This window comes from Callospermophilus lateralis, chromosome 16 (genome assembly GCF_048772815.1).
Source record: "Callospermophilus lateralis isolate mCalLat2 chromosome 16, mCalLat2.hap1, whole genome shotgun sequence".
Taxonomy (NCBI): Eukaryota; Metazoa; Chordata; class Mammalia; order Rodentia; family Sciuridae; genus Callospermophilus; species Callospermophilus lateralis.
This window is the reverse complement of record NC_135320.1, coordinates 58822539-58935719: the sequence shown is the minus strand read 5'-3', so window position 1 is coordinate 58935719 and position 113181 is coordinate 58822539. Positions and strand designations below refer to the sequence as shown.

The following is a 113181-nucleotide window of genomic DNA, read 5'->3' as shown; positions in this document are numbered from 1 at the left end:
ATGTTTATAGCACCTGAATTCACAATAGCTAAACTGTGAAAGCACCCTAGATGTCCATCAATAGATGAATGGATAAAGAATCTGTAATAAATATATATTATATGTATATAATATATAATATATATATATATATATACACACACACACACACACAATGGAATATTACTCAGCATTAAAAGAGAATAAAATTATGACATTTGCAGGTAAATGGATGGAGTTGGAGAATATTACGCTAAATGAAGTAAGCCAATCCCAAAAAACTAAAGACCAAATATTTTCTCTGATTAGTGGATGCTGATCTGTGATGGGGGCCGGGGTGAGACATGGGAAGAATGGAGAAACTTTGGATTGGGCGAAGGGGTCGGGGTGGGGAGGAGTTATGGGAGTAGAAAAGATGGTGGAATGAGATGGACATTATTACCCTAGGTATGTGTATGATTGCATAAATGGTGTGTCTCTACACTGTGTACAACCAGAGAATTGAAATGTTGCTCTCCATTTGTGTATGATGGATTGAAATGCATTCTTCTGTCATGTACAACTAAGTAGAACAAATTTAAAAAGAAAAAAAAGTCAGTGGTAGCTTAGACATGGTCGATCAAGTCAGAGGTGGTGATTTACAGCTTGAGGGGAACTAGAACAGGGTTCATGAAAGGGAAAATATTTTAAGCTGGGCCTTGATGGAAGATTATAAAGAGAATCTCAAGAAAATTGTAGCAAGCAGGAAGTGGAGGTGGCCTGTCTTGAGCAATGAGTTGTCAGTATAATAAATGAAAAAGTGAGCTGCAAGACTTGGGCCAGTGGGCTTGGGATATAGCTCAGTTAGTAGAGTGCTTGCCTTGCATGCATAAGGCCCTGGGATTCAATCTCCAGCAACACACACACATAAAGATGCAGCCAGTGGCTAACTCTGAACCTTACTAAACCTGTTGGGGTTTTATTCCATAAAAGAGAAGTGCAAGTAATTAGAGACATGGCTAGGGGTGATAGGAAGACCAATCAGATAGGAGAAGCAAACTAAAAAAGTATGTTATCAACCATGTAAATATTTTGGTAGTTTGAATATTGATGCTATTGGTAACTTTAAGCAGATTCGATTTATAGAAGTTGAGGACAGGTTGCAAATAGCTGAGGTAGTAAGTGAACTGTGAGGATGTATTTCACCATAGATTTCAACTGATAAAGGAAAAGTAAACTTTATTTTTTTTTTTAATTTGGGGGGGGGTTGTAGATGGATACAATACCTTTATCTTATTTATTTATTTTTAAATAGTTCCTCCCACCTGCCAGGCAAGTGTGCTACCACTGAGCCACGACCCCAGCCCCGGAAAAGTAAACTTTATCATGAAAAAGTATTATAAGTCTAGGAAGGGATGGAGATGGGAGAGGTTGGCAAAGGAAAAACCAGAACATGACCTTAGAGTACTAAAAGACAAGCCAAAAAATGAACAACTTGAAGCTGTGCATCAGAAACCATGATCAGATACCCAAAGCAATAGGTATCATACTTTGTAAAGATGGCCATTCCATTTCAATACACGTTTTTGTGGTCTGACAACAATTATAGTGTCATGTTTTTTAGACAGCACACTAAAATAGGGATATCAGCTAAAGTGTGTTTGATTTCAGAAGTCATTAGGATTTCTTTTGAATAATACAATAATAATTGTATTATTACCAATTTTGTAGCAAATTCTCTGTAGTGATTATTAAAATAAATATAGGGACCGGGGTTGTGGTTCAGTGGCAGAGCGCTTGCCTAGCATATGTGAATCACTGGTTTGATTCTCAGCACCATATATAAATAAAAGGTCCAGTGACAACTAAAAAATATTTTTTAAAGTAAATAAATAAATATAATACTGTGAAATGATTTTTCTTAATCATATGTGATAGGTAACATACAGAAAATATGTGGCTTGGGGTTAAAGTTTTGAACTTCTTTCTAAAAGAGTAAATAGAAAATATCTGTAACGAATTCCTGCTATTGACTGCCCTGTGTCCATTTCTCTTTCTTGGAGAAGTAGCCTGAATTTCTTTCAAAACCTACCTCTTCCCTCCATTCTCAGCTTTATGATTTGGAAGGAACCGGCCTCACCTCCCCAAAAATGAGCCCTGATTGGCAAGGCCAATCTGAAGGTACTATCTCTGCTAATGATAATGGCCAGTTTGGAAATAACAGTTATTTAATTCAATCAAAGTAACACTTAAAGATCTTTTTCCTGAGTATGTTGACAGATGTTTCTTTTTGCTGTTTCTTGAATGAGGATGCATATAACTCTTCGACCTCCTGGAAACCAATTTATGATCATGAATTTGGTCAAATTTGTCCAAAATAGAGTCAACATCAATGAAGCAACTATAAGAGATTGACAGAAACCATGTTCTAAGTCACATTTATGGGATTCTGAATCAACTCGCCATCTATCCATCAACATATATCCCTGAAGTTTTCAGGGTGAACAATAAATTTTCTTCATTTAAAAGTTGGTCTCAGTTGGATTTTTCTATTACTGGTTGTAGTTGAATGCTTCATAAGTGACACAGCATTTGATATAGATCCTAAACTCTTTACTTTCCAATCAGCTGCCATGTAATGAACTCTTGTTTCTATAGAAATTGATGCCACTTTATGAATAGTAAGTACTTTGGGACTTTTATATGATTACCTAGTATCTTTGAAAGCACTGAAGTGGCTGGAGAAAAAACTGACATACCCAATGTATTATTTTATCCCTTATTCTTTTTTGTGGCGGGGGGGTGGGGGTGGGAGCTACTGGGGATTGAACTCAGGGGTACTCGACCACTGAGCCACATCCCCAGCCCTATTTTGTATTTTATTTAGAGACAGGGTCTCACTGAGTTGCTTAGCGCCTCACCATTGCTGAGGCTGGCTCTGAATTCTCAGTCCTCCTGCCTCAGCCTCCCAAGCCGCTGGGATTACAGACATGTGCCACCCTGTCTGGCAATCCCTCATTCTTAAGAGTGTGCTCTGCATTGGTTGCACTTTCAGTCATTGACAAGGGACACAAATATCCTCACAGAGATCCATCCACTACATCTTGTCAGAAATTTCCTGTTACCATTTTCTGTGGCTCTTCTAGTTCCCTAATTATCCAGCTAAAGCAACAATAACTGTCAATGAATTAGTATAGATCTATACTTCAATCATTTTTTACTCCAGTGCATGAAGTACCCACTCAATTTTCCTTCACTCTCCTTCAGGGTCACCTGTTACTGGGACTATAGTGCTACAGCTTTGGGCTTGTGTCATAGTAACATGCAGACCTTTCTGTAAACCAGGCTCACTTTTTTTTTTTTTTTTTTAAATCAGTCAACTGTTTGAACACACCAGGAGGCCATAGGCATGAAGTATGGGAGAGTTGGTATTAAAGGTACCTTCTGGACTTTCCCAAGCTGTCTCATATGCCATTTCCTTACTATGATTGCTACTACACATCTGCATTCTCAAACTTTCAAATGGGTCAGAAAATATCCAGGTAATATGGGAAACTCAGGCCATATGGTCACCTGATGTCTACCAATGCTCAGTAGCATGCCAGATGCTTGGTTGCTTGGGGTTTTGTTTTTTGGGGGTAAAATAGTTATCTTTAGAGAAAAGGCCATAATTTTCTTACAAAATCCTAGAGGTTCTGTCTTTGATTTTCCCTGAAGATATCATGTACCACCCCTATTAACTATAAAAACTCCTAGGTCATTGACTCCATTGGATCATAGGTACCAAGTGGTAGTCCCATTTCTATAACAGACTGGATTTGTTTCAGAACCTTCTCTTGCTGTGATTCTCATTCAAAACTGGCAGCCATGGGGATGATTCTAGTTGGGTTGAAGTAGCACACTCGGGTGTTATATGTTGCCTCTAAAATCCAATAAAGTCTGCATGTGTAGCTTTTTTTTTTTTTTTTGTGGTAGGTGACAAAAGGTTCAGCAACCTGTATCACCATGAAGAATATGTATCAACATACTTCAGATTAATAATCCCCCAGAAATGACAAAGAGGTGACAATCTCCTGAATTTTTATGGGATTTATTTCCCACCTGTTCATTCTCATATGTCTGTGAACTATGTTCTTTGCCTACTTTCTTTTGGGATTTAGTCTTTAGTTAATGATTTTGAGGAGCTACTTACAAATGAGGACTGTGATACAAGGTTCAAACATTGTGAACAGTTACCTGTATTTACCTTTGCTTATGATCTACTTTTCAATTTCTAGGGACTCTTTACTAGTGGGGGTTGTGATTCGAGTTATAAATACTGTAACCAGCTATTTTATTTGTATTTCAACTTTGTTTATGATGTTTTTCACTTTACAAAATTTATTTTTATGTAATTGATGTAATTGGTTGACCACACTTCTCTCTAGTAACCTCTAAATTTGAGTTAAAAAGTCCTCTACTTCTCCCAAGTGAGGGTAATATACAGCTAAAGTTGAGAAGCACTTGATTAGGAGAAGCAACAATAAATTTAAGGAAAGGACTAGAATTGCCATTAACCACTAAACTTCCTTATTCTGAAGTTTTCTTTGTCCTGCACTTGCCTCTATCTTCACTTTCTTTCTTTGCAATTTGATCTCATGGCTTTAATTATCACTTCTATGCTAAAAACTTCCACATATCCATCTCCATTCCTAAACTTTCCTCTGAGCACCGGATTCATTTCCAACTGCCCATTGGGCATCTGTGATGCATTTTCATGTTAGTAATGCAAACTCAGCAACTTCAAAGCCATTTAGCCACTAAATCGGACCTATTTCTTTTTCTTCCAGTGTCCAAGATTGAAATCTCAAAAGTGATACTTGGTTCTCCTGTGATCCATTTTCCTATATCGTTTCCTTTTGAGTCTCTTTTGGACATCTCTCAAATAGGTTCACTCTTTTATTCCTAGGGTCATCAATTTCTATAAAGCCATCCATTCCAGTAGCTTCTCCCACCCCACCCCCACCCCATGTATAATGTATGTGCCCAAAGCTTGCCATTTTCTTCAATTTATACAATTCAGTTGCATTTAGTGCTTCATAATGTTATGCAACCATCACCACTATATAGTTCCAGAACATTTTCAATATCTCTAAAGGAAACTCTGTATTTAGTGAACAGTTGTTCCCCATTCTTCCTTCCACAGCCCCCAGCAAACACCAGTCTGCTATAACATGGAGTTTTGTGTCTGGCTTCCTCTGTTTAGTATGTTTTTAGATTCATTCACATATCAGTACTTCATTCCTTTTTATAGCTAAATAATATCTATTGTATTCATACCCTATATTTTTATTCATTTTTTTCAGTTAATGGGCATTTTGATTGTTTGTACCTTTTGATTATTGTGAATAATACGGCTATGAATATTCATGGTCAAGTTTTTGTTTATAAACCTGTTTTCAGTTCTTTTGGATATATATCTAGGGATAGAAATGCTGGGTCATATGGTAATTCTACATTTAACATTGAAGAACCACCAAACTGTTTCTCCATAGTCTGTACCATTTTATATTCCCACCAGCAATGTTATTAAGAGTTCTAGTTTCTCACACTCTTACCAACATTTTCCATTTTTTTAAATTATAGCCATCCTAGTGGGTATAAAGTGGTTAAATCATTATGATTTTAACTTACATTTCTATAATGGCTAATGATGTTGAGTGTTTTTTCATGTGTTTGTATCTTCTTTGGAGTAATGCCTACTCATTTCTTTCTTTTGTCCACTTTTTGATTGTGGGTTTGACTTTTTGTTGTCTCAACAGCCTCATCATCTAGCCTTCCTTCAATCTTTGGACCTCTAATTTTCTTTTTTTTCACCGAGCTATCAAAATTTGTTTTGATTTTTGTTTATTTGGTACTGAGGATTGAACTCAAGGGTGTTTTACAGCTGAGCTATATCCCTGTGCTTTTTTATTTTTATTTTTTTATTTTGTGACAGGGGCTTGCTAAAATGCTGAAGCTGGTCTCAAATTGCGATCCTCCTGCCTTACCCTGCCAAGTCGCTGGAATTAGATGTGTGTACCGCTGTGCTTGGCTATGTTCTTCTGTCCAACTGTCAATAGCACTCTGCTGCTCTACAGACAAATCAGGTATTGACTTCCACAGCATTTTCTCAACCTCCTTTCCCGAATTTCTCTCTCTCTTTTCCTACACACATGCTTTGAGCTCAACCTGTTGTTCTCTAAACATGACTTCCTACCCTAGAATCTTAACTAATATTCTTTCTCTTACCCAAAATGTTTTTAATCCCTGTTCTTTGTCACATTTTCGGGGGGTTAATATCTACTATCTTCAGTATTATTTTATCTAGACCCTCCTACTTCCCCTTTTCAGATTATCTTGAAGTTGATTTCAGGCATCATATCAATTTTTCTTCAGCAAACTTTTTTTACTAGATGGACACAATGCATTTATTTTGTTTTAGTTTTCCATGTTGTTGGGGATTGAACCCAAGGCCTCACACATGCTAGGCAAGTGCTCTACCACTGAGCTATAACCCCAGCCCCAGCAAACATTATTTTAAAATAACTGTAATACCATTTTTGGACCTCAGTAACAATTATTCAGTACCATTAAATATCAAGACAGTGTTCAAATGTCAGTTATCTCAAGGAAATTTTGTTCTTGTTTTGTGTTTATGGTTTGCTTGAATCCGTCCAAATAATGCAAATGTTTTAATTGGTTGTTATAATCTTAAGTCTCTTTTAATACATGGGTTTTTTTTTTCTTTTCTTACAATTTAGTTGTTGAAAAAGCCAACTTGTCTTTCAAGTCTGAATTTTTCTGATTGTATCTTTGGTGTCAATGAACGTGTTCTTTTATCTCCGGTATTTCCTACAAACTAATGATTAGATCTGGAGGCAAAAGCAGATCCAGGTTTGATTTCTTGGGAAAACTACTTCCTGGAGGTGCCATGTAATTTTATTAGAATGCACTAAATTGTTTTGGGAATGTTATCAGTCATTGATGAATGTTGTTAGATTCCTTCATTCATAGGGTTTAAAAAAAAGTAATGTTATTACTTTTATTAGTTATATCAATGTAGGATATTGCTATAAGATACATAACAGTGTGTGTATGTGTATATGTATTTCTATAAAGAGAAATTCCCCTTCATCAACTATTTGGTTACAGAGTTATATTTCATAAAAACTTGGCAGAACAAATGTTTGGTTCTATTTACCAATTTTCAAAGTAACAAGCTGGTTTGCTGGTATCCTGTAAATTGACCAATAAAATTTATTTTAATATATTGTGAATGCATGCACTGAAACATGCTTGAAATGTTTCAAACCATGGTTGTTATTATTTTTATTTATGCTCAAATCATGGCATCCTTGCCAATGGGAAACAGTTCCAACTGGCTCTTTAAGAGCCTTTTAACTTGTCTTTTATAGTTGCCTTATTTTCAAGTATGGAAAGTGTTCCAGGTTCAGATACATTTCCTGTCCCCAAATCACCCATTTTTTAAAGATCCTTTTAGTAGCAAATGGTATATTGGGATCACAATCTGAGTGTCACTGGACTGATCATTGTTAGAAGGCCCTTTCAGTACAAGGCTAAAAGATTATGTCTTTACTGTTTTCTGGCTTTACTTAAGATAAAGTATTTTATTAGTTCATACTAATAATTCCAATTCAAGCCTATAATTTGCTTAAGTTCATCAGTCTTACACCTACCCAGCCTTCGTGAATTCTTTCTGATCTTTCTTCCTTTGACCTACACTGTCCCTTTCAACACTTTTATTTTTGTGTATGTCTGATCCTTTCTACCAAAGGGTAAGCAACTGGAAGCCAGAGTCCATGTTTTTTTACTCTGTTAAATAAAGATAAAATTCCTACAGTTCTCTTACAATTTCCTAACACTTAGACATCCTTTTCTCTTTGTATTCTTCAAGATATGGCACCATACTGAAATTCATAAGTTGTTAAATGAATAAATACAAAATTAGATTTGTACTCTTCAGATATAAAATACTGGAAACTTCAATTTTAGTGGAAATTAGTTTAAGGAAATTTGTTTCAAATAAGTTTTATTTAACAGATATAAAACAATTTTAAACATTTACAACTTGTACAAAAACTGGTAATTTGGATATTTTTTTAAAAGGTTGTGCTAACAGAATAGGAAAAACTAAAGACCACAATGACATTCCAACTATAGGTTCAGAGAATGTGAATAGGAGGAAAGGATTCTAATCAACTAAAAAAATCCTGAAACCATTTTGATTGAAATAAAATGGATAGTACTAGGTTTAAAAAAAGTGTGAAATCACACTTTGGTCTGTAAACATTTTTAGCTTTGTTTTTCACTCAAATATATGTATAAAATGATTTTTTAAATGTCATTTAAATGAACCAAAGGAATGATTCAAAAAAAAAAGAGGTAGGGAATGAAAAATTTATTTGGGTAGTTCTTCAATAATGATGCGAGACACTGAATTCCATCCAGTAGAAGCATCTCCTTTCGGGTAATCTGAACAAGTACCAACCCAGATAGCAACATCCACTAATCCAGCACCGATCCCTTCACAGAGTCCTTCCACTGCAAAACAAATGACAGTTAAAGTCTTCAAAAACGAGAGCAAAACCATTCACTTTGTATTTACTTTAGAAAACTAGGTTATAATTCTGTTTAATATAAAGCTAACTAAAATTCTAATACCTGATAAAGGTTTCATAATAAAGTTATGTACTTTTATTTGTTTTTCTTGGTACATAAATACTTTTAAAAGATGTATGCATAGCTCTTTTGTGATACAAGCTTGACTTTTCTTACAGGTTTCAATCATAAAACCAGAGTCTGTTTACTTACAGAGATAGCCTGAAATCAAAAAGCAATTTATTTACTAAATAAAGGAACCCTATACTTTTAAAATCCAAGGCTTCCCAAGTTTGGAAGAGGCCTGAACCAAGATATGCAAGTCTTTTTAAAAATTGTTTTAAGAAACTCCTTCCAAACACTTATCTGTACAGTTGATGCTACTCAAATAGAAGAAAGGACTTTTATAATAGTAAAAGAAATTCTAACATAATCATTATACCAGCCCTTCAATCTGGAAATTCCATTTTATACAGACTTTTCTTATAATAAATAATTTATTTTAAGCATTAACACCAATACTCCTCAAATTATTCCATGAAATAGAAAAAGAGGGAATCCTTCCAAACTCATTCTGTGAAGCTAGTATCACTCTGATACCAAAATCAGGCAAAGACACATCAAGGAAAGAAAACTTCAGATCAATATTTCTGATGAACATAGATGCAAAAAATTCTCAATAAAATTCTGTCAAATCACAATCAACATATTAAAAAGATTATGCACCATTCTATATTTAGAAGATCCAAAAAATTCCACCAGAAAACTTTTAGAACTAATAAATGAATTCAGCAAAGAAGCAGGATATAAAATTAACAACCATAAATCAAATATGTTCCTATACATCAGTGATGAATCCACTGAAAGAGAAAACCGAAAAACTACCCCATTCACAATAGCCTCAAATAAATAAAATATTTGGGAATCAAACAAACAAAAGAGGTGAAAGATCTTTACAGTGAAAACTATAGAATACCAAAGAAAGAAATAGAAGAAGGCCTTAAAAGATGGAAAGATCGTCCATGTTCTTGGATAGGCAGAATTAACATTGTCAAAATGGCCATACTATCAAAGCACTATCCAGATTTAATGGAATTCCTATTAAAATCCCAATGACATTCTTCATAGAAATTGAAAACGTAGTCATGAAATTCATTTGAAAAAATGAGAGGCTCAGAATAGCCAAAGCAATCCTTACCAAGAATACTGAAGCAGGAGGCATCACAATACCAGCCCTTAAATTACACTACAGAGCCATAGTAACAAACGGCATGGTATTGGCACCAAAATAACTTGTAGACCAGTGGTACAGAATAGAAGACACAGAGACAAACCCACATAAATACAGTTATCTCATACTAGACAAAGGCACCAAAAACATACAATGGAGAAAAGATAGCCTCTTCAACAGATGGTGCTGAGAAAACTGTAAATCCATATGTAGCAAAATGAAACTTAACCCCTCTCTCTCACCCTGCACAAAAATCAACTCAAAGTGAATCAAGGACTTAGGCACCCAGAGACCCTGTGCCTAATAGAAGAAAAAGTAGGCCTAAATCTCTACCATGTCAGCTTAGGAACTGACTTCCTTAACCAGACCCCTAAAGCACATGAAGTAAAATCAAGAATCAATAAATGGGATGTAATCAAACTAAAAAGCTTCTTCTCAGCAAAGGAAACAACATGAAGAGAGAGCCTACAGAATGGGAAAATTTTAACCATATGTACCTCAGATACAGCATTAATCTCCATTATATATAAAGAACTCAAAAAACATAACATCAAAAAGCAAATAACCCAATCAATAAATGGGCTAAGGATTTGAACAGACACTTTACAGAATAAATACAATCCATCAACAAATATATGAAAAAATGTTCATGTATTTTTCATATAGAGAAATGTTCATATAGAGAAATGCAAATAAAAACTACACTGAGATTTCATCTCATTCCAGTCAGAATGGCAATGATACCACAAACAACAATAAATGTTGGTGAGGATGTGGGGAAAAAGGTACACTCATACATTGTTGGTGGGGCTGCAAATTGATGCAACCACTATGGAAAGCAGTAATGTAGAGTCCTCTGAAAACTTGGAATGGAACCACCATTTGACCCAATTATCCCACTCCTTAGTTTATACCCAAAGGACTTAAAAGCAGCATTCTATGATGATGCAGCCACATCAATGTTTACAGCAGCTCAATTCACAACAGCTAAACTGTGGAACCAACCTAGGTGCCCTTCAACAGATGACTAGATAAAGAGAATGTGGTATATATACACAATGGAATATTACTCAGTCTTAAAGAAAAATGAAATTATAGCATTTGGTGATGAATAGTGGAGCTGGAGAATATCATGCTAAGCAAAATAAGTCAGAACCAAAGGCCAAATATTTTGTCTGATATGTGGATGCTAATTCACATAAGGGTACGAGGACTAGGGAAAAATAGAGGTACTTTACATTAAAGGGGAATGAAGGGAGGGGAGGAAGGTAGAATGAATTGGACATTAATACCCTATGTGCATATATGATTACTTGACTGGTGTAATTCTACATCATGTACAACCAGAAGAATAAGAAATTATCCTCTGTTTACATATGATGTGTCAAAATACATTCTATTGTCATGTGTAACTAATTAGAACAATTTTTTTTTAAAAAGTAAAAAAATAAATTTATTAAAAAAATAAATCCCTGTTCCCTCTTCTCTGTTCTCATGCCTTATAATTATGCACCCTTTTGCATGTCCTCTTGACTCTTTCACATACAAATACACAACTTGCATTTTATCTTACTAAGGATTTTCACCTACACCTAAAAGGAAAACAAAATTCCAGCAGGGTCATCATAACAGGCAAAAATATGTGTGTGAAGGGGGAAGAGGAATTATAGGTTGGCAGATTCCTTAAGACAATGAGTCCTGGTATAAAAGTAATATAGTGACTGGTTAGGTTTTCTATTCAAGGTTAGTGCTTTCATATGACTGGTTAGGATTCCCATTTGGTTGAGATTTGTCATTCCAGCAGCCTATGGGATGTAGGTCTGAAGCAATCCGCTTCCATTAGCTAATGGAATCCAGGGCAGTCCATCAGAATGCAGGCACCTGGCACTGATTCAGGTCTCTTCTAAAGTTGGGGGGACAGTCTCACTGGGCCCACAGTCTCACTCATTCTGGTGTTCTCATTACTGTGCCCTAGAGATTCTGAGTCAATTGGTCAGAGATGGGACCCATGTATCCATACATTTTTTAAAAAAGATCCTGTGTAATTTTGAAGTGCACCCCAGGGTGGAGGACCATAAACTGCAAATTTACTAGAGATCCCTTCATAGTGAGCTAGTGACTCAGCAGGATAGTGGAACTCGGTTAAAACCATGACTGATCTGAGGTAATGTCACTATTTTACATACCAGAAGAAGTCCGATGAATGTTAATTGTTGAATTCAGTTCAGGGCTTCCTTGGTCCAAATAAATGATGGCTTCGATGGGAAGAGGTCCTGAACATTCAGCTCCATTGAATGTGAAGTACCAACGCTGACAGCAGGCGTTCCTGCACTTCAGTCGAAGCGAGCCACTGAACAAAACGCGCAGAGCACTGTTAGAGCGCATCTTTGTAAATGTACACTCCTGCCACAAAGGGAAAAATGCAATTTGATTAACACTTTCCCTGTTTGTTAAAAAGAGACTTTGAAATTATATTGTGAATTTTACTTAATTATTATTCTCTCCAATGTATTTAAAAAGCTTAACTTTTACAAAGGGAAATTCCTTATGAGATAGACTTTAATGTATCAGATTTACCAAAAACAGCTAGCCTTCAGTATTTTCAACCAACCATTCTATATACTTTTTATTTTTTTTTTGTGTGTGGTATTGGGGTTTGAACCCATGGCTGTGTGCATGTTAGGCAAGCAAGCACTCTACCAACTGAACTACACCCCAGCCCTACTTTTCTTTTTCTATTCAAAAAATACTAACACCGGGGTTGATGGGGGGGGTTGTGGCTCAGCAGTAGAGCGATCGCCTAACACGTGCGCGGCCCTGGGTTCGATCCTCAGCACCACATAAAAATAAATAAATAAAGGTATTGTGTCCAACTACAACTAAAAAATAAATATTAAAAAAAATACTAAGCACCAACTATGTGCTAGCTGGTATGGATGCGGCAGTTAACAAAATATAATCCCTGCCTTCGGGGAACTTGCATTCTAGGCTAGCGCTGTCCATTCATCTCTCTGACTAGACCTCTTTGAGCAAACAGTATAAGAGGGTAAAGCATTAGACTTTACCTCTATGACACAATCATAAGTCCAAGATTCTTTTTTTTTCCCTCTAATTAGTCTTTGAAAAATTTATCTTTTCACTTATGGCCCTATCATCTTTTACTTGAAGAAATCAAGTATTTTTTAAAAGATCCTGTACTCATTCTGATTACCTTTAAAAGAACTCAAAAACATATTAATAAGGTAACATCCATTAGGATAGCTTTTAGAAAGAACAACTTGTGATGAACAACTCTAAATAAGTGAGCATTTTATCAATGTCAGGTATTTAAATAACCAGGCAACATTTTTTAAAAAATGCTTTCTAAGAAATTACATATGAACAGAGAAAAGCTCACAGTCACCAATACTATGGCAGCTAAATGGAACTTCTATCAGAAAAATGAAGTCAGTCTCAAACTCTTTATAGATAATAGTCTGAGATGAGGAACAGGGATAATGTGTAGATTGCAAGACTCGAATACTTTATAAAAATAAAATCTCTTCTATTTGCCTAGGAGTGGTAGTAGTAGTTAAAATCATGAGATATTGTGGTGTACATGTGGAATCACATCAGAGTTGATCAACAAATGATGATGATTTATAAAATAGTACAACTTCAACTCTGTTCAGCCCCAATTACTTTAGAAGAACACTAATCAAAGTGACTGAATCATGCCGGGTGTGATAGTGTATGCCTATATAATCCCAGTGACTTGGGAGGCTGAAGTAGGAGGTTTGCAAGTTCAAGGCCAGCCTCAGCAATTTATGGGGATCCTGTCTCAAAACAAACAAACAAACAAAATTATAAAGGGATGAGGATGTAGCTCAGTAGTAATGCACTCTGAGTTCAAGCTCTAGTTAAAGAGAGAGAGAGAGAGAGAGAGAGAGAGAGAGAGAGGGAGAAAGCAACTGAATGCAATCAAAATGAGAGAGAGAGAGAGAGAGAGAGAGAGAGAGAGAGAGAGAGAGAAACTAAATGCAATCAAAATGCATTGCCAGACATCAGACATGCTATTTTGAGTAATCCCCCTACACACATACAAAATGTTGCAGGATAATTTTAAATGGTTATAGTAAACCCCATCTGGTACATTTCACTTCTCTTTAGCAATTTTAAGCTGAGCATACTACCTGGAATAAGGACAAATACCAACGGACTTCCCATTTGCAGATCCTATAATGTGGTAATTCTTGGAAACTTTCTCCGTTTTTAGGTCTGAAGCCACAGAAGAATTTCTTAGATTGATTTGAATTTAAATTCACTTTATGAAAAGATTAGAAAACCCATGTTCTCTTTTTTTGCTTGCATTTATTTTTTTTTTTAGTTTTTTTTTTAAATTAATTTTTATTGTAGGTTGTTCAAAACATTACATAGTTCTTGATATATCATATTTCACACTTTGATTCAAGTGGGATATGAGCTCCCATTTTTACCCCATATACAGATTGCAGAATCACATCAGTTGCACAACCATTGATTTACATATTGCCATTCTGGTGACTGTTGTATTCTGCTGCCTTTCCTATCCTCTACTATCCCCCCTCCCCCATCCCCTCCCCTCTTCTCTCTCTACCCCCTCTACTGTAATTCATTTCTCCCCCTTATATTTTTCCTCCTTTCCCCTCACTTCCTCTTGTATGTAATTTTGTATACCCCTGAGGGTCTCCTTCCATTTACATTTTTTGCTTGCATTTAAAAAACAAGAGTAACTTATTTTAAATATTATGGTTAAAAAACATAAAAGTAATTTGTCTTAAAATACTTTTATGAAATTAACTAAAATGTTATCACTTTTTCATTAATTTTAAGTTAAAAGTTATATGTTACCTGCTCCTTATTTTATTTTTTAGTCTTTTGGTTAAAAAAAAAAAAAAAGAAACCACAATAAAATCCTCCCTAGAAAATTAACAGTCGAATATAAAATCCTAAAGTTTTGCTTCAGGGGCTGGGGATGTGGCTCAAGCGGTAGCGCGCTCGCCTGGCATGTGTGCGGCCCGGGTTCGATTCTCAGCACCACATACAAACAAAGATGTTGTGTCCGCAAATAATACTAAATACTAAATAAATACTAAAAAATAAATATTAAAAATAAAAAAATAAAGTTTTGCTTCAACTTGAAAGTAATTCAGACTTTACTTACAGCAATTTTTCCAAGATCTATGCCATAATTCAATGAATTCCATGAACACTGCTTGTAGTTAGGGGTCCAGGACTCCTCAAAGGTTTCCCTCAGGCACTCCCCCTTTTCTCCTTTGAATCCATCCCGACCTGGGATCCCAGGGGTACCTGGAATGCCATTGGCCCCAGGATTCCCATCACGACCAGGCACCCCTGCTGGTCCTTGTAAACACATTCCATTGTACTACAGCAAGAAAGGAAAGGAGAAAATAAGTCTCATCACCATAAGCTTCAAAGACTTAATATGATTAAAATTGCATTTATTTGAATTCCTTCAAACCACTTGTCCGTATTCTAGGTGAGATCTTATAGATAATTCTTTTTAAAATTATTTCTAAAATATTGCAATTTCCATTATTTTTTATTGCACAAACTTCACACACACATATGCACGCACACACACAAATCAAAAAAGGACAAAATGTTTTCATTTGCCTGTTTCTTTCCACTGCTCATTAAAGCACATATAATTTTAAATAGCTGTATTCCTAGATAGATATAATTTCATATTCTGCCTTTTTTCTCCTAACCTTATAGAGGTTATAAAGGGACTTGAACTCCATAATTATACTCTTCTTACAGTTTCATGCAAACAGTGCACCATTTTTGTATATTAAATTTACTTCTGTTTTTTTCCTATCATTAATATTATAATGAAAATCTTCATCTATATAGCTTTTTTCACTTCCCTACAGTGAATTGCTAGGGACAGATTTGTAAAATAAAATCTTAGCAGTCAATAATTACCTTGTACTGGTAACAGCTCTATGTTGGATATACATATCCTCCACTTGTTGAAGGGTCTGCACTGGGACCCTTCATTTGCCATGCTGGCCTAAACCCTCTGAATCATTTTTATATGGAGGAAGTAGTACAAGGGTAACACTTCTGGTCTTTAATCCACCCTGGCTTCCCAAAAAGAAGTAAGTGGCTTAGTTCCATATGACCATCGGTCCTCAGTAGGGGTGCAATCACATATCAAACCATGTGTAAGTGCTAGGATTCTCTGTTTTGCGGTGGTTGTTTATATGTATGTAGTGGGGAGTATTTTGTAGAGTTTGAATACATGGATTTTAAAGCCAGTTTCTTTGGATTTTAATCCTGGCTCCACCCCTTATTAGCTATGTAAGATAGGGCCAATTACTCAACATTTCGATGCCCATTTCCTTATCTGTGAAATAGGGATAATAACAAAGATTCCCATTTTGTAGGGTGTATATAAGATTTAAGTGCATCATATATAAAAAAATGTGCTTAGAACAATGCTTGGAATACAGTAAACACTGTACATGCCAGCTATTATCATTCTAATCCCCCAAAGACTAGTATGAGGCTGTGACTCAGGATAGATGTCTCATTGACTAGACTCCACAAGGGTCTAGATTTGAGGAAGAGCATATTAGCAAACCCAATTGCTTGCACATCTGAGCCATGCAGCAAAGGTGATATTTTGAGCTCCATCTGTCCAATTCCTGTGCCTACCCTTGAATTAGTTCACATGGGAACAGGGGTGCCATTCATTAGACTTTCCAAAACTCATTGCATACATTTAAATTCTTCAATATTTTGATATTTGTATAAATTATCTAATATTATCATTCTGTATAAATATACTATTCATTGAGAACACATCCAAGGCTCTTTATATAGTAAAAGAATGTCAAAGCTTATCTTTTAACCTTATAATCTGAGATTGGGCATGATCAGATTACAAAATCCAATAATAACACTATCTATGAAGGATCCTACTAGACTGTTTGCCAACAAATTTGCTTCTCACATCAGCAGCTTGATCTTTGTTTTGGTCCATGATATTTTGTAATTTAGATATTGCCATTTTCCCTACTTTAAGATAAAAAGGCACTATTATTTATTTACTCAGAGAAATAGTAACAAAAGTATTTTAAAATTGCAAAAGTATTTGAAGACATGCCAAAATTAAAACTTTTTTTTAAGATTTGGCATACATTAGAATTAATTTTCATTTTAGTAATTTCATTCACTTCACTTGCAGATATAGAGATAGATAGATAGATATAGATGTGTGTGTGTGTGTGTGTGTGTGTGTATATATATATATATACATATACACATACATACATACATGTTTGGACATATATTTAACGTGTGAAAGAATAAACAATAAAATTTCTTTTGGTACTCTTTATTTTTTTCACTATTATTTTACTCAGGGCAAGATGCTACATGGATTAAGGATTATTTTTCCATTCTATTAATGATTCTCAACTGGGGACAGTTTTGTCTCCCAAGAGACACTTGGCAATGTCCACAGACACTGGGTTGCTGCAATTTTTGTGGGGAGATTACCAATGGAATCTAGTTGGTAGAGGTCAGAAATGATGTTAACCATGCTACCAATGTACAGGACATCCCCACAATGAGGAATTACCTGGCCCAAAATGTCAATAATGCCATGTTTCCATGTAAAAACTGCATTTCAGAGATCACATGACTTTATTGGACTTGGTTTGACTGGTATTAAATTTGTCTTCATCCATCTTAAAATGCTAGCCCAGCACATTTAGAGTCTCAAAAAAATTTCTATAAAATAAAAAATGTATCCGGTAAGCTCAAATTTGCCCCACCCCATTTTCTTTCACTAGCCACCAGGGGGCAGAACTTAGTGGGAACTTGAAAGGAATGCTTTGAAAGATCCTATACAAAGAAGTTGCTTTATAGAATCTTTTGAAACCTTCTTAATGACTGCGTGGACTTTTTCTATCACCCAAACCAAACCCAAGCCACAGGATGCACCTGAGCCTGGCTGCATAATAAGCTTTTCCAAGTTGGGCTAGAGTTGTGGCCAAACCACAGGGGCTGTAAATCCTTAGAGGGGGAAAATTGCTAGCTTTATGGGGAGAAGGGGTATTTTGTGATCATAATTACACATTCATAAAATGCAAACTACAGGAAACCACAGCCATTTGGTACAGTTTTAACAATTTAGAGATTTAAAATAGAACTGTAGTCCTGAACACATAGTCTGCTTTTGTGGAACAAAATTACACAGCCTATCACCAAAAAGTACTCTGTGAAACGGTAGGAATTTTTTTCCAGCGCTGTTGAATCCAGCATAGAACTGGCTGCCAGTTTAGAATGGCAGTTTAACAAATTTGAAACTAAAAAAAAAAAAAAAAAAAAAATCAATAAATGTCTCCTGTCTTATGTCCTGCAATGCCTATCAACCATATTCGTCTGCAAGAGGCTGGTCTAAGAATTGAAGTTTGTGATTGCCAAGGACTACAGTTATCTGTGAAAGACTTCCTCTTGCCACACGACACTGCCTCCCCACCCCCACAGGGCTTATTGGCTTTTAGAGGGAAAGAGCTTTAAGTAAACAGACCTTCTCTCAGATTGGCCGCTCAGAAAGCACTTGGGCTACTTATTTGCTCTCCTCCCATAGCACCACTCTGATGCTCCTACCTGGTGGCCACAGGCTGAAGACGTGACTGCTCATCTAAACAGAGCAAATGCAATGGGTCTTTGAAGGGTCAGTGCTGGTACCTTTCATTTGCCCTTCCTGCCTAAACCCTCTGAACCTTTCCTGGCCCCAGCTGTGGTTGTCCAACAAAGTAAATTGCAGTCCATACTCCCCAGGAAGATGACCCAATGTGACTCATAGTCTTCAAGTTACAAAGAGTTGGACGAATGCTTTGTGGGGGTTGTTATTCTTTCCTTCAGGAAGACGTGGCCACCAGCCCCAACAAAGGACACGTTGCAAGGCCCTGGCCCAAGCCCAGGGGATAAGCCCTCCAGGGTCTTTTCTAGCCCATTCTACCTACCCAAGATCCTTATTCTACCCTCATTGCCGCCCTAACCCTCTCTCACCCCTCCCAAGGGTAGCCTCCCTTGAGGCCAGAAATTACTGGGCGAGTTCCACCGACCCACGTCGCATCTCCGCCCCACGATGGCCTCTGATTTTGGTCTCCCCTCCAGTTCCAAGACTCCACTGCACGCATAACCCGGGTCCTTCCTTATACATAGACAAAGCAGGACAACCACGGGATCGCAGGATACATTATACACAGCTGTTCGGTCACTCTCCCCCTAAGAGCTGGAGAGACGACCTCGCCCGTGCCCTCTGTACCCTCTTCTGGTGCTGCAGCCCCGACCCGGCTTCCCCAACTCACCAGATCCACCACCTCCCTCTGCCGGATCAGCGCCTTTTGCTTCCCCTTGGGGGTCTCAGAGGCGCTCGACGGTGCGGGAAGCTGCAATAGCAGCAGCAACAGCAGGAGGCCGAGCCCCCGCTGCGGGGAGGTGGCACGGCCTGGGGGGTGCATGGCGCTGGCGGCTAGACCCCGCGGAGCAGGAGGCGTAGGCGGAGGAGGAGACCGCGGATGCCAGACCTGGTCAGCGTCTAGCCCTGCTGTGCTCCGAGGCCGCCACAGACTTCATCAATGAGCCTTTCACCGCGCGCAGACCTCCCTTCTTTCTCCTCCCGCCCCCTGGACACCCGGAGTTTCCATCCCGTAATAGGCCAGTGCCCCCACCCCTGGCCGCCGCGGGGCGGGCCAGACCCGGGCCCGCCCCTCCTGCCGCAGCGGCTGTGCGGCCGGGACCCTCCGCCGACTGCGCGGACACCGTGCAGCGCACGCCTGAGGAGTCGGGGAGGCGTGGCTGTGGTCAGGAACCACAGGTGAAGCCTTGGAGGAGGCTCAGTCAGGGAAGTTAACCAACATTCAACGATAGACGTTCACTTTGAGCATTCACTCTTGATCTCTGGTTGACATTATCCTTTTCGAAACCCTTGTGTCCGTTTATCTGTCCTCCCTCCATTCTGGAAGAAAGGCTTCTCAGGGTCCAGGCTACCCACCAGGGAGGATCAAGTTGGAGCGGGTACACCTTTGTACACTACAGGCAAAACTAATCCTGCTACATCTATAGCAACATGGAGGGTGCTGTTGAATGGTAATGCTGCTGATGTCAAATTCAACTCAACAAGATTCCCTATAGAGATCAGCCGGTACCCCAAAGTTAGTGGGAGCTCGAATGATGATTATTAATGAGAAGGAGCAGATGTGCAGGGAAGCAGATCGAGGCAGTTCTAGGATGCTCATTCCTGGCCTAGGATGCTCATTCCTGGCCTAACACTTAGCCACAGGTAAACGTCATTCCTGTTTGTCAGAAGTAAAAATCTAAATGAGTTCTAAAGCTGTGACTGGCTACATAATTTGCCCTGCCCAGTGAAAAATGAGAATGCAGGGGCCTCTGTTTAAAGAGAGAGAGAGAGACAGGGAATTTCAAAGCACGCCAACAGAGCAATAAGCCAAGTGTGGGGTCCTTCTAAGTGCCATGCTCCATATGACCAACAGATCACATGTCCAGGAATCTGACCCTGTAGAAAGCTGAAGGAGGTCCTGGCTGATGCCCTTTTGCAGCCAAACCACTGTGGTCACAGAAGCCTTGAGGCTGGAAGGGAGAGCAGGGAACCACTGGAAACTCTTTCTTCCAGCCAGTTCTAGTTCCTCCTTCTCCTCCTCCTGCTGCTGCTGCGATCTCCTGTAATTTCAAATGGTCCCTCTCTGTAAATCTGGGGTCCAGATAAGGGGAACCAACAAATAACTAACCCTGCACTAACATCCAGGCAATTTTAAATTACATGCTCACAGAATTAATCCAATCACATTGTAAGATAAGTAAGCTGGGTATCATTAATTAAAGATGATATTATAATCAAGCAAAAGTGCATTAGGGCATACAGAGGAGAGGTCTTTCACATATCTTGTCTCCCAGGTTCCAAAATTAGCCCCAAAGTTTAGCTTAATTTTATTGTCTCTGTGCTTACTTCTATTCCTTTGTGGGTTTGCAAAGGCATTTTATCCTATCACCTCTGAAAGTTACTATCTTATTCAGATGAGCTTGTTTTTGTTTTAATCTTTAGGCCTGTTCTACCATTAAAAATTTTAGTTCCCATTAAAGATTAGGAATTAGTTTTGAGTGCCTAGTGCTGTTTCCCCAGATTTCCCCAGCCAAGGATGAACAAATGAGTCTTTTGCAGATTCTAATTTTCAAGGTTAATTTTAGGACTAAGTCTTGTAACAACTGCAGTGACATTTTTGTATACAACACACTTAAAAAAATTTAACACATTAAATTTGTGATATTAATTTGAAATGAATAATTACATTTTCATCAAAAAGAGAGAGAGAGAGAGAGGTGCTGAGTATTTTAAAAGGTTCTTCTTATTAGACCTTTAAGTTGTTCCCAATAGACATTTGGCATTTGAGAAAAATCAGATATATTAGATTTGTTAATATATTTTAAAATTATGTAAAATTATTTATTTGGCTGAGTTATAAGTAGAGCTAAATTTTAGTGAAATTAAACCATTTAAATTTATGTGTCAGTTGAGCCTATGTCTTCTATGTTGAGCCAAAAAAGTTCAAGAAAAACTTGATTTTAAAATTTAAATATATATTTTTTAATTTTTATTTTTTAGTTGTGGTTGAACACAATACCTTTATTTTATTTATTTATTTTTATGTGGTGCTGAGGATCGAACCCAGGTCTTACACATGCTAGGCGAGTGCTCTACCTCTGAGCCACAACTCCAGCCCCTGAATTTAAATATTTAAGTTGTTAATAATTAAAATAGAAGTAGCTGCAGATGGCATTTTCTGTGCATATTCAGCACCTGTTCCCAAAACAAAACAAAACTCTTGGAAAAAAATTAGGAAGGCGAGTGAATGAGTTAATATCGTTGGGTATAGTTTATCCCCCTTCATTCGTGTGATACAAGTTCTAACATAACATCACTAACCTCTTCAGAAGAGTAGAAACAAAGACTTGCAGAGTCAGCCTCAATTTAGCAATCAGTCAATGCCATCCACCTAATTTACTTTTGAGGCACACAACTAAAGGCAACTTAGAACTCAATAAACTTTCCAAGATCATACAGCAAGCCCCAAAGAAGGATTGTACTGAGGTCAGATAATTCTTAGTTCAGGTTCAGCATTTGGTAGTATTTCTTTTGAGTATTCCACCTTTATACATCCTTGCTGGTGGAAACTGAGGAAAGAATTGAGCCAGAGGCTTAAGCCAAGTAGGTGCCTTTGGGGTCAGGTGTCATAGGGGCAGAAAAGGATCAAAGTAAAGGGACTGCAATGGAAAGGTAAAACCAGAGTCAGGGGCTTGGCCAGGGAGATACCCTTTGGAGGATTCTGGGCTCTTCTGAACCAAAGAAGCTGTTCCCTTAAGTGCCTCCAAATAGTTTTGATCCATATGCCTTGGTTTTACCCTCTAGACCACCCATAACAAATCCATTTTCTTATCCCCTGGGAAATCTTTCTTCTGTTTGAAAAAAGAAGCACACCAAAGAGTGACGCTGTGAGACATTTTGATTCTTAAGTCTGCTGTTACTGCGGGATTCATTCATTCACTCATTGAATGAATGTTTACTGAGGTCTACTGTATGTTCAGTTCTGTTCAAAGCTATAGAAGTTTATCAATGAATACTAAAGATAAGCATCTTGGCCCTCATAAAGCTTATAATTTAGTTCATCATAAAAGATAGTAAACAATCTACATAAAAATGAATTATAAGGTAATCATAAGGTATATTAGGCAATAAATTCTAGGGAAAACAATAGAAAATGATAAGAGGGATGAAGAGTAGCAGTGACAGTATAGGAGAAGTCAGGCATGATTATGCCTAGGGTAGACTAGTCTCATGCAAGGTGACATTTTGGCAAAGGCTTGAAGAAGATAAAGGAGTTAACTATGCCACTATTTATGAGAAAATTACTCCAGGTAGAGGGCATCTTCGACCTTAAGGCCCTGAAGTGAGAATGTGCCTAGATCTTTCCATTGCTCCACCCTGCCATCTTCAGTAGGTCAGTTTTACCATCTGACTTCCTTTTCTTATGACAGTCAGAAGGCCCCAGATACCACATTCAGGCATAGAAATGTGCAGAAAAATCTCCTATGGTCTCCTGTCTGTCATTTTTAGGGCAAAAAACCTCTGACGTCACCTTATAGACCTTGGATTATACCTTCTGCTAGGATCAGATCACATGTCAATTTCCAAACCCATCATTACCTAGGGAAATGATTATATTTTGGCTTAAAACAATTGTCTTGATGGTCTGTTTTCTGTTGTTATGGCAAAATACTGGAGACAGGATGATTTACAAAGTTTTTACAAATAAACAGAAGTTTATTTGCCTCACAGTTCTGGTGTTGGGAAGTCCAAGAACATGGTGTTGGAGTCTGTTCAACATGTGGTAAGGGCCTTCTTAATACATCAAAACATAGAAGAGGGTATCGCATGGCAAGACTGAGCAAGAGCTACAGTTAAGATCTTTCTCTTCCTATGAAGTAAGAGGGATGAAAAGTGGCAGTGGCATATAAAAGAAGCCAGGCATAATTTTGCATAGAGTAAACTAGTTTCATGACAAGGTGACACTTTGGCAAAGGCTTGAAGAAGACAAGGGTGTTAGCTGTGCCACTATTTATGAGAAGACTACTCCAGGTAGAGGGCATCTTCAACCCTAAGGCCTATGAAGTCACTAATGTCACCAGGGGAGACCCACTCTCCTGTTCTCATGATCTCTTCCAATCCTAACTGCCTCCCAAAGGGCCCACCTCTAAATACCATTAACATGAATTTGGGAATTAAGCTTCCAACATGAACTTTTGGGGAAAACATTCAAACCATAGCATCAATCATTTGAATTAGAATTGATGTGGGAAATTTTATCATCATAGATTTTTTCTTTCTTTCTTTCTTTCTCTCTCTCTCTCTCTTTCTTTCTTTCTTTTTTTCTGGTACTAGGGATTGAACCCAGGGCCTCATGTATGCTAGGTAAGTGCTGTATCCCTGAGCCACATCCCCAAGCCACATCCCCAACCCCATTGGTTATTTTCAATTTATAAATAATACTGCATTTATCATTCTACAACCTTCTTTTGCACACATCTCATTATTTTCTAGGGATAGAAAATAGAAGTAGAATTATTATCGGAAGATGATTTTTTTTTTTTTTGTACCAGGGATTGAACTCAGAGGCACTCAACCACTGAGCCACATTCCCAGCCCTATTTTGTATTTTATTTAGAGACAGGATTTCACTGAGTTGCTTAGCACCTCACCATTGCTGAGGCTGGCTTTGAACTTGCAATCTTCCTGCCTCAGCCTCTGGAGCTGCTGGGATTATAGGCATGTGACACTGTGCTGGCTAGAGGAAGGAATTTTTAAGGTTCTTGATATATCAGATTATATTTCATAAAAATCATACCATTATATACTCACAGCAGTGAATGAGGCCTCACATCTCTATACACTCATTAGTCTGAAATATTTCTGTATAGAATTTTTGCCACTTTAAAAGTTGATCATATTTTTTGACCATTTTTAAGTATATGGGCTATTTATAAGTCTTTCAACATTTCTTCCACAGTCAAGCGGTATCTGAGGCCATCAGACTGTTACATGAAAAGAAAGACAAGCCTTTTTGTTTATCTGTTAGGTTATGAATGAATTTCTTTTTAAAAAATTTTTATTGTTGGTTGTTCAAAACATTACATAGTTCTTGACATATCATATTTCACACTTTGATTCAAGTGGGTTATGAACTCCCATTTTTACCCCGTATACAGATTGCAGAATCACATCAGTTACACAACCACTGATTTACATATTGCCACACTAGTGTCTGTTGTATTCTGCTGCCTTTCCTATCCTCTACTATCCCCCCTCCCCTCCCCTCCCCTCCCCTCCCATCTTCTCTCTCTACCCCATCTACTGTAATTCATTTCTCCCCCTTGTTTTTTTTTCCCTTTCCCCTCACTTTCTCTTGTATGTAATTTTGTATAACCCTGAGGGTCTCCTTCCATTTCCATGCAATTTCCCTTCTCTCTCCTTTTCCCTCCCACCTCTCATCCCTGTTTAATGTTAATCTTCTTTTCATGCTCTTCCTCCCTATTCTGTTCTTAGTTACTCTCCTTATATCAAAGAAGACATTTGGCATTTGTTTTTTAGGGATTGGCTAGCTTCACTTAGCATAATTTGCTCTAATGCCATCCATTTCCCTGCAAATTCTATGATTTTGTCATTTTTTAATGCAGAGTAATACTCCATTGTGTATAAATACCACATTTTTTTTATCCATTCGTCTATTGAAGGGCATCTAGGTTGGTTCCACAGTCTTGCTATTGTGAATTGTGCTTCTATGAACATCGATGTAGCAGTGTCCCTGTAGCATGCTCTTTTTAGGTCTTTAGGGAATAGACCGAGAAGGGGAATACCTGGGTCAATGGTGGTTCCATTCCCAACTTTCCAAGAAATCTCCATACTGCTTTCCAAATTGGCCACACCAGTTTGCAGTCCCACCAACAACGTACAAGTGTACCCTTATCCCCACATCCTCGCCAGCACTTATTGTTGTTTGACTTCCTAATGGCTGCCAATCTTACTGGAGTGAGATGGTATCTTAGGGTGGTTTTGATTTGCATTTCTCTGACTGCTAGAGATGGTGAGCATTTTTTCATGTACTTGTTGATTGATTGTATGTCCTCCTCTGAGAAGTGGCTGTTCAGGTCCTTGGCCCATTTGTTGATTGGGTTATTTGTTTTCTTATTGTTTAATTTTTTGAGTTCTTTGTATACTCTGGATATTAGGGCTCTATCTGAAGTGTGAGGAGTAAAGATTTGTTCCCAGGATGTAGGCTCCCTATTTACCTCTCTTATTGTTTGCTGAGAAAAAACTTTTTAGTTTGAGTAAGTCCCATTTGTTGATTCTAGTTATTAACTCTTGTGCTATGGGTGTCCTATTGAGGAATTTGGAGCCCGACCCCACAGTATGTAGCCAACTTTTTCTTCTATCAGATGCCGTGTCTCTGATTTGATATCAAGCTCCTTGATCCATTTTGAGTTAACTTTTGTGCATGGCGAGAGAAAGGGATTCAGTTTCATTTTGTTGCATATGGATTTCCAGTTTTCCCAGCACCATTTGTTGAAGATGCTATCCTTCCTCCATTGCATGCTTTTAGCCCCTTTATCAAATATAAGATAGTTGTAATTTTGTGGATTGGTTTCTGTGTCCTTTATTCTGTACCATTGGTCCAGCCGCCTGTTTTGGTACCAGTACCATGCTGTTTTTGTTACTATTGCTCTGTAGTATAGTTTGAAGTCTGGTATCGCTATACCGCCTGATTCACACTTCCTGCTTAGAGTTGTTTTTGCTATTCTGGGTCTTTTATTTTTCCATATGAATTTCATGATTGCTTTCTCTATTTCTACAAGAAATGCCATTGGGATTTTGATTGGCATCGCATTAAACCTATAGAGAACTTTCGGTAATATCGCCATTTTGATGATGTTAGTTCTGCCTATCCATGAACAGGGTATATTTTTCCATCTTCTAAGATCTTCTTCTATTTCTCTCTTTAGGGTTCTGTAGTTTTCATTATATAAGCCTTTCACCTCTTTTGTTAGGTTGATTCCCAAGTATTTTATTTTATTTTTTGAGGATATTGTGAATGGAGTGGTTGTTCTCATTTCCATTTCAGAGGATTTGTCGCTGATATACAGGAATGCCTTTGATTTATGCATGTTGATTTTATATCCTACCACTTTGCTGAATTCATTTATTAGCTCTAATAGTTTCTTTGTAGACCCTTTGGGTCTGCTAGGTATAGAATCATGTCATCTGCAAATAGTGATAATTTAAGATCTTCTTTTCCTATTTTTATGCCTTTAATTTCTTTCATCTAATTGCTCTGGCCAGTGTTTCGAGAACTATGTTGAACAGAAGTGGTGAGAGAGGGCATCCCTGTCTTGTTCCAGAATTTAGAGGGAATGCCTTCAATTTTTCTCCATTCAGAATGATGCTAGCCTGAGGCTTAGCATAGATAGCTTTTACAATATTGAGGTATGTTCCTGTTATCCCTAGTTTTTCTAATGTTTTGAACATAAAGGGATGCTGTACTTTGTCGAATGCTTTTTCCGCATCTATCAAGATGATCATATGGTTCTTATCTTTAAGTCTATTGATGTGGTGAATAACATTTATTGATTTCTGTATATTGAACCAGCCTTGCATCCCAGGGATGAATCCTACTTAATCATGGTGCACAATTTTTTTTGATATGTTTTTGTATCCGATTCGCCAGAATTTTATTGAGGATTTTTGCATCTAGGTTCATTAGAGATATTGGTCTGTAGTTTTCTTTCTTTGAAGTGTCTTTGTCTGGTTTAGGAATCAGGGTGATGTTGGCCTCATAGAATGAATTTGGAAGTTCTCCCTCTTTTTCTATTTCCTGGAATAGCTTGAAAAGTATTGGTATTCGTTCTTCTTTAAAGGTTTTGTAAAACTCTGCTGTATACCCATCCGGTCCTGGGCTTTTCTTAGTTGGTAGTCTTTTGATGGTTTCTTCTATTTCCTCAAATGATATTGGTCTGTTTAGGTTGTCTATATCTTCCTGACTCAATCTGGGCAGATCATATGACTTAATAAATTTATTGATGCCTTCACTATCTTCTATTTTATTGGAGTATAAGGATTCAAAATAATTTCTAATTATCTTCTGTATTTCTGAAGTGTCTGTTGTGATATTGCCTTTTTCATCCTGTATGCTAGTAATTTGAGTTCTCTCTCCTCTTCTTCTCTTCGTTAGCATGGCTAAGGGTCTGTCGATCTTATTTATTTTTTCAAAGAACCAACTTTTAGTTTTGTCAATTTTTTCAATTGTTTCTTTTGTTTCGATTTCATTAATTTCAGCTCTGATTTTAATTATTTCTTGCCTTCTACTTCTTTTGCTGTTGTTTTGCTCTTCTTTTTCTAGGATTTTGAGATGAAGTGTGAGATCATTTATTTGTTGTTTTTTCTTTTTTTAAGGAATGAACTCCAAGCAATGAATTTTCCTCTTAGAACTGCTTTCATTGTGTCCCATAGATTCCGATATGTTGTGTCTGTGTTTTCATTTATCTCTAAGAATTTTTTAATTTCCTCCTTGATGTCTTCTATAATCCATTGATCATTCAGTAACCTGTTGTTCATTCTTCAAGTGATGCATGATTTTTCCTTCCTTCTTTTATCGTTGATTTCCAGTTTCATTCCATTATGATCAGATAAGATGCATGGTATTATCTCTACTCCTTTATAATGTCTGAGAGTTGCCCTGTGACATAATATATGATCTATTTTTGAGAAGGATCCATATGCTGCTGAGAAAAAAGTGTAACTGCTTGATGTTGGGTGGTATATTCTACATATGTAGAATAAGTCTAGGTTATTAATTGTATTATTGAGTTCTATAGTTTCTTTATTCAACTTTTGTTTGGAAGATCTGTCCAGTGGTGAGAGAGGTGTGTTGAAGTCTCCCATAATTATTGTATGGTGGTCTATTAGACTCTTGAACTTGAGAAGAGTTTGTTTGATGAACATAGCTGCACCATTGTTTGGGGCATATATATTTATGATTGTTATGTTTTGTTGGTGTATGGTTCCTTTGAGCAGTATGTAGTGTCCCTCTTTATCCCTTTTGATTAACTTTGGCTTGAAATCTATTTTATTTGATATGAGTATGGACACTCCTGCTTGTTTCCGAAGTCCATATGAGTGATATGATTTTTCCCAACTTTTCACCTTCAGTCTATGTATGTCTTTTCCTATCAAATGCGTCTCCTGTAGGCAGCATATTGTTGGATCATTTTTTTTTTTGATCCATTCTACTAGCCTGTGTCTCTTAATTGGTGAGTTTAAGCCATTAACATTTAGGATTATTATTGAGATATGGATTGTTCTTCCAGCCATATTTGTTTATTTATGTTACTTAACATGGTTTTTTTTTCCTCTTTGATTATTTTTTTCCCTTTACTGTACTACCTCCCACTGTTGGTTTGCATTGTTATTTTCCATTTCCTCTTCCTGCAGTGTTTTGCCGAGGATGTTTTGAAGAGATGGTTTTCTAGCTGCAAATTCTTTTAACTTTTGTTTATCATGGAAGGTTTTAATTTCATCTTCCATCCTAAAGCTTAATTTCACTGGATACACAATTCTTGGTTGGAACCCATTTTCTTTCAGCGTTTGAAATATGTTATTCCAGGATCTTCTAGCTTTCAGAGTCTATGTTGTAAGATCAGCTATTATCCTGATTGATTTACCCCTAAATGTAATCTGCTTCCTTTCTCTTGTAGCTTTTAAAATTCTCTCCTTATTCTGTATGTTGGGCATCTTCATTATAATGTGTCTAGGTGTGGATCTTATGATTTTGCACATTCAGTGTCCGGTAGGCTTCTAGGATTTGGGATTCTGTCTCATTCTTCTAGTCTGGGAAGTTTTCTCGTATTATTTCATTGAACAGATTGCTCATTCCTTTGGTTTGGACCTCTATACCTTCCTGTATCCCAATGACTCCTAAATTTGGTCTCTTTATGTTATCCCATGTTTCTTGGATGTTCTGCTCATGGTTTCTTAACAGTCTCGCTGAGCTGTCTATGTTCTTTTCAAGTTGAAATACTTTGTCTTCATTGTCTGACGTTCTATCTTCTAAATGTTCTACTCTGCTGGTATTATTCTCATTTGAGTTTTTAAGTTGGTTTATTGCTTCCTGCATTTCTAGGATTTCTGTTTGTTTTTTATAACCTCTATCTCCCTGTATAGTTGATCTTTTGCTTCTTGGATTTGTTTGTGTAATTCATTGTCAAAGTGATCTTTCATTGTCTGATTTTGCTGTCTAATGTCTTCCTTGAGACTCCAGATCATCTGAAGCATGTATATCCTGAATTCTTTATCTGACATTCCATCTGCTACAGATATTACCTCTTCTAAAGTTGAGTTGACCTGCATTGCTTGTGGTCCTTTCTTTCCTTGTCTTTTCATACTGCTCACGTTTCTTTCTGCTTGGTGAAACTTTTGTGTTATTGAATTTTCCCCCTATATATTTATATTGCTCTTGTATAGTTGCAAAGTCTCCCTTGCGGGCGTGGGTGGCGGCTGTGCTCCTCCTCCAATTGGGGTGATCTATCACGCTGCTGGGCCCCTGGGCCCCTTCTCCAGGTTGCGTGGTCTGCCTACCTTGCGGGCAACGGCTGGACCCCTCCTCTAATAGGGGTGATCTGTCTACCACGCTGGTGGGCCTCTGGGCCTGTTCTGCCGGTCGGTTGCAGGTCTGCCTACCTTGCAGGCGCGGGCGGCGGCTCTGCCCCTCCTCCAATTGGGGTGATGTGTCTACCACGTCAGCGGGCCCCTGGGCTTGTTCTGCTGGTTGGTCACAGGTCTCTGAATTTCTTATTATCATAAAAATTATTAACATCTTTAAAACACTTAATCTTAGGGACTTAACGTATCTCCTCATTTTTCCAAATCTTCTTTTGTGAATCATTAAAGCTTTGTAATTTTTAAATTTAGGTCTTATCTATTTCATATTGTGACTATTATGCATTTTGCTGCTACTGCAAATGAACCCCCTACATTTCTATTACTTTGTTACAAATTACTACAAACTTAGTGGTTTAATACATCACAGATTTATTACCTCCCAGTTTTCGTGGGCCAGAAGTCCAGCACACCTGATTATATCCTCTATTCAGCATTATACAAGGCAAAAATCAAGTTGTGCTCAGGTGCATCATCCTTTGGAAGCTTAGCTAGGGGAAAATTCCCCTCCCAATCTTCCTTAAGTTGTTGGAAGAATTTATTTCCTCTAGTCATGTGATCAAGAGCCCAATTTTCTTGTTGTCTATGGGTTAATGAACATTCTCAGCTACCAGTAGTTGGTGTGAAGTCCTTGCCAGGTGGCCCCTCCAAAGGAACTCTATCTATCTCACATATTGAATCTCTGACTTCAGGAAGGGTGTAGTCCCTTATGGCTCACACAGTTAAGTCAGGGCCACCAGGATAATTTCCTTTTAATTAAGTCAACTGATTAGAGACCTTAATTACATCTGCAAAAACCCTTCTGCCATACAATGTAAAATAATCATGAGAATGACATAGATCATATTCACAGATTCACTGACACTCAAGGGAGGGGACTATATTAGGTTTATACTTAAGGAGGTGAGAACTTTGGGAGCCTCCTATGTATATCAATTAGCTATGGCTCAAAGCTTTTGATTTTCATGTCTTGACTCCTTATAACACAAAATGATATCAGCCTTGGTCATTAAATACTCTAATTGAATTACTGGTAGGGATCAGCCTCCAAAGATAGATAGATAGATAAATAGATAGATAGATAGATAGATAGATAGAAAACTTTTACTTTGTAGGAAAGCAGAAAAAATAGTTCTCAACTTTTAAAATATTATACATTCACTTAATTCTCAGTCCTTATGTGCTAAGTGTATCCTTTATGTATTAGTTAACAATGAACATTTCACATTTCAAAGTAACATATGATTACTACCTGCCAGTCAAAAGTTCAGTTTCAGCAGCATTTCTGTCTTTGTATAGCAGTATTTGCATAATTGCTTGACTATTTTATATAAATAGTCAAATAATTATTTTCCATTTGATGAGAAGAATAAAGAAGAGTGGTGAGACTAGCTAGAGGCACTTGTAAACTTAGTGTAGTTGAAATAGAGATGGAAATAAATGGGCTTAAATTGCCACTTTTTTAAAGGACCAATGAGACAGTCACTAGAATTAAGACAGAAGAACTTGAGTAGTGACATAAGCCTTGCTGTATATTTCAATTAGAGAGGATTTAACATACAAAATTGTTTTCCCAGATGCAAGAAAGTTAGAATGCAGAGAAAATCAGACAGATACTGAAGGAAGCAGCTTACCCCCAAACAAAAGAGAACAGGTGTCTGTGGGGAAGTTCTGGAAAACTGGGCCTTGAGAAAGGTTCATGCCTGCCCAGTTGGTGCACATTTAGTTCTTAGACTTCTTGTTGGACGCTGACTGCACAGAGTTTGAACTACCAACGGAGCAAGGCCAGCTGGTGTTGATACTTCTGCAGGGCTGTAGCTCTGCTGGTGCTAGAAGTGGCAAGAGAAGCTGGCAGCTATGGCAGGCTCTGTCCCCTGAAGTCAGCATAAGGCTGGCAAGACTCAATAGCAAGAAGTTCCCTTTATGTTCCTTATGTCTTCCTATCTCCTTATAATGCCTCCACTTATCCCATCACTAGACCCTAACAGGAAGTCAGCTGGAAGGACTTCTGGGAAATGTAGTCTTTAGCCTACAGGCCCAGCAAGGCAGAGAAAAGTACAAAGGAGGGTTTCCTGTTGAAAATAGAAATAATTGTGAGTGCCAATATAAAAACTAGAAATGTGCAAAATGAAGAAAATATATTTCAAACATAATTTGTAAGAGGTGAGAAATAACTAGAAATTTCATTATATTTCTGGAGTCAAGGAGGAAAACTCTTCAGTTGAACATTCCTTACCTTTGTCCTTTCAGAGACACTTAGATTTCTTTTGGTGACAGAATCCTTCTTTAGAGGAGGGAGCCCATTCCATATAGGTCCAGTAGGGGTTTGACCCAGAAGTGGGGTATGTTATCCAGGCCCCCAGCTATTAAGGATCATATTTATTTGGTCATAGTAAATGGTTCAGAGATGAGTAGGAAATCCCCCAAAACAAGCTAAAAAGAGCTCTTACTGGGACTTCTTTCAAAACAATGACAACAATAACAAATACTGTTTTCAAGCCAGACATGGTGACATACTCCTGTAATGCCAGCAACTTGGGAAGGGGAGGCAGGAGGAAGTTTGAGGCCAGCCTCAGCAACCTAGTGAGACTCTCAGCAGCTTAGTGATATCCTGTCTCAAAATAAAAAATAAAAATAGGTAGGGCTGGGTGCAGTGGTACACTCCTGTCATCCCAGCAGCTTGGGAAGCTGAGGCAGGAGGATTGCAAGTTCAAAGATAGCCTTAGCAACTTAGCAAGACCCTAAGAAACTTAGTGAGACCCCGTCCCAAAATAAAAATAAAAATAAAATGGGCTGGGGATGTGGCTCAGTGGTTAAGTACTCTTGGAATCAATCCCCAGTGCCCAAAACAAAACAACAACAGAAAACCATTCTCTGCAAATACTGGCCTATCTGCTAAACTGGCAGAGACTGAGTCTGAGTTTGGGGCTACCAATGATCAGTGGCTGTTTTGTCTGTTATTGGAAAGAGCTCTTGAGAACTGGAGAGAAAGAAGACCCTATCCCAAAGTGAGCTTGTACTTCTCAGTTACATGGTTAATGAATTCTTTTTTTTTTTTTTCTTATACCACATGAGTTAGTTTTAATTTTAAGATATCTGACTTATATATATATATATATATATTTTCATAAATACAACATGTTAAAGACAATGGAATAGAATGATTAAAAGTGATAGACTGAAATTATATACACCTCAGTTGAATTCTGATTGTACTTTTTAAGGAGCATGACCTTGGACCAATTACTTAAAATCTATTTGTACCGCAAGTTTCTCAGATGAGGTTAGTGATGGTACCTTCTTCAAAAGATTGCATGAAGATCAGTTGGGAGAATGCTGTCTTAGCACAACAATTCTTGTGCTCATGACAAATTAGTTATTATTATTTTTATTAGTGTTATAGTTTGAATGTGAAGTGTCCCCCAAAAAACTCATGTGTGAGACAATGCAAGAAGATTTACAAGTGAAATGATTAGGTTATGAGACCCTTAACCCAATCAATGAATTAATCACCTGACAGGATTAACTGAGTGGTAACTGAAGGTGGGTAGGGTGTGGGAGGAGGTGGGGTATTGTGGGTCCATGACTTTAGGGTATATACTCTGTATCTGGAGAATGGAGTCTCTCTTTCTGCTTTCTGATCATCATGTGACCTGCTTCCCTCTGATCTACTCTTCTGCCATGATGTTCTGCCTTACTTTGAGCCCCAAGGAATGGAGCCATCTGTTTATAGACTGAGTCCTCTGAAACTGTGAGTCCCCCAAATAAACATTTCCTCCTCTAATTCTTCTTGTCAGATCTTTTAGTCACAGAAGTGAAAAAGCTGACTAAAACAATTAGATAGGTCAAGCATTCCATACAGAATGAAAAGAAGGCATGATTCACGGGATGGTACCTAATTTATACATCAGTTGTATCTTTCAGGGTCCAACTGGGAGTATTTATACAAAAAGCTGGCCACCCACACAGACTACCTGCTAAACAGAAGACAGTTAGGCAACCCTAGAATTGGCAATAACTATAAGCTGCTACCATCTCCTAAGCTGGGGATTCTTAAGGTGTCCAGTCAAAGCTGGAACCATGCTGGACTGTCCAACAGAAACTGAAATCACAAAAAAGATGAAGCCACTGCCAGAAGAACCACCTGCATAGAGAAAGTTGAGCAGTACCCTGGCTGCTCGCCTATAACCACTGTCCAGTCTCTGATTCTTCAAGCCCAACTGCAGGCCTCCAAAACAAATTCTGGCAAGTAGACTGCCACAGTCAGAGCAGGCAGGAAAATATGAAGAATGGATCCATGGGCAAACGGTGCTGATCAGTCCTGAAAGGGGGCATTAAATTCTGCCCTCCATTGACTCATGTTCACTTGCACGCCCACAGTCAGCCTTAATATCCAACAAAGTGGTGACTTCTGAATATTCCTAAATATTTAAGTTACCAGACTATTTGGTTTGCTATTCAATGATTAGCTACTCTTTTTACTGAGCCTTATCGGGTAACAAATGGTAGGAAATTTTATAGTCTTAAGAGAATACAAGTTGATGGAAAAACACAGAGCCTAAATTACTGGTGAAAGATGACCAAAAGTCGCTGGCCTTTAATTAAGTAAGAATACTGCACAGCTATCATCCTTCATTTCTGCATATTTATATAACTGGAAGCTGACATCCTTTGCAGTGCTTGAGGGCAAACTCTGGTCTATTAGATCTGGAAGAACTGCTTTTATTTATTTTGAATCAGCATGGTACATGCTTTCAACTTGGGTAGTCTTTCATTTCCTGTCAAATTGTCTTCCTTTTTATTAAGCTACCCGAAGCTGGGCACGTTCTTCTCCTCTTCATTATGCCCTGTATATAGAGGTTTTTTTTTTTTTTTTACAAAAACAGTATTCTCTGAACAGACTCTCTATTGTAAGTTCTCAGAAAATTGTTCACCGTGGAGATCTGGGTTTGAAAATGGTCAAGATTAAAGGCATTTCTGGGTAGTTCAGATGACTCTTTGCAGCCTGTGTGTCTCTTTCAAGGTACAAAGAACTGCCTGTTTTATGATAAAAGGAAGCCAAAGTAAGCAGGATTTTTGGAATTGCATCCCCAAACATTTAGGTTTAAAAAATACATCCAGTTCTTCAGCCTCTCTCCACAAATCTCCAACTGTATCGGCTGAACCATGGATTCTTGTTTTTCCTCCTCCAACTCCCCTGAGTGTTATCAATGTGACTGTTTTGTTGCTATAGAGTCAGATCATTATAATAGAAATTACAATTCGATAAAATTTGCAAAGTTTTTAGCAAATAACGGAGCAAACCGAATACAGTTTCACTTCTCCCAAAAGTGTCTATAAAGAATGCTAAGAAGTGACAAAATGGGAATTGACTAGTAACACGAGAAAGAAAGATCAATAGATTTGGATTATGTTCGCAGCTGTGGCAGTACCACTGCCACCATAGCTGGCCAGGTCTACCTTTAGCTCACAAGCTCCTGTTGAAGAAGGAAGTTAAGTAAGGTGGTCTTTCTAGGCTCATACCAAGCAGACTGCCTGAAATCTACCTGTGATAGAACACCCAGGAAACAACTGGCTACAAAAGCGGCTTGAAAGAGTGCGCCTTCTACTGGAGGTGTGAACAAACTCATCAGGCCTGATATTGTGGCACTCCATGAAGTCCACTGAACTCCAGATTCACAAACTTCCAGGGTCTGGTGGGAGATATTGTTCAGGACTTCAAAACTGATCTACACTTTCTGATCACAGCTATTGGTGCTTTGCAGGAGGCAAGTGAGGCCTATCTGGTTGGCCTTTTCACCTTGAAGACACCAACCTGTGTGCTATTCTTGCCATATGTGTAATGATTATGCTAACAGACGTCCAACTAGCATGCTGCATACTTGGAGAATGTGCTTAAGAATTCACTATGATGAGGAACATTTCATTCTCAAAAATGTTTTTCTCTTCTTCCTGTTATTGGTAGTTCTGAATATTAGATTTTTCCCCCCCAAGATCAAAGGTACCTGAGTATATGATTGCAAGTGGAAAAATAAGGGATATAAATCCATTTTCATTTGTGTGTGAATTCTTAATATGAATATGGGGATGTCAAGTATTGATGCAAGACAAATTGTTTCAGTGAACAAGTTTCAACTATTCAACTTTATAATATTTATAAATAGCAGGGCAGGGTAGCGCAGGCCTGTAATCCTAGAAATTCAGGAGGCCAAGACAGAAGGATTGCAAATTTGAGGCCAGCTTCAGCAACTTAGTGAGACCCCATCTCAAAATAAAAATAATAAGGCTGGGATGTGACTCAGTGGTAAAGCAGCAACCCTGGATTCAATACTCAGTACCAAAAATAAATAAATAAAATAAAACTTATTTTTTTTCTGGACAATGACAGAATTTGGAATTTTTTAAATAAAGAAATTTCTTAGTGAGTGCAAAAAGGTTTATAAATAAAGGAATTTTAAAAGATAGGCCTGGGGTTGAGGCTCAGTGGTAGAGCACTCTCCTGACATGTATGAGGCACTGGGTTCAGTCCTCAGCACCACATAAAACTAAACAAATAAAATAAAGGCATTCTGTCCATCTACCACTATAAAAGTTTTTGTTTTTTTTTTTTAAATCAAGATGTTTGGATACCAAGTAAGAAATAGGTGAAATAGGTAACTGTCCAAAGAAAAAACATGAATTAATAGCACAATTCATTGTCAATTATGGCACAGAAGGTACTGGTGGTTAAACTTGCTAACAGCTGTGTAGAAAATTAAAATTAAGTCTAGGCAAGTCCCCTTCCCATGTTCTTACCACGATTTCAAAAGAACCCATTGGTGGGCTGTGGCTGAGGCTCAGTGGCAGAGTGCTCACCTGGCATATGTGGGGGCCCTGGGTTCAATCCTCAGCACCACATATAAACAAATAAAATAAAGGTATTGTGTCCACCTACAACTAAAAAAATATTTAAAAAAGAACCTATTGGCAATATTATTAGATACTTTGGCACAGTTGTCAGAATTATCAGAGATATCCTCTTACTGTCTTTTCTAACTCTTAACTAGATTGATAATTCCTATTTTTATTAACACTCTTGACCCCGTTATTTATGGGTTCTGTAAAAAGCAGTCTTCAAAATTTAAAAGATGATCCTGAGCTGGAAGATACAGCAGAGTGTTGAACCAGAGCCAGAAAAAGATGAGGTGGGAAAGTGGGGGGTGGGAAGGGAAAGGGGGAACCAAGGTAGATATCAAGTTAAGGATGAAAACCACTAAATTGTTATCTGAAGAAAATCCCCAGAGATTGAATAAGGAGAGATAATAAAAATTCTCTCATAGCCATTAAACAGGTACAAGTGTTGATATACATTTTTTTTTTTTCTGGTTTTAAATGCCCCAGGTGAGATGCTGCCATGAGTTGTATGTGACTCTCATACCAGAAGTTGTAAGAGATGACCTGGAGTTTGACCCCTTCCGTGTTTCACTGGGTAACTGGAATCCCTGGCATGTGCCTTGATTTTTAAGGTGGTTACTTCCTTGGACATCACAGGAAACTGTTCTGTTCCTTCCTACCCTTCTTTACACAGGTTTCTTCCAAAGGTCAGTTTACATCCTCAGCATCTGCTTAGTGTGTCTCCAGGAACTGTTGCTTCTTGGTAACCCTCTGTTAAGTGTCTGATGACATTTCAAGGTGATGGCTGGAATAGTACATTCCCAGGCTATCTTCCCATCCCCCCACCCTGTCATTATTCAGACAACGGCAGGCTCCTGTATTTCTACACTGATTATAACTACATTGCTCCATATTTCACAGTAATTAAGGCTGGTATAGGCTAATAAAAATCAAGGTGTAAATGTTAATGGTGTTAAAACCTCTTTAATAAACAAATGCACTGAAAAACTGTTCTACGGGCTGAAGAATGTGACTGGAGCCCTTGATTCTATTGCAGGCAATGCTGAGAAACAGCACAGGAATATTTCTAAGTAAAGCGAGCATGATTGTGAAGAGGTTTAAAAAGCACCTTAAAAAAAAAAAAAGAGGAAAAACTGAAAAATTGTAGGGGGTAGCTAAAGAGAGCCAAGATGCAAAAATCTGAAGGGCTATCATAAAAGGGATAGACCCTGTTGTATTTTATAAGGGTGGTTTAAACTTCCCCAAGATACACTACAGCAATCCAGGAAGTGATGAAAGCAGACACAATCATTTGGGCTAATGATTGCCTTGCAGTAAGAGCCAGCTGCCAAGGCAGTGAGTGGGAGGGAGCACAGGCACCCTCTGACTGTTCAGTGGACGGAGTGTGAGGTCTCCTCTCTGGGGACAGTTTCCACAGGGCAACTGCCATTGATCTTGGAAGACTGATGGCATTTGAGAAGGAGGGTATGGCTTGCCAAAGCCTAACCCCTGAAACTGAGTTTGGTAGGTAGTGCCTATCTCAGGGACTGAAATTTCAAGTCTACCTCTAAGCAGGCTGGAAGCACAGTGGTTTAGGAGTGGCAGCCCAATGGAGTCAGAGCCCAAAGCTTTAAAAAGCAGGGTTTGAGGCCACCATTTTTCTCTTGAATTTATCTCAGGACTTTTCATTGTGAGGATGTCCACCCACTTAACAACTATGCTACCCACTTCCTGTACTTTGGCTTCTCTCCTAATATACATCATTGTGTATCACGTGGATTCTCTCCTCTCTTTCTGAACACTGTTGTGTAATGACTCTTCATGTACCTGCTCCCACTCTCCCTCTCCATTGGTAGAACCAACTGGAAAATTTAAATCAATGGCTCTTTATTGCTCCCTTTCTCCTGCCCCACGGTCATCTAAACCAGTAAGCCTCAACAGTCCCTCTGAGGTATTTTCCCCAGGGGTCCCCTCCAATTAATCCTTCCTAGGAACATTTGCATTTTATCAGCAAACTGTGAATCTAAGGATAGAGATTTCTGAGTAGGGTATTTCTAGAACCTCAGTTTCTCAAGCCAACAGTTTCCCCAGATACTCTTCCATGAATAGCCAAAGGAAAGATCTTCACAGTGAGATGCTGCTAAGGGTGGGCATATGTTTCCCCACTCTGCCCTTCATTGTTGAAGCCCTAAACCCTAATCCTCAGAATGTGATTGATTGGAGATGGCCTCTAAAAAGATGTTGATGTTATAATGAGACCATTAGAGAGGGTTCTAAGTCAGTTTGACTGGTGTCCTTACCAGAAGAGGAAATTTAGACACACAAACACCAGGGATGCCTGTGAAGAGGAAAGACCATGTAAAGACACAGCAAGAAGGCGCATCTGCAAGCCAAGAACAGTTTTCAGAAGAAATCAAATTCACCAATACCTCAGACTTCTAACCTCCAGAACTAAAGAAAATAAATTTCTGTTGTTTAAGCCACCCAGTCTGTGGTGTTTTGTTATAGCATTCCTAATATTCTAACACAGAGGCATAACTAGAATTGAGCTATGATCTCTAGGGGTCTTGTGTTGGATGACTCAGGAATGCATTTCTGCTCACCTAGAATAAGTGATGGGGATTTGATGTATTAAAGCAATGTATCTCAAACTCCATGTATAAGAGTGTCATCTGGCAGGCTTGTCAAACTTATTGCTGTGCCCCACCTCCAGAGCTTCCATGTCATTAATCTTTGCACAAATTTCTTTGCTTGCTAAGTGTCTTGTTGGTAATGTTTGCTTTCTGCCTCTCCAGGGATTCTAGTCTTAATGGAATGTGATCTTTTTTCCCTCCTGGAATGATCATTTGTGAGGCTCCACTTACTGGGAAGTCTTGTATAAATAGGAAAATGTCATTGACACACTGGATTTTCTGGTCAGTCACTTTTCCACAAGCATTTTGTTATCTCTTGATAATTCTTCAAACAAAACTTGGTCTCTGTCCCAAGCACATATTCTTTCCTATATTTGTTACAGTCTTCAGGTTCCTGAACTATTGGTCCATTGGCAGAATTATTAGGCATTTGTTTCCAAAATGTTATTGATAAATACTATTACAATAAACATTATAGCACTCTAGCTTAGTGGGAGAATGAAACTGAAGTTTCTCCACTTCTGCTGGAGGGAAGGGAAGGGTCTGCATTAGCTGTAGGCCTCTGCAGCTGTGAGAATTTAATGACAGGGTCTACGCTCCAGACCACAGCAGCTCACTGTCAACTTCTTTCTGAGTTATTATCTTACAAATCTGAAGAAATTCGCTGACAAGGGAAGGCAAGAGTGAAATGAGTAGGATTTAGTCAAGAATAGAAACGGAACTCTCACAGGGCTAGGGGGGACCAACAGCAGGTTGCTGCTTGAGTATGCTGGTCTAGGGGTTTATGTAACACTTGGGTCCATGCTGTTGTTCCATATTTATGGTAATTAGGCTTCGGAAAAGTACCAATGCCATTGGTTAACCCTTGAGTCTGAACTTCCATTTAGGTCTGCCTGCTTTCATTTTCTCACAGCTGGTTGCAATCTCAACTTCCCAGGAGGTTGAGGTCAGTGGATATTGGATGCTGGAGATTCCAGGCATCCCATTGGCCCTGCCTGGCGACCACGGGTGACTATGATGTGTCATGATAGATTCAGCAATGGTACCAAATGGACTACTCTGCTGGGGAATTTGGATAATGGGAGAAGCTGCATCTGAGAAAGCTCTGTATCTTTCACTCTTTTTTTTGTGTGTGTGAATCTAAAACCACTCTAAAAAATAAACTTTATTTTTAAAATGTTGATAGGATTGGGTGGAACAGCAGAGTGTTGATTAAGGTCCCATGAAGCTGTGGCTCTGGGCGATCTTTTGAGCAAAGACTTCCTAGACTAATCATTGCCCTCATTGCAAAAACTATTTTAGCCATGGCAATATGCAAAGGGTATCCATGTGGAGTGGCATTTCTCTAAGCATCAAAGAGCACAGTAATGCAGAGCATAACCAAAACATGTTAACACTTTGTTTTGGAGGCTCAGTGACTGATTAGTCTTTACCAGATCTCAGACTGGGAAAAGCTTTCAGCTTATCAGTTATCCTGTTCTGCCATTGTTCCTTCATGTTTATAGCAGAATTTCCAAGGATTTCTCACGGAAGGTTGAAGTTTCCGTAGGCACAAATCACATTTTCCAAGTCAGATGACTAGTATTGCTTTCCCTGCTACTCTCAACCATCACTGAGTCCCAGATGTCCTAATTCCACATGAATGTGACCATGCCCACTTACTTAGCTACTCATTATTTCAGCATAACAAAGTTCAGATTCAGGTGTACCTGGATGGCATGATTCACTTCTACTAGAGGTTATCACAATGTCTGATGTATACATTCTTATAATGTTTCATTAAACCTGTCTTTTATGTGACAGAAACTCACATTGCAGGGTACATATCAATTATCTTAAGGAGTTGTTAAGTCAGTTAAGATGATTTCAGCAGCAAAAAATAAAAATCAACTCATCATGACTTAATAAGAAAATTTATCTTCTCTCTTATCAGAAGGACAGCAGATCCAGGATTAGTTAATTCAGTGACTCAACCACATTGCTACCAAGGACTCACATTTGTTCCCATCTTTATATTCTGTCATTCTTAGGATCTCACCTTTGTCCTAACATGTTATCTCCCTAAGGAGAGAGCTGTTTTTGCTGGATGAAACCTTGTCTAGAGGAAGAAGAGGACCAGATCTTGTTCTAACTCCTTCAGAAGAGGAAAAGCATCTTTCTTAGAAGCCCCCATTTTCCTCACATCTCATAGGCCAGAAGCCAGTCATATACACACCCCTGAAATAGTCTTGAACAAGGGAACAAGATAACCACAGTAGACTTTGGCAAATCAAGAAGAAAGTCTTAGGACCAGTTTCCCCATGCAGAATAGAATTGTTACTTGAGTAAATTGAGGTTCTGCAATGAATAAGGGTGGGGGAATAGATGTTGTCTTCGGACCAACAGCTTCTGGTTGAGGACACCAGAAAGATGTGTTAAAGATGGCTGTTTCAGCTGGGTGCAGTGGTGCACCTTGTAATCCCAGTGACTCTGGAGGCTGAGGCAGGAAGATCACAGGTTCTAACCCAGCCTCAGCAATTTAGCAAAGCTGTAAGCAACTTAACAAGACCCTGTCTCTGCCGCAGTCCGGCTGCAGCAAAATAACCGGGGGGGTGACGAATAACTTGTGTACGTTGATGCAGCAGGAATGAGAGCCGTTTATTGTAGGATAGGAGTGGTATTTAAACACTTTACACAGCTTATCTAATTAGCATAAAATAGATACAGCAGTCAACCAATAAGGAATCTCCACACTTAATGGCTCGCTTTTGTTACTTCACAAACCACTCCCTCTGGCATTTTGCCAGGCGCCATCCAGACTTGTTTACAGACTTTTAACATTTCTCTGGCAAAATAACAGGTACCAATCTGACTTGTTTACAGACCTTAACATGTCTCAAAATAAAATATTAAAAAAAGGATTTGGGGATGTAGCTCAGTGGTTAAGTACCCCTGGATTTGATCCCTAATACCAAAAAAAAAAAAAAAAAAAAAAAGAAAAGAAAAAATGGCTGTTCCTTTTTCTAAGAACTTTGAATGAAGCTCAAATAGGTAACTTGCACCTGCACATTCTATGAAGAGGTACCACACATGACAATATAACATTTTGACCCCTTTGTAGGCCTACCTATTACTCACCCACTTGAGGGACTCTTTGGGTACTTGTTTATGCTTGGTTTCCTTGACTCATCATGTTTTTGAAATTCATCCATTATCTCATGGATCAGTAGTTTGTTTTTATCAGAGTTGGTTGTTCATTTATCCGAGATCATAGCCTACAAAGCCAGCATTTATCGTTTAAGGTCAATATGTATATCATTTCCTTTCTAGAATGTAGAGTTTGACCCTGGGGCTGAGAGCTCTGGAGTATACCACCGTAAACGTGTGATTCCCACGGTCAGGAATATGCTGAGATGTAAGATGACAGTGTGCCAAGCAGAAAGTCTCTCCTGTTCTGGTTTATGGAGGAGGTCCAGATACAAGTTGGATTATCTGGGGGGCTGCTGGGTATTCCCTAAGAAAATTTTCTTTCCCTTACAACTTGTCACAAGGACTGCTTTTGCTCCAAAATTCTTGGACTTTACACAGAAGTAAGAATCCAAATTGTACCATGAGCTGCTGCAGAGATATTTTTCCCCTCCTGCCTGACAGACTTTTGGAAAACTGAAAGATGGAGACAGGGAGGTTCCCCTTATGTCTCAGCTCAACAGGGTGCACTATTAGCAAACTCTTGGCCTTGAAGTTGGGAGTCAGGTCCAGTATATCTAATCCAATCCCAATTTTCTGTTGGAATTATAGTAATCCCAGAACTCTGCACATCCAGAACTATGAGCTAAACACTTAATTCTTCAGTATATTTAACTCATGTGGTTATGAGTCATTGTTAATATGTTCAACAGATATGCTGGTTTCCAAGCTGCATGTCCAAAGTAAGGGTTTTAATTATTTTTCTTAGTGATTTGCTCATGTCTGCATTCCAGCAGTCAGGCTTGGCTGACCAAAGCCATCTTGAAATATTTAACTAGAATTCAGTATAGGACTAAGACATGTCAAATATTTCTAAGATCTCTATCCAGAGACACAGGTCACTTGTCAAAGTTAAGTTCTAAACCAAATTAGAGTAGAAGGCAAAACCAACTATATATTTTATATGTGAATATATATGGAAGAATGAAATTTTATAATTTCATTCTTCAAGCATATTGCATTTTTTACAATATTGAATAAAAGGAAATGTTCATTTATTGTGCAATAATGTTGAAAAATTTAGACTGATATTAAAAATAATGAAATTCATTATGATATATCTATATCTATATCTATATCTATATGTCTTGGTTGACCTGAATTGTCATATTAGTTAAAAAGTAACAGAAGTTTGCAAAATCTACATATGTGTAACCATAGTAAAAACAAAGTCTTGTTTACATATGTAAATATACAAAGTGTTATTTACATATTCTACAAGTGTAATTTTGCAACTTGGCTGTTTTTTTCTTTTCTTTTCTTTCTTTCTTTTCTTTTTTTTTTTTTTTAACACTTAACAATGCCTTTGGAGCTTCCATGACAGTGAACTTAATTTTATATACATGAATTCAATCTCTACCACTCGGTATACTTGTGGAGTGGAGGTCACTTGTTTGGTGTCTTCACAGTGTCCAGGGGAGCTAGCCCCGGACCAAAGTCTCCAAAGCCCTGGGGCCACCCTCTTCCCAGTTTGGGATGTGTTGTGCTCCTCTTCTGTGGTCTTTGTTTTCACAAAAAACACTTTTGCAGGCTGAGGGTGTAACTCAGTGGTGGAGCACCTGTCTAGCACACAAGAGGCCTGGGTTCTATAGCACTACCAACAGCATAAAAAGGTGCTTGGGGCACTTGGTATTCAGGGTAAGCCTGGAAAGCCTGCCTGGAGTCTGAGGACCAGTGACAAAGAGGCAGTGATGACTGTCAGTCGAGGAAACAGCCCTGCTGGTTTGTTTTACTGTGCTTTCTGTTTGCCTCGAGCCTGCCAACAGGGAAGTTCCAGAAACACAGTGGCCTTCTTTTGCACAGGAGCCTGTGCTGAGTGAGGTGGCTGTTAAGAGGCACAAAATGCCAGCAAGGGCTTTTTTTTTTTAGTTGTAGATGGACACATACCTTTATTTATTTATTTTTATGTGGTGCTAAGGAACCAACCCAGTGCCTCACACATGCTAGGCAAGCACTCTGCCAACTGAGCCCACAGCCCAGCCCCAGCAACGGTTTTGCCTGTGTCAACTTTGTTTACAGACCTGCGATTTTCTTTTTTATGAATGTTTTCATGGAAGCCACTGGTGTGGCCATGAGAAGGACTAAAACCACTAAGGGAGCTTCGAGTTTGCTGGCAAGTTTTCCAGATCAAGTGTGGCATCTAACTCTTAAGATTCGGTTATTTCCTGACAGTTAAATCGACGAGATCTTGGTATAGGCCCTTGAGAAAATAAACCCATAAACTAGAAAGCTTTACTCTTGTTAGTACTTTGGAAAATGAGAGAAGGTATTAGATATTTTACTTTCTTCTGAGTTTAGGAAAAACTTTCTAAATCTTTGTTGATTCTATGCCTTTCTTCTCAACATATTCAAAATGTAATAGTACATAATAGTATATTTATAAACAGGCATTAAATGTCAGGTTTAATAGACTCTATTCACTAGGTATATTAAAACCATGCGAGTCCCCTTAGCAATCATTATCTATTTATTTTCATTTCTGTTTAGGATTTACCACTACAAGTCTTTCCTGCTTTTTATTTCATTGCATTTCTTTTCCAACTGCTCCCTTTGGGTTCCCTCCAATAGTCATGTTCACTGTGACCTTTATTGTGCCTCTTTCCACTGTCATCTAGTTCTGGGTCTCAAAGTCTTTGGTCATTTTGGATTAGCCTTTTAATTTTTCTTTACTCTCCTTATGGACACACTGCCATTGCGAGTTAATAAAAGTTTGATTTCTCTGCACATGACAGATCACAGTGACTGCTGTTAAGGTTTTTACCATCTGGAATCAAAGTCTTCTACTTTAGGCAGTGGCCAACAGGGTATTAAAGATTATGCTTTCCAAGCAGAAAAATAAGGGCAGGGTTTCTTGTGGTTATTACAAATTGTATCTTTCATTTCCTGAGAGGTGCCTGCCTTGGCAATGTTAAAACTTTCCAGCAGCAATAACTAGACACAACAGTGGTACATTTCTGAGCAAATGAGGGAAAGGAAGGAGGAAAACTCTGATTTTGATGATGGGTGACAATTACAAGCTGTTTTTGGTCTAGTTTCACCAGGAAAGTTTAGCTAAGATTCCTTTGAAACCATTAACAGCATAATGGCTATTGATGCCAAATGGGTGTACTGGGTCCTTTTGAAAGGTGGCTGTCTGTGAAATTCTTTTGAGGGTTTGTAGCAGACTGTCAAGGTGAAATACCATTTTATCACATCTCTGCTGTCACTGGGTATACCTGCACACTGCTCATGTTACTGTAAATGTAAATCCCATAGGATTGTGAAATTTAGCTCAACTTTCTTGATTGAAAAATTATACAAAATTCTTTATAAAATTAATTTCACCTCTGATACTGTGAAGTGCCCCCACACTCCTGGTCTCATGAGAAAGAAAAACTACTTTTAAAAAAATTAGATAATACTTTTGAAGTTTGCTCTTAAAAGTTATTACTTTTAAAGTTCAAGCTTACTATGAGTATTAAGCCCAAGGTTGATAGAACATTTAGAATATAGGCAGATATAGATGAAAATTTTTATTCTAAGTAAATCACTTATAATTCAAATCTAGCAGTATATTAAAGGATAGATACAAGGAAAGTTATTCAAATAATTGAGGATGCCATTATATTAGTAGATTTACTCAACACCTCATACTTGCAGATTGCAATGCTGACGGATGGTTCACCAAATCCATTTTTTCTCCCTACCAAATGCACATCTAGACTGCATTTATTAGCCCCTCTTGTTCTTAAGTATAAATTTGTACCTGAATTCCAATAAATGAAATGCAGCTGGGAATGTCATGTGCCACTTCCAGTTCTGGCTCATGACACTTTTTCCTGGGTAATCTTTCTCTATGAAAAAGATGGCAGAGACACAGATAAAAGTCGTGGGAAGAAAGGTTGAATAATCTTTTGGAAATCTGCCTCAAAAACATTTGCCCTGTCACATGAATGATAATAGCTTCTTATACTAACATTCTAAGGATGGTTGATATTAACAGGCAGCCTACTCTGACTTAATTAAAAAAAAATTTTTTTTGGCCATACTGGGAATTGAACCCACTGTTCTACCATTGATCTACACCCCAAACCCTTATCTAATTTTTTATCTAATTAATTTTCCCCCCATGATACCATGCTACATTTAGGTACATGTCTTCCTCAGCTCCTCTTGGCTCTGGCTATTTCTCAGACTTTTCTTGTTTATAATAATAATGCCAATGACTGCTTTTGAGGAGTACTAGACAGGTGTTTTGTAAAATGTCCATCTTCTGGAATTTATCTGACTCTTTCTCATGACTACTGAGATTATGGGTTTTGGGGAGGAAGATCACAGAGGTAAGGTGCCATTTCATCCACATCATATGAAGCTAAATACTTTCAACATGACTTATCACTGTTGATGTTGACCTTGACCACCTTCTGAGTAGTGAGGTACTTGTGGTGGAGATAGTATTTGTTGGGTTTCTTCATTGTAGAAGCTGCTCTTCACACCTCCTCTATTACTAAAATACAATTTTATTTATTTTTATTTTTTGGTATGGGGTATTGAACTCAGGGGCACTTAACCACTGAGCCACATCCTCAGTCCTTTTGATTTTGAGACAGGGTCTCATTAAATTTGTTAAGGCCTTTCTAATTCGCTAAGGCTGGCTTTGAACTCATTATCCTCCTGCCTCAGCCTCCTGAGCCACTGGGGTTACAGATATGTACCTTGGCATCTGGCTAATTTCTTTGCAGTATTGGACCTTGCACATGCTAGGTAAGTGCTGTACCACTGAGCTATACATGCCCCTTCCTTCTTTCAAATACAGAAAGAAGTCACTCTCTGCTGCTCAGATGTAGAGAGGGGAGAGTTATGCTCCATATTTAGGGTGGATTTTCTACATAGATTAACTGGATAAATACTTAAGAACATGATTGCTGGGTCATATAATAAGGCCATGTTTATGTGGGAAGAAACTGCCAACCTATACTATTTTTGCATCCCCATAAGCAATGAATGGGTTCCTATTTCTTGGCATCTCATTGAAAATTGGTATTTTCAGTTTTTTGGATTTACCCATTTTCATAGGTATGTAGTACTTCATTATTTCCTGTGTTGATATTTTAAACTTACATATGTCTGGTAATTCAGGATTATCTCTGGATCTTTCCCTCTTTCCTGATGTTTGTGACAATTCTGGTTAATTTTTTGATGATCCAAAATTTTTCTCATGTTTGATTGTCTGATTATAGGATGGATACTGATAAGTACTTTTAGGGTATAAAGAATAACATTTCCCTCCTCCTAAAATGATTTTCATCTGCTTCTGTTTGGTGCCTCAGGGCTACTAACCCAGATACCTTTATCTAATATTAGTGTTTGGGCTTTTCCTAGTCTCCCAGATGACCTGAAACAGAGTTGCTTTGTTTACAGTTCACACTTACTTCTAGGAGCCAACCCTTTGCGGTTACAATTCTTAAGTGCAGGAGGTCTGCACTCCCCTCCTCTTGTCCTACAGTTCTTGAGGCTATTGGGAACACTATTGAATTCCTCAGCTTCCTTTTCCACATCAGCCAATGCTCCTTGGACAAAAGAAGTTCCAAATGTTGGGGTTGGCAGTGTGAATTTCTCTTTTCCCAAGATCTTAACTGGCAATTCCTATCTGACTTTTGAATGTGGGGGTGATATTTCATGTGTATATTTTATGTGATATTTCATGTGTATATTTTAACTTTCTTTTTTCAATTCTGTCCAAATTACCTAATCTACTGCAAATCCAGGGTTGTGGGCGGGGCGGGGGGCGTGAACTGGAACTGAGCACGCCTCCTTAGCCTTGAGTACTGGGGGTGTGGAACTGGCATCACACGCAGGGGAAAGCAAATAAGCCTTAACTTCGCTGGGCAAGGAAGTGCAGCTCTGGGATTGGGCGTCACCCAATAGGACTGGGCTACACCCCGAAGTTTGTTGTAACACAAGCCCTTGCCTTATTTGGGTGGCATATTCTATTAAATGTCTTCCCCTAATAAATACCGGGTTCAAGGTGCATTCCTCTCTTGCCTCTTGCCTTCTGCCTCCCTAGCTCCTCCTGTCCTTCAGCAAGAGAGCTGACCCCTGAGGCGGCAGAGCGGCCCCTGACCCCCCACCAAAAAAAAAGTATTTCTGTGTTTGTATGGTCTTTTAGTTGCCAGCCCAATTCACAGGGAGTGACCCTGAATCCGTTGCCCATGAGGACGTGGGTAACATAGGGTCCTGAGTTTCCGTTGCTTCACTGCCCATCACCCCAGCTCTCCCTATAATTAACTCTTAGGGGAAGAAATTGTGATGAAAAATAAGAGTCCTGTTGTCTTTCTTCAGTTAAAAAGAAGCTTTTGGCTTGTTAGTCTTGGTGTCACTAATGTGATAAATATACTACTTCCTGGGCCAAGATTATAACACCTAATCACAGAATTCTCAATAATCTCTTATACAAAGAAGATTTTATTAATGAAAAGATCACATAAAACAAAGTTCTTGTATACAATGTTATCTGTTTACAAATGTGGAAAAGTTAATATTTACAACTTGTTCCATACAGTACATGATATTTGTTTTATACGCTTTAATAGTATGCTAAATAGATCAAAAGCATCAAAAAACTTTAAGAAATAATACTTAATGAGAAACAAAAATTTTAAAATTCTTTAATATTTTAAATTAGGTTGTACAAAATCATATTTTATCAGGACTTTTTTTTTCCCATTTGATTGGCACCAAAAATATTAACACATTTTGAATATTTAGTTACTTAGCTGCAGAAATGAATTCTACATAACATCTGAGAAAGACACTACAGTACACAGTTTTTGTAGGAAAAAAAAAAGAAGTTAAAGGAAAAGTATAAGCAAACCTAAATGGTCATAATGCAATGTTGGGTGGTCATAAACATTTAAAAAATGAAATAATTGCACTTGGCTTAATTTATAAAAGACTAAAATTTCATTTACTAATCCTTTAGGACATTTTATTTAAAAAATGCAAAGGATCAGGGAGCAGCATAACACAATCAACATCAGACACTCTTGAAGTAAGCACCTTATTTCAGTTGCATGATAGATATGTGAAATTTCTAAAATAATGAGACTTAATAAAATTCACACATGTAAGATGACAATGTAGAATAAGTGGATTTTAAAAGTTGAATGCCTATTATAAAATGTTTTGGTATGTCAACTTTTTTTTAACTATTTTTATCTTATAATACCATTTTTCAATTTTCTTAGAAATTCAGTGTAAAGCTACCAAAGTAGTTCAAAAATATCAGAATAATGTAATAAAATATTTAAATTGATTTTCCAGGATTTCCAAAAAGTTCAAATATATGTAACCCTATTTTCAACTTACCCTTATGTACAAGGGTAAGTTTTAAATATTTAAGCAAAGAAAAATCTTGATTTTCCATTAAAAAAAAGTGAAATAGCATAAAAAATCTTAAAAATACTTTCTAAAAGTAGAATCTTCATAAATAGAAAAGGAAGATTCCTCTAATTGCTCCTCCCACACAATTTAAAAAATATTACTAACCTGCACAATTCGGTTTTCAGGCATATTGCTGTCACTAATCTTTGTGGAAATGAATTGTATTATTCTTGAAATCAGTTTTTTCCCCCCCTTCCCAGTAGAACAGTAGACAATGAAGCTTTAAGTGCAAAAGAAGAATGTAACAGTGATTCCTTCCCCCCACCCCCAAGGCTGGAGATTGAACCCAGGGCCTCATAAATGCCAGTCAAGTCCTCTACCACTAAGCTACGCTCCCAGCCCAGCAGTGATTCTCCTAAGACAGTGCATTGGTCACCTCCAGTGTAACAGGTATTTGCTTCAAAGTAATAAGATAAATGTTTTCAAGTATCTGAATGACCGCCAGCACACTGCTCTTTTCTATCTTCAGAAGCTGAGTGAACAAGCAGAGATGTGGAAGCTTTAAGGCTGCTCGGCTCTGAAGAACTAGGCGCCTGTGAATTGTTGCTCTGCACTGGGGCAGTTTCAGTAATATCACTCCTTGGGCTTACCCTATTTAGAAGAAAAGGAGTGGACATACATACATATATCAGCACAAATATGATGTCAGGTGTCCTTATTACTAGTATTCATTTTTCATGAGTTTTAAACCCAACTAATGTAGATCTTAATCAGAGAATAAGCCATTAAAACTCTTAGTATACTCTAACACTTCAAAATACAAATAATTAAAAAAAATAGTTTCTGATAATCTTAGAAACTTCATATCAAGTGCTACCCATGCATAGATTGAGCATTTGTGTTTCATAGGAAGATAATGAGGCCAGATTACTGCCCATGGTTTGGTGTGGTGGATTTCCTACCAAGGACAAGACACCATGAAAGAGGCTGGGAACAAAAAGATGAGTAAGATTTTAGTTCTGCCTTTGAGGATTTTCAAATATAGTGGAGGATAAAAGTATATATCCAACTATAGTTCAGGTATACAAAAGCTATCATGAAAACACAGAGAAGGTGCATTTGGCCCAGTTTGAGGGGGCGGGGCAAGATAATCTTGAGACCTTAAAATTAGTTAGCTGTCAGCATTCTGGCTAACTTAGTGTTGACCTGTGTTTGGGTCTCTTATAATCATTTGGGAAATTTCATTAAATGTCGATACCATTCTCCCGACCAGAAAACAAAGATTTTAAAATCATCTTTAATCATGACACCTTTCAGACATAATTATAATGTAGTATTAATGAAAATTTAGTCTATGTTTCAGAGGAATGGTAAATGTTTACCTAAATATATAGCAATGCTTAACAACTGCCACAGGAAATGAACTTTATTTTCCTTCTTGAAAATATATATATGAAAACTCTTCTTCAAGTGAAGAATCAAACTAATAAATAGCACATTTATAGCCCGAACCCGAAATCCCTGTATTAAAGAGGAGACATGTCATATCATAAAATGCTAACTTGCCAGATAGGTTATGCTTTAATAAAAAAATGGATAATGAAGGTAATTAAAACTGTGATGACTATAGATAATAAAATTAAGTCTTACCTTCCTGCACTCCGAGAACCCTCAGACACACTGCTCTTATCCTTCACGCTGCCTGCCCGGCCTTTCCTGTTGGCTTGCTCCCCGGAGAGTTTGCAGGTAGAGGCTGCTGGGGAGGCAGGCTCACCACCGTCCTGCTCTCTTAATTTGGGGGTGCTTGCTCTGTCTGCTCTCCCCTCTCTCACTGATGTTTCTGGAGAGGTTTGGACTTCTGTCAAAGTTTCTTGTCCTAAGTAATCATGGTCAGTGATTGCTACTGCAGAAGTGCCATGATTTGTTGTAGCTCCTGTGCTGGTCCCCATGGATTTGGAAATGACTTTCAGCTTGTGTGAACTTGGTTTGTAATGCTTCTTTTTGTGTTTCACTTTAGAATTATGCTTTAAAAAAAATTCACATGACTCCTGTAGCACTCTTCGACTTTCACTGATCGGACTGTAGGAAAATTCAAGGAGAGAATTTACTCAGTAGATTTCAAGTGTTATAGTAGAAGTCATAAAGGAAATCATAAATCTTTTGCCAAAAATTCTCACTGTTTAAATTAGAAATTCTATATGATTTATGTTATTTATAAAATCTTGCAGTATAAATACCATGAAATAGTAGATTTTTATGGAGTGAAATCTCTTGTACACACTTACATGCTTTTATCAGCAGAAACAGAAAACTGGCAAGAAATCAAACAGACAAAAATCAAAGAATGAGCGCAAGGAAATTCAAACCAACATAAAATAAGGAACTCACTGAATTTGTATTTTTAAATACATCAAATATGAAAGTAAACCATAAGAAAAAAGACATGAATATAATTAATGGTCTTTGTTTAAATTTGTTTTCTTTCTAACATTAAAGTCGACAAGTTAACAGTGAAGTTATAGTGTGGGTGTATAAATATGGGATAGTCATATAATAATAGCACACACAAAAAATAAAGTCCAATTAGGCTGGGCATGGTGGTACATGCCTGTAATCCTGGTGACTCAGGAGGCTGAGGCAGGAGGATCATAAGTCTGAGGCTAGCCTCACCAACTTTGTGAGACCCTGTCTCAAAAGAAAAAATAAAAAGGGCTGTGGATGTAGTTCAGTGGTAAAGCACTTCTGGGTGCGCGTGCGCGCGCGCGCGCGCACACACACACACACACACACACAGCCCAGTTTAATGCAATTTTTCAGATTTTGAAAACTTGTTCATGCAAAGATTTATGGTTCTGAGATTTGTATCACAAAGAGTTCATTAATCAAATAAATGGGGAACAATTAAAATAACCCTACAGTATATTATATATAATGTTCATAAGGAACTAAAAGGAATTATAGATAAACATATATCATAGGATGTTCTGGAAGTTGAACTTTTACCATTTTAGGTAAAAGATCTTGATATTTTGATATATTTATTCTAAAACAATGGTAGTTAATTCAATAGGTTCTTACTCTCTCTTGCGATTTCGTTTAAAAAACCCAGCCCACTCTGTGCATGTTTTTTTGCTTCCAACCCAGAAGACAGCAGAGATACCAACAATTAATGTCATCAGATATTTTATCATGAATAAGGCCAATTCTGGTCGAGCTTCTGCTTTTGCCTACAAAAAAAAAAATGATATGTTTAAAATGCAGAAAAAATTCTATATTGTCAATGTAAAACTTAAATATAAATCTTTAGTGTGTTTTATTATAGAAGGTTTGAAATAACATACTATAATGAACAAAGTGCAGCACATTTCTACCTAAGTTCTGAATGAAGACTCTTTATATATCTGTACCTATATCTATATATCTCTATATCTTGGAAGGAAAAAATACTGAAATGTATTTAGGAATGATCTTCTAAATCCTGTCCCAATTTTTTGGCCCTACAGATACAGCAGTTCTCTTACAATTACCTCTAAATATTTATTCACCTTCCTTCACCATAATTTACCATGATTATAAAATATAAGTTATTATAACAATTTATATTTAGTCTTTTACACATTTATGTTTATGTTATAAAAACTTGGTTGGCTACAGTAAAGTAAATATTAGTGAAATGTGAAAATGAAGACATTTCACAAAAATTAAAATTATACTTTTGTTTCAAGCATAAACCTTCAAATTCTATTTTAAAATGTTGTACAAGAATAAAAATATTATACATTCTTCTGTATATCTTGCTTTTTTTGCAATTGCTAATATTTCTCAGAGACCATTCTACAAGTAACAGAGTTTTTTGTTTTTTTTTCCTTTTAAAGATGTTATATTATGTGGATGAACCATAAATTATTCAAAGATATTTAGGTTACTTAGAACCTACTGGCATTTGCAAATAATATTAAAGTGATTATCTTTATATGTGTAAGATAATTTTTAATTTGATATAATAGTTATTGCCATACATCAATATTCAAGAATAATGTATAAAATCTATTTTAAAATAAAATTAATATTAAAAATACTCAAAATGCTTTAAGAAATTTTATATATTCAGAAATTTGTTTCAATCTCAAAAACACCACCCTTAAACTAATCATAAGCATTAGAAACATGTGAAACAGATTTTTTTTTTAATTGTATTTTTTTTCAGTTAAGAAATGACAGAATGGACTAAGCAAAAATCAAATTGTTTAATAAGCATGTGCTATGCAAAAGTTATAAGATAAAATGATCAAATTAAATACCCTCAAATAGGAGTTCCCCTACTACTGAAGAAGTAAATAATTCAACAGAAGTTACTTCTCCTTTTCTCCCTCTGATGAGGCCTATAGGCCTGCACTTCTGATTCTGTTCTTCACTACTGTTAATCTGCCTTTGCAACCCAATTTAATTTTTAAAAGAATAATTAAAGGAAGTATTTTTACTGTCACAAATGAAGCTACAACTCAAGAAAGAACTCTTGGGACACTTACCCTAGTTTTAGCTGGGTGTCGTTCCTTATGTCTGTTGGATTTTGTCATCTGAAATCTAATTTTCAGTCCATGACTAAAGCAAGAACATTTCCAGGAACATTTTGTACATTAAAAATAAATATAACACAATCCAAGTGATAGCTCTTACCTGATAAGGACATGGGATGTGGTACTGACGACAGTGGTCAGAGACCCAAGTTATCTCCCAGGTAACCCTGTTCACTTGCTCATAGACATAACATCCCAGAAGTGTCACTAAGGGCACAAGATACAGGCCACTGAAGACTCCAATTCGAATCATAAATTTCTTTAGTTTCTCTTGGTTCCGCCCATCATGCTGTATAACTTGTCTCACATGGTTTAAGGAAATAATGCCAGCTAAAAGAAGAGACAGACCAACAAACACACAAAGGCACAACGGTGAAAGTACAAAGTAGCGAGAGGCATCCAGGTCATAAAGGCCAACAAAGCAAACTCCACTAATGTTATCTCCTTCAACTTTGTTCATGGCAAGAAGCATAACAGTCAGAAAACCTGGGATGCCCCATGCAACAGCATGAAACCACACTGCTTTCTGTTCAATGGCTTCACAACTCCATTTTCTTCCTGCAGCTAAGAACCAAGTAATGGTCAGAATCACCCACCACACAGTGCCAGCCATTGTGAAAAAATACAAAAACATAAATAAAATGGTACAAGCCTTATTTTGAGAGCCTAGAACAACAGTGTCACCGACTTCTAGCTTCTCGTCTGCCTTATTGCATGCTGTGCTATTGCCTAGCAAAAATCCAACAAAGTACATAAGAGATACAATGCTGTAACACACAGAGTAATATATAATTGGTCTCTCTGGGTATCTGAATCTTTTAACATCAATTAAAAAAGTAAGAAATGTAAACAGAGTTGCACAAAGACAAAATATTGAAACTATCCCAATAAAACTTTTTGCAAACTCTAGTTCATCATTTTTAAAATACATGTTGGGACATGGAGGTGCACACTGATCAATTCCCAGAAACTTATAGCCTTGCCCCACAGAAGTCTTAAGATGTCTTGGACACCAAATTCCAATGTCTCTTGGGATGTCTTCTGTTTTCTGAGGACCAAGAAACTCTGTGTGTGGATCAAGGGTTATAGGAACAGTCTCATCACAGTACTTCAATCTGTAAAGATAATAAAAAATTAAATATATGAAGTCAATATTTGTACTGATTTGCTATTGAATCTGTGTTTCCCAATTATAAATTATTACCTTATGCATTCATAATTGATGAGAAACCTAAATAGATTACAGGTTAGTGATGAGTAGAAAGTTTTGAAATTGATTAAGAATTTGTGGTTGTTCATGAGGCCTCAACATATGAATATATATTAAATACAAGGCAGGTTAAACATAAAAGTCTGGAAAACTGGAAAAACAATTAGTCAAATAATTTTAAAATAAATTCTGCTTTTCAATCCTTAGCAAAAAGAGTAAAATAGGTGGCATCACTATACCAGACCTTAAACTATACTACAGAGCAATAATAACAAAAACAGCATGGTATTGGCACCAAAATAGACTAGTAGACCAATGGTACAGAATAGAGGACACAGAGACTAACCCACATAATTACAGTTATCTTATATTATCAAAGGCGCTGAAAACATACATTGGAGAAAAGATAGCCTATTCAACAAATGGTGCTGGGAAAACTGGAAATCCATATGCAACAAGATGAAATTAAACCCCTATCTCTCACCATGCACAAAACTCAACTCAAAGTGGATCAAGGACCTAAGAATTAAACCAGAGACTCTCCATCTAATAGAAGAAAAAGTAGGCCCCAGTCTTCATCATGTGGAATTAGGCCCCAACTTCCTTAATAAATAAGACTCCCATAGTGCAAGAATTCAAACCAAGAATCAATAAATGGGATGGAATCACACTCAAAAGCTTCTCATCAAAAGAAACAATCAGTGAGGTGAACAGAGAGCCTACAGCTTGGGAGCAAATTTTTACCACTTGCACATCCAGATAGAGTACTAATCTCTAGGGCATATAAAGAACTCAAAAAGCTAATCTCTAAAAAAAACAAATAACCCAATCAATAAATGGGCCATGGAACTGAACAGACACTTCTCAGATGATGATATACAATCAATCAGCAACTATATGAAAAAATGTTCAACATCTCTAGAGATTAGAGAAATGCAAATCAAAACTACTCTGAGATTTCATCTCATTCCAGTCAGAATGGCAGCTATTATGAAGACAAACAATAGTAAGTGTTGGTGAGGATGTGGGGAAAAAGGTATACTCTTTTGCTGCTGGTGGGACTGCAAAGTGGTGCAGCCAGTATGGAAAGCAGTAAGGAGATTTCTTGGAAAACTGGGAATATAACCACCCTTTGACCTAGCTATCCCATTCCTTGGTTTATACCCAAAAGACTTAAAAACAACATACTACAAGGACACAGCCACATCGATGTTTATAGCAGCACAAATCATAATAGCTAAACTGTGGAACCAACCTAGATGTCCTTCAGTAGATAAATGGATAAAGAAAATGTAGTATATATACACAATGGAATATCACTCAGCAATGAAAAGAGAATAAAATCATGGCATTTGCAGGTAAATGGATGGCGTTGGAGAAGATAATGCTAAGTGAAGTTAGCCAATCCCCAAAAACCAAATGCTGAATGTTTTCTCTGATATAAGGAGGCTGACTCATAGTGGGGTGGGAGGGGGAGCATAGGAAAACTAGACAAACTGCAGAGAGGGCAAAGGGGAAGGAGGAGGAGGGAGAGGGCAAGGGATAAAAAAAGATAGAGTGAGATGGACATCACTACCCAAAGACATGTATGAAAAATATATGAATAATGTGAATATACTTTGTATACAAGTAGAGAGGTGAAAAAATGTGCTCTATATATGTAATATGAATTGTAATGCATTCTGCTGTCATATATTTTAGAATAAAAAATTAAAAAAAAATAAAAAAATAAATTCTGCTTTTAAGATTAAATATTTAAAAAAGAACTGATCTCAACTAGTAGTTTTCAGACAAAAAAGTTATGACTTGCCTACTTATAAAATATGAATGTCCTGGGGAAACTCGTGTGAGTGTGTGTGTGTGTGTGTGTGTGTGTGTGTGTGTGTTTTGATGGGGTGGAATCCAGGGCTAGGCAAGATCTCTACCACTGAGCTATATCTCCAGCCCCACTTCTGTTTCCTAATGCTAGCAAGCAAAGCAGATCAATCATGTGACTAAGGTGAGGATAACTAAAATGAATGAAATGAAATTCTTCCTTGGATTGACAGGGCAGAGTTCAACTTCTTAAACAAGGGCAAGAACACCAATAAGAATTAAGTTGAGAACCAGCTTACCTCATATCACTGTTTTATTTAGGTTTGGCTGTTTGCCTCCCTTGTTTATGGACAGACCTGAGTGATACACAGGGATATTTCTGTCTTGTATAGAACTTTATCACTGGGTCAAGTTTGTACACACCAGTATTATTTTGTATGTAGTTAAAAGTAGTGGAAGTTTTCAATGAGAAAGCATTTAAATACACCTTAGATAAAAATGGAGAATAAAAAATATATGCTCATAAGCCAAGCATGGTGGTGTACACTTATAATCCCAGTGACTCACTCAGGAGGCTGAGGCAGGAGGATCTCAAGTTTGAGGCAAGTCTCAGAAGCCTAGTGAGACCCTGTCTCAAAAGAAAAAATAAAAAGGGCTGGCATTGTAGCTCTGTAGTAGAGCACCCCAGGATATAATGTCAAATATGTGTGTGTGTGTGCATGTGTATGTTTATGTGTCTGTATGGGTGTAATGTCCATAAAATGAACATTCATGTATCTACCAGCTTTATTAAACTGTAGAATAATGTAAGTTTTGCTATCCTTTAAAATAAAGCACTACATAGGTCTTATTTCCTTCTCCTCCTTCTCAGAAATATTCATTACTAAAAATTTGATTTGTATTTTCCTCAAGCTTTTAAAAATACTATACTTTTTGCTAATAACTTCATACAGTATTGTTTCATAGGTTTTGAACTTCACATAAATGAGATGCTGAATATCACACTGCAATTCCCCTTTTAAAACTCAACACTACATTTTTTAGACTTATGCATGTTGACAGATTTAGGTCAGCTACATTCATTTTATCAACTGTATGGTAGTATTCTAGTGTGTAAGTATACCACAAACTTCTAATCATTCTTCTGTAATGCATTTTTAGACTTTTTTTATTTTACAAAGAGAAATGATTATATAATTGATATTTTGGCTGATGACTCCATGTTTGTACAAGAGTTTCCATAGAAGATTTCCTTGGGTGTAAAAATTGCACCTGCAACTTTACCATACATTATTCAATTGTTTTGGAAAATGATCATGCATCTACCAAAGTGTGTGAGTTCCACAAAAGTTCTGTAATTACTTCAGTCTAGAAATAAACTACCAAAAAGCTAGTCAGCTTCCTTCCCCCATTTATACATGAGATCTCACTATATCAACAGAATATTTAAAATTCCAAATCCCTAATATCTGGAGAATAGGAAACAAAAGCAATAAATAAAGACTAATGTGCAAAGGTCAGTGAATTGATAAGATTCATTCATGAGTTAATTGTGCTAAAAATCCTGTTTTTGTAATATGGACTCTTATTGCAAATGAGCAAGCCAAACAGTGTTTATTATGTTTATTCACTATCACAGAAATGCCCAGACTGAATATTTCTTTTAAGAAAAAAACATATATTCCTGAGATTTACTTCTTTTTATTTTTTGGTACTAGGGATTGAACTTGGGGGTACTTGACCAATGAGCCATATCCCCAGCCCTATTTTGTATTTTTACTTAGAGACAGGGTCTCAGTTGCTTAGCACCTCACTTTTGCTGAGGCTGGCTTTGAACTCACAATCCTCCTGCCTCAGCCTCCTGAGCAGCTGGGATTACAGGCATGTACCACTGCACCCAGCCTATTCCTCAGATTTTTACATCCAATAAAGACAATTCACTTTGCCAAAATATTATACTAACACCAATCTGAAGGCATAAGTAATGAAAAGTACTTTGACCTTAACACAATAGACTATTTCACATTATAAGACTGCCTGTTAACAAGTGCTTTAGCATCATTTTCAATTGAAATGCACTTATTAATTTAAGAATCTGGCATAGTACAGTGGGTGAGGAGTGATAAATCATACCAGTAAAGTGTTTTCATGAAGGCAAGGCAGGTATACATTCTGGGGGGAAAAGTTGGGCTATTATAATAAGAACAGGAAAAAGAGGGAAAGAAAAACAGTGTAATAGACAACAGTAAGACCCCAAGACTCTCAGGTGGTATGGTGAATATGCACTGCTGTGAGAAGAGAGAGAAGAGGAAAAGGAAGACACACAACAGGTCACAATGAGAGAGGTATCAATCTACTGGCAAGCTATCTAAGGATGGCGGAGCCAGAGGTGAAAAAGCCTCATTAGCCAAGAGACTCCTCACATACAAATGTGTGCCTGTGTCTGATAAGCTGAGGAACCTGCAAGTCTCAGACAAGTAATGTACCTTTTTATCTTTTCAAGGAAAAGTATCTCTGGTACCCAGAGCCTAACGAGTGCTATGACCACAGAGTTCTGCTATTTCTTAAAGAGTAGAAGCTTTCATTATGTTTTTGCCACAAAGCTGACTATGGTAAACCCTTCATTATGCTAGAAACCTTTAAGCAGGCTAGAATTAGGTTTTTTTTAAAATACTTTTTTAGTTGTCAATGGACCTTTATTTAATTAATTTATTTATATATGGTGCTGAGAAACAAACCCAGTGCCTCACACACACTAGGTGAGCACTCTACCACTGAGCCACAACTCCAGCCCCTAAAATTAGGGGTTTAATCAGAAATCTCCCTCTTTCTTCATGTCTTCAAAGTTAGATGCCACAAAAGCTTTAAAGTTCTATTTACAGAAATTAAGAAAATAAAATTTCTCTACTGTAGAACACACCAGAATTATTTTTATGTGTGGACCCAATTAACATTTTATAGAAGATGTTGTTTATGGGTTTGCTTTCTACAAGTAGGATATAGTTTAACTAAGGACTTATACAATTTTTAAAAATGGGGATTGTACTTCTCAATCCTAAGTATTAAGTATTCTCATATGTGAGATAAATTTGGTTTGGTTTAATTATAAGAAAAAAATATCAGTTTCTTAACAAAATCAAACTACAAAGATCCAAACTCCCAAAGAGTTGGTAATAACAGCATAGGCACCAGTGTAAATTTCTGTAAGTTATAACAACTCTCCTGTTTTGAAATTGAGTAGGCAATTCCATAAAAAGAAAGTGTTTTCTCCAATGGCCTTATCATTTTCAAATATAAATATAAATCATTTCATCTTTCAGTTTCTTCCACAAGTAGTAAGATCCATGACAACAGAAATTTTTAAATTTAAGAGTGCTGAATGACTCAATGGTTTCTTCACCTCTTTTTTTGCTGTCACCATTTTTTAGTTTGACCATCTATGTGGGAAACCCACTGACACTCTGGCTTCTTAGCTCCCCAACTTCTTCATCTTCAAAGTCTATCCATAATCTATGGATACCTGTAGTCACAAAGAATCCTCCACAGCCTACAGATGTACCCTATCTCCAAAAGTCAACTGAAGTATACTGCCCTTGGTCTATAGGCTCCTATCTTTGCAGCTCATTTATATTAAAAAATGTCCACTATGCCCTTAAAAAAACAAAAACAAACAAACAAACAAACAAAAAAAAAAACCCTTACTCACTCTCCTCAACCTTGTCTTCATACAGGTCTTCTTTCAATTCTTTGGTTCATTCCTTATCTATTTAGATTTTCCTGGATCATCATTTCAGTAACACCCTTCTAATTATCCTTCATTTTCTTACTGTTCCTTTGTCTTTGCACTGAACCCATCTGACAAAACCCCAACCACAGATAAATCCAGTTATCTACTTTACTGTACTTAGCCCCAAGCAACCTATGCTGCTGGAGAAGGTCTCAACAGGCCAGATGAGATCCACTACAAATTCACCTGACTTACTTGCAGTGTTACAAAGCTTCTCCCATCTACTCCCTCTGCTGTTCTCTATGCTTATCTCAAACTAATATCCTTTTTTCCCAGATCCTCCACAGAGGGCCCTGACTCTTATTACTTCACAATGGAAATAGAAACCAGCAGGTAGGATTCTTGCAACAATCCTTACTAAACATACAACTCCATCTACATCTGTAGCCATCTTTTTCTCTTGCGGTTACAATGGCAGCTACACCTATCCACAACCAACAATGTATCTGTGCTTGGGATCCTACCTCCTTCCCAGAAAACTTCTATACACACAATCTCTTCTACTTCGATATAGTTGCCTTTTCCTTGTTCCCAGCAGTTCTTACAGTAGTCAGTTCTTTCCCATTAAAATAAAACCTCCATGACCATTCTCTTCTGGCTCCCACACTCACTTCCTCTGCTTTATAGCCAAATTTCCTAAGAATATCCATGTGTTCTGTTTCACTTTTCACTCACCCTTTCATACACTGCAAACTTCCCTTGCCACACAGTTAATCTAGTGAAAAGATTTTTTTTTTTTTTTTTGGACTGGCAACACCTGACACTTCCTCTGCCTTGAATGCCTTTTTCTCTTCTGGACACACATTTCCCAGCTTCCCTGTTAATTCAGTTACAACCAAAACCAAATGACTGAAGTCTAGCCAGAAGCAAGGCATATGAAAAATGTACAATAATTCCAGGCAGAGGCAGTTAAGAAAAGGCGTGTTTCTATCTTCTCTCTCACCCATCTGAATGACTGTTAGCACTGCAGAATGGAGCAGCCTGGATTCCTGGAGATGAGCTGCCATGGGGAGCTGTCAGCAATCCTCATAGGACTATGACACAAGTGCCCTGCTTTACACAGAAGCTAACAGGCACCTATCACCCATTGTTAACTTAAAATACATGGAGACCTTCTCATTGCTCTCAGCATTAAAACATGGAAGATGGGCCCTGAATGGTCTGACTGCTGCTTCTCTCTCCTTCCTTATTTTGTACCAGTCTTTCTTATTCTCATCACTGTAGCCAATCTGATTTTATAATTCCCAAATATGCCAAGTTCCCTCCAGTCACAAGGTCTCTAAACAAGCTTCCTAATGTCCAAATGCTCTTCACTCCTCTCATTGTCCAATTACCTCAGTCTAACCTTCATCTTAACTGTCATCTCCTTTCCTATCCCCTAGTTTAGGTCAAAGGCACCACTATACATTCTCAAAAAACTAAGCACATCTTCTTTGTTCTATTATCACAGACTTAATTTTTCACTTATTGGCATAATTATTTGATTATTTTCTGTCCATTCCACCTTACTCTAAGTCTCCTGCAAGCAAGAACCAAGTCTGTTTATTGCTAACCACATGTATGCAATGTTTACCACCATTGTGCCTGGTGAATATTAAGAGTGCAATAAACACTTGTTGAATTAAATAATGAAAGCCTTTTATTAACACTGTAGAGAGCTAGTAACATTAAAGTAACATTAGCTGTTAGTGAAAAACATAATTTACCTGTCACATTCAAGTTCCTCAGGCCATCTGATTCCAAAAGTGTCAATTAATTTTTTACAATCAGAATATACTTTCTCACAAAATTTTCGACAAGGCGGAACCACATGAATTTGGTCTGTGCAGGTTGGTACAAAAGCTTTGCAAAGGAAAGTTTCAACATTTGGTGAACATTCCAGATTTGCAAGAGGAAGAAAATGCTAAAAAGAAAAATAGAAAAATAAGATTAGAAAACATTTCCATCACAAATAGTTCATTTACTGTTTAAAGCATATACTTTCTACTTACACTCCAAAAGAATTTTTAAATCTCCCCTCTCAATACAATTAAATTTTGAGAACATCAGTATGTTTAGTCTGTTAGATGTAGGATCCCTTCATACAAAATGGATGCTATTATTTTATTCAATTATACATTTTTTAAGAAGACATGGATTATTCCATTGAAACTGCTTGTCGAAGTCACCAATAAACTCCACATTGTCAAGTCCAAAGTTAAATTCTACTCAACAACTAACACAGTGGATTGTATTCTATTTCTGATGCACTTTGTTCATTTGTCTTCCAGGATATTAACTGTCTTGAATTTCTGACTATTTTAATAACTGGCTGTTTCTTTGTCTGATCCTTTCCCCTTGCTGATTCTAAATACTGAAATGCTTCAGCTATAAATGCTGAAATGCTCTCAAGGTATACTCACTCCTTAGGGGAAACTTGCTGGCCCCATTCTCTCCTGTGAAGTCTAGACTTGAGTGAACATCTGCTTTCTGAACAATTGCAGAACAGGCATTTCAAACCCAATATATCTAAGAAACAATGCAATCCATTGCAGACTTAAGCCACAATCACTCTCAGTCTACCCCACCTCAGTAAATGCTCAGACCAAGAATCTTGATTCATTCTTTACATCTCTCTTCTTTCATCCTATATCTAATCCATGAGCAAACCCTGCTGGCTCTCTCGTGAAAATATATTCTCAATCTATTTCTCACTATTCCCACCCAGTCTAAGCCACTGTATCTTTCACCTAGACTACTGAAAACCCTCCTAACAAGTCTTACTACTTCCCACTCCTGCTAATCTTATAGTCGATTTTCGTATCAATCCATATTCCCCAGTGTGATTCTTGAAAATTCAAGTTTGTCCTTATTCAAATATTTTGACAATATACATTCCAAAGTCTTTACCAAGTCCTATAAGGTCCCTAACTCTGACTATGTCTCCAATTTCATTTTTTATCCATTCTTTCTCTTATTCACTTCACTGACACAAAATAAGACTTTGCTTCTCATTTCATGTATATTTCTCCCTCAGAATTTTTGCATTTGCTGTGCCCTTCAATTCTTCCACCAGATAGTCACACGGTTTTTGTCCCCATTTGAGTCTGCTCAACTGTCATCTTAGAGAGGCATTTTCTACCCAACCTACCTAAAATTATCTAGTCATTCTCTATCCCATTGCTCTGGTTTGTACTTTTTTAAATCCCTTACCAACATTTAACATTGTATTACATAGTTTATGTCTTAATTTCTGCCTTTTCCACTGGGAATGTAAATTTCTATGAGGGAAGGGATTTGGTCTATTCTGTTCACTATTTTTGTTTGTTTGTGATGCTAGGAAGTAAACACAAGGCTTGATGCATGTTAGGCAAGCACTCTACCTACTTATTTCCCTAGCCCTCTGCTCACTGATAACTCTCTAGAGCCTATAACAGTGTCTGCTACATAAATATTTATTGAATAAATGAATGTTTTCCAGAACAATGAGTGAACGCAATGACATGGCATGTCAATAAAAAATTTCAGAGCATCAAAATAAGGAGAAGAATACAACTATTTCCAGGGGGAATAAAAAGGACATAGGGATGAAATAAGTTTTGAATATTTGGTAACATTACAGCTAAAAGGCAATGAAGAAATAACTCTAAAATTTTGAAGAAGAGTAACTTTCAACCTATACCCAGCCAAACATTTTGGGGAGGTTAAAATAGTGATATTTTTGACTCTGTAAAAAATTTTAAAAATTTTTATTTTCAAGTACCCCTTTTTTAGAAAGCAACCAGAGAATGTAGTATTCTTGAAACACACTGAAGAGATATATGAATAAACCAAGAAGGGAAATAATATGAGACTCAGGAATTACTTTATCTAGTTCTAAAGAATGGCAAGAGGAATTCTCAGTAGGACAGCCATGAATCTAGTCCAGAAAACAATCAGAGCATATTTGATAGGAGGACAGATGGCTGAAGGAAAAAGATCTCCAGGGGTTGGAAATGGGTACTGGAATTGAGAGATTATATGATATTTAGAGCCCCTGAAAAAATTGTCTCTAGATGATTGACAATTCTGTTAAGACATCTGGAAAATGTCAGCAGTAGGTACATAAAGCAAAGCAAATAGGGATAAATACAATTACTGCATTAACTTAGGGGGAGGAGGTATTAAAGAAATAAATGTAATGCAAGTATACTACTTAACTCAGTCACACACAATATTTGATATACTTAATGATATACTGACTACTGATTTAGTTAAAAACTGTCTTAGAAAATTGGGAAGAGAAATAAAAATGGTGGAAAAGAAAAGTGAATTTTCAACTACCACAACAGGAAAGAACAAAGAGCTACTGCTTGAAGTTCTAAATTGATGAATCAATAAATAGCAAAATAAACATATCAGTCTAAATATGGCTTACACACCAGAACAACTTCTAGAAGAGTTCAAAATGTCTGCCTCTAGGGAGCAGGACTGGGATGGGTATGGAGCAGGGTGTGCAAAGACTCTTCCTTTTCTATCAAAAAGCTTTTTAGTGTTGAGGGTTTTTTCCCCAGCTTTATTCAGATATAATTAGTTGACATATGATAAACTGAATATCATTGTATAAAGTGTACAACTGGATAAGTTTTGAAACCATTACCACAATCAAAGTAATAAATATAATTATCACTATCAATAGTTTCCTTCTACCCCTTTGTAATTATTCCCTTCTTCCACCTCCTGAACCTTCCTTTCTCTTTTTCCCTCCCCAGTAATTTCTCACCCTGGCAACCACTGATGTGCTTTCTGTTACTACAGAGTGGTATTTTCTATAATTTTACATATGTGGAATCACATAATATGTTTTCTTTTTGTTGTTGGCTTCTTTCACCCAGAATCATTATTTTGAGATTCATCCATGTTGTTTCATGTATTAGAAGTTTATTTATTTTATTGCTGAGTAGTATTCCATTTTATGGTTATATCATCACTTGTTTATGTATTTACCTATTGATAGACAGTCTAAAGTACTCAAAGGACATTTGAGTTTGAATATCTACTAGTAGACAGTTAAATAAATAGAGCTATGATGGTCAGAGACTTTAGGTCAAGGATATGGATTTGAAAATCATCAGTATAAAAATGGACACTGAAAGAATTGATTGACATTACATAGAAAGAATGGATAGTAAGAGAAGATGAAAATCCTGATTCAAGAGGAATTACACTGAACCTATTACTAGCATTTACTTCCTCTCCAAATGCCACTGAAAAAAGGTGAAAAGGTTTAAAAAAAAAAAAACTGAAATCCATCATTATATAAGAAAAAAATAAACAGGGAAAATTCTCATTAATTACTATAAACTTTGAAACATTTCTGGAAGATATAAAAGAAGGAATGGGGACTGATACTTTCATTAGGACGGTCAGCGTAATAGCTCCTGACATAAAAAACATTCAGATTCTAGAAAAACTGCAACAATACACTTTAAAATGCATTGCTGAGCACTAGATGGACCTAATAAATTACCTTAAAATATATAAAGTAAAAAACTGACAAAACTATAAGGAGAAATGGACAATTTCGGCCAAAACCACACCAGCCTGTGCAGGACCCAGGCTCACAGTAGGCCTGGTTCACTCCTCCCTCCGTGAGGCAGACACCTGCCAGAGCCTAGCCTTTGGCACAGGACCACCCCTTCTGACCAGCAGTCTACCTTGGGAGGTCAAGCCCTGCGGCCCAGATCCACCCACACCAGCCTGTGCGGGGCCCAGGCTCACAGTAGACCTGAGTCTACCCCTCCACTGGCAGGCACCCGTCGGAGCCCAGCTTCTGGCACAAGACCACCTCTTCCGACCAACAGACAGTGGAAGTCAGGCCTGGCCCAGATCTGTCCACACTGACTTGCACAGGACCCAGGTTCAGGGTAGGTCCGAGTTCGCCTACCCTCCCACCTGGTAGCCTAAGCCTAATCCACTTCCATCTTGGGACACTGCAGTCATCACATAGCCTTGCCCACACAGTCAGCCCCTAACTTTTTGACAACAGACAGGGCCTACAAGCAGTTACATCTCAGAGCAGGCATCCCAAAGGAAGTGTGAGGCCTACTCTTGCAGCCCCATCTCAGTAAGACATTGCTTCTATGTTGGGGTACCTTAACTATTATCTCAAGTTACCTCTGCTATTGCTGCCACCAACCTTAGATGCAGTAGCATACACTGAGGGACACCAGCAAGGTCTGGAAGCCCAACATCAAGGTGAGGTACAGACAATCTGCACGGGTACCACAAGAATACAGGGAAGAAACTGTAATATCTCAGATCCACACTGCAAGAAGGTAAGACACATAGACAACATGAAAAAACGAGAGAGGAAAGTGCCCCAAACAAACTAGGATACTATAATAATAGAACCCATGGACATCAAAATTGATGAAATGTCAGAGATGGAGTTCAGAAGGTTTACAATTAAAATGATCTCTGAATTAAAGAATGACCTAAATGAGCAAACACAGGCAAAAATTGATCACTCCAACAAAGAGATAAGAGAACAAATATAGGTAGCAAAAGATTACTTCAAGAGAGAGGGGGCTGGGGTTGTAGCTCCATGGGTAGAGTGCTCACCTAGTATGCATAAGGCACTGGGTTCGATTCAGAGCACCACATAAATATAAAATAAAGATATTGTGCCAACCTAAAACTAAAAAATAAATATAAAAAAAGAGAGAGACTCTGAAAAAAAAACAGTCAGAAATCCTTGAAATGAAGGATAAAGTAAATCAAATAAAAAACTCAATAGAAAGCATAACCAACAGACTAGATCACTTGGAAGAAAGAACGTCAGATAATGACAAAGTAGACTATCTGGAAAATAAAGTTGATCACACAGTGAAGACAGTAAGAAACCATGAACAGAACATCCAAGAATTATGGGACAGCATCAAAAGACTAAATCTAAGAGTTATTGGGATAGAGGAAGGCAAAGAGTTTCAAACCAAAGGAATGTGCAATCTCTTCAATGAGATAATATCAGAAAATTTCCCAAGCATGAAGAACGAATTGGAAAACCAAATAGAAGAGGCTTACAGGACACCAAATGTACAAAATTACAACAGATCTACACCAAGGCACATTATAATGAAAATGCCTAGCATAAAGGATAAGGATAGAATCTTAAGAGAGAGAGAGGAATCAGATCATACATAGAAGGAGACCAATTCGTATCTTAGCAGGTTTTTCAACCCAGACCCTCAAAGCCAGGAGATTGTGGAATAACATATACCAAGCTCTGAAAGAAAATGGATGCCAACCAAGAATCTTATATCTAGCAAAACTAAGCTTTAGATTTGACGATGAAATAAGAACCTTCCATGATAAACAAAAGTTAAAGGAATTTACAACTAGAAAGCCTGCACTACAGAGCATCCTCACGCGCTCGTCTGGCATGCCTGCGGCCCGGGTTCGATCCTCAGCACCACATACAAACAAAGATGTTGTGTCTGCCAAAAACTAAGAAATAAATATTAAAAAAATCTCTCTCTCTCTAAAAAAAAAAAAAAAAAAAAAACTATTCCAAGAAGAGGAAATGAAAAACATGATGAAAATCATCAGAAAGAGGTATTACAGTAATCAGAGGAGAAACAAAATCATGTTGAATACCAAAAATAAACAAAAATGGCTAGGTATACAAATCATATCTCAATAATAACCCTGAATGTTAATGACTTAACCTCACCAATCAAAAGACATAGACTAGCAGATTGAATAATAATAATAAAAAAAGGCCCAACAATGTGCTGCCTCCCAGAGATTCATCTCATAGGAAAAGACATCCACAGACTAAAAGTGAAGGGTTGGGAAAAAGCATACCACTCACATGGACTGCGGAAGCAAGCAGGGGTTTCCATCTTCATATCTAATAAAGTAGACTTCAAACTAAAGTCAATCAAAAAGGATAAAGAAGGACACTATATACTGCTCAAGGGAACCATACACCAACAAGACTTAACAATTATAAATATATATATGCCCCAAACAATGGAGCATCTACGTTCATCAAACTCTTCTCAAGTTCAAGAGTCAAATAGACCACAACACAAAAATTTTGGGTAACTTTAACACACTTCTTTCATCACTAGATAGATCTTCCAAACAAAAGCTGAACAAAGAAACCACAGAACTCAATAATACAATCAATAACTTAGACTTAACTGACATATATATTCATCCTTCAATGAGAGACTATACTTACTTCTCAGTAGCACATGGATCCTTCTCTAAAATAGACTATATACTATGCCACAAAGCAATTCTTAAGAAATATAAAAAAGTAGAGATACTACCCTGCATTCTATCAGATCATAATGGAATGAAATTAGAAATCAATGATAAAATAAGAAATAAAATCCACTCCAACACCTAGAGACTAAATAATATGCTACTGAATAAACAATGGGTTGCAGAAGACATCAAGGAGGTGATTAAAAATGTTTTAGAAGTGAATGAGAACTCATGTACAACATATCAAAATCTCTGGGACAGTATGAAAGCAGTTCTAAGAGGAAAGTTCACTGCATGGAGTTCATTCCTTAAAAGAAGAAAAAGTCCACAAATAAATGACTTAATATTACATCTCAAAGCCCTAGAAAAAGAAGAACAAATCAACACCAAAAGCAGTGGAAGACAGGAAATAATTACAATCAGAGCTGAAATCAAAGAAATTGAAACAAAAGAAACAATTGAAAAAATTGACAGAACAAAAAGTTGGTTCTTTAAAAAATTAAAAGATTGACAGACCCTTAGCCATGTTAACAAAGAGGAGAGAGAAAACTCAAATTACTAACATACATGATGAAAAAGGAAATATCATAGCAAACACTACAGAAATACAGAAGATAACTAGAAATTATTTTGAAAAATTGTACTCCAATAAAATAGAAAATATCGAAGCCATTCACAAATTTCTAGTGTCATATAATTTGCCCAAAATAAATCAGGATGATATACATAATTTAAAAAGATCAATTTCAAGTGACAAAATAGAAGACGCCATCAAAAGTCTACCAACCAAAAAAACACACAGTCGAGTTCTACAAGTTCTTTAAAGAAGAACTAATACCAATACTCTTCAATTTATTTCAGGAAATAGAAAAAGAGGCAGCACTTCCAAACTCATTCTATGAGGTCAATATCACCCTGATTCCAAAACCAGGGAAAGACACATCAAAAAAAGAAAACTTCAGATCAATATCTTTAATGTACATAGATGCAAAAATTCTCAGTAAAATTCTGGCAAATCGAATACAAAACCATATCAAAAAGATTGCATACATGACCAAGTGGGATTCATCCCAGGGATGCAATACAGAAATCAATAAATATAATTCATCACATCAATAGACTTAAAGATAAGAATCATATGATCATCTCAATAGACACAGAAAAGCATCTGACAAAATACAGAACTGCTTTATGTTCAAAACACTAGAAAAACTAGGGATAACAGGAACATATCTCAACATCATAAAGGCTATTTATGCTATGCCCCAGGCCAACATCATTCTAAATGGAGAAAAATTGAAGGCATTCCCTCTAAAAACTAGAACCAGACAGGGATGCCCTCTTTTACAACTTCTATTTAACATAGTTCTTGAAACACTGGCCAGAGTAATTAGATGAAAGAAATTAAAGGGATACACATAGGAAAAGAAGAATTCAAATTGGCACTATTTGCTAATGATATGATTCTATAACTAGAAGACCCTAAAAGTTCCACCAGAAAACTTCTAGAACTATTAAATGAATTCAGCAAAGTGGCAGGATATAAAATCAACACCCATAAATCAAAGGCATTTCTGTATATCAGTGATAAATCCTCTGAAAGGGAAAAGATGAAAACTACCCCATTTACAATAGTCTCAAAAAAAAAAAAATACTTGAGAATCAACTTAACAAAAGAGGTGAAAGATCTATATAATGAAAATTATAGAACCCTAAAGAAAGAAGTCAAAGAAGACCTTAGAAGATGGAAAGATCTACCTTGCTCTTGATAGGCAGAATTAATATTATCAAAATGTCTATACTTCCAAAAGCACTATACAGACTTAATGCAATTCCAATCAAAATCTCAATGACATTCCTCATAGAAATAGAAAAAGCAATCATGAAATTCATCTGGAAAAATAAGAGACCCAGAATAGCTAAAGCAATCCTTAGCAGGAAGAGTGAAGCAGGTGGCATTGCTATACCAGACCTTAAACTATACTACAGAGCAATAGTAACAAAGACAGTATGGTATTTACAGCATCAAAACAGACTGGTAGACCAATGGTACAGAGTAGAGGACGCAGTGACTAATCCACAAAATTACAATTATCTTATATTAGACAAAGATGCCAAAAACATGATTGGAGAAAAGACAGTCTATTCAACAAATGGTGCTGGGAAAACTGGAAATCCATATGCAACATAATGAAATTAAACCCCTATCTCTCACCATGCACAAAACTCAACTCAACATGGATCAAGGACTTAGGAATAAAACAAGAGACCCTGCATCTAATAGAGGAAAAAGTAGGCCCCAATCTCCATCAAGTGGGAGTAGACCCCAACTTCCTTAAAAAGACTCCTTTGATAGAAGAATTAAAGTCAAGAATCAATAAATGGGATGGAATCAAACTAAAAAGTTTCTTCTCAGCAAAAGAAATAAGCTGTGAGGAAAATAGAGAGCCTACATCTTGGGAGCAAATTTTTACCCCTCACACATCAGATAGAGCACTAATCTCTACAGCATATAAGAACTCAAAAAGTCAAACACCAAAAAAACAAATAACCCAATCAATAAATGGGCCAAGGAACTGAACAGACACTTCTCAGATGATGATATACAATCAATCAACAAACACATGAAAATGTTCATCACTGCTAGCAATTTGAGAAATGCAAATCAAAACCACTCTAAGATTTCATCTCACTCCAGTCAGAATGACAGCTATTATGAAGACAAACAACAATAAGTGTTGGTGAGGATGTGGGGAAAAAGGTACATTCATACACTGCTGGTGGGATTGAAAATATGAAAAGCAGTATGGAGATTTCTTGGAAAATTGGGAATGGAACCACCTTTTGACCCAGCTATCCCTCTCCTTGGTCTATACCCAAAGGGCTTAAAAACAGCATACTACAGGGACACAGCCACATCAATGTTTATAGCAGCACAATTCACAATAGCTAAACTGTGGAATCAACCTAGATGCCCTTCAATAGATAAATGGATTAAAAAATGTAGCATATATACCCAATGGAATATTATTCAGCAATAAAAGAGAATAAAATCATGACATTTGCAGGTATATGGATGGAGTTGGAGAAGATAATGCTAAGTGAAGTTAGCCAATCCAAAAAAAACAAATGCCAAATGTTTTCTTTGATATAACGAGGCTGATTCATAGTGGGATAGAGAGAGGGAGCATGGGAGGAACAGATGAACTCTAGATAGGGCAGAGGGGTTGGAGGGGAAGGGAGGGAGCATGGGGTTAGAAATGATGGTGGAATGTGATGATCATTATTATCCAAAGTGCATGTATGAAGACATGAATTGGTGTGAACATACTTTGTATACAACCAGAGAAATGAAAAATTATGGTCTATATGTGTAATAAGAATTGTAATGCATTCTGCTGTCATATATAAATTTAAAAAATGGACAATTTCATAATCATAACAAGAAATTTCAATACATCTTAGTAAATTAAAGATGGGCAAAAATTAATCAATAAATATTAAATATGATTAGAGTACTATAATAAACAAATCTGATTTAAAGGGTGCACACAGACAGAACCCACACACAATTAGAGAATAGCTTTGGAGGATGTTGGACCCATGGAAGTTTTACCTGTCCTATATAGTTGGTATTCTGTATCTCTTTTATTTGAATGATATTCAGAGCCCCAAGCCTTTGCTACCTAACAAGAAGTCCTTGAAGAGCAAATAGTACAGTGCTTTTCTCAATCTTTTTTATCCTGGGGATGATAGGAATGCCCAACTGTGCAAGTATTCTCCTTTGGGACTGAAGTGGAGGAGGAAGGAATGGGCAATTGGTGCATTTACTTCTTTATTTACTGTCCCCCAAAAGTCTAGTGCCTAAATTTTTCGAGAATCTGATAATCAGATTATTTGGTAGAAAGAATTAAAACATGCTGTATTTATTTCCAACTCAGAAGACATTTTACAATACCCATGATAAACTGATGTTCAGCATTTAAGAACTAAATCACCTAGTTCAAGGGCTGGTAAAATAAAAAAAAACGTGTAGTTTTGCTACACTAACACAATTTTCTTATGGGACAAAAATGGGAACCACTTCCCTTGCTTAATTCCTCTGGAGTGCTAATGTTGGTTAATCCAATAATGCTGACGTGCACATACTGTGCAGAGGATAAACCAGATATTGAACACTTAAAGTCCTTCATAGGCCAGGCAGGTAGATTCAAAGGGGTATAAGACAATGGGGGTTTTCGGTAGCATCTGCCACTCAACTCCAGTAAGATGTTATTTGGAAAGGTGGGCACAGAATTGTCTCATACATCCATGCTTTCACAAGAAAACAACTTGAATTTTTGTGTGATTAGATTTGGGAACTTTAATTTACATATTTAAAACATGTGTGGGACAAACAAAACATGTCTTTGTGTCAGACCCAGTTGGGTCACTAACTTCCAAGTTTTGTTGCAAACTAACAGACTTAAAAAATTCTTGGAAGAAACCCAAGAAGACCTTTAGGACCAATTATTTTCAAAGTGTCTGTGTGCATCCATGTATACATGTATATCTTGCCAAGAAACATTTTCTTTAAATAAGAGGTTACAAAGAAGCCTGACTTATTAAATAAATAAAAGCACAGCTGCTTTGGCTGAGGAGGAAGCCCTTCCTGCAGAGAAACCTCTCACTGTTCTCCTCACTACCAATGACCTCAAAGCACCTCCAGAGATCATAGATTGAAAACACTGACATAAGCCAAATCCTCAGATTGTAAGTGAAAAAACTGAAGCCAATTTTTTATTGGGAATTATTACTGAAATTACAAAACCTACTCTGGATTAGAATCTTGATATCCTTATTCATGGTCCAGCACTACTTTTAGCAAGACTACAGCTGCTGATAACAAATCAGAGCTTTGCTTTATTCAGCACTTACCATAAGTGAGGCACTGCGTTTTTTAATATACCATTTACTTTTACAACAACCCTGTGAGATAGATGTTATTATCTCCACTTGCAGACAAGGTACCTGAGGCTGAGAAAAAAAAAGTAGTAAGCAGCATAAGTAGGATATAAACCTGGACTCACATGACTTCAGAGGATGTCCTCTTGAACTTTCACACTAAGCACCAACCAATTCTCCTGAGAATCACCCTTTCCCAAAGCATTGGACAGGCAAAAATGCCAATAAGGATGAGGGGAACAAAAGATATCAAGAAAACTGGAAATCTTTTACATGAAAGAAACTCCCCAGTTTGAAAAAACAATAATTCACAGGTCATAAATCAGACTATAAAACCTCAAACTACACTCCTCTTCCCTAATACCAGGGGAAACAGGATTACCTTTCTTCCCAATCCTAGATGGAGTTATCTATCCTTGAGCATTTACCCAACATAGGAATGAAGTAATCCAGACTTTGGGGATGGCACCAGAAGATCTCAGAAAAGACTATCTCCCAAATAACAAGTGAATTACAACTCCAACAGAGAACACGTGGAAAGTAGTCTTTGAATCACCTCTTTAAAAGCACCCTGATCCTGCTGATGGGACAGGAGTCCCCTGTGTTTCTTCTGCTAAGCAACCTTCTTTTTCCTTTTTCTCAAAAAACAAAACAAAAAACAAAAAAAAAAAAAAAAAAAAAAACACAAAACCTTAAACTATGTTCATCGTTCCAGATAATGCACATATCTCCTAAAGCAGGTAATTTTGAGCAAATAATTTAGAAACATACAATGACATTTTAAATGATGAATCATCCTATTATTGAACTTAGTGTATCAATCAGTTGAAAACATAAACTGGATGAACATATCGCTCTAATCTTTTGAAGCAAAAATCTTAACAGGAATCAATGTTCATCCACAAAACATACTAGGTACCCTTCTCAGAATCCAACCTTTAGATGCAAAGACTACTAACCCAACTTACTGCAATATTTATGTCCATATAGTTTTATACTCTGAAATCCGTCAGATTATTACACTAGTATTTAGCATAATGAGTGCATATAAACTTGAAATTCAGAAAATATTCAAACTTCCTGATCTATCCAGTCTGTTTCCTTTCTTCCCACTTCGTGACACATCTTTTTTTAAAATATTTTTATTAGTTATTGATGGACCTTTGTTTATTTTTTTGTTTATATGTGGTGCTGAGAATCAAACCCAGTGCCTCACACATGCTAGGCAAGTGCTCTACCACTGCACCACAACCCCAGCCCTCATGAGACATCTTATTCAACTCTCTTACTGATCTTGTGCCTTCATGATCTCACTTACGAATTCCTGGTTTTGTATTTCATTCTCAAAACAACTCATCCAATAACTAACCGCAACAAAAAGTATCAATACTGCTTTTGTGATTCTACCATTTAATAATAAATAAAATAGTCCTATTAATTACAGTTTTAATCCTCAGAGAAATAAAAGGTACACTCCTCCAAGGAAATGGTCAGTCTCTGGCAGAAATCCTTAGAAATGGTTGTTATTATTAGTACTGGCCAAGTTGAGGAAGAAGGCAAATGAGAAGGCAATTCATATCTCTATTCTGAAAAATAGCCTAAGCTAAACATTAAGATAAATGGATAATGAGAACCAAAAAACATGGAGTATTTTATATAATCTTTTTCTGGAAATAATGCTAGTATTTAATCTTAACTGAGTTCTAGGTACTCTTTAACTACCTGTGCCTCCACTGACAGAAAGTTTCTGTATCAGAGTCTCAGAGTATCCATCAGTAAAATGAGAGCCACAAACTAATGGATGATCTATAAGGACACCAATGACTCAAGAGCTTATGTAGACAGTAACAGACTAGAGATAAATTTCAAATCAACTATAGTAATACAATGACATTTTCTCTCAGGTAGGTAACTCTGTCTTACTTTGATCTCCAGAGTTAACACTTATCATTTCCATCTGCCCAGCAATCCTATTTTTGGGAAATTCCAAAGCAGGGGAGATGCTATAGAAGCTAAGGAGGAACATAGGGATGCAATTTGGCAACAACAATATAGGCTTAGCCATTTAGATGCTCCAGGTATTGTAATTCTTGGGGAGATCACTGGGTAAAGAACAGGTACAACATATTATTTGAGTCATCTGGAGAGGGATCAATACTCCCCACAATGCCAAAGTAAGTGTCTAGTGACAATGATTCAGAAAGTGTCCAATAGCATTGGCCTTGGTGACAAATCAATATAATAGTGTATGTTTTGGTTCCTCTGACCCTCCACATATTGTGAATCTGGTTATCCAGCCTCCCTGTGAATTTTAAAAGCTATTGTATGTCTGTTCATTTTCTGTTTAAATTAGCCAGAATTCATGTCTGATATCTGTAGCCAAGAAGACTGACTAGTGTGGAAGTTGCACAAAACATGGTTTGTCAGTGACACTTCAGCAAAATGGGTGAATTTTAGGACAGGATTTCTGCCCTAACTTAGGGCTAAAATCAGTAAACAGCCATTAATATTTAGAGCAAAACAGTAAATTGAGTTATCCTTTTAATCTCTTAGATTCTAAGTACCTTTTAGAACCCAGTAAAAGCAACACTATGGGGAGATCAAATGACTGCCTGGCACCACGTTAGTCAAGGTGTGGAGTAAAAAATAAGTACTCAGAGGACCCAAGACTAAAGAAGTTGAAAACTAAATGCAGTCTGATCCTGCAGGTTGCCAATTATATAAATTTAATGCACCCCACCACTCATAAGAGATCTGGTGATACTGTGGTTCAGAAGCAATGGGCCCCAGAGTTCTGAATTAAGGATGTGTGATGAGATTCAGAGTATTATATTTACACAGTACTGTGAACCCACAATCCTCAAGGCAGATCCTCCTTATTGGAAAGACTTACTCTGTAAGAAGAAAATAGCTTCATGCTCCATATTTCCCTTCAAAGTCTCACCCAATATCTAGAGTTCCAGCCTAGCATGCCCTAGGAGGGTCAAGTCAAAATCAAATATGGAAAAAAAAAAAGGCTTATGTATTTATTAGTGGTAAGACACTGTTGAGATTGATTTCTGAGGGTTCTATATTAAGGAAGGAAAAAATCACTTTTAGATGGGGCTAATATATACTAATAGGCTTTATTTCTCAGATTCTAGATTCAGTGTGCTAGCCTTCAGACAAAGGGCTTTTGAAATATTCAGATGATAAGTGTGCTTTTGATGGGGGCTGAGTGGGATAGCCCCTATCCAACTCACTTTAATTTCTCAAGTCTAAATATGTATACCTTAAATAGCTGTCTTTAGCAAAAAACATAATCACCATATTGGTTTTCTGGATGTTACTATGGCAGGAGGGGTCAAACAAAAACCATAAGACAGAAAATCAAAAACAATATTGCAGATCAAGCAGATTTCCAAAATAGTGACACCATAAAAACATATTCCCCTGCCCATTTTAATACTCTAGTGCAAGTGGATACATTGTTAACAAATTGTCTGAAGCAATAGTAATCAAATGGTGAAAGTGCTTTTCTAGATGTGGTCTCTCTACTGTAGACAAATCAGTATAGCCCTCTACCTTGTATGCAGTTCTAACGTGACCAATGTTCTTTTCTCTCAAAGTAATTTGCTTTCACCAGCAAGGACAGTGGCACATCTTGGCCAGCTTGCCCTAGAAAGTGGTTACCAAAGAGTGGTCCTCAATCAACAGCATCAGCCCCCTTAGGAATATGTTAGAAATGCAAATTCTCCTTCCCATTCCAGACATACTGATTTAGGAAGTCTGATATAGGGCCAGAGATCTGTTTTTTAATAAGCCCTTCAGTTGATGCTGACGCACACCAAAGTTTGAGAGGCACTGCCTTAGGGTAACAACAGCTCTTCAGCTCTGTGTCTCAATATTACTGTCAGAGCTCATTTCACAGGACATTATAATGGTCCATCATATTGAGGACATAAATATAAAGCCATAGACATGTACCCTAAATGCCATAGAATGACACAATGCAAATGAGATTAACCCTACATAAGTGAAAGAGTCTTCTCATCTTGGTTTTGCTACTAGTTTCTGATAGAAACTGAACACAACAATGAAACATCTAGAGATCAACTCAAGCTACCTCTCATGGACTAGGTATTATCGAACTTACCTACTCATTCATGATGCCAGATATATACAATAGCATTCCATCTGCAAGTAGCTAAGCAGATCATAAAGATATACTACCTATGTCTTTAAGACCGATTACCATCTTTTCCTTAAAACACACCTACGGCTTCATGGAGAGTTCCCTCGGACCAAATGACTGAAGAGGAAATAATTATAGCCTAGTGTAGGTGGCCCAGCCAAGTGTGAACTGCAGTAGGATTATAACTCAGAGATTATACTAGTGGGCTGAATTTCAATCATTATGTCTTTTCTACATTGTTGTGAGAAAGGTGGTATGATATAAGAAGTCACATTGATTCAAGAGATACAGCTTACAGTATAACCAGATAGAAATTTTGTAAACTGAAGAACTGGTGATTAGGAGTCTGGAAAAGAAGTTTGTGAATTCTCCAAAAGGAGCCTATAATATAAAAATATTGTTGCATATAAATGCAAACCAAAAGCCCTCCATACAGAAAAACATCTTAACCAAGTAGACCAAATAATCTACTCTGTGGATGTCAATCAGACTTTTCTCTAGTTATTCCAGGATTTGATTATTAGGCTTTGTAATAAAAAAAAAAAATGGTGGCAAGAAGTGTGTGTGTGTGTGGGGGGCAATTTAATTCTCCCTGTGGCTGATCTGGCTATCACAGAGCAGTCAAGTTGTCAGAAGCAGAATAAGCAACCAACCTTAAGCCCTTAACCAGAGGATCATCCAACTATCTAATTTCAGGTTAAGATCCTGGGTCCCTTCCATCCAAGATTTGTTCTCACTAAAAATCCCTTTTTACAATGTCCCCAAGTAAATTGTTCCTGTATCAGGGTCTTAGTTGTAGCTAGTTTCCTTAGAGTGAGCTTGAATTCCATTCTGCCCATTCAGTCTATATGCTGAGCACTATTCTTCAATTCTTTTTTCTTTTTTCCTTGTTTCTTTTTATTAAATTTGCCATATCTAATCAATTCTTTTTCTGCTAAACCCTATCTTAGGTGGAAAGGATACAGAAAAAGAAGAAAATTAAGTCAAAATATAAGGAAAGGAGGTTCCTTTTGTTAGAGTTAAAGGACTTAAAATAAACAAAGGAATGACCAGAGCAAAATAATATTAAACAGGTCTGAAAGTGTTTTCTGGAAATGAATAAACATGGGCTAAAAAAGTAATCTAATAATTTTTTGCTAAAAAATAGAGCTAAAAGTGTTATTTATAACAAAAACAGATTGTCTTACATTTCCTCCACCAGAATATAAATTCCATGAGGGCACAGAGGTCTGTTTGGTCCATTATTGTATGTCTAGTACCTGAATGGTGCCGCAGATATTTATTGATTTAGGCATTCAAATATTTGCTGAACAAATGAACACCAGCTGGTCTCAGTGATATGTATAGGGAAAGGACTATCAAGTTCCCCGTGCTATAATGTTCATGGGAGAAACCACACTATGGTACTGGGGTTGGTGGCACTAATATCCCAAAGAGAAAGACTAGGATAGGATTTTAACTGAGAGAGACTGAAAAAAGAAATGTGTCTGATTTTTCAAAAATATGCAAAATGGAGTCTAAGCAGAGTGGTCTGTAACAGCATCTTGGCTGTGTCTTGCCTACGTTATATATCCTGGATACAGGATATATAAACACTTGTCAGTTTTCTGACGCACAAATCAGAATCCCATCAGTACATGGAAGTAAGTCATCTTATGAAGGCCAAGTGACTTCATAGTATCTGATTCTCAGCTCAGGATTTATGCTTTCTACCCTGGTCATCATACCCACTAAATCCCATGCAATGGTAAATGCCTTACTACTTGCTTTACAAAGGTATCAAAAACAAAGCTGACTCTTGGTGATGGTGATAAAAATTGAAAGGAAGTCAAGTAATCTTAAAAAAAGTGATTGAACAAAAAAAAGTAACAAAGCTCTAGCAAGACACAGACCCACTGAAATATTTTTAGCTACACTTCACAGAGCAAACAATGGCAAAGTGGTTACATTAGTGTAAATTCTTTGAGATAATCAATGGACTATTGTATAAAAAAGTGGTGCAAACTCTTGCATGTTTTTAGGAATTTTTGATAAATCTCAGGCAAGTCAGCTTCTTTTAAAAAAAAAAAATTAGAGTTGAGACTGAGAAGAAAAGGCAGGAATTTGCAATATTTCCATAATGGAAGACTTATTTTTTTTAATTTCTTGGCAGGGAACATTAAATATTTTAAATTATTTTTCCCAAAGAACTTTCCCTTGGAAATCAGACAAATACACATATTATCTGGTTGATACAACAAAGCAATCTATTTAGTAAAGAGTCAATGTTTTAGTTTAGAACTAATAACTTGAAAAGCTACAATTCTGTGGAAACTACACATTCAGGTACACATTAAAGCTATGAACTCAGGTACACAGTCAACAAATATTAATGAACACATGAAAAATACATATACTATAGTAATAAAGTCTCATTATCTACATGTCACATTCTCAAAGAGGGGAAATGATCACAACAAAACAGTCTTTCACATTATCCATATCCCTTTATGGACAAGCTCTCCTGTGAGCATAACAAGAACAACCTAGGCATTGGAACACTTCAAGGAAAGGAATAAAACTCTGAGCTTATCAGCAGAGCCTTCCAGGAGAAATATCACCCTTAGGGTTCACAAATGTGTCTACCTTCATTATGGAGATTCAGAGGAAGCAGTCAGGTTGCTTTCCCTACATTTGCAAAAGAACACCACAAAGGAAGGTAAGCTTGCAGTTCTACATTTAAAACACCAATGACAGTTATTATAATACCAACTTGGAACACTTTTCAGTGTGAATTTCATTTTTTATGACTAATATTATACTTTCAGAGTAGTTATAGTCATTTTTAGATTATATTCCCTGAAAAACAGGTTAATCACACTCAACATTTTTTCCCCTTATGTATTTGGGCACAAGGGTAGAGATTACAGAGGAAAGATGATAGGTAAGATCAGGATGGGTCCACTGCATTCTTCTAAAAAGCTGGGGGAAAATATGCCTAAAATCCCTGGATAATAAGTTTTTTTTCTAGAAGTCTGTTGATCCAGTTTTTCTCCACCCTTTTATTTTTAATTGAATAGAAACATTTTATAGTACATCTTAACAGGTGGAAAGGAAAGCCTTTTATTTTATTTTGACTTATTTCTCTTTAGACTATTTAAAAGTGGAATGACCACATGCTGTTCCAAACACAATACATGACTTTGCTTTTGCCTGGACCTGAATGAAGGCAATTCAAAGGAAAAATACAATATTCCTGTTTCCGTTTTCCCTAGATCAGTCTCATTTTTTTCTGGATGAAATCAGTCTCTCCAGGGAGTCAAACCTCACAATTTGAGAAACAATGCTCTAGATATGAAACAAAAGGAACACAATGGAAAACCAGCAGCCATTTGTTTTTCCACTTGGGAGCCTTAGAATGTACAACATCCCTTTCATCACAAAGCCAAGTTACTAGTCAGAATTGAAAATTAACTCTTTGCAATACAAATAATTTTAGTTTCAGATAATAAAGAAAAAACTGAAGTCCCTTATTTCAAGCAATATCTGAAACAAAACTTAAGAACTGTGATTATTTCAGTCTTTCAGCTTGTGATAAGCCTGACTTAAATAAATTCATGTGGAAAGTAAATGACATATAACTCAGGTAACATTAATAACAATGCCCAATAATGTTCATTTATTATATGATATAGTATCCTTAAAACACTTTCTTTCAAGTATTGTGGGGTTCTGCCAAATATGGTCCCCCTATTTTTTTTAAATAAAACTTTCCAAAAGTTTATTTGAAAAAATATACACAGCTTTTATATTAGTGACAACCCATTATGTAGCTATATTATCATATCTCCTAGGAAATATTTTTGTAAATACAATAAAGTTTTACTGAAACACAGCTATTCCTTTGTTCATATACTGTCTATGACAGCTTTTCTGCTATGGTTATAGAGATGAATAGCTGTGACAGATACTACATGGTCTCCAAAGTCAGAAATATTTGCCCCTTTACAGAAAATATTTGCAATCCCTATTCTTAACCAATGGGTCTTGAACTTTACATTCAAAACAGTTTCCTAGGGTCTATTTTGAAAGATCATGAATCAGTAAATCAAAATAAAGTAAGCAAACTTGCTTTTCTAACAAGCTCACAGCCACTAAAATTTGAAAACTGCAGCTCTAAGATTAACAATGACCATAAATGCCTAAACAGGCTAGTTGTCACAAAATGGAAACTGAGGGCTAAAAGAAGAATGAGATGGATCTCCTGACTTACATGAAATTCTTGGTGGCTAAGAAAGTACAATTGGTTGCTATAATCTTCAGGCAATTTTTTAGAAACTCACCCTACCATTAATTCAGTTTAATTTAAAAGGGACCAGCAGGAATCAAAGGCAGTTGGGTTGAAAGTATGAAACCCAATCTATTCTTTAGAGAAGATATATTCTTAATAAAAGCTAAGGTACTCACAGTCATAATCTAGTCATTGACTGGAATATTAATTTAAGAACTCAAGCATAATGTTTGAAACATATCTGACACATAGTTTATAATCCAATGGTCTAATTAAAAGATGAATTCCTTTACTTCATATAAAAGAAATGGTTAAAAATCAAATTCTTTAAACAAATCCCAACAAATATATGTAGAGCTAATGGAGGAAAGAAAATAGAGAATTTCAACTGATATATTTCATTAGAGCTAGGCAAACAAAAAAATGTTATGTAAAACAACTAAAAATATTAGAATGTCTTTCACTTGAACACTGTAGAGGTAGATAGAGGATAGAGGTGGAAGGTAAGAAGTTGGAAGAAAAATTCTCTTTGTTGACTTACTTTTTCTTTATTCAGCTTTTATTGAGCATTTACTGTTCAGAGACATTGTACTAGGCATTAGGAATAAGGATGAATAAAAACCATCCCTGCCTTCAACAAGTTCACCATCTAAAGGCACATAAATAATTGCAATACAACATGTTAAGTATACAAACTTATAAATATTAAGTGTCATAACAGTATAGAACAGTATATTAAGTATTATAAATAACAGTATACTAAGTGTTATAAATATAAGTATCATAACAGTATATTAAGTGTTATAAATATTAAGTGTCATAACAGTATAGGATGGGCTCATTAATTATGCTTGGGTGAAAGAAGGCCTCATTAAAAAGAGCCATTGTTTTAACTGAGACATAAAGGAACTGAGGAGGTGAAGAAGACAGAAGGGCAGGTAGAGGGCTCATCAGAAGACACAAAACTGTGCAAAGGTACAGAGGTAAGAGTGATATGAATTTGAGTTCTACAAATGGGTCAGTCTGGTTGAATCAGAGTGTGCAGTATGGGAAGGGACAGGAAACAGGGTCCCACAAGACAAGTTTGGAAACTCTCTACAAGCAGGTCTTTATTTCCCTGGCTTTAGGGATATGGTTAAGAATTTTAACCCCAAGGTGGACTGCATGCATTTGCATTTTAATAAGATCACTTTGGCACCACTAGAGAAGACAGAATGAAGGTTAGGGATTTTATTTTTGATTCACAAGACTTTGTGGTTAAGGCAAAGCTGAAAAAAAAATCACCTAATTTTTATCTAAATGCAGTCTGCAAAGAAGTAGAAAAGACTGAAATTTACACATTATATTCAGGGTTTTTTTTGTTTGTTTGTTTGTTTTTGGTGGTGGTGGTGGTGCTAGGGATCCAACCCACAGCCTTGTGCATGCAAGGCAAGTACTCTACCAACTGAGCTATATCCCCAGCCCTACACATTATATTCTGAATCTTGGGAAATATATCTTTCTTATCCAATAAGATTAAAGATATTTTTAAAAATGGTGAAAGATGACATTATGGATTATGCAGACAGAGAACACTGTGTCAGAGTCAGATCAGAGTGCTCAAACTTGGACAAATAATAACTTCTCTGGGCTGCAGTTTCTTCACCTGAATAATGTAGGGTTCAGGGGTTCTTAACTTTAGCCCTGAATAGAAGTATATTTCAATAAAATTGGCTTATTTTACAATCCTACCCATTTTATTTATTTAAATTTTAAAATATTATCTCTTGAGAAGGGTTTAATGGCAAGAAAGAGTTTAAGAAACTCTGCATGATCTTTAGGTTCATTTACAAGTCTCAAATGGTAGGATTTGGGCATTCAATATAGGAAGTAAAAGAGAATGCTGCTGGCTAAGGACAATAGGAATAGGACAGCAGGAAAAGCACAAAACTACAGATCAAAAAATTATATAGAGATTAAAATTTTGACCCAGGTTAATATTATTTTGCCTGTTCACTTCCCCTTCTCCTTTTGGAGACAGGTTAATTCTGGTATTAATGCTATTTAATGGCTTTCTTCTTTTATACCCTTAAGCCAACTGAAATGTGATTCATAGAAAATGTTCATTAGTGAAGCCTATGAGAAAATTTAGTATGTGAAGATTATATAATGAAGAGATTGGTAATATAAGAAATCAAATAAAGAAGGCAAGACCAAAAAGCCTTCTTGATAATGTCCAGACACAAAACTACTAGGGAAGAAGCTAGGTAAATAAAAACCAAAAATCAGACAAACAAAACTTCTTTTTTTAAAAAACATTTTTTTAGTTGTTAATGGACTTTTATTTTATTTATTGATATGTAGTGCTGAGAATCCAACCCAGAGCTTCACACATGCTAGGCAAGCACTCTGTCCCTGAGCCACAATCCCAGCCCAAAACTTCTCTTTTTTTAAGTCTCTTTTTTGCTTTATAAAGGTAGAAATGGAACAAAAATAGTTGTCACTGTCTTACAATTATAGGCCTTTTTAAATAGCAGGGGGATATATCTCTCCCCTATCTTTATAATGGTTTTCTAGATAAGGAACAAAGTCCAAATGTTATGAACTTATAAAATCATTGTTAGCATTCAAACTTAAAATGTATGTACCTACTACACAGGAAGGAACCAGATTAAGATAAAACTCTTTAAGAACACTACTGAAACATGAGTTTTAAAACATATATTATCATAAGAGGAAAAGTGAATGATAGAATTATTGTTTGATGGTATTCCCACCACATACTTTACTTTAATGAAATTAAACTATCAAAAGTTTCTGATAAATCAATGAAAATCTTTCCTATTTGTTCAGTATTGCATTGGTTTGAAAAACCACTGAAAGATTATAACATTATTTGTAATGTCTTTTAAAATAACATCTATTTTAAAAGCTGTCCCATTTTTGGACAGAAATCTACAATGAAGTAGTCAGACAGTTGTTCAATTGAATAATGGAAGACCTTCAAAGTTGCAAAATCAAACTTGGTCAGTTTTTAAAAATGGTACCTATATTAGATTTGTAGGGTTTTCATCTCTTAGAAACAATCTGAGGGTGGGGAAAAAACCCTGACACCACCCTCAGATCATTTTTTTGGTGGGGGGAGACTATAAAAACAGCACATTTGTCCTCTTTCTTTCATGAGACTTATCAACCTAACAGATCTGTAGGGAGGGCAGGTTCCTGTCTCTACAGGTAGCTCTTTCTTCCCACACCTCCCTAGCAATTTGCATATCTCTAAACCAGAGGCAAGTAACTGAGGTACCTAAGGCAATCAATCTTTAGTGTCACTCTGCTCCTCACCTGATATGTGGTTTCATTTAACAAGTATAAGAATACTTAAATGCTGTGTTTAAAAACGAGTCACTTTTTAGTAAAACACTGTCTGCAATTCCCAACATATTCCAATAATTTATTTGCTTTGGAAAAATTGAGCCAAGTGAACATTACAACTACTTATAAAAATATGTAAATTTCTTCACTTCAGTCTAGGCAATAGAGATTATATGTTCAGTGAATTGGAAAAAAATCAGAATTCACATTTCTAGAGAAGTTACTGTACTTAATTTCGAAAAGCAAAATATTTGCCAGGTGCAAGATATTTTGAAATCATTCAGAACCAAACTTCATGATAAAACAAACATATTAAGCAAATTCAATAAAGAAGGACCCAACAATACACAAAATATGTCAGTAGGGGGATTTAATTTTCAAAAGGATTTTTCAATATATGATTTCTACAAACTTGAAAAATCCTTTATGTGTTTAAAAATAAGAGTTTAGACCACAACATAAACCATTTTTCAACAAAAGCATGATGAACCACTCACCTCCATTTCCACAGCAGCAATACCCTGGTCATAATGACCCATCAGATTAGGGAAAAATGTCATGTTGTAGGCCATTTTCATGCATCTGGGAACAGTAATTGGTTCACAGGTGAAGAGACTATGCCCCCTTATGAGGGGGAGAAAAACACATATTAACAAAAATGGGAACAGTTCCATTTTCTTCAAATTCCTGATTTTACCACATGGCTTGGATTAATTGCTTTTCACCATCAGAAGACTCCCGTCCAAAGATAAAATGTTCAAATTCCTCATTTCATTATTTTGCCAATTTGAAGGAAGCTGTTTTCCTGGAAATGAGTTCTGGGTCAATTGCTGTAAAAACAACCCAGAGGGTGTTATCATAAAAACATTTGTCATAAAATCAAATGCAAGTCAAAGTGCAGAGTTAAGATTTTTGTCCTAGGTAACTAACATTTGAAAAACGATGGAAAATTCCATCCTAGCGAGATACTCTTTCATCTGCTTTGGCATAGAATGTATCATTTGCTAAGGAAGTCTCATCTCTAGGGAACTGATGATTGAAGGTTTGTGTTGTACGGAACATGGGTTTAAAATGGGAGGCGGGGGCAGAGAATGAGTTGGAGAAAAAAAAAAAAAGGAATGCTGGTCTAAGTTAGGACCACGTTAAAAGGCATTAATAGAATCATGAAATCTAAGGGTCCCTTTTGGTAATCTGATTACACACAAGAAAACAGGCCCAGGGAAATTCCTTAATGCCTAAGGAGTTGTTAAACTTTCAAAGATTCTAAAAAGCTAGCTTTTGTGGCAGTCTTCTGGGGATAGACTTTTCCTGTTTTTTCAAAAGGCCAACTAGAGGGAGACTTCTAGGATTCTTCCTGTGGAGGAGCGAAACTAGTTTTCATGGAATGGGGGCGGGTGTGTGTGAAGAGAGAGTGATGATGCCGTCGAAATTGAAAATGAGCAAATCTGTCCCGGGAGGGCGACGGCGGTCCCTTGGGGAGGAAGGCTGTGAGCCCCGAATTATGATTTTTATGACTCTATGAACCCCTTTTCATTTATTCCTAATCGCAGCGTTCCCTTTTTTCCTCCACCTCGCCCCTTTACCTCGTGTTTCCTACGGCACAAACCTTCAGTCATCAGTTCCCTACCCCCCCCCAACACTGCCAGGTGCAGTCTTCCAGCGCCCCCACACCCGGACACCTGTCCCAGGCCTGAGCGCGGCAGCAGCGGCCCTGGCCTGCTGGGCGGCCCGGCGTCGCCTTTCAGGAGTTGGCTCTCACTTGCGAGGAAACTTTGGCTGCGCAGCCTCTCCCTCCACCAGCTCCGCAGCACCTGCGGCTCCGTCCCGAGCCTGCCGGAGTCCGCCCTGCAACCGTCCAGGCCCCCAGTCCGCCCCGCATCCCTGGAGGCCCGCTCGGCTGCCCCCCGGAGCTGCCTCTGCGGCCACCCGCCGGGTCGGGGCCCGGGAGCCTCACCTCGGGCGGCGCTGGAAGGCCACTCTCCCTCCCCGTCGCCGTCCCCCCGGCAACCTCAGACGGCCCCGGGGAGTGTCCCGGACTCGAGCTGCCGCCGGGACCGCACGGGGAGCGAGAGCTGAGCGATCCCGCGAGACTGCGCCGCCAGGTCGGGCGGGCAGGTCCGGGCTCGCGGCTGCGGCGGCGGCGGCCTGGGACTCCGCCCGGCCCCGCCCGCACGGCGCCCGCCGGGCCTGGCTGGGCCGCTCGCCCCGCCCGGCCCGGCCCGACCCGGTAGAACGGTCTGTCGGGGCGCCGGGGTCGGCTGAGCGCCCAGAAGCCCCTGCACCTTGCCGTCGGGTACGTCAGCGGAGGCCCAGGGCTGCGCCCTCACTCGCCCTCTGTCCGGAGGTCTTCATCCTAGAAGGAATTTTTTTTTTTTTTTTTTTTTAAAGCTCTTGGAGATTCTCAAAATACAACTCCCTTTGGAACCCACTTTTAAATTCCAGGAGCCAGGAACCTTTAAATGGAGCCGAGTTGCTCTGCCAAGTCAATTGCCCCAGTGACCTGAGTTGGACAGCGGATAACTTCCAGGATAATTGTCCTTAAAAAAAAAAAAGAAAGAAAGAAAGAAAAGAAATTAATTCAGGGATCTGGTTACCAAGTTTTAAATCTGGTGGCAGTGGGCTTTCTAGCCCGAGCAGACCCTGCACTTTCAGTGATGCACAACCATAATAGAAAGTTGTATTGCTTTGAAAGTCAACCTAGTTTTTAGTACCAGTTGTGCCACATGTCATCCCAGCTAAATTACCTATCAGAGTCTCGGTTTCTTCAATATGTAGACAACATAATATTTATAATGATAGTTAATGCTTTCTTGAGGACTAAGCTGGGATAATGCCAAGTCATTTATATTAATTTACATCTAATCCGCAGGACCCCTCCATGAGGTAGACAGAAATGTATATGAAGCAAATGAACTTGTGGAAGTTCTTTGACAAATGCAAAATGACTTAAAGGGAGGCAATGACCAGATAAACCATCCTGCTGCAGAAAACAAATGTCACACTTAAATGCCTGGGGTGAAGAGCATCACAGAATAACCAGAAGAATTTTGAAATCTGCAAAGCATGGAAATGGGGAAAGGCTTGAATTTGAAGAGGGGTATTCCTTCCCAGCTTTACCAAGAGCTTAGCACCCCAGAAGGGCCTTCCCCTGGGCAAGGGTGTACCACTAAGCTATATCCCCAGCCCTTTTTATTTTATTTTGAGACAGAGTCTACATTGCCTAAATTGCCTGGACTGGCCTTGAATTTGCAGTCCTCCTGCCTCAGCCTCTCAACTAGTTGGGATTACAGGTGTGCACCACCACATAGGCAAGTCTTGAATCACGATTTTTATTTGCTAATCCTTTGTTGAGTTTTACCTCTAAATTCATGAGAGAATTGGTCTGTAGTTTTGTTGTAGGGCTTTGACTTGGCTTTAGTATTAAGGAAATGCTGCTCTCATAGAATGAGCTAGGGAGTATTCCCTCTGCCTCTATCTTCTGGAAGAAATTTTAGAGAAGTGGTCTTGCCTTATTGTTGTCTAACATTAATTTGAAGAATCTCTAGGTCATTATTGCTGTAAATATTTCTTTTGTTCCTTTTTGTTTCCTCCTGGTATTCCTGTTACATACATGTAGTATTTTTGTAGTTGTCCTACAGTTCTTGGATATTATACTTTCTTTTTTTCTTCTTCACTTTTTTCCTCTTTTCAGCTTGGAAGTTTCTATTGACATATACTCAAGTCAAGAGATTCATTCCTCAACCATTTCCAGTCTATAAATGAGGCCATCAAAGGCATTCTTTATTTATATTAACAGTGTTTTCATATCTAGAAATTCTTACTCATTGGTCCTTAGAATTTCCATTTCGTTGCTTACACTGTGCATTTTTTTCTTCCATATTGTCTACTTTTTCCTTTACAGTCCTTAGCATATTAATCCTAGTTATTTTAACTTTCTGGTATAATTTTTCCAATATTTATTCCATATCTGAGTCAGGTTTTGATGCTTGCTGTATCTCTTCAAACTGTGGTTCTTGATTTATAATATGCCTTGTAAATTTTGGTTGAAAGCTAGATATGATGGACTGGGATAAAGGAACTGTGGTAATCGGACTTTAATAATGTTTTGTTAAGGGTGTGTGGGAAGGGGAAACATTCTACAGACCTGGATTAGATCTGTTTTGATGAGCCTGTGCCCCTGGACTTTGAACTTCACAAGTACTTCTCAGTTTTTTGGCCTCCTTCAGTGGGACAGGATAGGTAGAGGACACTAGGATTGGATATTTCCCTTCCCCAAGATTGATTATATGCTGATAAAACCCCTCAATAGGTTAGGCTCTGGTAAAATAGTTTCTCTTGAGTGCACACCTTGTTAAGAAAAACAATCCTCTGGCATCGTGTTAGTTAGCTTTGTGTTACTGTAACCAAATACCTGAGATAATCAACTTATAAGAAGGAAAGGTTTATTTTGGTTCATGGTTTCCGAGGTTTTGGTCTGTGGTCTTTTGGCCCTGTTGCTCTTGGGCCTGTGCAAGGCTGTAAATCATGGCTGGACAGTGCAGTAGAAGAAGCTCCTCAATTCACAGTAGTTGAAAAACAAAGAGAGATAGGAAGGAACTGTCACTGATGAATTGCTAGAGACTCATATAGACAAGTCTGAGAGTTAAAACTTCCAATGGGCCTATACTTTAGAGGGTACACTCATACTTCTATGAGTTTTACCTCCAGGAGCTCTGCCAGGTCCTCTCAGTGATGATTAGAGAGAAAAAACAAAAACAAAAACAAAAAAACCACCCTCCTACACTGATCATGGAGTCAGGGGAAAGTAATAATTTTGAGTATGACAGTAGTTTGGGAGTGACCCCCAAAGGCTTCTGTGTTAAAGGCTTGGTTGGCCCCCAGCTTGTAGCACTATGTAAAAGAGGTGGGGCCTAGGGAGAGGTCTTAGGTCACTGGCAGTGTGCCCTGGAAGGGATAGTAGAAATCCATTCCCTTCCTGTCTTTCTTAATAGTTTCTTAGTTTGATACATGGCTTTTAACTGTATAGACATATAGTATTGTATCCTGCCATGTGCCCTTACCTGGTGTTTCATTTAGCTTTTGTGTCACTATGACCAACAGACCTGACAAGAACAATTACAGAAGAAAAAGTTTATTTTGGCTCAGAGTTTCAGAGGTTCAATCCATGTTCAGCCTACTCCATAGCTCTGGGATGGAATGAGGTAGAACATCACAGAGGAAGGGTATGGCAGTGGAAAGTAGCTCAGGACATGGTAACCAGGAAGCAGAGACACAGCTCCTCTCATCAGGGACAAAATATAAACCCCAAAGGCATACCCCCCAGTGACCTACTTTCTCCAGCCACACCCTACCTGACTTCAGTTACCACCCAGTTAATCCATATCAGTGGATTAATCCACTGATTAGGTTATATCTTTTATAATCTAATTATTTCACCTCTGAAAATCTTGCATTGTCTCACACATGAGCTTTTGGGGACACCTCATATCTAAACCATAACACCTAGGATCTCCATATATATATAGAAGGCATGTTTGTGATCACTGACCTATTGCTGAGGCTATAGGGACTTGGAGAGCAAACAGCAGTAGTGGTACCTCAATTTGAAGGAGGCTGGACTTGACAGAGGCATAGAAAAGAACAAAGGGGAAAAAAGGGGACCCTGGGAGGAGAACAGAACAGTGGCATGTACCCCTTCCTTCCTAAAGTTCTCTCTCAATCACTTCTTTGTTCAGATCTTGAATGCTCTACCCATGACTGCATATATTGACTTAACTTAGGAGAATCTATGAACATGGATACAGGATAATCTTTATTGAAAAACTAACATTCATATGAAATACATTACCTGTTGCTCTCTGTTTTAAAAGCTAATTGCTGCAGTTTTTATAGCATAGCAACTAACCTTTGAGTTGTAACCATTATGGTTGGCCAGAAATAATATAATTTCTAATTAATACCCCCAGTATTACTGGAAGAATAAAATCAGTGTAGTAGTAACATGACACAGCAGGAAAGAGCCACTTATTTTAATGACAGTTTGATGTATAAGACTACTTCTTTGGAATTCTGGTATAGTCATTTGCAATTAGAGGTTCATAATGATACAGAAAAACAATTTTAGCTGTATTAATGCTTTGAATTATATTTTGTGCCTGTGAATTTACCCTGCTGGGTTTTGATTTTATTAACTTTCAATACCTAATATCTTTTTTATCTTTAATCTTTATTTGTTTTTTAGCAAAGCAGCAATGTAAAGTCAAATGTTTGAAGTAGTATTTTCTTTAAAGGTGCTAGTATCTATAAAAGGACTTTCTGTCTCAAATTTAGTAATTTGAACAATAATTAATTTCCTCTGATATAAAATCCCAATTTTATTCCTAACTGTACCTATTGGGTTGCTAATGAGTATACCAGATTTTTAAAAACTGTCTTAAAAAACAAAAACAAAAACAAAAAAACTGTCTTAAAAAACCAAATGAGATAAATTCGTGAATTAGAAGAATTAATATTGTTAAATGTCCATACTCTCTAAAATGCTGTAGATTCAATGCCATTCATATCAAAATTCCAATGGAATTTTTCGCAGAAATAGAAAAATTGATCCTACAATTGATGTGGAACGAAGAAAGACCCTAAATGACTAAAGAAATCTTTTTTTTCCCCACTGTTCAAGATTTATTTGATATTTCAGTTGGCATGACACTTGGATAGCTGGTTGCATGTTCATTTGTAGATCTTTCTTTTTACATTATATGGAAATGTAAACTACAGATACATATAATACACAAAATAAAATTCCTTAGAACCATTATACACAAGACATGCAATACTGGATTTAACATTAGATCCTAGGATGTGATTGATTGAAAAAAAAATTTGACCAGGCCTGTTTGAGGAAGTTACATATGACATATCTGGTTTGAAGGGCAACTGGAGCCTGTTCAATATTAGCAGTGATATCTCAGAGATGGTGGAACTATTTTACACTAATTGTTTTAGGACTACACAAGTTAAGTACCATCCAGCAGCAGGATATCTGTAGGGTTTATAAGCCAGTCCTATTTCTAACTTTAGGAAATTGATGTTTTCCCCAGGCCATCTGCTTTAATCACAGATCAGATAAAAAGGACAACATGTACAACCTCAACTAAAATCCTGTTGTATCTTTGGACAGTGAAGTGGTATAACATTAGAAGCCTTTAAAATTGCAGCTCCTTTTAGACCCCCCCAAAGTGTATTTGCATTCCTCTTCAAAAGTACCTCTTCCTCAGGTGTCCGAGTCACCTTCACAACATCTGAGATTCCATTTCGTCCAAGACACAATTAGAAAGATATCATTCTTTATTCCAAAGACCCTTAATCATGGTGGAAATGGTGCACCTGCCTAAGATTCTTCATTATACTTTCTGCCAAATCTGCCACAGACAGTCCAATGGCCCAGGATGTATAGCCTTTTAGTTTTATCACCTCATAAGCACTGTCAACCACCTGCTTTTGAATCTCTCTCCAATGTTGCTTATCTGCATCAGTGCCTACCTCTGCATGCAAATTCTTCAAGGGGACACCTGCAACATTCACTCCATTCCATACAGATACACTAGAGTCTTCATGCTCCCCAAGGACACACCTGTGACAGCTTAATGGGTGAACTCCCAACATTTCCCCTATCAGTTAACAGAACTAGGCTGAATCCAGATTGCAACCACTTCCAATAACATGGTTTTTGGGGATGCTACTTATCTTCCAAACCATATAGATCAAGATAATCCACTGGATTGGAAACAGCTTGCAGTGTGGACTGTATTTTACAATATTAGGAATAATGAACTTAAAGATATTCATGTTAAGCTAGACCAGGGTAAGATGACCATTTCCCTTTTTCTGATGTGCCCCAGCTGTGATAATAACAAGTCTGAAGTTTGCAATCACACTATAGTCTTTGCCCTAGACCGTTTTGGGGGTTCTAAGGAAAAGGCTGCCATGTTGAAGATCCATTATCTCTCCCTTCAATTTATCTTCCATGACATCAACAAGAGCAAGTTCATTGGCCAAGTCCTTTATTAAGATAACTAATTGCACAGGCCATGCCAACAGCACCAACCCGAACAACTATAATCTTATTCTGGGGGCCCTGATCTTCCTTAAGAATATTCACAATCAGCTGATCCTTGAGACTTGCCATCTTGGACTTGGAACCAAACGGAATTGGGAGTGCACGTTGAGAAGGCTTTAGGGGTATGCAGCAATGGAATCTACACTCAGCAACAGCATCTCCAGCTGATTAAGGAAATCTTGAGAAAGCAAAACAAAGCTGGAAACATTAGACTTCCTGATTTTAAACTGAATCACAAAGTTATTATAATCAAACCATGTGTTATTGTCATAGAAGTAGACATGTAGATGAACAGAGCAGCATGGAGAGTTCAGAATTAAATCTATTCATATAGTCAACTAATCTTTGATGAGGGTAACAAGAATACACAGTGGGGAAAGGATAATCTCCCAATAAGTGGTGCTGAGAAAACCCTTATCTTATCCATAACCACAAACAAACTAGAAATGAATTTCATGAAAATCTAAGACCTGAAACAGTAAAACTCCTAAAAGAACACTTACAGAAAAACCCCTTTGAAGTTGATCTTTGCCAAGATTTTTGGATATGACACCAAAAGCATAGACAACAAAGCAAAGAGACAAATGGAGACCAGGGAAGTGGAGTGATTCAAGTGAGTATTGAAGCAATTAACAACACTTTGAAGAGTTTTACTGATTTCTCCTGGAAAAGGGAAGATGAAACTGATTTGTTTTTACTAGTAACAAACCTTATATAGATGGTCAGTGTATCCCTTGTACAAAATTTAAAAATATTTGAAGGGAAATGGAATGCTGGGAAGTCTATGAACATGTGAGTTCTTTATTAGGAAAATCTTTGAACCGGGGAAAACCATGCCAGCCTTTATCCTTCCATTCTTACTCTAATCTAGAGACCCAGCTTGCCAAAAGGAGTTCATGGGAAGAGGAAATTCTTGTACATTCTCCTACATTGATTTACCTTCTGCATTAGTGATAAGGAATTTCTTCCCATCAGGGGGGTTCTCCATTATTTTTTTAAAATTTTTTTTCCCACACCACCATATTTGTAAGTAGGATTGAATTACTCTTAAGGTGGTTTTCATCTCCAAGTAATTCCACTAAGGAACAACAACTAAAAGTACAATAAAAACTTGGGTCAATTTTTGTTTCTTTAAAAATATAGTTTGGTATGATTACATTCATTTTAATTTTAAGACCTGGTTCTTACTTAAATGACTATATTTTTGCTCAAGGTTAATGTAATCTTAAGGAGTGTTTTTTTGTTTTTGTTTTTAAAGCAAGAGATGGCTTAAGTAGGAATATCATGAAAAAATATTTCCATTTTAGTAAAAATCTGTGTAGGATAAATGTTGCATTTTAATTTGACTAACAAATCCATTAGAGCATAAATGGCTACAAGAGCATTACCTGGACAGCTCAATAACTTGAGATACTTGAGCTTGTAAAAGCCACTCATGGGCTTACCATATTGGAAGTATGAGAGAGAGTTATGGGATGTTTTCCTCAATAAAATTTTAATTGGTTTGAAACAAAAACACAATTGATAAGCTGGTTCGATTTGGGTGAGACCAGGATATAGGGGAAAGAATACAGAATAAAAGGTTTATTTCCAAGGAAACAGAAACTGAACATTGTGTCGCTTGTGGCTGATTGGTGTTAGTAGAGTCTAAGACAGAGTCTGATGTGCAAAAGGGACTCTTACAATTTTTTTTTTTTACATCAAACATATGTAACCTTTAAAAATGCTTTGAAGGAAATAGGAAAACCTCATAGCATAGTGTGTACATAGGAGTAAAGGGTAAGAATGAAACCAAAACACAAAGGTGAAAACAAATACTATTTCATATCTATAAGAAAGGCTAAAATCCCAAAGACTGACAATACCAAATGCTGAAAAAATATATAAGAAGACAGACTGGCAATTTCTTATAAAACTAAACATATTTTTACCATATGATCCAGCAATTGTGTTCCTTTGTATTTATCCAAAGGAGATGAAAACCTATGTCTACACAAAAGTATGTATTTAAATGTTTACACAGTGTATTAGTTTTTCATTGCTGTGGCCAAAATACCTGACCAGAACAACTTAGAGGTGGGAAAGTTTATTTTGGGATCATGGTTTGAGAAGTCTCAGTCCAAGGTTGGTGAACTCCATTGCTCTGAGCATGAGATGAGGAAGAATGTCTTGGAGGAAGAACATGGCAAAGGAAAGTTGCTCAGCTCATGGCGGCCAGGGAGCAGAAAGAGTGAGAGAGGAGCTAGGGACAAAAAAGCATAATCCCCAGCAGTACCCTCAGTGACCTACTTCCTCCAACCATACCCCACTTGCCTACAGTTACTACTCACTTGGACCATTCTAATTATTAATCCATCAAATGGATTAATCTACTGGTTAGATTATAGCTCTCATAATCTAATCATTTCATCTCTGAACATTCCTGCATTAATATGGAAACTTTGGGGGGACGCCTTATATTTAAACCAGCACAAGCAGTTTTATTTATAATTGCCAAAATTTGGAGATAAACAAAATGTGTTTGTAAAACGACACATTCAATGAAATATTATTCAGCACTAAAAATAAATGAGCTCTTGCTGGTCATGTTGGCACATGCCTATAATCCCAGAGTCTTGGGAGGCTGAGACAGGAGAAATTGTGAGTTCAAAGCCAGCCTCAGCAACAGAGAGGTGCCAAGCAACTCAGTGAGACCCTGTCTCTAAATAAAATACAAAATAGGGCTGGGGATGTGGCTCAGTGGTAGAGTGCCCCTGAGTTCAATCTCTGGTACTAAAAATAAATAAATAAATAAATAAGCTCTCAAGCCATGAAAAGACAGGGAGGAACCTTAAATGTGTGTTACTAGGTGAAAGATGCCAATCAGACTGTGGGTGATTCCAAATATGTGATATCCTGAAAAAAGCAAAACTATGGAGTGAGTAAAAACAACAGCAATTTTCCAGAGACTGGAGATAGGGGAAATAGGCAGAGCAAAGAGCATTTTTAGTACAGTGAAACTACCTTGTATGATAATATAGTGGTAGATACATGTCACTGTACATCTGTCAAAACCAATAGAATGTAGGACACCAGAAGTGAACCCAAATGTAAACTATGGACTTTGGGCAACAATGATGTGTCAGTGTACATGCAAATACACTATTCTGTTGAGTATATCCACAGTGGGAGAGGCTATATGTGAAGGCAGGGAATATGTAGGAACTCTTACTTTCTACCCATATTTTCGGTAAACCTATAATTGCTCTAAAAAGAAAGTATTCTTAAAAGAAGAAGAAAGGAAGACAAAAAAAAAAGAGTGCTTCAACAACATCCCAGAGGACTCACATCTGTCTTTTGAGAATCCTATGGTTAATTTGAAGGGATGAGAGGAGTTAAGAAGTCCCTATTATGGCCTTCAAAAACTATAGACAAGAAAAGTTGAGATTACACAAGTGCCTGAAAACCTTAGTAGACTGTGGGTAAAACAAAAGGAAGGTCTGTATGCAAATGAACAGGCATTCACTACTCTTCCTAGAGGCAGGGGTCAAATCCCTAACAGTGGAGTGAGGGAAGGGGGTGATAGAGAATTCCCATTGTCCCACACCACTGTGTGTGTGTGTGTGTGTGTGTGTGTGTGTGTGTGTGTGTAGGTAGGGGGCCTAAGAGCTATCTTTAAAAAATTCACAATAACACCCAGTTGGGTGGCATACACTTGTAATCTCAGAAGCTCTGGAGGCTGAGGCAGAAGGATACAAAACCAGCCTCAGCAACTTAGCAAGGCCCTAAGCAACTTAATGAGACCCTGTCTGTAAATAAAATATTTTTTAAAAAGGGCTGAGGATGTGGCTTAGTGATTAAGTGCCCCTGGGTTCAATCCCTGAGACAAAAAAAAAAAAGAAAAGAGAGAAAATCCACAATAAGTAGGAAAATGAGTGATACTGCCTACTCTAATGGAAAAATTAGACAAGGCAGAGGAAATTTCTAGAAAAGCATATTTGTCTTGATCATGTTTCATCCAGTTTGGCAAATGGAGTTCTCATTTAAGAAATCTCATAGCAGAAAGCTATACAGTGTCAGACTGTGCATAAAATGTTGGAATGGACCCATTCCTTGGCTTTTTTCCTGTTGGACTGGCTTAACTATGGTTGAGGTGTTGGCAGTCCATTGTATTCAACAAGAAAAACAGCAATTTGAGACATTTTGTAACTGTCATGAGCTTCAGGGAAACTATATCTAAGTGGAAAAAAATCCTAAATCATCTTGGACAATAGGCATTACTTTATATTTGTCTAAATCATTTTACTTAGCATTTGATTCCCTGCATAAGCCTTTTTTGCATAAGCCTATCTCACGTTTTTCTAAATCTGATTTGCAGACATTTCCAGTTCTGGGTAGGATGGAAACTCTTGTACTGGAGAATCAATTCTCTTTTGGTAAAGGAGAGTTTCTTCTACTTATTCCCATGCCTTTTAAAACTTTTCTTCTGATCATAGGTTCTAATTTCAGACTTAATAGTGAGATTCCTCAAAAACAGACAGCAAGAAAAATGACTTTCAGGCCAAAGAAGTCTAGAAAAAGAATGAGGTATTTGGTGATGTCCCAGGCTCTCTGAAGAGCACCTGGTGAAAACATCAGAAAATTCAACAACCAGTTTTTTGTGACTGTAAGTACAGTTCCTGCAGATAACCCTCCTCTTCAGATCAGATAGCAAGAGGCAGTGTAGTATATAGTTAATGGCAAGAGCAATAGTTTTAGGCTTCCTGGGTTCTAATTTGAACTGAACTTCTAACTCTGTGTCTTAGAAACCTGCCATGATTTCTATCTCTATAGCTATTATGAGACTTAAGAATTAATTTATCTAATGCATTAACACTATTGTCTGGCAAGTGGTAAAGGTACCCAGTTAATGTGGGCTATTACTAGGTTCATTAGGGAAAAGCCTGGAGACCTTCTGGAATATAGGCAGATGACAGTGGTATAAACTATTATGAGTGGGTCCTATATCTTACCTTGGTCTCGGAAGGTGCTTTTGAGAATCACGTGGCAATCATGTATTATTGCCCATTTGCATGGGTAGTTCTCCTTGTCTCTGCTGAGCTCCCTCAGGCATCTGCGATCAGCTAGGCAGCTCTACTTCTAGAGGTAGAGTGACTATTGATTGGGGGCACTTCTCTTTTCTTCTGTTAAATCTCCTATCCTCTAGTAGCCTAGGATTTTTCACTGGGAGTCTTGGGATTTCTGGAAGGAGATTGAAACCATGCAATGCCTTTTGAAGCCTAGGCTTAGAACTGGCTTAATATTGCTTCTGCTGTATTCTTTTGAGCAAAGCAATATACATGGACAGCCCAGATTCAAGTGAGTGGGGAAATACCACCTCTCAATGGAAGAAATTTCAAAGTCATCTTGCAAAAGGAATGGATAAAGCAAGAGAATAACTACAGCCATCTTTGGAAACAATCTTTTACATTACCCACTTTAATAATTTCTTTCTCAGCACTCCCAGCAGGTGGTCATGTACCTGGAATACCTTCAAAGATGGGCAGGACACTGTTTTACTAGATAGCTCTCATTGTTGGAATATTCCTCCTTATTATGCCTTTATAAAGATACTGACTCTCATAGAATCTTTGAATTGCATATTTGAAGGTCATTCAGGCAATGAACTTTTTAAAGACAGATTCCAGTATAGGAAGCCATAGGAAGTCTGCAGTTTCCTGTGATTTGTCCACAGTTCTACCTTTTGGAGCAAAACAAAACATTATGCATTTATTTTGAAGCCCTTCTAATCAAGCCTTTCTTGGAATTATGTAACAGGAACACTCCTTTCCAGCCCCTATTCATTTATGTTTTTCATTCATTTATTTTTGCATTCAACATCTACTAGACAGTTCTCCAAGACAGGCACTCTTCTTAAAATGATTAAGAGTGTGGGCTCTCAAGTTACTTATATTTGAATCTAAGCCCCATTTTACCACTTGCCAACACTGTGACTGGGAAAACTCACATAATTTCTCTAATTTTCAGTTTCCTTATCTGAAAAATGAATATAATTATCCATATCTTACAGAGAAATTGTGATAATTAAATAAAATCACACATGTAAAGTGCCTGACTTGTAGTGGGCACTCAGTTAATGGTGGCTATTATTATTATTATTATTAAGAGGTAGGTACTACCCACTGTCTCCTGGAATCCCAAATTATTCTCCATGTCTTAGTGATACTTTAGAGTGAGTAATATTTAGCATAGGCAATATTTCGTAGTTTAGGCGTTTGAATAAATGGCCTTTGTATGTCAACATATCTAGTATTGAATCCTGGCTTAGCCATTTACTACCTCTGTGAATTAAGCTCTGTGATTTAAGCCTCTGATTATAACTCTGCAAAATGAGAAGAATTCATAGCTTTAGCACAAGGGTTCTATGAAGTAATGCACGATAAAATCCTTAGCATGTTTCCTTTATTGCCCACTCAGCACCAAATGGAAGCTGTGAATTTTATCCAATGCACTTTCATTATGTGTAGTATGGTGTCATGGGAAGAATCAGAAGAAAACTGGAGTTAAGTCACTCTAGCTCTTGGAGTTTTTTTTGTGTTTTTTTTTTTAACACAGTGTTCAAGGAAGGGGACAGACTCTATAGTTCCTACGTGTCTCAGTCAAGTTTGCATCACTGTGACCAAAATACCTGACAAGAACAACTTAGGGGGAGCTGGGGTTGTGACTCAGCTGTAGAGCATTTACCTATTATGTGTGAGGTCCTGGGTTCGATCCTTAGCACCACATATAAGTAAATAAATAAAGGTATTGTGTCAACTACAACTAAAAAATATTTTTAAAAAGGAACAACTTAGGGGAGGGAAAATTTATTTTGTTTTATGGTTTCAGAGTTTCAATCCATGGTAGTCCAATTCCATTGCTCTGGGCCCAAGTGAGGCAGAACATCATGGTGGAAGGGCGTGGTAGAGGAGTGCTCCATTGTTCATGGCAGCCAGAAAGGAGAGACAGGGAGAGGCTTCTGGGAAGATGATCCCTTCCAGGGCACACTGCCAGTGACCTACCTCCTCTCATCACACTCCACCTGCCTATAGTTACTACACAGTCAGTTCATTTGAACTAGGATGGATTGATTAGGTTACAGCTCTCACAATCCAATCATTTCACCTCTGAACATTTTTGCATCAACACAGGAGTTTTTGGGGGATACTTGATATCCAAACATCAGGGTACCTTTCAGCTCTAATAGCCCATGGTTCACTTCACCATGTTGCTTCCTTATTCCTTTTGTCAGAAAAATAATTATATGAGTGTGTTGAGGTGACTTTAAAAAGTGCACAAAAATAGAAATTCAAAACTCTTCCAGATTAGGTAATCCCATAATTGAGACTGTCTTGATTGTCCCTCATGATCTAGCATAACTATCTGGAATGTCAAAGCTGGAGAAGAATTGCCCTTCTTTATCTATGCATTATGCCAGAGCTTTATGTGGCATTAAACAGAATATGAGACGTCATAGTAATAAGTGAAAGGACATGCAACTTGGTGGTCTGTTTTAAAAAGCATGAACTAATGACCAGGGGCTAATTTCCCTTCACTGGTTTAAATCTTGTTGAGGTAGAAAAGAAAATTGTAGCTTCACTTCCATGTTCTAATGCCTTATAATGCTTAGAAAACAATAATCCAAGTCTTGGCAAATGATTCTTCTCAAAGTAACTCCCATATACATGATGAGTAGATGTAATATAGAAAGGAAAGGGCTGCATAATTATAGGCCTTGTGGGTATTTTTCATTTTTTTTTTTTTTTTTTACTTAATGCAAAGAGCTCCCACTAGTGTTAATGTCATACCCACAGAAAAATGACAGAGAAATACATGACCTTGCCTGTCTTTGGTGAAAGGCCTAATTTGCCTCTGGACATGTCAGCACATATTACTAAAGCAGTCCACTATAGCTGCATGCAAGCTATTATTGGGTTAGCTTCCATTTAAGACTCAACTCATAAAAGCTCCCTCATAAGTTATCTGAGAAATGTACCATGTCTTACAATGAGGTTGAGTAATGAAAATATTTTTTTTCCCCTAACCTCATGGGAGAATCACTTCAACCCTCAGGTGTGTCTCATTAACACTGTTTCTGACTTGGACCAAGATAAGATGCTCTTTCAAAAACAATTGCAAGGATGGTTCTGTCTTGTGAAATTTCTAACATTTCAATGGGAATGTTGTTCTCTAAGCAGCTGATGACATCTAGTCCGTATCAACATTGTTTGTATAAGAGATAAGCCTCCAGAACCTAGTCTGTTCTCTGAAACTATTGAAAGAGCAGAAGAAATTGTGAGAGACATGGCTAGGTTTGGCACAAAATATTGCATGTTATAATAACTTAAGCCCCTATAAAGTATTAGAACTACTAGAAAAAAATTGCAAGCATTTATATATCTCTTATCTTTAAGAACATGATAAAGTCAGACATAAACAAGTAGTGCAATGTGTTATGGTTAAAGACTCTTCGAATGTCATAGTGATGTTCAAAAAATCACCCCTGGGAATAAAGCAAAAAACAGCAAGAAAACTTACGTCATTGTGTCAGGTTCAACAAGCATTATTTTAACATCGGTGTGAACTTCCATAGCACATGATAATTAGGTCAGCCTTCTATAATAGTATGGCTACAATAGCATGATAGTTAAGCCAAGTGAAAAATACAGTTCATACTATAAGAAAAATGAAGAGATGCTGAAATCACTTGCTAGATAAGAAACAATAATGTAGAAAAGAGAAGGCAAGAAAATATGTAGCAAATACTTTCACAGGGTTATAACTAAAAGGGCATTGGGAGACAAATTGGATTACCATTTCTCTGTATATTTTCTGCATCTTACCCCATCTCTCATGATCAAAGTTTTGGAAATGTTTATTTTGATGATAATTATAATGAACATTTATTCAGCACTGATGGTGAGTCAGGCATTTGCTGAATGGTTACATCATTTTTTTCATTCTGCCAATAACTCTATAATCCTAGGAGGTAAATTTTATGGTCATTGACATTTTACAGATGACTTTCATAAGCTAAGTAACTTGCCCAAGATTACATGGCTAGTGCACGACACAGCTAGGGTAGGAGGCAGATCTGTATGAGCATTGAGCCTCCTCAAGTCATTTGCCTGCTTGTTCTGTGCTCCAATCAAGTCCTTTCATGCTCTGTTCTGCATTGTTGGTGCTAAATCTGTGCTGTCCAATATGGAAACCTCTAGCCCCATGAGGCTCTTCAAATTAAACTAATTTAAAATTAAATAAATTTCAGTTGCAATTCCTCAGTCATGCTGGCCACATTTTAAGCACTCAGTCATCCCTATGTGGCCAGGACGATTGTAACACATAGCACAGGTTTTCTCCTGGTCTCTTAGGCACACTTCATGTCATGCAGTGTGGGTTTAACAGGCCTATATTCCAGGCCAAACTGGGGTTTGCCAGGGCTCACCCAGCTGCCAGCCCTCTGTCCTCCCCACAACGCCAAGAGAGATGCCACTTCTTTCCCACAAGGATATTGTGCAGCACCTTTCAGATGAGTTAGCAGTGTCTTTGATCTCTAAAGTCTCCATACCCAGGCATGCCTCAGGCATCCTAAAAATGCAGGTTCCTTGAATTCCCTTATGGCTTCACTGTGCTTGCAGGGGGGTCATTCTGGCTGTGCCTCCAGCAGGGGCAGCAGCTGTGACACTGGGGATTTCTTCCTTATTTTATTATATCCTCCTGAGTCCCCAATCTGCTTTAAATGTCTAGTATTAAATTCCAGTAAAGCCCCGCCCCCTTTTTTCACCCACTTTGCAGAGAAGCTGCCTATCTGCTTTCTAGGTTTTACACCATGGAGCCACCAGTAAGTGACCTTCTCTGTTCTGCCATTTTGAACCCCCGCCCAGCACCGGTTGTAGATCAGGAAGTTCTACTGGACAGAATTAAATTGTACTGGATAGAATTAAATTCTAGAAAACAACACTTCCTTTTAATAAACTTCCCAGTGCCAATGAAATGCAGTCAAGGGAGTTGGGAGATGCCATTGTTCTTCCTCAAACCTCTGAAGGCTATAAACTCCAGGGTCCTCTGGCAGTTTTAGCAGCAGCGGCAGTTTTAAGCCCTGGAATGTCTCAGTGGTTGCAGGAACACCGAGGAACTTAGGTAGTAATAGTGATGAATGTTCGATGCATCTGTTTTGTTTTTGTTTTTGATACCAGGGATTGAACGCAGGGACACTCAACCACTGAGCCACATCCCCAGCCCTATTTTGTATTTCATTTAGAGACAGGGTCTCACTGAGTTACTTAATGCCTCACTTTTGCTGAGGCTGGCTTTAGACTTTTGATCCTCTTGCCTCAGCTTCCTGAGCCACTGAGATTATAGGCATGCACCACCATGCCTGGCTTGATGCATTTGTTAACGTCACTTTCTTCCTTTCTACTCTTGCCTTAGCGTGGTAGCAGATTCCCCAGTTATTAATCTCTAAATTATCTTAGTCATCGGTCCTTTAGCCCTTCCAGCACTTTTATAACTATGGCTTCTATTAAATTCCCTATTTGAAATACCTAGAACCATTAAGCTGTGGTGAAAGGAAATGAAGAGTCAGGATTTAATCAAAATAGAGTGACTGGGGCTGGGGTTGTAGCTCAGCGGTAGAGTGCCCGCCTAGCACGTGCGAGGCCCTGGGTTCGATCCACAGTACCACATAAAAAAGCAAGTAAATAAAATAAAGGTATTGTGTCTAACTACACTTAAGAAATAAATATTGGGCTGGGGATGTGGCTCAAGCGGTAGCGTGCTCGTCTGGCATGCGTGCGGCCCGGGTTTGATCCTCAGCACCACATACCAACAAAGATGTTGTGTCTGCCGATAACTAACTAACTAACTAAATAAATATTAAAAAATAAATATTTAAAAAAAATAGAGTGACTGTTATCTAGACCAAAACTAGAGTGATTATTAACTAGAATGACTGCCTAAACAATTAAAATACTCTGGCAAGGAAAGATATAGCCTTTTTTTTTTTCTATGACAAACACTTACTACTTACATAATTCAAAGACAGGGTGTGGTGGTACATGCCTACAATCCCAGTGGCTCTGGAGGCTGAGACAGGAGGATCACAAGTTGGAGATCAGCCTTAGCAATTAACAAGGCTCCAAGCAACTTAGTGAAACCCTGTCTCATATAAATAAATAAGTATTATAAATAAATAAGTATTGGGATGTGCTCATTGGTTAAGTGCCCTGGGTTCAATTCCTGGTACCAAAACAAACAAAAATTTCCCCCAAACAAAGAAAAACAAAAGATTTTTTTCAATGTCTGAAGTCATAGATCTGCTCTTGAATTTTATCCTTATGGTAAATTTTTATATGTCAACCTAAAATAGATTTCTTAGGTATGATAAAATAATTAATTAGCCTAATTCCATGATTATCAGCTGATGTTAGCTCCAATAAAAATTACAACCTATACCTGCTAATCTTTACATATTCAACATAATGCCACCTATTAATGGTTAAAGCGGTTGAGCATTCAGAGGATGGGAAGATCCCAGAATCTTTCCATAAAGGGAAGACATTTTATCATTGTCTTCCTACCTACTCATGATTCTCCTACCACCCACTGATCAAGGAAAGAAAAACATAGAGATGAGGCAGGACTTCCAAAATGATGGAGCAAGGAGTTCATTCAATTGATTTTCTCACCAGCAAAACAGCTATATAACAGTAAAAACATTTTAAAAATCAAAGTCTGTAGAAATTGCCTGAAGAGCTTATAATAATGGAAAAACATTATTTCAAGAAAATCTACTAAATTTTGTTAAGAACAGTGGCAATATGTGGCATTTGAGCTACAACCAGCTGCATTGAGCTTTTGTAACCAATTTCTGTGTTCCCAAAGGCTCTACCCCAGGTGCCTGCAATGAGACTTGGAACTACCCTAATCCATAGTGTTCTTGAGAGAAATAGAATTAATTTACTGCAGAAGAGTCTACCACCTGCAAAAAGAGTGCTAAAATAGGCAGTCCAAAATATGTTGTTATAGAAAACAATACAGCATGAAGGAATGCCTGTGGGACTGAGACAGAGCAAGCATGATGGAGAGTCTGTTGTGTCCAAGCCATGAGCTCAGCAGTTTGTGAGGCTTAATTCTCTAGAACTATAAAAACACATCTCTATAAAAACTGCTTCAATACGAACAATGCAAGATTCAACTAATCAAAATTAGGACTGATTTTTTAAAAAAAAACACAAAAGCCTATATTAGAAAACTAGATGGGTTAAATTCTCCAAGTCATCTCCTTGACAAGCTCCATCCTCACTCTAGATTTGTTGGCTTTGGTAGATGCTATTGATTACCCACCCACAGCAACCCATACTCATTTATTGTTCTTTTTCATACTGATAGCATCTTACTGCGAGCACCTGAGACACTCAGGGCTTTCTCTTGACCCAAGCATCAAGAGGCTGGCAGTGCTGGGAAGTTTATGGTCTGGAAGCAGCCCCTGGCCAATAACAAGTGGGACATGTAAGATAAAGCTGCCTTTATCTTTATCATCCTTGCTCCTTGGATGGAGTCAACTCTGGCTGCTTCTGCAGTCCCTATGGTTTTGAATCCTAGTTGCTCAGGCAATAATCTGATCACCAATGCATTCCATATGGTTAGAATACTCAAGACATAATGTTAAAAGAAAAAAAAAACTGATACAAAAATTATTTATACAAAATATTTTCAATCATATGCACACATATCAAAAGAGAGATATCAAATGTTTTCAGTGGATATTTCAGGGTGTTGAGATTTACAGTGATTTATATTTTCTGCTTTATGATTGTCTCCATTCTTCAATGTACCCCTGCATTACTTTTTTAAATCAAACCATTTTAAGTTATTTTAAAGTGCTTATAAAAACTGATAAATATTTTGTCTTTGTTTTCTTTACGTTTATGGTGTCATAGTGTAGAGCACTGGTTCACAGGTGTGGTTCCTGGACCACCAACAGCAGCATCACCTGGGAACTTGAGAAAAATGTATATTCTCAGACCCTGTTTAGAACCTTTTAAATGACAAAGTGAGACCCAGCAATCTGTATTATAGGAAGCACTCCACGTGATTCCGATGCATGCTAAAGTTTAGAACCACTGATCTAAAGGTAACTTCATTCCACGTACCTGGAAATCCTCAGTAACCTGCCATAGATGGGGTCCAAAATTTTCAGTCACATAAAATGTAAAGGTGCATTATTGTAAGTTAAGTGAACTGATTGTGGTGAGCCTGCTGAGAAGGAGAAAAGTTCATCACAGTTGTATGTCTGAATTAATTGGGGACAAATTCTGTTGAATTTATGATAAATATGTTGGTCTGCAGGGCTTATGCACTCTATTGAAATCCAAGGTGCATTTATAGACCCAAGACTGAACTAATTTAAATCTTATCAAGAGCACTTAACATCATGATGTTTGACAGGATTGGAGAAATTGTGGATTTTTTTCATTTCTGCCTCTAGTTGCCTGTAGGCTTTACTTCCTCAAGTTGGATTTTTCTTCAGTAATTTTCTCCGTTCCCCCTCTTTTGCAAAGATGGTAGATTTCAGTATTTTGTGGAGAAGACCACCACCCACTGAACTTGGGAGCCATCCTCAGTTTCCCCCAAGGAATTTCCACCTATTCTAATGTATTGCACTTAATTATTTATGGGTATTTTCATTAAATGGAGGACCCAGATGCCTTGTAAACAAATCAGTAACTCATACCTCTTTACCTGCCTGGTTCTTAGCACAGGGCTTGGCAGAGAGCAAGAGCCCAAGACACATTGCTGAATGAACAATTAAATGCTATGTTTCATAAAACATATTCATTTTCTTCAGCTTCAAAATGTTTGACACAGCCAATTTGAATACCAAAAAATGCGTGCCAGGAACTTTACCTACATTTATTTTAATATTCAAAGAATCCATATACCTAAAATAGCAATGTGCTGTGCTGTTTATCATTCTGTTCATCTTACCTCATCAATTTTTCAGAAACTTCCAGCAGATGGCACCAATAAATACTGTCATGGGACTGAATTAGAAATTGGTTGGTATTTTTTAACATGAAATTCGAAGTCAAAATAAATAAATCTTCTTTGATCAATTAATAATAACAACTGGCACTTACTTGGCATTTTCCCATTTGCAAAGTGCTTTTAAGCTTTTGTCTCAATTATGCCTCAAATTCTGTTAATGTTTGAGAAAGTTTCATTATGCAGTTAAGACTTCTGTTGACATGTTATTTAGTCATAGTAGCAGTGTATGCTAGTTAATGGGAATGCTGTCATTTTATATTACTTCTATGCCAATTTTCAAAGGCCAAAATTCTGTATGAACAATTTAGGCATGATCCTACGTGTGAGGACATGAAACAGAAACTCAGACCACTAATAATTTTCTGAACTATTTCTCTGGTTCATCAAGTAATAATGATTCCTCTCATTTGTTTGGTGTAGATACAAAGCCTTTACTCAGACATGTCATACTTTGATCCTTGCAGCGATCCTGTGATGTGGGCCAAACAAGTATTGGGTTCTGGACAAACACACATTCCTCACCCCATCATTGCCCTCCTCAACTCAGGTGACTAAGGCTCACTAGCTCATAAACTTAACACTCAAGTGATGTCAGAATGGTAATTAATATTCATTTCACTTAGCAAATTACAAGGAAATACTTAGAAAAATTATATCTTGTTTCTAAAGGCACAAAATTATCTTATAATAGGGTCTCAGAAATGTTCCTTTTCCCCTCTCCCCGCAGCTAAACAGTCGTGTACCAGGAAAAGTTGATGTCCTCGTCATTGCCCATTTTCTAGAGACTTAAAATCCACTCACAGAGGAGTTAGAGACTTTGTGTGGCAATTACTCTTAAAGCAATTGATGTAAGTTTTTATAACTGACCCAGGGTCATGACAATATCTCAAAAAAAATGTAAATTGTTCATGGAGCAGCTTCAGGCATCTTGAAGGATATGTGATACATTTCTAGATCATTCACAAGTGAAAATAGCTGAAGGATTAAGACACAAATTATTAACTCCCAACCTAATATGATTCATTAATTGCAACTTAATCTTATATCTTAAGATGCAACCCTTCAAAGTATATGGTTCAGTTGATTTTAGTATTTGAAATGCTGTGCCAGTATCACCACATGTCAGAACATTTTTATCACCCCCCAAAAGAATATCCATTAGCAGTCACCATTTTCCTCTCCTCACAGCTGTTAGAAGGCACTAGTGTACTTTCTGTGTCTATGGATTTGCCTATTCTGGACAATTTATATAAATGAAATCATACAGTGTGACGTTTTGTGACTAACTCATTTCACTCAGCGTAGAGTTTTCAAGGTTCATTCGTGTCTTGGGTCTAGCCTTATTGCGGTGTTGAATAGTATTTTGGGGGGAGGCCGTGAGTTTGGACTGGGCACCTGCCCTGGGTCCAACAACCAAATTCAATGTAGAGTTTAATTACAGTAACTGAGCTTTGGTTAGTCACAGAAGGCCCTGTAGTCAATTAACTAACAAAGCTGGGAACAATTGACTAGTTAATGAGTCTGAGGCCAATTAAGTTGTTTTCCATTTCGTGCCTTCGTTTTTCTATAAATGCTCTCTGAACACATTGGCTGGTGTTCTCAGAACTCTCTCTGGTTCTAGTAGCTGCTTACCTCGCAAATCGTCTGTTCTGCTCAAACGCTACAAAGTTTTTCTGGTCGAAGAAATTTACTTCAACAGCTTAGAAGTAGTCACAGGATGGGAACAGAGCTCCAGTGTCTCCCCAGAGCATCAAGTAACCAGAGGTAAGTACTCCGGAGCCCATTGGCTCAGTGTTTTCTTGAGACAACTGGGGATGATAAATTCTATCTTTATTCTGGAGCTCCATGGATTTGTGCTTTAAGTGGAATTTGAACAAACTTCTTGGTCCAGGTTGGGCGTGGAAAATGTGATAGAGACAGGACTGAGTCCTGAAGGGAGGTGTCAGGTGCCTGACGGAATCAATCAGAAATGGAACTATAATGGTTTTAGTAGAAACAGGACTGGGTCCTGTAGGGAGGCCTTAAGGTCTGACTGGGTCAGCCAAAACAAACGAATTGAGCTGGGTTGAGTGCTTGGATAAAGTTGCTAGAAGACTGGGAATTATGGGTTCTACTGGATGTTGGGAGTCTAGAGCCACACTTTCTGGATCTTTAGCCACTTTGTGAGAGGGCATAACCTTGGGATGATACCAAGGGTTAGTCTGTGCTATGAGAGGGCATATAACCTGTTCAGGTTGTGGTAACTGGTTAGCTTAGATAAAAACTGGACTAGGTCTAGGGTGGTGCACTCTGAACTAAGTAACTTGGTTAAAAGAACACAGGCCTGGTTGCCTGTTTCTGTTGTTTTTGAGATCTATGTCTAAGTGAAGGAAACTCACATCGTGAAGGAAATCTCCATTTGTAAGGATGGTACCCTCTCTTCACATGGAGAAAGAAGATTAAATCCAGGCAACTTTATAGTGAAGAAGGTGGAGTCTCTGGGTAATGAGCCTTCCTTTGACTCCTTTCTTAATTTGGCTTCTTACTTGTGCTTTTCTTGGCAGGTAATGGTGTTTAGAACAATAATTTGGCAGGTCCCTCAAGAAAAGGGTGAGGGCCCCCTGACTAACCCCTGGCTGAAATGGGTAAACTCATCAGGAGACCAAGAACATACATCTCTCATATGGTTGGGGGGTGGGGAGAGATGGGTGACCCTTCAGGGGAACTGATGGTTGGAACTGAGGTCTATCTGGGTGAGGTGAAAACTTCTGTGAGAGTTGATCTTCAGAAGGCTGAAGTCGAGTCTCTTTGGAGGATCTGTAGGGGAAAAAAAAAGGCCAGAAAGCCTTGCATTCTGCTGTTTTGAAAGGAGCCTTCTACATGTTTGGGGGTGGTGCTTAACTCCTTAAATGAGTAGCTTTATTAATTGAATTTAAGTATAATAGTCAATTAGGGGGTTGGGATATGACTCAGTGGTAGAGTGCTTTTCTAGCCTATATGAGGCCCTCCGTTGATTCCTAGCACCACCACCCCCTACACACACTTATAAGATTCTCAGTTTCAAGAATCTTTTTCAGTAAATTGAGGTTTTGAATTATGTTGGATTAAGAAACATCTTATAAATATTTTAAAATACTGAAGCTTGTTATAGGATTGACTAGCAGATTTTTCCACTTACCTTTATTGATTGGAGTAGGCTTGTAGAAATTATTCTGAAAAGAAAATGGCTGTTTATGGCTTTTTTTGAATGGGTAATGTGTCCATTTCACATATTTGACCATCTATGTGTGACACATTGTACTAGGACCAGAGATAAAATGACAAGATGTAGTTTCCCTCCTATGAAATATCATGAGAAACGGGTGCATGCACACCATGTAGGAGTTATGATTTGGATATGAAGTATCCCCCAAAGCTCCTATTAACACAGGATTTTCAGAAATGATAAGATTACAGCTCTCATTCTAATCAGTCCATCCTAGTTTGAATGGACTGAATGATAACTGGTCGGGTGGGGTATAGCTGGGGGAAGTGGGTCACTGGGGGTGTGCCCTGGAAGACTTCATCTTCCTTGAGACCACATTGACCTCCCAATACCCTGTCTCCCTCCCTCACCTTCCAGGCACTCTGACAAGCTTTCCTCCACTGGACCCTTTCCCCACGATGTGGTGACTTAAATGGAGTTGGCTCTCTATGAACTGGGACCTCTGAAACCATGAGCCCCAAATAAACTCTTCCTCTAAATTCTTGTTGGGTATTTTGGTCCCAGCAATTAAAAAAAAAAAGAACAAAACACTAAAATAGTAGCTTTTCTAAAAAATAGAGAAAGTTAGTGTTAAACGTAACGAAGAAAAGAATCATCCACTCCTGTTAGCTCTGTTAGTACCTGCAAATAGATAGTTAAATTGAACTTCTTGTCAGATATTTGTGTTCCAACCTATTCAATAGCAAATATAGTACGGACCTCAGTTTGTTTTGATACAACTGAATTCTGCTAGTGGAACATCTTTTCAAAGTGTAGAGAAGATAGGTGTTTGTTGTTAGACCAGGACGCAAGAAAAGACCACTGACTCCAATTAAATCAAATTAAAGCAAGCTTATTATTTCGATAGGCTGGGCTGCCTCTTCCCACAAAAACCGTGGGAACAAGACAGCCCTGCATCTTTCCTGCAGCCCAGCTTTATAGCCAAGAAAGTTACACAAAGCAGGGTTACAGATGACAAAACTCTGACAAGCATAACATTTTTGCTGGCCCCGGCATCAGAATTTAGGAAGGTCATTAGAGCCTCAGAGAGGGTCGTTATCTGGTCAAGGAAGGCCAAGATTTTGAGGCATCACTAAAGTTTCAGAGAAGGCTGCTATCTGGTCAGAGAGCCAGGCATGGGTGAGT

General features: G+C 37.6%; 2 protein-coding genes and 1 pseudogene across 4 annotated transcripts; all 3 read right to left on the bottom strand.

Moving 5' to 3' along the window:
- Window positions 1-8388: 8388 nt before the first annotated feature.
- Cthrc1 (collagen triple helix repeat containing 1) lies at window positions 8389-19353 on the bottom strand. 2 transcript variants are annotated; one of them, XM_076836208.1, is made up of 4 exons: window positions 19201-19353; window positions 15012-15233; window positions 12016-12232; window positions 8389-8541 (listed from the first exon to the last, which is right to left on the bottom strand). In XM_076836208.1, the coding sequence occupies exons 1-4, from the start codon at window positions 19351-19353 to the stop codon at window positions 8399-8401; spliced, it is 735 nt and encodes a 244-aa protein (XP_076692323.1). In that variant the 3' UTR covers window positions 8389-8398. The 2 variants fall into 2 exon arrangements, with proteins under 2 accessions (XP_076692323.1, XP_076692324.1); XM_076836209.1 differs by lacking the exon at window positions 15012-15233.
- Window positions 19354-49450: 30097 nt separating this feature from the next.
- On the bottom strand, window positions 49451-88755 carry Fzd6 (frizzled class receptor 6). Of its 2 annotated transcripts, XM_076836064.2 has the most exons (7): window positions 88584-88755; window positions 87127-87459; window positions 63359-63555; window positions 54941-55955; window positions 53342-53490; window positions 51914-52342; window positions 49451-50914 (listed from the first exon to the last, which is right to left on the bottom strand). In XM_076836064.2, the coding sequence occupies exons 2-7, from the start codon at window positions 87301-87303 to the stop codon at window positions 50746-50748; spliced, it is 2136 nt and encodes a 711-aa protein (XP_076692179.1). In that variant the 5' UTR covers window positions 87304-87459; window positions 88584-88755; the 3' UTR covers window positions 49451-50745. The 2 variants fall into 2 exon arrangements, with proteins under 2 accessions (XP_076692179.1, XP_076692180.1); XM_076836065.2 differs by lacking the exons at window positions 49451-50914; window positions 51914-52342; window positions 53342-53490 and adding an exon at window positions 54793-54847.
- A 4981-nt stretch (window positions 88756-93736) lies between these two features.
- LOC143382117 (L-lactate dehydrogenase A chain-like) lies at window positions 93737-94862 on the bottom strand (annotated as a pseudogene).
- Window positions 94863-113181: the final 18319 nt, after the last annotated feature.

Bases quoted from the DNA above. Each gene is read 5' to 3' on its own strand.
- Fzd6 (XM_076836064.2), bottom strand. From the start codon at position 87,303: ATGGAACTGTTCCCATTTTTGTTAATATGTGTTTTTCTCCCCCTCATA. The intron at 55,956-63,358 runs GTAAATTATGTT...TTATCTTTACAG, and splicing joins GAGGAACTTGAATGTGACAG to ATTGAAGTACTGTGATGAGA. The intron at 52,343-53,341 runs GTAAGAACCTAT...ATTTTCCTACAG, and splicing joins AAACGAAATCGCAAGAGAGA to TCCGATCAGTGAAAGTCGAA.
- Cthrc1 (XM_076836208.1), bottom strand. From the start codon at position 19,353: ATGCACCCCCCAGGCCGTGCCACCTCCCCGCAGCGGGGGCTCGGCCTC. The intron at 15,234-19,200 runs GTGAGTTGGGGA...TTCTTGCTGTAG, and splicing joins AGAGGGAGGTGGTGGATCTG to TACAATGGAATGTGTTTACA. The intron at 12,233-15,011 runs GTAAGTAAAGTC...CCTTTGTGGCAG, and splicing joins TAGATCTTGGAAAAATTGCT to GAGTGTACATTTACAAAGAT.